Genomic DNA, 144,179 nt, shown 5'->3' with positions numbered 1-144,179 from the left:
GTGGGGGGTGGGCGTTGGAGATCCATTGAGATATTGGGGAACTGCCCCCCGTTGGTGGTTTAGTTTTGAGATTTCCTGTTGCTTGTCGATGAAAAAAATGAAAGAAAGAACTTGCATTTATATAGCGCCTTTCACAACCTCAGGAAGTCCCGAAGCTCTTTACAGCCAATGAAGTGTAGTCACTGTTGTAATGTAGGAAACGCAGCAGCCAATTTGCGAACAGCAAGATCCCACAAACAGCAATGAGATAAATGACCAGATAATCTGTTCTATGTGATGTTGGATCAGGGATGAATATTGGCCCAGGACCTCGGAGAGAAATCCCCTGCTCTTCTTCGAAGAGTGGCCATGGGATTTTTTGAAGTCCACCTGAACGGGTAGACGGAGCCTGGGTTTAGGGTTGCTTTCCGTGCGTTCTGTGTTGCCATGTGAACGGGTTGGAGTGACTGGCTGGGTCTGGTTACCAGATATGTTGACCGACAGCTAGGGGCTGGTGGTCATGGTGTTAAGTACAGAAGCAGCTCCTGCACGTATGGTCAGGGAGATAAAAAGCCGCAGCTGGCCAGCTCCCCTTGGGCTCTTGAGGCAGAACGCTGATTAAACAGGCAGCCTGAGACACCCCTCAACAGGAAGACGCTTTGCGTTCAAAATACAGAGTGACCGTTCCGAGTGTGATCGACTGGTCCAGGTTCGATTGGTGGGGTGTAGCCGTGACCTCAGATAGCACGCTGTGTAAACAGGACCCCCTCGCTTCCCAGCTGTGTCCAATTACACGGTCCCTTCTCCTCGCTCCCTGAAGGAAGCAGCAAACTCACGTCGAATCGTCTGGAGAGATGCCAGCTCGCAAAGCACAATGGCAACGCTAACACTGCACCCGTTCCAGCCTCCGCAGCCCTTCCTGTGAGGGTCAGAGGCCATGGCTGACAGTCAGACTAAGTTTAACCCTTTCCAGCACTGAGGGTTTTCAGATAACACAAAAGAGTTTCAAACTTACTTCTCAGCAACACCCCCAACAGCACCGAGTTGTAATTTGATTTGCTTGTGTTCACGTTTACCAATGAACCCGTGGAGAACTGAGTCTTATACAACCTGCATGAGCGTAATATTGAACCAATAGAAGATTGCAGTAATGAAAGAGGCCATTCGGCCCATTATATTCTGGCTGTACGGGGGATATAACAGGGGCTGTACCTGGGTATATAACAGGGGCTGTGTCAGGGTATATAACAGGGGCTGTACCCGGGTATATAACAGGGGCTGTGTCAGGGTATATAACAGGGGCTGTACCCGGGTATATAACAGGAGCTGTACCCGGGTATAAAACAGGGGCTGTACCCGGGTATATAACAGGGGCTGTACCCGGGTATATAACAGGGGGCTGTACCCGGGTATATAACAGGGGGCTGTACCCAGGTATATAACAGGGGGCTGTACCCGGGTATATAACAGGGGGCTGTACCCGGGTATATAACAGGGGCTGTACCCGGGTATATAACAGGGGGCTGTGTCAGGGTATATAACAGGGGCTGTACCCGGGTATATAACAGGGGCTGTATCAGGGTATATAACAGGGGCTGTACCCGGGTATATAACAGGAGCTGTACCCGGGTATAAAACAGGGGCTGTACCCGGGTATATAACAGGGGCTGTACCCGGGTATATAACAGGGGGCTGTACCCGGGTATATAACAGGGGGCTGTACCCAGGTATATAACAGGGGGCTGTACCCGGGTATATAACAGGGGGCTGTACCCGGGTATATAACAGGGGCTGTACCCGGGTATATAACAGGGGGCTGTGTCAGGGTATATAACAGGGGCTGTACCCGGGTATATAACAGGGGCTGTATCAGGGTATATAACAGGGGGCTGTGTCAGGGTATAAAACAGGGGCTGTATCAGGGTATATAACAGGGGGCTGTGTCAGGGTATATAACAGGGGCTGTATCAGGGTATATAACAGGGGGCTGTATCAGGGTGTATAACAGGGGCTGTACCCGGGTATATAACAGGGGCTGTACCCGGGTATATAACAGGGGCTGTATCAGGGTGTATAACAGGGGGCTGTATCAGGGTGTATAACAGGGGCTGTACCCGGGTATATAACAGGGGCTGTACCCGGGTATATAACAGGGGCTGTACCCGGGTATATAACAGGGGCTGTATCAGGGTGTATAACAGGGGCTGTACCCGGGTATATAACAGGGGGCTGTATCAGGGTGTATAACAGGGGGCTGTATCAGGGTGTATAACAGGGGCTGTGTCAGGGTATAAAACATGGGCTGTACCCGGGTATATAACAGGGGCTGTACCCGGGTATATAACAGGGGCTGTACCCGGGTATATAACAGGGGCTGTACCCGGGTATATAACAGGGGCTGTACCCGGGTATATCTGGGGCTGTACCCAGGTATATAACAGGGGCTGTACCCGGGTATATAACAGGGGCTGTACCCGGGTATATAACAGGGGCTGTACCCGGGTATAAAACAGGGGCTGTACCCGGGTATATAACAGGGGCTGTACCCAGGTATAAAACAGGGGCTGTAACTGGGTATATAACAGGGGCTGTACCCGGGTATAAAACAGGGGCTGTACCCGGGTATAAAACAGGGGCTGTACCCGGGTATATAACAGGGGCTGTACCCGGGTATAAAACAGGGGCTGTACCCGGGTATAAAACAGGGGGCTGTACCCGGGTATAAAACAGGGGCTGTACCTGGGTATATAACAGGGGCTGTACCCGGGTATATAACAGGGGCTGTACCCGGGTATATAACAGGGGCTGTACCCGGGTATATAACAGGGGCTGTACCCAGGTATATAACAGGGGCTGTACCCAGGTATATAACAGGGGCTGTACCCGGGTATATAACAGGGGCTGTACCCGGGTATATAACAGGGGCTGTACCCGGGTATATAACAGGGGCTGTACCCAGGTATATAACAGGGGCTGTACCCGGGTATATAACAGGGGCTGTACCCGGGTATATAACAGGGGCTGTACCCAGGTATATAACAGGGGCTGTACCCGGGTATATAACAGGGGCTGTACCCGGGTATATAACAGGGGCTGTTTCAGGGTATATAACAGGGGCTGTACCCGGGTATATAACAGGGGCTGTACCCGGGTATATAACAGGGGCTGTACCCAGGTATATAACAGGGGCTGTACCCAGGTATATAACAGGGGCTGTACCCGGGTATATAACAGGGGCTGTACCCGGGTATATAACAGGGGCTGTACCCGGGTATATAACAGGGGCTGTACCCGGGTATATAACAGGGGCTGTACCCGGGTATATAACAGGGGCTGTACCCGGGTATATAACAGGGGCTGTTTCAGGGTATATAACAGGGGCTGTACCCAGGTATATAACAGGGGCTGTACCCGGGTATATAACAGGGGCTGTACCCGGGTATATAACAGGGGCTGTTTCAGGGTATATAACAGGGGCTGTACCCAGGTATATAACAGGGGCTGTACCCGGGTATATAACAGGGGCTGTACCCGGGTATATAACAGGGGCTGTATCAGGGTGTATAACAGGGGCTGTTTCAGGGTATATAACAGGGGCTGTATCAGGGTATATAACAGGGGCTGTATCAGGGTATATAACAGGGGCTGTACCCGGGTATATAACAGGGGCTGTACCCGGGTATATAACAGGGGCTGTATCAGGGTGTATAACAGGGGCTGTTTCAGGGTATATAACAGGGGCTGTATCAGGGTGTATAACACGGAGTGCAGCATGGAAGGCAAATCTTTCACAGAATGTACGGCTCTGATCATGCCAGGGAGCATGAAGTCAGGAGGGATGATTGGGCTGCGATTTATTTCGAAGCTCGTGACATGTGGCATGCAGTAATGACAGAGGAGGTAACTCTGGTGACAGGGTCAGTGGATCTGGCACAATCACTGGCCGAATTCTAACACGCTGACTCTCAAATAACCTTGGAGCAAAAACCTTTCCTGCCTAGGAACAGACTCCGAGCTCTTAACTAACTGAAGACAGCCTATCAGATCAAGTAGATATTGTGAAACTGGTTTATAAATTGCAGGGGTAATTGCTCTGTTATCAGTCTGTATGTTTTTTCTGCTTTAAAAAAATGTTTCCTAATTGGAAGCTTCTGGAAAACATCGAGTTGGCTGAAATTGTTGTGTGTGACCTTGAGATATTATCCTGCAAGGTGGCCAGTCAGTTCTACATCTAGGCTGACCCTCCCAGTGTCAGTACTGAGGGAGTGCTGCACTGTCCGAGGAGCCGTCTTTCGGATGAGATGTTAAACCGAGGCCCCATCTGCCCTCTTAGGTGGACGTAAAAGTTCCCACAGCCACTATTTCAAAGAAGAACAGGGGAGTTCTCCCCAGTGTCCTGGGCCAATATTTATCCCTCAACCAATGTCACTTAATGTGGAGATGCCGGTGATGGACTGGGGTTGACAATTGTAAACAATTTTACAACACCAAGTTATAGTCCAGCAATTTTATTTTAAATTGTGAATTTAAAAAGCTTGTGAATTTAAAATAAAATTGCTGGACTATAACTTGGTGTTGTAAAATTGTTTACAAATGTCACTTAAAGCAGATGATCTGGTCATTATCACATTGCTGTTTGTGGGATCTTGCTGTGCGCAAATTGGCTGCCGAGTTTCCTACATTACGCAGCAAGTGGTTGTAATCTGGAACGCACTGCCAGAGGCAGATTCAATCGTGGCTTTCAAAAAGGAATTGAAAGGAAAGAATTTGCAGGGCTACGGGGAAGGGCGGGGGGAGTGGGACCAGCTGAATTACTCTTGCAGAGAGCCGACATGGGCTCGACGGGCTGAATGGCCTCCTTTTTTGCTGGAACCATCCTATGATTGTATGATTCTATGGTTACAACAGTGACTACACTTCAAGAGTACTTCACTGGCTGTAAAGCGCTTTGGGACATCCTGAGGCCGTGAATAGTTCTGTATAAATGCAAGTCTTTCTTTCTAACAAGTTGGAATTGGACAGATAATTCTGGGAAGCAGGGCCCGAGGCTTTGAGTGGGTGTTTCTCTTTTTTTCTTTCTCTCTTTCTTTCTCTCTTTTCTTTCCTTCCTTTTATCTTTTATCTGCACACACTCCAGCTGGTTGTAATAAACAGAAAGGCAGATTATTACCTGAATGGTGATAGATTGGGAAAAGGAGACGTGCAACAAGACCTGGGTGTCCTTGTACACCAGTCGCTGAAAGCGAGCATTCAGGTGCAGCAAGCAGTTAGGAAGGCGAATGGTATGTTGGCCTTCATTGCAAGAGGATTTGAGTACAGGAGCAGGGATGTCTTACTGCAGTTATACAGGGCCTTAGTGAGACCACATCTGGAGTATTGTGTGCAGTTTTGGTCTCCTTATCTGAGGAAGGATGTCCTTGCCATGGAGGGAGTGCAACGAAGGTTTACCAGACTGATTCCTGGGATGGCAGGACTGACGTATGAGGAGAGATTGGGTCGACTAGGCCTATATTCACTAGAGTTTAGAAGAATGAGAGGTGATCTCATCGAAACACGTAAAATTCTAACAGGACTATTCAGACTAGATGCAGGGAGGATGTTCCCGATGGCTGGAGAGTCCAGAACCAGGGGTCACAGTCTCAGGATACGGGGTATGTCATTTAGAACCGAGATGAGGAGAAATTTCTTCACTCAGAGGGTGGTGAACCTGTGGAATTCTCTACCACAGAAGGCAGTGGAGGCCAAGTCATTGGATGTATTCAAGAAGGAGATAGATACATTTCTTAATGCTAAAGGGATCAAGGGATATGGGGAAAAAGCGGGAACAGGGTACTGAGTTAGACGATCAGCCATGATAATTTTGGACGGCAGAGCAGGCCCGAAGGGCCGAATGGCCTACTCTTGCTCCTATTTTCTATGTTTCTATGTAATCACCCAGATCGCAGGGAGATAAAAGCTGTATACACCTCGCAATTACCTCCTGTCTCTTCCCCATCCAGCGGCTCCTGCTGGCTGTGTGTGCAGGTGCTGCAGGACGAGGGGGTGTGGGAGGTGGTGAAGTGGAGAGCTTTAAGCAAGTCCTTCAACGTGTTGTCTCCTCCCAGATCTGTGCCCATCCTTCTCACACCTCTCTCTTTCAACCTCTCCAATCAGGTTTCTGCCCCTGCCACAGCACTGAAGCAACCCTAATCAAAGTCACAAATAGCATCTGCCCTAGAACAACAACTTGCATTTATATAGCGCCTTTAACGTAGTAAAACGTCCCCAAGGCGCTTCACAGGAGCGATTCTCAAACAAAATTTGACACCGAGCCACACAAGGAGATATTAGGACAGGTGACCAAAAGCTCGATCAGAGGTAGATTTTAAGGATCGTCTTAAAGGAGGAGAGGGAGAGGCGGAGAGGTTTAGGGAGGGAATTCCAGAGCTAACATCTCCACCTAAACTTCTAAACTTCTCTACCTCTCTCTCCTCCTTTGAGACCCTCCTTAAATCCTGTGTGACACACATTCGGACACACACACACAGATAGACACGCACCCAGAGACAGACACGCACAGACATAACCACAAACGCAGTGGGAGAGGAGAAAGAGAGAAAGAGAAGGGGAGGAGAGAGAAAGAGGGGGAGGAGAAACGGTGAGAGACAGAGGAGGGAGGAGCGAGGGGAAAGAGAAAGAGAGAGAGAAAGTGAAGGGGAAGGAGAGACAGTGAGAGAGAAAGGAGAGAGGAGAGAGAGAAAGAGAGAGAGAGGGAAAGAGAGAGAGGGAGGAGAGACAGTGAGAGACAGAGGAGGGTGGAGAGTGGGGAAAGAGAGAGATAGAAAAAGAGAGAGAGGGGGAGGAGAGACAGTGAGAGACAGAGGAGAGAGGAGAGAGAGAAAGAGAGAGGGGGAGGAGAGACAGTGAGAGACAGAGGAGGGTGGAGAGTGGGGAAAGAGAGAGAGAGAAAAAGAGAGAGTGAGAGACAGAGGAGAGAGGAGAGAGAGAAAGAGAGAGAGAGAAAGGGAGAGGGGGAGGAGAGACAGTGAGAGACAGAGGAAGGTGGAGAGTGGGGAAAGAGAGAGATAGAAAAAGAGAGAGAGGGGGAGGAGAGACAATGAGAGACAAAGGAGAGAGAGAGACAGAGAGAGACAGAGAGAGAGAGAGCTATAAACCCCTGACTGGCCTCACTCGTGTGAGATCAATGCTAGAATTGATTACTTTAATCATGAGGTTGTTCAATGAATGTACAGGGAGGGAGGAGGGGAAGAGACAGAATATTTCAGGAGCGGTTCTTGCATCAACATCCCATAACTCAGAGGGTCCCGCGGGTGAAGGCTGACTTTGCCCCCAGGTTTGGTGGTTGTTGCTCCTCCCTCCCCCCTCTCATTGTAGGAAATGGTGGGGTGGGCGGGAGCTACAGTGCGCCCTGTGTAGGCGCTATATCAATGCAAGTTGCTGTTGTAACACTCAGACATGCCAGTTCCATTGGCGTGAGCGGTTCTCGCCCGGCCGTGTACCAGGACTGTGCCCTCCACCGATGACTGTAAATAAGGAGAAACTGTTCCCAATGGCAGAAGGGTCGGTAACCAGAGGACACGGATTTATGGTGATCGGCAAAAGAACCAGCGGAGACACGAGGAAACATTTTTTTATGTAGCGAGATGTTATTATCTGGAATGCGCTGCTTGAAAGGGCGGTGGACGCAGATTCAATAATAACTTTCAAAAGGGAATTGGATAAATACTTGAAGGGAAAAAAGTTGCAGGGCTCTGGGGAAAGAGCAGGGGGAATGGGATTAATTGGATAGCTCTTTCAAAGAGCCAGCACAGGCACAATGGGCCGAATAGCCTCCTCCTGTGCTATACCTACTATGGTACTATGAAGTGGACTCGGGCGCCATGGGGAAAGTGGGTCAGGCCCAGATGTAGCGGGATGTAGAAGATCGAATGGCCCTAACATCTGGCACTGCGAGGGAGGCTGACTGCAGAGAAACATTGGGAGCTTGGAACGAGTCAGCACGCTGGTTTGGAAAGCTTGGCTCTCGTGCAACTCATTACAACAAATACACAAAGTACAGGCTCTGCCAATGTGGTGAGGGTTAACTTTTATCTTCTCACCTTTGTATTGGTTAAATGCTGTGCTATTTTCATGGGGCAGTGTTTATTTTACACTAATCTGAAACCGCCTTGTGTCAGATAACTGCTGAACTGGAAACATTTGTGAAGCTGCCTTTGTGTGAGAGAAACACCAGACGTGAGGGTGTGTCGGCGTTATGGGCAGGGGAGCCAATAAGAATTTGTTTTGAAGCGTCCAATCAACAGTGTTATCACAGGGTCCCTGGGGGGATCCGGCCTGTATTTCTCACGTGGTAAAGAGCTTCTGAAAACTGAATGATTTTACTCAGATGACTGACTGCAGGCAATTTTTATCAATGTAACTGTTTGCTTTTTTTTATGATGTGGAGATGCCGGTGATGGACTGGGGTTGACAATTGTAAACAATTTTACAACACCAAGTTATAGTCCAACAAATTTATTTTAAATTCCACAAGCTTTCGGAGGCTTCCTCCTTCCTCAGATTTCCACACCGTTCACCTGAGGAAGGAGGAAGCCTCCGAAAGCTTGTGGAATTTAAAATAACTTTGTTGGACTATAACTTGGTGTTGTAAAATTGTTTACAATTGCTTTTTTTTAATCTGCTTTGTGTGTTTTACAGGATCAGTCACAAACCCTAATTCTGTCTTCTGTTCATTGCAAGTGAGTGTGATCGTAATATTGTGTATAATTTGGGGATGAGAAGGTCCAGTCCAGAGACTTGAGCACAACATCTAGGCTGGCCCTCCCAGCGCAGTACTGAGGGAGCGCTGCACTGTCAGAGGGTCAGTACTGAGGCAGCGCTGCACTGTCAGAGGGTCAGTACTGAGGGAGTGCTGCACTGTCAGAGGGTCAGTACTGAGGGAGCGCTGCACTGTCGGAGGGGCAGTACTGAGGGAGTGCTGCACTGTCGGAGGGGCAGTACTGAGGGAGCGCTGCACTGTCGGAGGGGCAGTACTGAGGGAGTGCTGCACTGTCGGAGGGGCAGTACTGAGGGAGCGCTGCACTGTCGGAGGGGCAGTACTGAGGGAGCGCTGCACTGTCGGAGGGTCAGTACTGAGGGAGCGCTGCACTGTCGGAGGGTCAGTACTGAGGGAGCGCTGCACTGTCAGAGGGTCAGTACTGAGGGAGCGCTGCACTGTCAGAGGGTCAGTACTGAGGGAGTGCTGCACTGTCTGAGGGGCAGTACTGAGGGAGTACGGCACTGTCTAAGGGGCAGTTCTGAGGGAGCGCTGCACTGTCTGAGGGGCAGTAGTGAGGGAGTGCTGCACTATCAGAGGTGCCATTTTTTGGATGAGATGTTAAAACCGAGGCACCTTCTGCCCTCTCAGGTGGATGTAAAAGATCCCCTCGAAGAAGAGCAGGGGAGTTGTCCCTGGTGTCCTGGCCAATTTTTATACTTCAGTCAACACCGCCAAAACAGAGTAAATGATCATATATCTCATTGCTGTCCTGGGGATCTTGCTGTGCACAAATTGGCTGCTGCGTTTGCCTGCAAAACAACTGTGACAGTGATTCATTGGCTGTGAAGCATTTTGGAGCGACCTGAGGACGTGAAAGGCGCTATATAAATGCAGGCCCTTTCTTGCTTGGCATGTGCCAGGAGCTTGTATTGTGAAATGGCATTGTGCTCTCAGTCAGCTTGTGATATCCGTCCTTAAACTTTAATGGGCGGAAAATTGCCGGCCGGGAGTGGGGCACTTTGCCAAAAGTGCTCCCAGTGGCGCTACCGAGTTTTGCCCCCCCCTCCCCTCCTCGGTTCGCCAGTAACCGTGAAGGCGGTGTTGCCGCGTTGCAAGGGTATCTTGCTGGTCTGGATTCCCATTGGTAGGCTCCCTGGGTACACAGGAACAGGAGGAGGCCATTCAGCCCCTCGAGCCCGTACCATCATTCAATGAGATCATGGCTGATCTGTATCTCAACTCCAGTTACCCGCCTCGGTAACCCTTAATACCCTTGCCTGACAAAAAAAAAAATCTACCGATCTCAGGGTAGCACCTGTCAATGAGACTGCTGACCGGCCTCTGTCTGGCAATTGGAAGTGATGTTACGTCATAAATCCAGTTATATAAAGTTATCGTTTCATGTGATGGCACTGTGCCAATCTGAGGCAATTTGAAACTTGCAATCAGCAGATGATGCATAACTGAATGTAAACTCTATTCATTCTGCATTAGCTGATCCTTTTTCAAAATTAATTCTTGAGGTGTGGGCGTCGCTGGCAAGGCTGGCATTTATTGTCCATCCCCACTCGCCCCTGGCTGGTATTTCCTTGAGTTTAGACGGTTGAGAGTTGATCTACTCGAAATGTTTAAAATGATTAAGGGATTCGATAGGGTGGATGCAGAGAATTTATTTCGTCTGGTGGGGGGAATCCAGAACAAGAAGGCAGGATCTCAAAATTAGAGCCAGGCCGTTCAGGAGTGAAATCAGGAAGCACTTTTTCACACAAAGGGTAGTGGAAATCTGGAATTCTCTCCCCCAAAAGGTTGTGGATACTGGGGGTCGATTGGAATTTTCGAAACTGAGATCGATGGATTTTTGTTGGGTAATAGCAGCTAAATAGAGTTGAGGTTCAGATCAGCCAAGATCTAATTGAATGGTGGAACAGGCTCGAGGGGCTGAATGGTCTCCTCCTGTTCCGATGTCCTGAGATGGTGGTGGTGCGCCTTCTTCTTCAACCGCTGCACTTGTTATTCTTTGCAGTGGTTTGATACAACGGAGAAACTGTCTGGGCCACTTCAGACAGCAGTTAAGAGTCAATCACATCAGTATGGGACTGGAGTCACATAGGGGGTTACATTGGATAAGCCCCGAAACCGGGCGCGGGGGTCGCGGTGCGCGATTAACCCACGCCCGGTGGTTGAGATGCAGGCAGCAGGTAACATTGGTGCTGCCTGGTGATTTCAGTGATTGCTGCGAGTAGCCAGTGGTACCTGCAGGGGGCCCAGATATCCCGAGTGGCTCGCACCGCTTAAAGGCAGCCTGCACCTCTTAAAGGGGAGGTGCATTGTGGCTGCAGGAAGTGATGGAAGTCAATGGTGAGGTTAACCTGTGGTGCGATATGGTGCAGCCTGGTGATGATGGGACCTCTGGAATTTTTAATGAGCAACAGCTGGGCTGCTCAATGTTTGCGGGACTCTGATATTTGCCAAAAATGAGATGCAGGTCTGCACTGAGTCTGAACAGAGATCGGGCATCGCACACGCAAAACACAGATGCAGGTCCCGTCCATATGTTTATAAACTGTTGAGTTATTTTAAAACATTGAATATTTGAATAAAATAAATCTGCCGATCTGAGTTTGTACCAGGCCTGTGAGAGTGCGTGAACCAAGACTCTCTGCTGATGCACTATAGGCCTTGGTGCAAGAAGTGGGCAGGAGGAGGGGCATCCTATATCCACGGGGGGAGGGGGGGGGGGGGGCTAGAGGCTCTCCAGACATATGCTCCCCGAAGCAGTGGGAGGCAGCGGGGGACGAGATCAATGCCAGGCACACAGCGCTACGAACATGGATGCAGTGCAGGAGGAGGTTCCAATCTTTGACATGAGTGGTCAAGGTGAGTGAGGTCAACTGTCAAGTGGCGTCTCCTACCAACTACATCACTAACCGCGTCCACTGCTCCACGCACTACACCCCCCATCACCCAGTACTCAACTCTTCCAATTAGATGCTTGCTCTCGCCCTCACACATTACCACTGTTGCAAGCCGCACACCCACAACGCACAGGTCACACACACTGGCAGCTATTCAACCACGACAGCTACATCACCCAAACATCTTGCAGGACACTCACCAACACACGTCCCGCTTTCTGGCAGGAGTAGGTGGCACATAGCGGGAAACAGCGAGTGTCAGCGGCTCCATGGATCCTGAACCTGCCGTCCTCTCTCAGGATATCAGCCTTCCTGTCCCACCCGTGTCACTCCGCCAGTGCCCCTGCTGTCGCCTGTCAGCTCGCCCACTCCCTGTAGAGTATTGAAACTTTATTATATGGACATAGGAACAGGAGGAGGCCATTTAGCCCCTCGAGCCATTCAATGAGATCATGGTTGATCTGTGACCTAACTCCATATATCCACCATAGCCCCATATCACTTAATACCCTTGGTTAACAAAAATCTATCAATCTCAGATTTAAAATTAATAATTGAGCGAGCATCAGCTGCCGTTTGCGGAGAGAGTTCCAAACTTCTACCTCCCTTTGTGTGTAGAAGTGTTTCCTAACTTCACTCCTGAAAGTCCTGGTTCTAATTTTAGACCATGTCCCCTAGTCCTAGTATTCAAGTACAGGAGACCTCCATAAACAGGTACAAATGCATCAGCAGCCAGAAGCAATAATCCAGCAACTAACCTGTAACTCCTGCATGATCCCTTTAAATAGCATTGGTTGGGGGGGGGGTCCTCCAGGCTGTTTAAGACCTGTTCAGCTGTGTGAGGTTAAGACAGTGAGTTGGCTGGAACGTCGAGTTCCAAAATCGCATCGGTCCCTTTAAATCAGTGTTGCACAAAGGCGCAAACGCCTTTACCAATATGGCGTCCGGCGCACGTCACGCCGGAAGTGTGTGCGCGCATTCCAGACGCCATTTTTGGAGTTTAGGAGTCTGTGTAGCACCTACACAATGAGTGCTACGCAGCCCAATCTAGCCCCCACTGAGTCCAGACCGGGTAAGGACGGCAGGTTTCCTTCCCTGCAGGATGTTAGCGAACCGTTTGGGTTTTTGTGATAATCTGACGCCTTCATGATCACTTTTACTGATACCAGCCTTTTTTTTGTTTTCAGATTTTAAAAATAAAAGCGGAATTGAAATGCTCAAACTTCCCTGGTCGGATTTGAACCCAAGTTCTCTCGATTACTCATTCAGTAACATGATCAGTACACTACTGTATCCTGCACTCAATGTGACCGGGGGGCGGGGGCAGGGGTACGGGGTATAAAATCGGTACTGATTCGCGCCAATAGTGTTAGTCCAATCTTGGACGTCTTTTGGTTTCCTGGTTGTGTAAACGCTGAGTGACAGATGCTGGAATTTCTGCCCCCCCCCCCATGATTACTATGGAAATGCCTGTGAGGGGAGGGGGAGGGGGAGGGTGTTGCTGTTTCACATCTTGTAGTGTAACAATGCATTGCACACAGAATGGAGCCAGCACGTCAGACACAGCACAAGGGCAGTCTATAACCTCAACACACAGAAAGGTTTGTAACTGGATCTCGCACTCAGATTTTTGCAAGGGATTTAAATTTTCTGAAATTCACTCTCTGTCTGTCACTGTGCATATTTTTTTTTCTCTCTCTCTCTCTCTAAACCTCTGTCTTTTCTTTCTGTCTCACTATCACTCCATTTTTTTTCTTTCTTTCTCTCTCTCTCTCTTTCTCTCTCCTTAGAGTTAGAAAAGTTTTCTTGTTGCTGCTGTTTGAGTTGATCACTAATGTGGAGCAGGTGGTGACTGAATCGTGCTTGTGATTGTGAAGTTTGGTCCGTGAGCTTTGTTTAAAAGTCGTGTTGAGTTGACAGTTCAGTATATCTTCTTCCTGTGGAGCTCTCGTGCTCTCTGAGGGGGGGAAGTCACTCCGTTGTGTCATCCGGAGTAAGTGGACTAAGTAAATCAAAAAAAAACCCTGTCTGGGCTGTGAAACAGCTGCCTGGAATCCTGCCTTCTTTGTTCTGACCGTGCCTCTCGTTCGTTAGGCTGGCATTTCAGCTCTTTTCAATCTGCTTTTTGAAGTATCACAGTTCCAGCTGCAGGCTTCCTGCTGTGAGACTCAGTGAGTGTTGGCAGCTTCATGTGGGCCACGTGGAGCTCAGAACTAGTGAGTTAGTACAGCCTGTGTTCAACAACGGTTCTGAGAGGATCTGGGGGGTGGTTAGTGTTGTGAGGGACTGGGGATAGTTGATGTGTTGGGGGACTGGGGCCAGGGGTCACAGCGAGGGTTAGGTCAGGGGTCACAGTGCGGACTAGTTCAGGGGTCACAGTGCGGACTAGTTCAGGGGTCACAGTGCGGACTAGTTCAGGGATCACAGCGTGCACTAGTTCAGGGATCACAGTGCAGACTAGTTCAGGGGTCACAGTGCGGACTAGTTCAGGGGTCACAGTGCGGACTAGTTCAGGGGTCACAGTGCGGACTAGTTCAGGGGTCACAGTGCGGACTAGTTCAGGGGTCACAGTGCGGACTAGTTCAGGGGTCACAGTGCAGACTAGTTCAGGGGTCTCAGTGCGGACTAGTTCAGGGGTCACAGTGCGGACTAGTTCAGGGGTCACAGTGCGGACTAGTTCAGGGGTCACAGTGCAAACTAGTTCAGGGGTCACAGTGCGGACTAGTTCAGGGGTCACAGTGCGGACTAGTTCAGGGGTCACAGTGCGGACTAGTTCAGGGGTCACAGTGCGGACTAGTTCAGGGGTCACAGTGCGGACTAGTTCAGGGGTCACAGTGCGGATTAGTTCAGGGGTTACGGTGCGGACTAGTTCAGGGGTCACAGTGCGGATTAGTTCAGGGGTTACGGTGCGGACTAGTTCAGGGGTCACAGTGCAAACTAGTTCAGGGGTCACAGTGCGGACTAGTTCAGGGGTCACAGTGCGGACTAGTTCAGGGTTCACAGTGCGGATTAGTTCAGGGGTTACGGTGCGGACTAGTTCAGGGGTCACAGTGCGGACTAGTTCAGGGGTCACAGTGCGGATTAGTTCAGGGGTTACGGTGCGGACTAGTTCAGGGGTCACAGTGCGGACCAGGCTTGGATTCACGTTGACATTTGTGACCCTGCATCTGTTGTTTGATGCTGATAAATGTTACAAACAAAACTCAACAACTCACAGCTCACGAGGCGCAGAGATCAAAGGAAAAATCAGACCGAGGGTAAATTTCCACTGTGCTCCCGATACAGTAGCTCCGCACCGGGAGCGCACAATTGGAAAATTTACCCTCTGCTTCCTGGTGTCTATTTTAGAAATCCCAGACGCTTCACTCAAAAATCTGAACATCCAGTTCTTAAACTGTACAGGGAGAAACCCCTTCATTAAGTAGATGTGTGTGCCCAGGATCCTGTTGGAATAATATTATTTTCTGACGTGTAACATGGATGGAGGCTTGTGAATGTCATAACCGTGTCCTCTGCTTCTACACTGACTTAGCTTTCCTCTCCAGATGAATATATTAGATTGGGTCTTACTGCACACTCCTGTACCTAACTAAACCTGTTTAATGTCTCGTGCCCTGTTGCTATAAAATGGAATCATTCCAGTGTTTTAATATATTAATGACTTAGATGAAGGGACCGAGTGTAATGTATCCAAGTTTGCTGACGATACAAAGCTAGGTGGGAAAGTAAGCTGTGAGGAGGACACAAAAAGTCTGCAAAGGGATATAGACAGGTTAAGTGAGTGGGCAAGAAGGTGGCAGATGGAGTATAATGTGGGGAAATGTGAGGTTATTCACTTTGGTAGGAAGAATAGAAAAACAGAATATTTTTTAAATGGTGAGAAACTATTAAATGTTGTTGTCCAGAGGTGTCCTCGTACAAAAAACACAAAAAGTTACTATGCGGGTGCAGCAAGCAATTAGGAAAGCAAATGGTATGTTGACCTTTATTGCAAGGGGGTTGGAGTACAAGAGTAAGGAAGTCTTACTACAATTGTACAGGGCTTTGGTGAGACCTCACCTTGAGTACTGTATATAGTTTTAGTCTCCTTATCTAAGGAAGGATATATTTACCTCAGAGGCGGTGCAACAAAGGTTCACTGGATTAATTCCTGGGATGAGAGGGTTATCCTATGAGGAGAGGTTGAGTAGAATGGGCTTATTCTCTTGAGTTTAGAAGAATGAGAGGTGATCTCATTGAAACATATAAGATTATTAGAGGGCTTTACAGGGTCGACACTGCGAGATTGTTTCCCCTGGTTAGAGAGTCTAGAACCAGGGGGCATAGTCGCAGGATAAGGGGTCGGCCATTCAAGACTGAGATGAGGAGAAATTTCTTCACGCAGAGGGCTGTGAATTTTTGGAATTCTCTACCCCAGAGGGTGTGGGTGCTGAGTCGTTGAGTATATTCGAGGCTGAGATGGATAGATTTTTGGACTCCAAGGGAATCAAGGGATATGGGGATCGGGCAGGAAAGTGAACTTGAGGTCGAAGATCAGCCATGATCTTATTGAATGGCGGAGCTGGCTCGAGGGGCCGTATGGCCTGCTCCTGCTCCTATTTCTTATGTTCTTATGTTAATGAAGCGTCATCAATTTAAAATTGGCACTGAGAGAGTTTAGGAGAAAGCTCTTTACCCAGAGGCTTGTCGGAGCGCAGAAACGCTTTACCACAGGGAATGTGTTGAGGCAGAGACTGTTGTATCTTTTAAGGGAAAATTACATAAATATTTGAAGCAGAGCAAGATACAGGGCTACGAGGGAGGGAGAGGGGCAGTGGGATTAGTTTTGAATTACTCTAGCAAAGAGCCAGCACAGACACAATGAGCCGAATGGCATCCTTCTGTGCTGGAAATCTCTTTGGTTGTAATAAACCGGGTAACACACTGCCCCTCGGGGTCTCCACACTCCTGCCATGAATACAGATACTGCCCAGGATGATTGTAGAGGCGAGGGATAAGGTTTACATCTCCTCCACCCCTCCATAACACACTCCCTCTCCCCACTACTGACTGAAGGGTGTAAAGGGGGATTCCACCACACTACCCCGGGAGAGATGGAGACAGAGGGAGAGGCAGAGGGCGAGACGGAGACAGAGGGAGAGACGGAGACAGAGGGAGAGGCAGAGGGAGAGACGGAGACAGAGGGAGAGGCAGAGGGAGAGACGGAGACAGAGGGAGAGGCAGAGGGCGAGACGGAGACAGAGGGAGAGACAGAGACAGAGGGAGAGGCAGAGGGAGAGACGGAGACAGAGGGAGAGGCAGAGGGCGAGACGGAGACAGAGGGCGAGACGGAGACAGAGGGAGAGACGGAGACAGAGGGAGAGGCAGAGGGAGAGACGGAGACAGAGGGAGAGGCAGAGGGAGAGACAGAGACAGAGGGAGAGACGGAGACAGAGGGAGAGGCAGAGGGAGAGACGGAGACAGAGGGAGAGGCAGAGGGAGAGACAGAGACAGAGGGAGAGACGGAGACAGAGGTAGAGATGGAGACAGAAGGGAGACAAAGACAGAGGTCGAGACAGCAGCAGATGGAGCTGGACTGAGCTGTCTCTCAAAGTGTTCGATAGTTCTGGACCTCCCAGAAACCTGGAGGCAGTGAAGGCACGACACTGACTTTGATCTGCCAACTGACTCGAAGTGAATTTGACACATTCCGCACGATTAACTCCTTTATCAAATGATTAACTTAGAATATTGACATTACTTCCTCCTTATTACTCAGTGCTTGGTATAACTCTCCCGAAACTGTAATTAGATTTTATAGTTTGCCAGCGGGAAATGTTCCAGGACAACAGCTCCTCGTCCAACAGCACGGGCAGGTCCCACTTGGCGGGCAGTGTGGGGGGTGTTCAGAAATGGCACAATTATTATGAATGCAAAGCAACCGCTGAAAGCATGTTCCTGTAGGAATGACCCTTGTCCACATACAACCTCCCCCCTCCACCCACCCTCGGTCATATCAAGTATTCCAGGCTTTAAATGCTCGCTCTTCCTTTCTCTATTTCTTGCTCTTTGTCTCTCTGTATCCCCCTCTCTGTTTCTGTGTCTCTCTTTGTCTATCTGCCTTTACAACTCATGTGGGCTCTCTTTCGCTGTCTCTCTGTATCTCTCCCTTTGTTTCTCTGTCTATTTGTCTGTGTTCTCTCATTGTCTCTGTCTCTTTGTCGGTCAGTCTCTGTCTATCTCTGTCTTTGCAACTCGTGTGAGCTCTTTTTCTCTGTCTCGCTTTGTGTCTCTTTGTTTCTCTGATTCTATTTGTCTGTTTCTTTTTCTATCTGTATTTTTAAGTCTTTGTATCTGCAATGTGTGTTCCCTCTGTCTCTCTCTGTATCTGCACCTCAATGTGTGTTCTCTCTGTATCTGCACCTCAATGTGTGTTCTCTCTGTATCCCTCTGTATCTGCACCTCAATGTGTGTTCTCTCTGTATCTGCACCTCAATGTGTGTTCTCTCTGTATCCCTCTGTATCTGCACCTCAATGTGTGTTCTCTCTGTATCCCTCTGTATCTGCACCTCAATGTGTGTTCTCTCTGTATCCCTCTGTATCTGCACCTCAATGTGTGTTCTCTCTGTATCCCTCTGTATCTGCACCTCAATGTGTGTTCTCTCTGTCTCTCTGTCTCCTGAGTTCAGCGCTGGTGCAATGCAAATTCTGCAACTCTGTGTCGATGATTCATTGGAATCAAGTTTTTATCTTGTTTGCACAATCATTGGTCAATTTGATTTTCTAAATCGTGCCCATCACACATTGCGTGTGTGAAGGGAGGGACTTAACTCGCTTACAAACTGGATACTTTGGGTGGGGATCTACGAGGATTGTAGATCTGGGTGGGCCGTGAGCTGGGAGTCGCCACTATGTTGGAGGTGAGTTTCCGACCAGCCACCTCCCTCCTGAACGGTCTAGACGAACTTTGTCTCACTTTTTCCGTTAAATTAACCTCATCCGAAAACTCTGCTGCCCATATCTAACTCGCACCAAGTCCCGTTCACCCATCACCCCCTGTGCTCGCTGACCTACATTGGCTCCCGGTCTGGCAACGCCTCGATTTTAAAATTCTCATCCTTATTTTCAAATCCCTCCATGGCCTCGCCCCTCCCTATCTCTGTAACCTCCTCCAGCCCTACAACCCTCCGAGATCTCTGCGCTCCTCCAATTCTGACCTCTTGCGCATCCCCGATTTTCTTCACTCCTCCATTGGCGGCCGTGCCTTCAGCTGCCTAGGCCCTAAGCTCTGGAATTTTTTTTTTTTTTTTATTCGTTCACGGGATGTGGGCATCGCTGGCAAGGCCGGCCTTTATTGCCCATCCCTAATTGCCCTCGAGAAGGTGGTGGTGAGCCGCCTTCTTGAACCGCTGCAGTCCGTGTGGTGACGATTCTCCCACAGTGCTGTTAGGAAGGGAGTTCCAGGATTTTGACCCAGCGACAATGAAGGAACGGCGATATATTTCCAAGTCGGGATGGTGTGTGACTTGGAGGGGAACGTGCAGGTGGTGTTGTTCCCATGCGCCTGCTGCCCTTGTCCTTCTAGGTGGTAGAGGTCGCGGGTTTGGGAGGTGCTGTCGAAGAAGCCTTGGCGAGTTGCTGCAGTGCATCCTGTGGATGGTACACACTGCAGCCACAGTGCGCCGGTGGTGAAGGGAGTGAATGTTTAGGGTGGTGGATGGGGTGCCAATCAAGCGGGCTGCTTTATCTTGGATGGTGTCGAGCTTCTTGAGTGTTGTTGGAGCTGCACTCATCCAGGCAAGTGGAGAGTATTCCATCACACTCCTGACTTGTGCCTTGTAGATGGTGGAAAGGCTTTGGGGAGTCAGGAGGTGAGTCACTCGCCGCAGAATACCCAGCCTCTGACCTGCTCTCGTAGCCACAGTATTTATATGGCTGGTCCAGTTAAGTTTCTGGTCAATGGTGACCCCCAGGATGTTGATGGTGGGGGATTCGGCGATGGTAATGCCGTTGAATGTCAAGGGGAGGTGGTTAGACTCTCTCTTGTTGGAGATGGTCATTGCCTGGCACTTATCTGGCGCGAATGTTACTTGCCACTTATGAGCCCAAGCCTGTTCCCAATTCCCTCCCTGAACCTCTCTGCCTCTCTCTCCTCCTTTAAGATGCTCCTTAAAACCTACCTCTTTGACCAAGCTTTTGGTCACCTGTCCTAATATCTCCTTATGTGGCTCGGTGTCAAATTTTGTTTGATAATCGCTCCTGTGGAAGCGCCTTGGGACGTTTTACTACGTTAAAGGCGCTATATAAATGCAAGTAGTTGTCGTCTCTGCCAGGTCTGACTGTCCTTATCCGTAAGTTGCAGCCAGTCCAAGTCCTCCGGGGACCCTCCGAATCATGGATCTCATCAGTTGGACCCTGTGATAAGAGACTCGTATATCTGACATGTGCCAGCGAAGGGGTTAAGTTTGGGGTCTGCTGAGCATGTTGTTATTTTGTTGGCAGCTATTTATGTAACGGGAGCGGGCAGTGTCTCTGAGTTCAGCGTGTCTCTGAGTTCAGCGTGTCTAACATTCAAAAGTGGGGGGGGGATAAATATTTGTAAAAGCTTGTACTTCAACTTTCTGGGAAACGAGTCAATATTTGAGTTTTGTAATAACTGGAACAGTGCGACAGAATGTTAATTCTGGGTACTGGTGGAGAGGAGCAAGTGAGTCACACGACCGTAGCAAGTCAGACAAGATTTAAATCTGAACTGATGCTGTTATTTGCCTGCGGAATGTGACTAAAACCAGCCTGAGTCTCCATGGGAGGCACGAAATTTCATCATAGTCTTCTTCCATAGCATCAGAGCTTTATTGATCAGGCAGGGCTGACGATAATCACAGCCATTCATATGGGACAGCATTTGATGGGACAGTGTAGAGGGAACTTTACTCCGTATCTAACCCGTGCTGTACCTGCCCTGGGAGTGTTTGATGGGACAGTGTAGAGGGAGCTTTACTCTGTATCTAACCCGTGCTGTACCTGCCCTGGGAGTGTTTGATGGGACAGTGTAGAGGGAGCTTTACTCTGTATCTAACCCGTGCTGTACCTGCCCTGGGAGTGTTTGATGGGACAGTGTAGAGGGAGCTTTACTCTGTCTCTAACCCATGCTGTACCTGCCCTGGGAGTGTTTGATGGGACAGTGTAGAGGGAGCTTCACTCTGTCTCTAACCCGTGCTGTACCTGCCCTGGGAGTGTTTGATGGGACAGTGTAGAGGGAGCTTCACTCTGTCTCTAACCCGTGCTGTACCTGCCCTGGGAGTGTTTGATGGGACAGTGTAGAGGGAGCTTCACTCTGTCTCTAACCCGTGCTGTACCTGCCCCTGGTGTATGAGATGGGATGTATTCCATTCCTCGTCACTCACATCCTTCACCTTGAGAAGTATGAAACTCTCCTGCGCCTGGAGTCTGATTCCCGTGCTGTTGTTGCCCACGGTAACACCTGCGTTTTCTCCTCTTCTTTCAGTAACTCGTGGCGTCCGCGATCACTGAGGTACGACGATGCCTCCAGCAGCCGGAGGGACGCAGGGAAATGCCCCCCCGGATGGGGGTTGGGGCTGGGCCGTGGTCCTGGCCTCCTTCATCTCCATCGGGTTCTCCTACGCCTTCCCAAAAGCCATCACCGTCTTCTTCAAGGAAATCAAGGAGGTCTTCAATTGCACAGACAGTCAGGTCTCCTGGATCTCTTCCATAATGCTGGCTGTGATGTACGCCGGAGGTGAGGGAGTTTGAAGGGGGAACAGGCCTCTGCTCGCAGTGGCAGGGGCACGACAAAAGAGGGGGAAAAAGAAAGAGTTTGCATTTATACAGCGCCTTTCACGACCTCACCAATGAAGTACATTTCATAGATAGAAAGGTTACAGCATGGAAGGAGGCCATTCGGCCCGTCAAGCCTGTGCCGGCTCTCTGCAAGAGCAACCCATTTAGTCCCACTCCCCCTCCCTATCTCGATATCCCTGCAAATTTTTTTCTTTCAAGCACTTATCCAATTCCCTTTTTGAAGGCCATGATTGAATCTGCCTCCACCGCCCCCTCGGGCAGTGCATTCCGGTTCAGAACCACTCGCTGTGTAAAAAAGTTTTTCCTCATGTCGCCTTTGGTTCATTTGCCAATCACCTTAAATCTGTGTCCTCTGGTTCTTGACCCTTCCGCCAATGGGAACAGTTTCTCTCTATCTACTCTGCCTAGACCCTTCATGATTTTGAGCACCTCTATCAAATCTCCTCTCAACCTTCTCTGCTCCGAGGAGAACAACCCCAGCTTCTCCAGTCTATCCACGTAACTGAAGTCCCTCATCCCTGGAATTTCTTGAAGTGTAGTCATTGTTGTAGTTTGGGGAAATGCAGCAGCCAATTTGCGCACAGCAAGATCCCACAAACAGCAATGTGATAATGACCAGATTATCTGTTTTTTTTTCCCAGCTCACCGGGGAGAATTCTCTGCTCTTCTTCAACATAGTGCCATGGGATCTTTTATGTCCTTCTGAGAGGGCATATGAGGCCATGGTTTAAAGTTTCATCCAAAAGACAGCACCTCCAACAGTGCAGCACTCCCTCAGTACTGCACTGGGAACACCAGCCTCAATTATGTGCTCTAGTCTCTAGAGTGGAACACAAATGCGCAACCTTCCGACTCAGAGCCAAGAGTGTTACCCACTGAGGCACTGCTGACACCTGTTGTAGGAGTATAGGATGGAGGAAGCTTTAGCAGAAGTGGTAAAACTGAACTGAAGTCCAGTTGTGTGTAAACCACAGACTTGCATGTTTCTGGAAGCTGAATTTAACTTCTGTTTTTTGCAGCAGTTAGAATCAGAGAATCAATCATACAGCACAGGAGGGGGCCATTCAACCTGTGCCAGCTCTATGAAAGAGTTATCCAATTAATCGCACTCTCCCTGCTCTTTCCCCATAGTCCTGCAAATTTTTCAATGTTAATCCAATTCCCTTTTTGAAAGTTATTATTGAATCTGCTTCCACCACCCTTTCAGGCAGCACATTCCAGATCACAACAACCCACTGCATAAATTTTTTTCCTCATGTCGCCTCTGGTTGTTTTGCCAATTATCTTAAATCTGTGTCCTCTGGTTCCCGACCCTCCTGCCACTGGAAACAGTTTCTCTTTATTTACTCTTTCAGAACCCTTCATAATTTTGAACGCCTCTATTAAATCTCCCCTTAACCTTCTTTGCTCTAAGGAGAACAATCCCAGCTGCTCCAGGCTCCCCAAAACCCCTCGTCGCTGGTATCATTCTAGTATTACATAGAATGACATAGAATTCACAGTACAGAAACAGGCCGTTCGGCCCAACTGGTCTATGCTGGTGCCCATGCTCCACTCAAGGCTCCTCCCACCCTATTTCATCTCACCCTATCAACATATAATAAATCTCCTCTGCACCCTTGCCAAGACCTTGACATCCTTGCTAAAGTGTGGTGCCCAGAATTAGATACAATACTCCAGCTGAGGCCTGACCTGTGAGTTACAAAGGTTTAACATAACATCATTGCTTTTGTACTCAAAAGGAACCCCAGTGCTCCTTTAGATTTAAACTGGAAAACTATCAGGCTTTAGAGGCCTTGTGACTTGGCTTCAAGAGAGTTCCATCAGAGAAACAAGAGGGAAACGGGGCAGGTTCTGGACCGGGGATACTGGGTGAAGGAAACTGCTCCTGAACCATGGGGGAGACCCAGAGAGTGACGGGATAGGAGACACTGTCCAAAATCTTCAACGACAAGGAAACAAAGTGAGAAAGCAAAGCCCCGGAACTGCTTAATCCGCTTCAGAATGATTTTAAGCTAATCCTGGATAATGCCAGTCCTGGACTGAATCCAGATTCCACTTGCTGACTTCTTAATAGTGTTGGAGCGAGGGAAGGGTTGCTAACAGGTTCAGCGTCACACTTGGGCTCCCAGATCATACACAGCCGACTGGCTGTGTCTTTGAAAACACTGTTCCGATTTTGTTTTTTAATCTTTAATTAGATTTGATGATGTTCCTCATTCCAATTTGCCAAGGAAATTGTGTTTTCAAGTGACCCGTAGGCTCGGGGCACAGTTGTGATTGGCATTTTGCCATTTTCTATGTTAAAGTGCCACAGTCCAATCTCATTAACACAGATCTTGGTGTTACACTCTGTACAACAACAGGACGAGGCTTCAATACGAGCACATGCATCTGTACAACCTCAGTGGGATGATCATTCAACTCATTTAAAATATAATGGCCGATTCCCCCATCACTGTGCGTGTATGTGCGGGTGTGTGCGTGTGCGTATGTGTGCGTGCGTGTGTGTATGTGTGCGTGTGTGTATGTGTGCGTGTGTGTATGTGTGCGTGTGTGTATGTGTGCGTGCGTGTGTGTATGTGTGCGTGTGTGTATGTGTGCGTGTGTGTATGTGTGCGTGTGTGTATGTGTGCGTGCGTGTGTGTATGTGTGCGTGCGTGTGTGTGCGTGTGTGTATGTGTGCGTGCGTGTGTGTATGTGTGCGTGCGTGTGTGTATGTGTGCGTGCGTGTGTGTATGTGTGTGCGTGTGTGTGTTTATGTGCATGTGCGCATATGTGTGCGCGTGTGTGTGTATGTGTGTGTATGCACGTGCATGTGTGCGTGTGTGTGCATGTGCGTGTGTGCGTGTATGTGCATGTGTGTGTACATGCGTGTGTATGCATGCATGTGCCTGTGCGTATGTGCCCGCAGTTATGATCTGGAATGCGCTGCCTGAAGGAACGGTGGAACAGCTTTAATCATAACTTTCAAAATGGTACTGGATAAATACTTGAAAAGGAAAAATTTGCAGGGCTATGGGGAAAGAGCAGGGGGGAGTGGGACTAATTGGATAGCTCTTTCAAAGAGCCGGCACAGGCACAATGGGCCGAATGGCCTCCTTCTGTGCTGTAAAATTCTATGATTCTATGATAATGCTTGGTTCTCATCATCCTCTTCACCATCACCATCATTTTCCTCCTCCTGTGCCCCCAGTTGCTGTGCTGGGTTGGGAGGTTAGGAGGGTAGAAACTAAAAAGGGGTGAGCCTCGCTCCCCTGGGATTGAGGAGACAGTGGAGAGGGTGGAAGGTTGTGATGTCAGGGCGTGACTGTAGGTGTTCAGTCAGTAACCTGCTGCTGCCCTCGCCCTCTCCCATGGCAAAAACTGGCCATGGGCTTCTCCTTGAAGGGGGTGAGGTACTTAAGATTGTGGGAGGCCCCTTCGGTGCCCTGCCTGTGGCGGGCATTGTGCGCCAATTTGTCCTGCAAGAAGATAAAGTGACTGATGGTAAGGCTGGCAGTTGAGGAGTTTGTGCCAAGTGGCATGGGAGAGGTGAAGTAAGAGATGTGGGGTTATGAGGCTTTTAAAGAAAGAAAGACTTCCATTTATATAGCATCTTTCATGACCTCAGGATTCCCAAAGCACTTTACAACCAATGAAGTACTTTTGAAGTGTGGTCACTGTTGTATTGTAGGAAACGCAGCAGCCAATTTGCGCACAGCAAGATCCCACGGACAGCAATGAGATAAATGACCAGATAATCTGTTTTAGTGATGTTGGTTGAGGGATAAATATTGGCCCAGGATACCAGGGAGAACTCCACTGGTCTTCTTCAAAATAGTGCCATGGGATCTTTCACATCCACCTGAGAGGGCAGACGGGGACTTGAACCACACAATCTGTCTGACTCAGAGGCGAGAGTGCTACCCACTGAGCCAAGGTGGAGGAAGGGGCTTTAGGGTTATGGATGTTAGCAATTGGTGTGAGGGGAGCTGGGTGGTCATAGTGTAAGACCCCAAGTTAGTGACCCCTTAACCAGAGGGCAGTGTGAAGGGTTAGTTGCGGAAATCTTGCTTTAAGAGGGTGAAGAGTGCGCTGGTGCCCAGAGTGAGCGAGGAAGATAAGGGAGAGGTGTGTTACTTTGCCTGTCCTGCTGAGGAGGTACAGTTTATTAGCCCTGGGGATGAGGGAGTTTGCAGTCAGTGCCAGTACAGGGGATGAGGGATTCTATCCCTCCTGCCCTCAGTCTCCTTCAGGTGGGTTTGTAGGTCTGAATGAGTGAAGTTGTGTGTTCTTCCTCTCTGACTTGGTGCCTTTGCCCTGCTGCCCTCTTGGTCCAGATGGTCCTTCAGTGTTTATAATTCTGTCCAAGTATAATAAAATTATTGATAGGATGCGCAGTGAAGTTATTATTTGAAGGGACAGCTGCAGCGTAACTCCTTTTGACGAAACTCCAGGCCGGTGTGCGTACATGAGGGAGGTGCTGTGGTTTATCAGAGGGTTTGTGTACAGTGGTGTTCCCCAGGGGTCGGTGCTGGGACCACTGCTTTTCTTGATATATATTAATGACTTGGACTTGGGTGTACAGGGCACAATTTCCAAATTTGCAGATGACACAAAACTTGTAAGGGTAGTAATCAGTGAGGAGGATAGTGATAGACTTCAAGAGGATGTAGACAGGCTGGTGGAATGGGCGGACACGTGGCAGATGAAATTTAACGCAGAAAAATGTGAAGTGATACATTTCGGCAGGAAGAACCAGGAGAGGCAATATAAACTGGAGGGCACAACTCTAAAAGGGGTACAGGAACAGAGGGATCTGGGGGTACATGTGCACAAATCGAGTTCTGGGCACCGCAGTTCAGGAAAGATGTGAAGGCCTTAGAGAGGGTGCAGAAAAGATTTACTAGAATGATTCCAGGGATGAGGGACTTTAGTTATGTGGATAGACTGGAGAAGCTGGGGTTGTTCTCCTTAGAGCAGAGAAGGTTAAGAGGAGATTTGATAGAAGTGTTCAAAATCATGAAGGGGTCTAGACAGAGTAGGTAGAGAGAAACTGTTCCCATTGGCAGAAGGGTCAAGGAACAGAGGACACAGATTTAAGGTGATTGGCAAAAGAACCAAAGGTGACATGAGGAACATAGAGACTTACACACACACAGACACACACATACACACACCCACACAGACACACACCCACACACATACACACACAGAGACATACACACACCCACACAGACACACACCCACACACAGACACACACATACACACACCCACAGACACACACCCACACAGACACACACCCACACACATATACACACAGAGACATACACACACAGACACACACCCACACACAGAGACATACACACACTCACACAGACACCCCCACACAGACACACACTCACACACCCACACAGAGGTGCACACATACCCAAACAGGCACATGTACATATACACATATACACACATAGATACACACACAGATGCTCACACATGTACATACACACACCCAACAGACACACACACATCCACTCCCCCACATACCCACCCCCTCACATATCCAGCCCCCCACACACGCATTGCTCCCACACACACACACATGAATGCACCCCCCCACACACAATTCCCACCCCTCACAGGCCCGTGTGTCCAGGCACACTATGTGGCAGGGACAGTAATTTCTCTGCTTTCTACACACTATAGAATCATAGAATGGTTACAGCACAGAAGGAGGCCATTCGGCCCATCGAGGCCATGCCAGCCCTTTGTAAAAGCAATCCAATTAGTCCCATTCCCCCTCTCTTTCCCCGTAGCCCTGCAAATTTTTTCCCTTCAAGTATTTATCCGATCCGTTTCTGTCCTGTCGAGTGCTCCTCCTTTAAACATTCCGTACTTTGTTTCAGTAACAACTAACCACAAGCCATAGTGCGTTGCTGCGTGACCTGCTCGCCTCATGATCCCATCACATGTCTGTATTGACTGGTGCAGCTGAGGCAGTTGTGGGGGGGGGCGCGGGTGAGGGACTATTGGAAAGCTCAGTGACATTTAACTTGATTGGGTTACTGCCAACCAGGACCTGAGATAAGGAAACAATTTTCCAAAAACAGATGGAGGTTATAAAAAGGGAAGGTCATGACAGACAGTGTTTCAACATTGCCCTGATTGTGGGGACTGGGCCACAGATTCAGTCTGGCAAGAACTGGATTTACTTGCTGAGATCAGGCCGTTAGACACGAGCTGGGTTAACTCCACACACAAACTCAATCAAATCCATCAAGACCATTTCACCTTCTGCTGCACTGAAGGGCTATAATTGGAGGGAGGGAGGGTTTGCTTTCCACATCTGGACTGATTGAGCTTTACAAAGGGTTCAGATGCTGAATTAAAGAAAGAACTTGCATTTATATAGCGCCTTTCACAACCTCAGGATGTCCCAAATGACAACCAATTAATTACCTTTTGAAGTGTAGTCACTGTTGTAATGTAGGAAACGTGGCAGCCAATTTGCGCACAGCAAGATCCCACAAACTCGATGATCAGATAATCTATTTTCTCGTGTTGTTGGAAGAGGGATAAATATTGGCCAGGACACTGGGGAGAACTCCACTGCTCTTTTTCAAAATAGTGGCCGTGGGATCTTTTACGTCCACCTGAGGGGGCAGACGGGGCCTCAGTTTAACGTCTCATCTGAAAGACGGCACCTCCGACAGTGCAGCACTCCCTCAGTGCTGTCACTGGGAACGTCAACCTGGATTATGTGCTCAGTGTCGCTGGAGTGGGACTTTGAACCCATGAATATCTGAGTCCGAGGTGAGAGTGATACTTATTGAGCCACAGCAGACACCCCTGGTTAACTCAGCACAGATTGCGAATCAAAGGTTGCTCTCTCTAACTGAGCCAAGCAGAGGCATGAGTCAACTGCTATACTGTAATATTCAGAAGGTTGGCACTGATATTTGCACCGAATGCCACTGTTTAAAGATTTTAGACCAGCCTTATTTCCACTTTTGTGCCAATATGAGGCTTTGGGAGCTGAGGCCCTGAGCAAATGTTCTGCTGGTCGATTACAGCTTTCATACTCCCGCAGCACAGTCAGAACAGAAAATAAGAGTGGGGAAAGTTTGCAGTGCTCTGGGGAAAGTGGATAGCTCTTTCAAAGAGCATGATGGGCCAACTGGCCTCCTTCTGTGCCATAAGATTCTGTGATTCTATGGAACACACAACAAAACTGTAGAGGGAGCATTACTCTGTTTCTAACCTATGCTGCACCTGTCCCGGGAGGATTTGATCCATCTGAGGGGGAATAGGCACCATTGGATTATTCACATCCACTCAAGAGAGCAGACAGGGCTTCAGGTTTAATGACTTACCTGAAAGGCAGTGACCTCTCACAATGCAGCACTCCCTTAGCACTGCACTGGGAGGATCATCCCAGATTTTATGCTCAAGTCTCTGGAGGGGGGTCTATAGAACCCACAAACTTCTCACTCAGAGGCAGGAGTGCTACCCACTGATCCACAGCTGACACCTACGGCAATAGCCCCTCAAGGTGCTGAGTGACTGTGCCCTGTACGAGGTGACTGTTTGACCGTACAGACGGTTACTGACGGCAGAAAAAAGATGCAGCCAAGGGCATTGGGATGAAGCAGATGCAGGCCTGTGTTTTGGGGATTGGAGTGTGAGCTGTGCTGTCACGGTGGTGCGATGAGAGACTGCTGGTACCTTGCCTCTCCCAGTCAGTTCTGAAACCAGATTCCCACGACAAACCATCCCTGCCCTCCGTTGCAAGGCCCTGCCTCTGCACCGCCCTGGTCACATCTCGTCGTGATGTATACTAATGACCTGGACTTGGGTATGGGGGCATAATTGCAAAGTTTGCAGATGACACAAGACTTGGAAATATAGTAAACAGCGAGGATAGTAACAGATTTTAGGAGGGCAGAGACAGACTGGTGAAATGGGCAGACACTTGGCAGATAAAATTTAACGCAGAGAAGTGTGAAGTGATGCATTTTGGTAGGAAGAATGAGGAGAGGCAATAGAAACTAAATGGTACAATTTTTAAAGGGGGTGCAGGAACAGAGAGACCTGGGGGTGTACGTTCACAAATCTTTCAAGGTGGCAAGACAAGTTGAGAAGGCTGTTAAAAAGATATATGGGATCCTTGGCATTATAGATAGATGAATAAAGCACAAAAGCAAGGAAGTTATACTAAACCTTTAGAAATTACTGGTTAGGCCCCAGGTGGATTATTGTGTCCAATTCTGGGCACCACACGTTAGGAAGGCTGTCAAGGCCTTAGAGAGGGTGCAGAGGGGATTTACTGGAATGGTATCAGGGATGAGGGACTTCAGTTACATGGAGTTGAGAAGCTGAGATTGTTCTCCTTCCAGTAGAGAAGGTTAAGGGGAGATTTGATAGATGTGTTCGAAATTAATGAAGGGTTTTGATAGAGTAAATAAGGAGAAACTGTTTCCAGTGGCAGGAGGGTCGGTAACCAGAGGACACAGATTTAAGGTAATCGGCAAAAAAATCAGTGGGGAGATGAGGAAAAATGTTTTTGCGCAGTGAGTTGTGATGATCCAGAATGCGCTGCCTGAAAGGGCAGTGGAAGCAGATTCAATAATAACTTTCAAAGGGGAATTGGATAAATACTTGAAGGGGGAATATTTGCAGGGCTATGGGGAAAGAGCAGAGGAATGGGACTATTTGAATTGCTCTTTCAAAGAGCCGGCACAGGCATGATGGGCCGAATGGCCTCTTTCCATGCCGTAGATTCTGTGATTCTGTGAAATGCACGTCAAATTAGTTTGAAGTACAGTCCTTGTTGTTATGCAGGCAAACATAGCAGCCATTTCCACACACAGCAAGATCCCACAAACAGCAATGAGAACAATGGCCCCGAAATTCCAACAGGAGATTGAAGGAAAACCACAGAGAAATGGCAAGAAAGAAAGAAAGACTTGCATTTCTATAGCACCTTTCACGATCTCAGGACGTCCCAAAGTGCTTTACAGCCAATGAAGTAATTTTTTGAAGTGTAGTCACTGTTGTAATGTAGGAAACGCGGCAGCCAATTTGTGCACAGCAAGATCCCACAAACAGCAAATGTGATAATGACCAGATAATCTGTTTTTAATTATGTTGGTTGAGGGATAAATATTGGCCCAGGACATAGGGGAGAACTCCCCTGCTCTTCTTCAGAATAGTACCACAGGATCTTTTATATCCACCTGAGGGGCCAGACAGGGCCTCAGTTTAACATCTCATCCAAAAGACAGCACCTCCAAGAGTGCAGCACTCCCTCAGTACTGCAAGCCTGGATTATGAGGCTCAAGTCTCTGGAGTGGGCCTTGAACCCACAACCTTTAAACTCAGAAATGAGAGGGCTGCCCATTGATCCACAGCTGGCACTTCATATTGACCCCCCAGCTGCCTGAGATGTGATTCCTGTCACTCTATTAAAGCCCAAATGAAGTGAGTGCGAGTTTGCAGAGGGGCTCAGAGTCAATGTGGGGGCCCCTTTTTATGAATCTTTTGCTAGCTCTTTTGCTGCTCTGTCTGGGAAGGCTGATTAACTGCTGGTTTCAGTAGAGGCTGCACACAACATCTGGCTCACAAAAAATGGGCACTGTGCCCTGGCACCCCTCAGCTGAAGAGATGCAGGAAGACCGCTGGCTCCAGGCAGTGGCTGTGCTCACAAGACTCCTTCTGTGCTTGTTTATAGCAGCATCATAGAATGATACTGTACAGAAGGAGACCATTCGGCCCATCATGCCTGTGCCGGCTGTTTGAAAGAGCTATCGAATTAGTCCCACTTTTCCTGCTCTTTCCCCGTAGCCCTGCTAATTTTTCCCTTCAAGTATTTATCCAATTTCCTCTTGAACGTTATTATTGAATCTGCTTCCACCGCCCTTTCAGGCAGCGCATTCCAGATCATCACAACTCGTTGTGTAAACATTTTTTTCCTCATTTCGCCTCTGGTTCTTTTGTCAATCACCATAAATCTGTGTCGTCTAGTAACCGACCCTTCTGCCACTGGAAACAGTTTCTCCTTATTTACTGCATCAAAACTCTTCATGATTTTGAACACCTCTATCAAATCTCCCCTTAACCTTCTCTGCTCTAAGGAGACCAACCCCAGCTTCTCCAGTCTCTGGTACCATTCTAGTAAATCACTTCCTAAAGTGTGGTCCCCAGAATTGAACACAATATTCCAGTACTTAGTGTCCTGATTGTTCAGGAGCTGGCATGGACTGGACTGGCCCAGGTGACTGGTGGACTAGGCAGGGGGTCTGGGCATGGTGGGGGAGCTGGCATGGGATAATCCTTTTTCTTTTTAGCAGGATCTGAAAGATGACTCAGTGGGTTGGCGCGGAGAGCATGCTGCCACAGTGAAAGTCTCTCGCCTGCTTGACTCTATTTTCGAAGCATAAGCTTCAGCAAATGGGCCTCGGAGTCAGCTGTGGCTCTGTGGTAGCGTTCTTGCCTCAGAGTCAGAAGGTTGTAGGATCAAACTCCACTCCAGAGATTTGACCCTATAATCCAGGCTGACACTCCCAGTGCAGTACCAAGGGAGTTTATTAAACAGATGGGACGTTAAACTGAGGCTCCATCTGCTCTCTCAGGTGGATGTTAAAGATCCCACAGCAGTATTCGAAGAAGAGCAGGGGTGTGTTCCCTGGTGTCTTGGCCAATATTTATCCCTCAACCAACACCTAAAACAGATTATCTGGTCATTTATCTCATTGCTGTTTGTGGGATCTTGCTGTGCGCAAATTGGCTGCTGTGTTGCCTACATTACAACAATGACTACACTTCAAAAAGTATTTCATTGGCTGTAAAGTGCTTTGGGACATGCCGGGGTCACGAAAGTATCTTTTGTTCGAATAGTGGCCGTGGGATCTTTTACATCCACCTGAGAGGGCAGACAGGCCCTTGGTTTAACATCTCATCTGAAAGACAGTACAGCGTTCCCTCAGTACTGAGAGTGTCAGCCTAGATTTTGTGCTCAAGTCTCTGAAGTGGGACTTGAACCCACAACCGTCTGACTTAAAGGATGGGATATAGGAACAGGGTGGTAAATGTGATTCGAGCTACTTGCTCGTGTGGAGGGTACATGCTGACACGGACTGGCCGAGCCGAATGGCCTGTTTCGGAGTTGCAATTTCTATGTATTTCTATGTATCGCTTTTTTCCCCAAAACTTCTACTTCCATGGTACAGATAATCAGTTAGCAACCGGTTACAGTTTCAGGGTTGGCCGGGGCATTGGACAACCCTCTCGCTCCCCATCTCCGGCTCCTGATTTGCTCATGACATGCAAGAAATTAGCTGCACTGCGAAATTCCATCCATGTCACCTACTGCTTACATCCTACATGGCTGGCAATTCCTCGGGCCTCCTGTTTCTGGTTCCCGACCTCTCCCCTTTGACATCTCAAATGGGGGAGGCCACATTTAAACCAATTCCCCAGAAGCAGGGACAGGACAGATCCAAATCGACTTACTCGGTTTGCTTTATGCTGTGATCGCGGAGGGAGCATTAAGTTAACTGGATAGGGGAGACTCTGAGCTTGTGATCAGATGATGTGGAGACGGTGGATAACTGGGTTACAAGGATGGGGCTGAAACTTAGAAGAGTACCTCTCACTATATCAACTTGATGTATCCATTTCCCAACCTCTCCATCTCCCTACAGCCTCTCTGAGTGAGAATGCCAACTGATGCTCAGAGAGGGAGAGATGGGAGACAGCTCAGAACCTCCCAAACTTCCAGTTGGCTTGAGGACCGAAAGAGAGACTTCCATCTCATCAGAGATTCAGGCATTGAGCGCAGACTCCCTGTATTCCTCAGTCCCCCATATTAACCAATCTTCTACTCTCCCTCAGGTCCCATCAGCAGTATCCTGGTGAACAGATATGGCAGTCGGCCAGTGGTGCTCATGGGCGGACTGCTCGCAAGCTCAGGAATGATCATCTCTTCCTTCTGCAGAAGTATCGTGGAGCTTTACTTCTGTATAGGAGTGATCGGGGGTAAGTGCCAAATCATTCCTCCAGTACTTGGATCTTGTGTCTTTAGTTCTTTAATTAATGTACTAAGTGTGTGAGTATTAATGTGATAACAGTGAGTATTAATGTATTAACGATGTGAGTATTAATGTACTAATAGTGTGTGAGTATTGATGTAATAACAATAAGTACTAATGTAATAACAGTGAGTATTAATGTATTAATTGTGTGAGTATTAATGTAATAACAATAAGTATTAATGTAATAACAGTGAGTATTAATGTACTAATTGTGTGAGTATTAATGTAATAACAATAAGTATTAATGTAATAACAGTGAGTATTAATGTACTAATTGTGTGAGTATTAATGTAATAGCAATGAGTATTAATGTACCAACAGTGCATGAGCACTAAGGTACTAATGGTGTGTGAGTATTAATGTACTAATAGTATGTGAGTATTAATGTGCTAATGATATGAGTATTAATGTAATAACAGTGAGTATTAATGTACTAATTGTGTGTGAGTATTAATTTAATAATTATATTAGCGGGTGACATGCCATGGCTTGTTACTGACAGTCTGCAGGAAGTATTGGAGCAATGCTTACCCATGAAATCCTCCAAGTACTGAGCATCCCTCCCAACTCAAACTTCCCTTCACCTCTACTATGTCTGGTGCTGTCACTGGGGGTCAGATCTCATGTGGAATGTTCCCTCACTACTGTAGCACCAGAAAAATCCCACAGAAACCGAGAGGTTACTGTCCTCAGAGACATCTTTAGGAATTGGCAGGACTTAGAAAATCGACCCAGATAGTGGGCCGGAAAAGAGGAGCATTTGGAGCGTCCAACTCACGATCTCACTCCGACGCACACACTCTGCCTGCATTCCACATCCATTTCACTCTCACCCCCTGCTCTCTCCTGCATGCTCTCTGCTCTCTCACTGTGTTCTGTATCACTCACTCCTTACTCCCTCTCCCTATTCTGTGTCACTCTCACTCTCTGCTTTCTCTCTCTCTCTCCCTAGTTTACATATTAGTCAAATGTGACGCTCCCTGACTTCCAACAGCAGCCGCTCCCACTGACAGTCTCCGGAGACTCGGGTCACCGTGACCTCAGGAAATGGACAGTGTCCAGATCTCACAATGAACAACTTTTTAACCAAAATCTTCATTAAACTCCGAGCAGCATTATTTTAAAATAAAACTCTTCATGAATTTCTTTCTAATCGCCCATTAAAGGATTGGCTTCATTTACAAATTCCATACCCAGTAACTTTTTTCCTGGAAATTTCTGCTGGGCTGTGACCGGTTTAATATCCAATGAATGTGACCTTCCCGTGCCTGAGTGTCAGAATGCATCACACGAACTCCAGCCACCCCTGGGGGAGCAGAACGCTCTTAAATAAATGCCAGGCCTTACTGAGCGCTGTGCACAGTTTCTCTGCGGTCTTCGAGCGCCGATAGCATTCTGCAACATCTTTATTAAGCTCTGGGTACAAAGCAGACGTCAAACCATCACACCTGACTATACAGGGAGCTGGAACCCGATACACATAGAATCATAGAAATTTATGGCACAGGAGGCCGCCGTTCGGCCCACCGTGTCCATGCCAGCCAAAAAAGAGCTTTCCAGCTTAATCCCACTTCCCAGCTCTTGGTCCGTAGCCCTGTAGGTCTCGGCACTTCAAGTACACATCCAGGTGCTTTTTAAATGAGTTGAGGGTTTCTGCCTCTATCACCCTTTGAGGCAGTGAGTTCCAGACCCCCACCACCCTCTGGGTGAAAACATTTCTCCTCAGCTCCCCTCTAATCCTTCTACCAATTACTTTAAATCTATGTCCCCTGGTCACTGACCCCTCTGCTAAGGGAAATAGGTCCTCCCGACCCACTCTATCTAGTCCCGTCATAATTTTATACACCTCAATTAAATCTCCCTTCAGCCTCCTTTGTTCCAAGGAAAACAACCCCAGCCTATCCAATCTTTTCTCATAACTAAAATTCTCCAGTCCTGGCAACAACCTCATAAATCTCCTCTGTACCCTCTCTAGTGCAATCACATCTTTCCTGTAATGTGGTGACCAGAACTGCACACAGTACTCAAGCTGTGGCCTAACCAATGTTTTATACAGTTCTAGCATAACCTTCCTGCTCTTATATTCTATGCCTCAGCTAATAAAGGAAAGTATCCCTAATGCCTTTTTAACTACCTTATCTACCTGTCCTGCTACCTTCAGGGATCTGTGGACATGCACTCCAAGGTCCCTTTGTTCCTCTACATCTCTCAGTATCCTCCCATTTATTGTGTATTCCCTTGCCTTGTTTGCCCTCCCCAAATGCATTACTTCACACTTCTCTGGATTGAATTCCATTTGCCACTTTTCTGCCCACCTGACCAGTCTACTGATATCTTCCTGCAGTCTACAGCTTTCCTCCTCACTATCAACCACACGGCCAATTTTTGTATCATCTGCAAACTTCTTGATCAAGCCCCCCACTTTCAAGTCCAAATTATTAATATATACCACAAAAAGCAAAGGACCTAGTACTGAGCCCTGCGGGACTCCACTGGAAACAGCCTTCCAGTTGCAAAAACACCCGTCGACCATTACCCTTTGCTTCCTGCCACTGAGCCAATTTTGGATCCAACTTGCCACTTTCCCTTGGATCCCATGGGCTTTTACTTTTTTGGTCAGTCTGCCATGTGTGCCCTTGTCAAAAATCTTGCTAAAATCCATGTAGACTACATCAAACTACATCGGTACAATGGAAGGAAAAGAGAGAAAGAACTTGCATTTAAATAGCACCTTTCATGACCTCAGGACGTCCCAAAGCGCTTTACAGCCAATGAAGTACTTTTGAAGTGTAGTCACTGTTGTAAGGTGCTTCGGGACGTCCTGAGGTCGTGAAAGGCGCTATATAAATGCAAGTTCTTTCTTTCTTTCTAACTCAACACAGATAATGGATGTAACCTGGATTCTCCCTGGGCTATCAGGCTCAGTAATAAATGGAGGGGAGTGGGTCATGAATTGATTGAGTCACTGAGCAGAAGTTTTAAACCAGAAAGCATGGTCACAAGTTAGTGGTGAGATACATCGGTAAAGGGGCAGGTTCCTCTCTCTTTATATCAGTACTGAGTAATTCAGCGGAACGCATGTCCCTTTAAGAGATCCATCACAACAACAGCAACCTGCACTAATATAGCGCCTTAAATATAAGATAATCACTAATAAATCCAATAAGGAATTTGGGAGAAACTTCTTTACCCAGAGAGTGCTGAGAATGTGGAACTCACTCCCACAAGTAGTTGAGATGAATAGTATCGATGCATCAAAGGGGAAGCTCGATAAACACATGAGGGAGAAAGGAATAGAAGGATATGCTGATAGGGTGAGATGAATTAGGGAGGGAGGAGGCTCGTATGGAGCATAAACACCAGCATAGACCAGTTGGGCCGAATGGCCTGTTTCTGTGCTGTAAACTCGATGTAAACATTTCTACACACAAAGGGTTGTAGAAGTTTGGAACTCTCTTCCGCAAACAGCAATTGATGCCAGCTCAATTGCTAAATTTAAATCTGAGATCGATAGCTTTTTGGCAACCAAAGGTATTAAGGGATATGGGCCAAAGGCAGGTATATGGAGCTAGATCACAGATCAGCCATGATCTTATCAAATGGCGGAGCAGGCACGAGGGGCTGAATGGCCTCCTCCTGTTCCTATGTTCCTATAACAACAACCCAATCATTTATACAGTGCCTTTGACGTCAGAAAACGTCCCAAGGCACTTCACAGGAGCAATTATCGGACAAAATTTGACACCAAGACACATAAAGAGATGTTAGGACAGGGAAGCTTGGTCAAAGAGCTAGGTGTTAAGGAGCGTCTTAAAGGAGGAGAGAGAGGTAGAGAGGTTTAGGGAGGGAATTCCAGAGCTTGGGACTTGGCGGCTGAGGGCACGGCCGCCAATGGTGGAGCGATGAAAATCGGGGATGTGCAAAAGGCCAGAATTGGAGGAGCGCAGAGATCTCGGAGGGTTGTCGGGGCTGGAGGAGGTTACAGAGATAGGGAGGGGGCGAGGCCATGGAGGGATTTGAAAATAAGGATGAGAATTGGGAATGTGCAATAGGCCAGAGTGGGAGTATCAGCATTATGTAATTCACACTTCCCTTTAAGAGATCCATCCCCTTGGTTTTAAAAGTTTGGTTATTTAGTGTGGATTTACGTGTTGCAATATTCAGCTGATTGGTTATATTTTTTAATTCCTATCCAGGGCTCGGACTCGCCTTCAACTTGCAGCCAGCGCTGACCATGATTGGCAAATATTTCTACAAGAGGCGCCCTTTGGCAAATGGGCTGGCCATGGCCGGAAGCCCGGTGGTCCTCAGCACACTGGCTCCCCTCAACCAATACCTTTGTGACAATTACGCATGGAGGGGGGGCTTCCTGATCCTGGGGGGCATCCTCCTCAACTGCTGCGTGGCCGGGTCCCTCATGCGTCCCATAGGCCCCCAGCCCAGCAGTCTGTCCAAGTCGCCGCAGGACGCCAAGCAGGAGGGCGGTGCGAACTCCGATCTTTTGACTGGGGAGCCGAAAGCAAAGATCAGCGTCTTCCAAACCATCAGCAAAAACCTGGACCTGTCGCTGTTCAGACACAGAGGCTTCCTGGTCTACCTGTCTGGGAACGTCATCATGTTCTTTGGCCTCTTCGCCCCTCTGGTTTTCTTGTCCTCCTACGCCAAGAATATGAATATCGATGAGTATAAGGCTGCCTTCCTCCTCTCCATCCTGGCCTTCGTCGACATGTTTGCGCGGCCGTCCATGGGTCTCCTGGCCAACACCAAGTGGGTGAGGCCCAAGATCCAGTACTTCTTCTCCTTCTCCGTCCTGTACAATGGCATCTGCCACATCATGATGCCCTTGGCGACGGACTACACTGGTCTGGTGTTGTACACCATCTTCTTCGGGTTTGCCTTTGGCATGCTGAGCTCCGTCCTCTTCGAGACCCTGATGGATATGGTGGGGGCACAGAGGTTCTCCAGCGCAGTGGGGCTGGTGACCATAGTTGAGTGTTGCCCTGTGTTACTGGGACCTCCGATGCTAGGTGAGATGGGTTGCGTGCGGTGTCCCAGGGAGGGCGGTGAGGGGGGGGGGCGCGGGGTGGCCTGGGGAGTAGGGAGATACAATCATAGAATCATACTACACAGAAGGAGGCCATTTGTGTTAAAATTGGATAGTCATGTGGTGAAGGATGGAATACTAGAGCCTGGTCTTCAGTTGCTTCCAAGCCTTTATTCAGAGATTCCCCTTACACACACACCACACCCTCGATAAGCTCTCCGATAAAAAGGATACAAGAGAGTCCCCAATTGATACCCACCACCTGAATACAATTAACACTCATTGATACAAATCATTCAATTAACAATTCGGCCCATCGTGCCTGTACTGGCTCTTTGAAAGAGCTGTCCAATTAGTCCCACCCCCCCCCCCCCCCGCACCCCCCTGCTCTTTCTCCGTAGCTTGTTTGCTTGTGGAGGGCGAAAGGAATTCTGTGGCATCTTCAGGGTCAGTGAGGAATCCCAGAATTTTACAGCACAGAAGGAGGCCATTCGGCCCATCTTGCCTGTGCTGGCTGTTTGAAAGAGCTATCCTATTAGTCCCACTCCCCCCTGCTCTTTCCCCACAGCCCTGCAATTTTTTCCTTTTCAAGTATTGATCCAATTCCCTTTTTGAAAGTTATTATTGAATCTGCTTCCACCGCCCTTTCAGGCAGCGCATTCCAGATCGTAACAGCTCGCTGCGTAAAAAATTGTTCCGTCATGTTGTCTCTGGTTCTTTTGTCAATCACCTTAAATCCGTGTCCTCTCGTTACTGACCCTCCTGCCACTGGAAACAGAGTAGATGGGGAGAAACTATCAAAACACCTCATAATTTTGAACACCTCTATCTCTGGTCTCTCCGTGTAACTGAAGACACTTTGGAAAATAACAAAAGGAAAGAATTCCCCAGCTCCCCAGTGGAGCCGGAGATCTGGGTCTTTCGGGTAATGAAATTAGAATTGGACCAAAATGTTTCGGGGTGGGGTGTTGAGAGGAGTGAAATATAATGGGTTTGGGGCAGTAGCTCTTAACACTGAGGTGGGGGGTTAGTGAGGGAGGACAACTCTACAGTGAGGGGGGAACTGGGGAGGGTGAGCGACTCCATAAAGTGGGGGGATTGGGGAGGGGGAGTGACTCTATACAGTGGGGGGATTGGGGACTGGGAGTGACTCTATACAGTAGGGGAATTGGGGAGGGGGAGTGACTCTATACAGTAGGGGAATTGGGGAGGGGGAGTGACTCTATACCGTGGGGGGATTGGGGAGGGGGAGTGACTCTATACAGTGGGGGAATTGGGGAGGGGGAGTGACTCTATACAGTAGGGGAATTGGGGAGGGGGAGTGACTCTACAGAGTGGGGGAATTGGGGAGGGGGAGTGACTCTATACAGTGGGGGCATTGGGGAGGGGGAGTGACTCTATACAGTGGGGGGATTGGGGAGTGGGAGTGACTCTATACAGTAGGGGAATTGGGGAGGGGGAGTGACTCTACAGAGTGGGGGAATTGGGGAGGAGGAGTGACTCTACAGAGTGGGGGAATTGGAGAGGGGGAGTGACTCTATACAGTGGGGGCATTGGGGAGGGGGAGTGACTCTATACAGTAGGGGAATTGGGGAGGGGGAGTGACTCTACAGAGTGGGGGAATTGGGGAGGGGGAGTGACTCTGTACAGTGGGGGGATTGGGGAGGGGGAGTGACTCTATACCGTGGGGGGATTGGGGAGGGGGAGTGACTCTATACAGTGGGGAGATTGGGGAGGAGGAGTGACTCTATACAGTGGGGGGATTGGGGAGGGGGAGTGACTCTAGACAGTGGGGGGATTGGGGAGGGGGAGTGACTCTATACAGTGGGGGGATTGGGGAGGGGGAGTGACTCTAGACAGTGGGGGGATTGGGGAGGGGGAGTGACTCTACAGAGTGGGGGGATTGAGGAGGGGGAGTGACTCTATACCGTGGGGGGATTGGGGAGGGGGAGTGACTCTATACAGTGGGGAGATTGGGGAGGAGGAGTGACTCTAGACAGTGGGGGGATTGGGGAGGGGGAGTGACTCTATACAGTGGGGAGATTGGGGAGGAGGAGTGACTCTATACAGTGGGGGGATTGGGGAGGGGGAGTGACTCTACAGAGTGGGGGGATTGAGGAGGGGGAGTGACTCTATACAGTGGGGGAATTGGGGAGAGGGAGTGACTCTAGACAGTGGGGGGATTGGGGAGGAGTAGTGACTCTACAGAGTGGGGGGATTGGGGAGGAGGAGTGACTCTATACAGTGGGGGGATTGGGGAGGGGGAGTGACTCTATACAGTGGGGGGATTGGGGAGGGGGAGTGACTCTATACAGTGGGGGAATTGGGGAGTGGGAGTGACCCCAAAAAAGTCTGACTGGTACTGATGTTGCGTTGACGTTGAGTCGCTGGTTGGACGTACGATAATCGCAGAACTGTCTTTGTGCTGCAGGTTTGCTGAAGGATGCGTTCGACGACTTCCGCTACGTGTATTTTGCCTGCGGAGTCGTTCTGATCTTCGCGAGTATCTACCTGTTCATCGGCAATGCGATAAACTACCGGCTCCTGGAGAAGGAGAGAAAAGAGGGAGAGTTGAAATTGAAGCAGGAAGCAGCGATTGACCTGAAGGAGACCAAACCAGACATTTCATCCACGGCCCAAAAATATCAAGATGGCGATGCAGAGCAGGACACGGATATATAAGGGTGGGAAGTGGCCGGGTCTGTTCATTTTATATATTTGATTTTGTTGGGATACTAGCCAGTCCTCAGCTTCACTCTTTCACATTCACATTTCTGGAGTTGTACAGGAAGAGAATGCTGGAGTGTCGGTGTTGGGGAATATTTATTGTGGGGGCCAATCACTGTAATCTCTGCCCCCCCCTCCTCCTCCCCTTCCCCTCTCATTAGTTGCCAACCCTCCAGGATTGTCCTGGAGTCTCCGGGAATTAAAGATTAATCTCCTGGACACTGCCGTGAGCAACACCCCGGGGAGAACAAAAAAAGCATCAAGGCATTGAAAAAATGGTGCATTTTTATCATTTTCTTTGCACGCTTTTGTTTATTAGTGATAGAAATATTGAAAATGGAAAAAAAAAGGCTATTTGACTGGGTGGGGCAGGAGGTCATGTGATGAAACCTCCAGGAATACATCCAATCAGAGTTGGCAACCCCTAATTCATCCTCTTTGAGGGTGGGGGTGGGGTGATACAGACACTCGTGAGATTTTAGGGTGTCCCTGTGGGTGAACTTTGAACCGTTCGTGGAGGGTTAGTTGCGTGACACCATTTGGCCAAACTGATGATTGTCACGACCTTACGAACAGTGACGGACAGGAGAAGACCCTTTGGTCCATCCAGCCTGTCCCACACAATTGTGATACCTCGTGTATCGCGATATACACACTCCCCACCCCACCCGAAACCGTGTGATCTCCTGGGAGAGGCGAAAAAACCCAAATAAAAACCCAAGCCAATTTGAGGGGGAGAAAATCTGGGGAAATTCCTCTCCGACCTCCCCCTCCCCATCCCCTTTAGCCGATCGAAACTAGTCCAGGAGGTCACTCCGGCCCTGACCTTTCTATGTATTACATCACCCACCTTTTGTAAGCGGTGATCTCCGCTCGAAGGAATTCAGCCAGTCGCGTCCATCCCACGAGCCGGCAGCCTGGCCCAGAGGTCCCCTGTTCTCTGGGGAAAAGAACCCACCGCCTGACATCTAAACCTCCATCTGGGCCATGTGCAACTTAGAAATGGTGACCCCTGGTCCTCTCCCACATTGGCAGTGCCTAGGCCGTCCACAGTCAGTTGTCTGCATCCGCTGGGTCAAAATAATGCCCGTCTGCCTCACAGGTCAAAAAAAAATGCCGCCACCTTAGCAGGGGGATTCCCCACATTAATCATCGCGTGTGCCTCTTGTCGAATGTATCTCATTCTCGGGTGTGTGGATCCTGCCAGCTCAGGCTGGTAGCCACAAGTACGCACGTTGCTCCACATCAAACCTGCAAGTGAATCAGAACCCACCCAGTCAGTGCATTGCTGTCGGGGGAATGGGAGGTGTGTGGGTGGTTGCACCGGTACAGAGGGAGGGAATCAATGATGCAACAAAAAAAAAATCTGATTAAGAAGTTAAAATTAAATGTAGCGTCAGAAATCCTTTCCAAACAGTCGGAGCACTGGGCTCTGTACAGGGAGGAAACAGTCGGAGCACTGGGCTCTGTACAGGGAGGAAACAGTCGGAGCACTGGGCTCTGTACAGGGAGGAAACAGTCGGAGCACTGGGCTCTGTACAGGGAGGAAACAGTCGGAGCACTGGGCTCTGTACAGGGAGGAAACAGTCGGAGCACTGGGCTCTGTACAGGGAGGAAACAGTCGGAGCACTGGGCTCTGTACAGGGAGGAAACAGTCGGAGCACTGGGCTCTGTACAGGGAGGAAACAGTCGGAGCACTGGGCTCTGTACAGGGAGGAAACAGTCGGAGCACTGGGCTCTGTACAGGGAGCAGACAGTCGGAGCACTGGGCTCTGTACAGGGAGGAAACAGTGGGAGCACTGTGCTCTGTACAGGGAGGAAACAGTCGGAGAACTGGGCTCTGTACAGGGAGCAGACAGTCGGAGCACTGGGCTCTGTACAGGGAGGAGACAGTCGGAGCACTGGGCTCTGTACAGGGAGGAAACAGTTGGAGCACTGGGCTCTGTACAGGGAGGAGACAGTCGGAGCACTGGGCTCTGTACAGGGAGGAAACAGTTGGAGCACTGGGCCCTGTACAGGGAGGAATCAGTCGGAGCACTGGGCTCTGTACAGGGAGGAAACAGTCGGAGCACTGGGCTCTGTACAGGGAGGAAACAGTCGGAGCACTGGGCTCTGTACAGGGAGCAAACAGTCGGAGCACTGGGCTCTGTACAGGGAGGAAACAGTCGGAGCACTGGGCTCTGTACAGGGAGGAAACAGTCGGAGCACTGGGCTCTGTACAGAGAGGAAACAGTCGGAGCACTGGGCTCTGTACAGGGAGGAAACAGTCGGAGTACTGGGCTCTGTACAGGGAGGAAACAGTTGGAGCACTGGGCTCCGTACAGGGCGGAGACAGTCGGAGCACTGGGCTCTGTACAGGGAGGAAACAGTTGGAGCACTGGGCTCCGTACAGGGAGGAGACAGTCGGAGCACTGGGCTCTGTACAGGGAGCAGACAGTCGGAGCACTGGGCTCTGTACAGGGAGGAAACAGTCGGAGCACTGGGCTCTGTACAGGGAGGAAACAGTCGGAGAACTGGGCTCTGTACAGGGAGGAAACAGTCGGAGCACTGGGCTCTGTACAGGGAGGAAACAGTCGGAGCACTGGGCTCTGTACAGGGAGGAGACAGTCGGAGCACTGGGCTCTGTACAGGGAGGAAACAGTCGGAGTACTGGGCTCTGTACAGGGAGCAGACAGTCGGAGCACTGGGCTCTGTACAGGGAGGAAACAGTCGGAGCACTGGGCTCTGTACAGGGAGGAAACAGTCGGAGCACTGGGCTCTGTACAGGGAGGAAACAGTCGGAGCACTGGGCTCTGTACAGGGAGGAAACAGTCGGAGCACTGGGCTCTGTACAGGGAGGAAACAGTCGGAGCACTGGGCTCTGTACAGGGAGGAAACAGTCGGAGCACTGGGCTCTGTACAGGGAGGAAACAGTCGGAGCACTGGGCTCTGTACAGGGAGGAAACAGTCGGAGCACTGGGCTCTGTACAGGGAGGAAACAGTCGGAGCACTGGGCTCTGTACAGGGAGGAAACAGTCGGAGCACTGGGCTCTGTACAGGGAGGAAACAGTCGGAGCACTGGGCTCTGTACAGGGAGCAGACAGTCGGAGCACTGGGCTCTGTACAGGGAGGAAACAGTGGGAGCACTGTGCTCTGTACAGGGAGGAAACAGTCGGAGAACTGGGCTCTGTACAGGGAGCAGACAGTCGGAGCACTGGGCTCTGTACAGGGAGGAGACAGTCGGAGCACTGGGCTCTGTACAGGGAGGAAACAGTTGGAGCACTGGGCTCTGTACAGGGAGGAGACAGTCGGAGCACTGGGCTCTGTACAGGGAGGAAACAGTTGGAGCACTGGGCCCTGTACAGGGAGGAATCAGTCGGAGCACTGGGCTCTGTACAGGGAGGAAACAGTCGGAGCACTGGGCTCTGTACAGGGAGGAAACAGTCGGAGCACTGGGCTCTGTACAGGGAGCAAACAGTCGGAGCACTGGGCTCTGTACAGGGAGGAAACAGTCGGAGCACTGGGCTCTGTACAGGGAGGAAACAGTCGGAGCACTGGGCTCTGTACAGAGAGGAAACAGTCGGAGCACTGGGCTCTGTACAGGGAGGAAACAGTCGGAGTACTGGGCTCTGTACAGGGAGGAAACAGTTGGAGCACTGGGCTCCGTACAGGGCGGAGACAGTCGGAGCACTGGGCTCTGTACAGGGAGGAAACAGTTGGAGCACTGGGCTCCGTACAGGGAGGAGACAGTCGGAGCACTGGGCTCTGTACAGGGAGCAGACAGTCGGAGCACTGGGCTCTGTACAGGGAGGAAACAGTCGGAGCACTGGGCTCTGTACAGGGAGGAAACAGTCGGAGAACTGGGCTCTGTACAGGGAGGAAACAGTCGGAGCACTGGGCTCTGTACAGGGAGGAAACAGTCGGAGCACTGGGCTCTGTACAGGGAGGAGACAGTCGGAGCACTGGGCTCTGTACAGGGAGGAAACAGTCGGAGTACTGGGCTCTGTACAGGGAGCAGACAGTCGGAGCACTGGGCTCTGTACAGGGAGGAAACAGTCGGAGCACTGGGCTCTGTACAGGGAGCAGACAGTCGGAGCACTGGGCTCTGTACAGGGAGCAGACAGTCGGAGCACTGGGCTCTATACAGGGAGGAAACAGTCGGAGCACTGGGCTCTGTACAGAGAGGAAACAGTCGGAGCACTGGGCTCTGTACAGGGAGGAAACAGTCGGAGCACTGGGCTCTGTACAGGGAGCAGACAGTCGGAGCACTGGGCTCTGTACAGGGAGGAAACAGTCGGAGCACTGGGCTCTGTACAGGGAGCAGACAGTCGGAGCACTGGGCTCTGTACAGGGAGGAAACAGTCGGAGCACTGGGCTCTGTACAGGGAGGAAACAGTTGGAGCACTGGGCTCTGTGCAGGGAGCAGACAGTCGGAGCACTGGGCTCTGTACAAGGTCCTGAGAATGAAAGTATAGTTTATGATCAGAACTCAGCATCATTCACTGAGGGAGGGCACGGTTGATCAATGCAATGGGTTATTTAGCCCGGGGATGGCTGTCGCTGGAGTTTATCTTCCGATACACTATCACATATCACATCACCTTCTGTTCTCTTGTTTTCCCTCAATGTCGCCGCCAGGGGATTAAAGCACTTTTCCCTCACCCAGTTCGTTGAATCCAAATAGGCACGAGGTTGCTGGAGATGGTGGAGATGGGTGTTTATATTATTCCTGAACCTCAGCTTTCATTTTCAGCAAAAACTAACTGATGGACAACCTGCCCAACAGATATGGAGACAATAAAAGCCCAAAGAGTGCCTGGGGTTCCCACTCCCGCAGACTGTCTGGGGGTCCACACTCCCGTAGACTGTCTGGTAGTCCACACTCCCGTAGACTGTCTGGGAGTCCACATTCCCGTAGACTGTCTGGGAGTTCTCATTCCCATAGACTGTCTGGGAGTCCACATTCCCGTAGACTGTCTGGGAGTCCTCACTCCCGTAGACTGTCTGGGAGTCCACATTCCCATATACTGTCTGGGAGACCGCACTCCGGTAGACTGTCTGGGAGTCCATATTCCCGTAGACTGTCTGGGAGTCCTCACTCCCGTAGACTGTCTGGGAGTCCACATTCCCATATACTGTCTGGGAGACCGCACTCCGGTAGACTGTCTGGAAGTCCACATTCCCGTAGACTGTCTGGGAGTCCATGCTCCCATAGACTGTCTGGGAGTCCATGCTCCCATAGACTGTCTGGGAGTCCATGCTCCCATAGATTTCTGGGAGTCCATGCTCCCATAGACTGTCTGGGAGTCCATGCTCCCATTGACTGTCTGGGAGTCCATGCTCCCATAGACTGTCTGGGAGTCCATGCTCCCATAGACTGTCGGGGAGTCCACATTCCCGTAGACTGTCTGGGAGTCCACATTCCCATATACTGTCTGGGAGACCGCACTCCGGTAGACTGTCTGGGAGTCCACATTCCCGTAGACTGTCTGGGAGTCCATGCTCCCATAGACTGTCTGGGAGTCCATGCTCCCATAGACTGTCTGGGAGTCCATGCTCCCATAGACTGTCTGGGAGTCCATGCTCCCATAGACTGTCTGGGAGTCCATGCTCCCATAGACTGTCTGGGAGTCCATGCTCCCATAGACTGTCTGGGAGTCCAGGCTCCCATAGACTGTCTGGGAGTCCATATTCCCGTAGACTGTCTGGGAGTCCAGGCTCCCATAGATTCCATTGATCGTGGGTCCGTGCTGTCGGAGACTTTATTCCGATTGGATGTTAAACTGAAGTCCCTTTTGCCTTGATGCTCACTAGAACAGTGAAGGTCTCGAGAATAATCGCAGTGTCTTGCGCAGTGTTCACCCTTCAGCCCCCAGTATTTACACCTCTCCCCCAGTGCCCCTCGTTATTTACCGCCCTTCCCCAGTGCCCATTGCAGTATTTGATCCGATGCTCTGATGGCCCAGTTCTCTGGTGGTCCAGTGCTGTGGTGGTCCTGTGCTATGGTGGCCCAGTTTTCTGGTGGCCCAGTTCTCTGGTGGTCCAGTGCTGTGGTGGCCCAGTTCTCTGGTGTTCTATTGCTCTGGTGGTGCAGTGCTGTGGTGGTCCATTGCTGTGGTGGTCCAGTGCTCTGGTGTCCAGTGCTGTGGTGGTCCAGTGCTGTGGTAGTCCATTGCTGTGGTGGTCCAGTTCTCTGGTGGTCCAGTGCTGTGGTGGTCCAGTGCTGTGGTGGTCCATTGCTGTGGTGGTCCAGTGCTCTGGTGTCCAGTTTTCTGGTGGTCCAGTGCTCTGGTGGTCCAGTGCTCTGGTGTCCAGTTTTCTGGTGGTCCAGTGCTCTGGTGGTCCAGTGCTCTGGCGTCCAGTTTTCTGGTGGTCCAGTGTTCTGGTGATCCAGTGATTTGGTGTCCAGTGTTTTGGTGAGGAATATACATTCTCTACCTCATTTTCTCAAAAGCAAAACCAGAATCCACTCAGTACCTCGGAAGATGCAGAATTGATGTTCAGCACAAGTTATTTTGACAAACCCAATGTACTATTTGTCCGAGATTTCAATCTGTGACATTAAAAATATAGATTTATTGTTATTCTCACCTCCATGTAGCAGAAATTGAATATAAAATTAAGAAAATAATGTTGAATTTGTGCAAGATATTGCTTTGGCCAAATGTGCAATTCCAGGCACTCGGTTATGGAAAGGATATTAGACCCATGGGAATGGGACAGTGAAGATCCATGGGAATGGTATTAGGAATGAGAGGTTATACTTATAAAGAAAGGCTCAAAAAATTAGAGCTATTTTCACAGGAATAGAGAGAGTGAAGTGGGTCTTAATAAAGCTTTTCAAAATTATGGAAGTTTTGAGAGGGTAAATAGTAACAGATTGTTTCCACTGGTGAATCGCTAACGAGGGGACACAGACTGACGACTTTTATTAGTAGAACATAGGAATGTACAATTCCGCTAGTCATGTCATCTGCTGGCTGGTCAGGAAGTGCCACTGCTGAGAATCGCGCTCTCTGATCAGAATCTCGCCACCTCCTTGAGAAGGAGGTTTCTACGTCTCCTCCGTTTCGTTCTCCTTCGCCTCCTCCTTACCCTCTTCTCCTCTTCCCCTGCCTGGCGTCACGTAGAGAGAACCCACTTCTCCCGCTGCTTTACATCCAGTCGGCCGCGCTCTGGGTCGTCTCCGTAACGAAGCCCCTTTTCACATGGGCAGGTCGTCACCCTGACTCACAACCACCCCGGGAGAAGCAGGCCAGAGGGAGGTGGGGTGGGGGAAGAGATGGTCACGCCCCTACCATCGGACACAAACGCCACCATTGGATGTCAAACCCAGTATCTCCACTGGCCGGGGTGAGACGGAGGTTACGTGCGGAAAACTGATGGTGGGGTAGTGGATAAAGTGTAAAAACACGTCTCGGGGTAAAGCACCCAATCCCAGTCAGAGCAGGTGTGCTGCACTATCACCACATCTCCCTCAGTGACTGCTGTATCTCCTGCGGCACATCCTTGCGCGGTCTACAAGCCGCACCCAAAATGTTGATGGCCTCGAAATTCGATGACACGTGCGGCTACTTCACAGGCTAAAACGGACGCTAAAGCCTCCAAGGTGGCGGGCAGCGTGAGCGCACACATTCTGAGCTGGAAGTGCAACGCCTGCCATATTGTATTGGCATCAAAAGAGGCGCCCAGCGCCCGCGCCTAGAACAGGTGTTAGAAACTCGGCATCCGGGTAAAAGGGGCCTCACGCCTGTTAGAGGCCCTCTTTAAATCGATCTGCCCTGAGGCAGCCGCTGCTGGGCCAGCTCCGTTCAGGAAAACAGGATCTATGTGCGGCCTAACCAGGGGTCCTTAAAGGGACCGCCACCAAAAAGGAAAGTGTTTATAAAGTAATTACCTGAACGTGGGGCCGGGAGGTGCAGGAGCGATGCTCCCGACCCCACATTCAAATCATTGGCCGCTGCTGGCTCCCGCTCGCCCCTCCCACTCCCCATCGCTGCCTCCCCCCCACCGGTGAATACTCCACCCCAATCAGTACATCAACCCCCCCCCCAATCAATACTCCACCCCGATTGGTACAACCCCCCCTCCATCAATACCTCGCCCCCCCCTCTCACCATCGATACCTCAACCCCCCCCCCCCCCCGATCGATATCTCGGCCCCCCCCCCGATCAATACCTCGGCTGCCCCCATCGATACCTCAAACCCCCCCCCCCCCCCCCCGATCGATATCTCGGCCCCCCCCCCGATCAATACCTCGGCTACCCCCATCGATACCTCGGCCTTCCAAACGATACCCCGACCCTCCCGATTAATACCTCATCCCCCCCAACCACTGCCTCGCCCCCCCCCGATCAAAACCTCACCCCTCCCACCTCCGGTCGATACCTCGCCCCCACCCCCGATTGATATCTCGAACCCCCGATCGATACCTCGACCCTCCTGATCAATACCCCGAACCCCCGATCGATAACTTGTCCTCCCCCGATCGATACCCTCACCCCCCTGATCAATACCGTGACCCCCCCCCGATCAATACCTTGACCCCTCCGATCAATACCTCGACCCTCCCGATTGATTCCTCATCCCCCGATTGATTCCTCGACACCCCCCTCCTGATCGATACCGCGCCCCCCACTCCCGATCGATACCCTGACCCCTATCCCAGTGTTTCCCCCCCCCCCCCCCCGCTCCCGGTCCCCCCCTTTTCCCCATTGCCCCCTTCCTCCTTCCCCCTCTCACCCTCCTCTCCCACGACCTCCCTGAGAGCAGTTGACGGTGACGCAGGGCCCGAGATTCTAATGGCCTTTGCTGGCGGGCTGCCTGGGAGGCCCAGCAGCGGCCTACAGCTCGCCGGCCTGATGTAAACGAGGCCCTTGGCCCAATATCGGGTGTACATTGGGCCCATCCGTCCCATCACAGGGATTGATCCCAGTCCTCAGCTCTCGCCAGCAGGCCAGTGTGAACCAATTTCTCGGCCGATGTTTTTCTGCACACATTGTACACGCAGTGAGCCTGGAAAATATTTCATCCATCTGTTACTATTTTAATGTCAAATCTTTATCACAAATACTTTAAATTCTGCTCTTGAAGTCCAGGCATGCTGTCTAAAATGACTTCATGAGAATTTGGAACCAAACGCAGAAGGCAGTAGACAGGCAGCCTGCAGCTCTACTCTCAGACAACGGACTGGCCTTGTGTTGAAACTCTTAATCCCCTAACTCTGAGTGAATTTCTCTGTTCTCTTTTTTAATGGGAGAAGGAATTGCATTTCTGTAGTGCTTTTCATGGCCTCAGGACATCCCAAAGCACTTTACAGCCAATGAAGTACTTTTTGAAGTGTACTCACTGTTGTAATGTGGGAAACACGGCAGCCAATTTGTGCACAGCAAGATCCCACAAACAACAATGTGATCATGACCAGATAATCTGTCCTTTAGTGATGTTGGTTGAGGGATAAATATTAAGGGGGTGGTCGTAGCAGGCATGACCAGCAGAACACACTTGACCCGGTGGCCTTGATGCTCTGTCTGAGAATGACCACTGCTCCAACTCTAGCCCTGTTGGTAGTGAGCGTCAGAGCGGGGCTGCAGGGAATGGGCAGCAGCGCAGGCGACAGCACCTCCGTTATCCCTTGGACATTGCAGGCTGTCAATGGGGAGAGCCAATTGGTGGAGAGACTGCTGGTAAGGGGGTCTGTTGGTTGGAGAGCCAGTTAATGGGGAGAGCCTGTTAATGGGGAGCACCTGTTAATGGGGAGAGCCTGTTAAAAGGGAGAGCCAGATAATGGGGAACACCTGTTAATGGGGAGAGGCTGTTAATGGGGAGAGGCTGTTAATGGGGAGAGCCAGATAATGGGGAGAGGCTGTTAATGGGGAGAGCCTGTTAATGGGGAGAGGCTGTTAATGGGGAGAGCCAGATAATGGGGAGAGGCTGTTAATGGGGAGAGGCTGTTAATGGGGAGAGCCAGATAATGGGGAGCACCTGTTAATGGGGAGAGGCTGTTAATGGGGAGAGCCAGATAATGGGGAGAGGCTGTTAATGGGGAGAGCCTGTTAATGGGGAGAACCAGATAATGGGGAGAACCTGCTAATGGGGAGAGCTAAATGATGGCATTGCCCTTTGGAATAATCCCTTGGCTCCAACTGGCAACTGCAATGAGAATGAATGTTTTCGATTAGTCATTTGCACAATGCACCACAACATGTCATTAAATAAAACGCAAATTACATTTTATAATTATACAACGCTGTTTTGTAACTTTTGTTTTTCTGGCTCGATTGGAAGCAGAGTGCAAAGTTCAAAATCCCTGTGCACCTGTTAAGAGCATTTATATAATCGACACATCAGCTATTTCTGGTGTTACATGAAGGGTTTAAAATGTGTTTTTGTTTTCCCTTGTATTTTTCACTTGATTACCACCAGAGTTTTCTAAGCATTCCTGTAAATTGTAAGTTCATGTCGGCCGTGTGCCGTGTCCAAGGAAAACCGAGGGACGCCGGATAATGTAAACTAACGGCTGGCACACTGCCCTCAGTCTGAGCTAGTGTGGAACAACAGATCACCGACCATGTGATGAGTCCTTTGACGGTACAAATATATAGGGCAGGTTGAAGAACCTAGCTCCCAGAATTACCAGGGATGAATAATTTAAATTACGTGGAGAGACTGGAGAAGCTGGGGTTGCTTTCCTTAGAACAGAGAAGGTTAAGAGGAGATTTAATCGAGGTGTTCAAAATCATGAAGGGTTTTGAAAGAATAAATAAGGAGAAACTGCTTCCAGTGGCAGGAGGGTCGGAAGCCAGAGGAGACATGAGGAAGTATTTTTTTTATGCAGCGAGTTGTTCTGATCTGGAATGCGCTGCCTGAAAGGGCGGTGGAAGCAGATTCAATAGTAACTTTCAAAAGGGAATTGGATAAATACCTGAAGGGAAAAGTTTTACAGGGCTATGGGGAAAGAGCAGGGGAGTGGGACTAATTGGATAGCTCTTTCAAAGAGCCGGCACAGGCACGGTGGGCCGAATGGCCTCCTCCTGTGCTGTATGATTCTATGAATCGATCCCCCCCACCCAACCCCTGGATATGAATACGTCTGTGAGACGGATACTCTGGGGTCGAGTTTCCCCTCGTTTTGTGCCCAGATTCCAGCGCAATCGGCCACAACCAGGGCAAAAGATCGGGGAATTGTAAACGTGAGTGTGTTATGCCCAAAACCACTTACTTTAGGGTTTTTGTCGATCTTTTCCGCTGGATTAAGATCCAATTCGTCTGGATCAGGCCCCGCCCACAAAACTGGCCGCTTTCCCAGGTCGACATTGCGAGTTTCCGCTGATTGGGCTGGTTTGGGAAAGGCTCTTCAAATTGTGTTCACTTTCTTAGGCACACATTTTAAAAGCTTTTACATATCAAAAAATATTTAGTTCACTAAGAAACTGAGTAGCCGACACCAATGGAACTAGTAAATAGTTCAGTATAGTTTTTTTAAGTCATTTTCAGTGATTTTAAATCCGGTTACTCACAGGCGGAAGACTGGACACCCTGACTAAAAATGCTTATTTTTGCTGATAAATCCATTTTCAGTTGTATTAACAGAGTTGCACCAGTTTATCACTCTTAAATACATCAAGGAATATTTTTTAATGCGAAGAAAATAAAAGAAATGATCACGATATATTACGCTGCCCAATTGCACTGGTTCATGGAAAGATTTTACGTTTTACGATTATGCAAATGCATTTTGGAGGAAACTTGAACTGTAACTGAACCAGCCCAATTTCGGGCACATTTTGGGTGCAATTTCTCGATTGCCCCCCAATCAGAAACTCTACCCCTCGCTGTCCCTTCTACCCCTCGCTGTCCCTTCTACCCCTCGCTGTCCCTTCTACCCCTCGCTGTCCTAAATCACTTACATTTCACCTTAAATCCATGTCCAAGTGAGAAATATCCTCCAGTGTAAAGCTCCCTGTCCAGTGCCCTATCCGGTGGTCCTGGGGGCTGACACTATAAGAACATGCTGAGATGTCCAGCTGTCAGTTACACTCTGGATCTCTGGAATTGCACTGATCTGGTATTGACCACGAGCAGAGGCAGTGAATTGCTCCATCCCATAATATGCTCCCGTTTCACTTGTTGACGTTCAATATTGGGGATTGATATGTCTCCAGGGGCTGATCTAACCATCCCGCAAATCAAGATCAGTACAAGAGTCAAGTTTCACTTGGATGAACTGCTTCTTTTGGATCAGACATTAAACCGAGGCCCCGTCTGCCCTCTCTGGTGGACGTAAAAGATCCCATGGCACTATTTCAAAGAACAGCAGGGGGGTTCTCCCCAGTGTCCTGGCCAATATTTATCCCTCAACCAACAACCCACAAAAAGGTTATCTGGTCATTATCATATTTCTGATGGTGGGATCTTGCTGTGCGCAAATTGGCTGCCGTGTTTCCTGCATTACAACCGTGACGACGCCTCAAAAGTACTTAATTGACTGCAAAGTGTTTTGGGACGTCCTGAGGTCGTGAAAGGTGTTATAAAGAGGAACTGTTCCCATTAGTGGAAGGATCGAGAACCAGAGGACACAGATTTAAGGTGATTGGCAAAAGAACCAAAGGCGACATGAGGAAAAGCTTTTTTAAGCAGCGAGTGGTTAGGATCTGGAATTCACTGCCTGAAAGGGCGGTGGAGGCAGATTCAATAATAACTTTCAAAAAGGAATTGAATAAATACTTGAAAAGGAAAAAAATTGCAGGGCTACGGGGAAAGAGCTGGGGAATGGGACTAAATGCTTTTCTTGATATATATTAATGACTTGGACTTGGGTGTACAGGACATAATTTCAAAATTTGCAGATGACACAAAACTTGGAAGTGTAGTGAACAGTGATGAGGATAGTGATAGACTTCAAGAGGACATAGACAGGTTGGTGGAATGGGCGGACACATGGCAAATGAAATTTAATGCAGAGAAGTGCGAAGTGATACATTTTGGTTGGAAGAATGAGGAGAGGCAATATAAACTAAAGGGTACAATTCTAAAGGTGGTGCAGGAACAGAGAGACCTGGGGGTATATGTACACAAATCGTTGAAGGCGGCAGGGCAGGTTGAGAAAGCGGCTAAAAAAGTGTACGGGATCCTGGGCTTTATAAATAGAGGCATAGAGTACAATTCTGGGCACCGCACTTTAGGAAGGATGTGAAGGCCTTAGAGAGGGTGCAGAAAAGATTTACTAGAATGATTCCAGGGATAAGGGACTTCAGTTATGTGCATAAGTTACTGGAGAAGCTGGGGTTGTTCTCCTTAGAGCAGAGAAGGCTGAGAGGAGATTTGATAGAAGTGTTCAAAATCATGAAGGGTCCAGACAGAGCAGATAAAGAGAAACTGTTCCCATTAGTGGAAGGGTCAAGAAACAGAGGACAGAGATTTAAGGTGATTGGCAAAAGAACCAAAGGTGACATGAGGAAAAACTTTTTTACACAGTGAGTGGTTAGGATCTGGAATGCACTGCCCGAGGGGGTGGTGGAGGCAGATTCAATCGTGGCTTTCCAAAGGGAACTGGATAAGTACTTGTAGGGAAAAAATCTGCAGGGCTACGGGGAAAGGGCGGGGGAGTGGGACTAGCTGGATTGCTCTTGCAGAGAGCCAGCATGGGCTCGACAGGCCGAATGGCCTCCTTCTTTGCTGTAACCTTTCTATGATTCTATATAAATACAAATTCTTCCATCCTTCCCTCCCTCCCTCCCTACCTTCCTTCCTTCTTTCCTTCCCTCCCTCTCTCCCTCCCTCTCTTTCTTCCTTCTTTCACTCCCTCCCTCCCTCTCTTTCTTCCTTCTTTCCCTTCCCTCCCTCTTCCTTTCCCTCTCTCCCTCCCTCCCTCCTTCCCTCCCTCTCTCCCTCCCTCTCTTTCTTCCTTCTTTCACTCCCTCCCTCCCTCTCTTTCTTCCTTCTTTCCCTTCCCTCCCTCTTCCTTTCCCTCCCTCTTCCTTTCCCTCTCTCCCTCCCTCCCTCCCTCCCTCTCTTTCTTCCTTCTTTCACTCCCTCCCTCCCTCCCTCTCTTTCTTCCTTCTCTCCCTTCCCTGCCTCTTTCCTTACCCTCCCTCCCTCCCTATGGAAGCTGACTTTTATAGAAGTCACGAACAAGAGAAGCAGTTTGAATTGTACGAGTTGAAGTGGGGATAACTATTGCCCCCAGATCCAGACAGGATGTTCTAATTTTAAAATGAAATTGCCAGAAGTAAACAACCATTAAAAAAAATGAGTAGCAGAGCTCAGGAGGATCTGGACTGTGACCTAGGGTCAGTTTGGCTGGCTGCCGATGAAAAGGATTAAGAGTGTGCATACAAATTAGAATCACATAGACTGGAGGCTGATAAGAAGCAGTGATAGCACGAGATGGAACGGGAATAGAACCATGCACGAGGATCATGAACAGAAGCAATAGTGTGAGCAGGAGTGAGAAAGGGAGCAGCGGAACGTCATAGCAGATTCGTGGCCGAAGCAAATCAGCGTCAGCACCAGACGTGAAGACACCGTGCAAAAAACAAGGTGAAAGACAAGGAGCAGCAGCATCCATGGTCCCATGCGCCTGCCACCCTTGTCCTTCTACATAGAATAACATAGAATGGACAGCACAGAGAGAGGCCGTTCGGCCCACCTGGTCTATGCCGGTGTTTAGACTCCACACTGGCCTCCTCCCACCCCTCTTCATCTAACCCCATCTATTCCTTTCTCCCTCGTGTGTTTATCCAGCTTCCCCTTAAATGTATCTACGCTATTCGTCTCAACTACTCCTTGTGGTAGCGAGTTCCACATTCTCACCACTCCCTGGGTAAAAACGTTTCTCCTGAATTCCCTATTGGATTTATTAGTGACTCTCTTATATTTATGGCCCCCTAGTTCTGGTCTCCCCCACAAGTGGAAACATCTTCTCTACGTCTACCCTATCAAACCCTTTCATAATCTGGAAGATCTCTATCAGGTCACCCCTCAGTCTTCTCTTTTCTAGAGAAAAGAGCCCCAGCCTGTTCAATCTTTCCTGATAGGTATAACCTCTCAGTTCTGGTATCATCTAGTAAATCTTTTTTTCACCTTCACCAGTGCCTCCATATCCATTTTATAATATGGAGACCAGAACTGTTCACAGTGCTCCAAGTGTCGTCTAACCAAGGTTCTATACAAGTATAACATAACTTCCCTGCTTTTCAATTCTATCCCTCTAGAAATGAACCCCAGTGCTTGGTTTGCTTTTTTTAATGGTCTTATTAACCTGCATCGCTACTTTTAGTGATTTGTGTATCTGGACCCCCAGACCCCTCTGCTACCCCATTTAGACTCTTATTATCCAAACAAAATGGGACCTCCTTATTCTTCCTCCCAAAATGTAATACCTCACCCTTATCCATATTGAAATTCATTTACCAATTACACGCCCATTCTGCGAGTTTATTAATGTCTTCTTGTATTTTGTCGCAGTCCTCCTCAGTATTAACTACACCACCAATTTGTTTTGTCTGCAAATTTTGAAATTGTACATGATGGAAGTTGCGGCTTTGGGAGATCTCGATAATAAGTTAAGGACACAGGGAGCGCTGTACTGTCGGAGATTTTTGGGTTGAGACGTTAAACTGAGGCCCCGTTTGCCCCCTCGGATGGATGAAAAAGACCCCATGCCACTATTCGAAGAGGAGCAGGGGAGTTCTCCCCGGTGTCCTGGCCAATATTTATCCCTCAAACAACACCACAAACAGATTATCTGGTCATTATCTCATCGCTGTTTGTTGGTTCTTGCTGTGAGCAGATTGGCTGCCACATTTCATACACTACAACAGTGACTACACTTCAAAAGTACTTCATTGGTTATAAAGCACCTTGGAATGTCCTGAAGTTATGAAAGGCGCCATAAAAATGCAAGTTCTTTCTTGCTCTGTCCCTATAATTTGAGATAGGGTCGATGACTCCCGATTTGGATGGACTTCTCTCCATTGCTCTTCCTCAGGTCGCAGAGACCCTGTCGGAATTTCGTCCCCTGCAGCTTTTGCTCTGTTGCAGAGATGAAATCAGTTCCCACCGACACTACAAATGCTTTTTGAAGGGAAGAAATTTACAGGGCTATGGGGAAGGAGCAGGGGAGTGGAACAAATTGGATAGTGCTTTCAAAGAGCTGGCACAGGCACGATGGGCCGAATGGCCTCCTTCTCTGCTGTAACATGCTAAGATACTATGACACTATGATATAGTCCTGGTGTAAGAGCAGCCTCAGATGCCCTGGCACCTTTTACAGCTTCTAAAATATTGCTGATAGTAGCAGCATTAACCGTTGTCAAGGAAATGGAAAGTGAATTACAACCTCCTTTTTGATTTTCAGATAAAACAGTGGCTGCACTGCAGGGTCTGTAGGGTCAGGCAGCTCTCAGACTCTCCCCGAATACTAATATACTCAGCGCAGATATGTGAAGGAATTTCAGCTGCGGAATTTACTACAAGCTCTCTGTCTCAACCTTAGCTCAATTGGTAGCACTCTCGCCTCTGAATCAAAAGGCTACAAGGTTCAAACCAGGCCATAAGCTCATCGTCTAGGCTGGGACTCCACTGTAGCGCTGAGGGAGCGCTGCACTGTCGGAGGGGCTGTTAATCCGAGACCCCAGGGTTCCGCAGCGGCTGAATTCTGAACTCCGGGTAGGGGGGTGAACTGACACCAAGTAGGGCCGTTGCAAAAATCTCCCAGTCCGATCTGTCCCGCAGCAGAGTGAAGGAAATTTGCCTGTCACTATGAAGATCTGTCCTGAACTAACAGAGGCTGGCTGGAGGCCGTGAACCCATGCCCTCGCCCGAGTCAGCATCTTCAGGAGACAATGGGAGGAAACAGCCCACAAGCAAAACATCGGGACAATACCATCGCACTCACCGATGAGGGATATTAAAGGGTACGGGGAGTGAGTTGGGGGAGAGTGGGGTTAGAGTGGGGGGATATTAAAGGGTATGGGGAGTGAGCAAGAGAGTGGGATTAGACTGGGTGGGATATTAAAGGGTATGGGGAGTGAGCGAGAGAGTGGGATTAGACTGGGTGGGATATTAAAGGGTATGGGGAGTGAGCGAGAGAGTGGGATTAGACTGGGTGGGATATTAAAGGGTATGGGGAGTGAGCAGGAGAGTGGGATTAGACTGGGTGGGATATTAAAGGGTACGGGGAGTGAGGAGGAGAGTGGGATTAGACTGGGTGGGATATTAAAGGGTATGGGGAGTGAGCGAGAGAGTGGGATTAGACTGGGTGGGATATTAAAGGGTATGGGGAGTGAGGGGGAGAGGGGATTAGACTGGGTGGGATATTAAAGGGTATGGGGAGTGAGCGAGAGAGTGGGATTAGACTGGGTGGGATATTAAAGGGTACGGGGAGTGAGGAGGAGAGTGGGATTAGACTGGGTGGGATATTAAAGGGTACGGGGAGTGAGGAGGAGAGTGGGATTAGACTGGGTGGGATATTAAAGGGTATGGGGAGTGAGCGAGAGAGTGGGATTAGACTGGGTGGGATATTAAAGGGTATGGGGAGTGAGCGAGAGAGTGGGATTAGACTGGGTGGGATATTAAAGGGTACGGGGAGTGAGGAGGAGAGTGGGATTAGACTGGGTGGGATATTAAAGGGTACGGGGAGTGAGGAGGAGAGTGGGATTAGACTGGGTGAGATATTAAAGGGTACGGGGAGTGAGGAGGAGAGTGGGATTAGACTGGGTGGGATATTAAAGGGTACGGGGAGTGAGGAGGAGAGTGGGATTAGACTGGGTGGGATATTAAAGGGTATGGGGAGTGAGCGAGAGAGTGGGATTAGACTGGGTGGGATATTAAAGGGTATGGGGAGTGAGCGAGAGAGTGGGATTAGACTGGGTGGGATATTAAAGGGTACGGGGAGTGAGGAGGAGAGTGGGATTAGACTGGGTGGGATATTAAAGGGTAAGGGGAGTGAGCGAGAGAGTGGAATTAGACTGGGTGGGATATTAAAGGGTATGGGGAGTGAGCGAGAGAGTGGGATTAGACTGGGTGGGATATTAAAGGGTACGGGGAGTGAGCAGGAGAGTGGGATTAGACTGGGTGGGATATTAAAGGGTACGGGGAGTGAGGAGGAGGAGAGTGGGGTTAGAGCGGGGGGGATATGGACAAAAACACTGACACAGATCTGATTGGCTGAATGGGCTCTTTCCGTGCCGGAATATTCCATGATATTTTGGGGGGTAATTCCTGACTTTATGCTCCAGGGTTTGCTCACTGGGAGCGTTTACTGGAAAATTGGGCTCTTGACAGATGACCTTCTGACCTTTTAAATTAGCGGTCGTAAAATCAGGCACAGCGCACACTCGGAACTCGGGTACGTGCTTCTGATGGGAGAAGCTGTCCACACAAATGAAAAGTTCCTAAATGATTCATTGAGTGCACCTCACATTCTACTGGGCAGTTTATTGTAAAAACAACTTTAGAAGGATATTATATTGATGGGTTACCATTGGTGGGTTATTGGTGGGTTACCATTGGTGGGGGTGGGGTGATCATCATGTAATTACAACATAGAATCACATAGAATGTACAGTACAGGAACAGGCCGCTCAGCCCAACATTTGCATGTCGGTGTTTATGCTCCACATGAGCCTCCTTCCTCCCTACTTCATCTAATGATATCAGCATATCCTTCTACTCCTTTCTCCCTCATGTGTTTATCCAGCTTCCCCTTAAATGTATCTACACTATTCACCTCAACCACTCCTTGTGGGAGCGAGTTCCACATTCTCACCACTCTCTGGGTAAAGAAGTTTCTCCTGAATTCCCTATTGAATTTATTAGTGACTCTCTTATATTTATGACCCCCTAGTTCTGGTCTCCTCCTATCAAACCCTTTCATAATCTTAAAGATCTGTATCAGGTCACCCCTCAGTCTTCTCTTTTCTAGAGAAAAGAGCCCCAGCCTGTTCAATCTTTCCTGATAGGTATAACCTCTCAGTTCTGGTATCATCCTAGTAAATCTTTTTTGCACCTTCTCCATTGCCTCTGTATCCTTTTTATAATATGGAGACCAGAACTGTTCACAGTACTCCAAGTGTGGACTAACCAAGTTTGCATACAAGTTTATCATAACTTCCCTGCTTTTCAATTCTATCCCTCTGGAAATGAACCCCAGTGCTTGGTTTGCCTTTTTTACGGCCTTATTAACCTGCGTCGCTACTTTCAGTGATTTGTGTATCTGAATCTCCAGATCCCTCTGCTCCTTTACCCCATTTGAACTCTTATTTTCCAAGGAGTATGTGGCCTTCTTATTATTCCTACCAAAATGTAATACCTCACGCTTATCTATATTGAAATTCATTTGCCAATTACACGCCCATACTGTGCAAAGTACACAAAGATAAACACGACCATCCCATCGATAATGGTTTAATTGACTGTCTTCATGTCTCCTCTTTCCTCAATAAAATCTTTATAGAGGATAAATTGTTTGGAAGTATTTTTATTGGTTGTACTATGAACAAATATAACCTTGCATATTACTTTGTTCCAACCACTATTACGTGCTTCTCCCCAGAAGGTAAATACACTCCATAACAACAATTTGCATTTATACAGTGTTTTTAACGTAGTAAAATGTCCCAAGGCGCCTCACAGGAGTGTTAATCAAACAAAATTTGACACCGAGCCACAAAAGTAGATATTAGAACAGGTGACCAAAAGCTTGGCCAAAGAGGTAGGTTTTAAGGAGTGTCTTAAAGGAGGAGAGAGAGGCGGAGAGGTTTAGGGAGGGAATTCCAGAGCTCAGGGCCCAGGCAGCTGAAGGCACGGCCGCCAATGGTGGAGCGATTAAAATCAGGGAAGTGCAAAAGGCCAGAATTGGAGGAACGCAGACGTCTCGGAGGGATGTAGGGCTGGTGGAGGTTACATGACGTGATGCTGGTTCGGGGTGTGAGTAGCATGCGTTATAAGCATGAATGATGGATAGCACTCGCCAGCCAGATCCATGATACCCTTCCCAATGACCCTCACCAATTGCCGCCACGCACTCCGGCCCCGCTGTTTCCTAAGTCTGGACATGCTTGTTGGCGATATCAGTGAACAGGTGTTCATGTGACTGTTATGTAGGGAAGGTGCTAACTCATTTAATGACTGTGTTAAAATGGCCGACACCATCATGTGAATATGCGAAGCATCTGCAGGTATTGCCTAAAGTCACTTAAAAGGTTCAGTGGATTTCAGTAAACTAAACAGTCTTGTGACCGTGCGCAACACCCATGAACCTACAATAAGTTGTAATCTAGTAAGCAATCAGTGTTATGAACCAGCTGACCTGGAACCTGTAAAATAAAACCCGAAATCAGATAGCGTAACCCATTTACTGCCACAGCTAACCTAATCCCTCTGGCTATTCCATCTGAAAAGGTTAAGGGGAGGTTTAATAGAGGTGTTCCAAAGCCTGAGGCGTAAATAAGGAGTAACTGTTTCCCGCGGCAGGAGGGTCGGTGACCAGAGGACCCAGATTTAAGGCGATTGGCAAAAGAACCAGGTAGGAGATGAAGAGAATTTTTTTTTTACGCAGCGAGTTGTTACGATCTGGAATGCGCTGCCTGAAAGGGCGGTGGAAGCAGATTCAATAATAACTTTCAAAAGGGAATTGAATAAATACTTGAAAGAGAAAAATTTGCAGGACTGTGGGGAAAGAGCAGGGGAGTGGGGCTGATTGGATAGCTCTTTCAAAGAGCCAGCACAGGCACGATTGGCCAAATGGCCTCCTTCTGCGCTGTATCATTTTATGATTTTATGATTCTATGATATGTTGATATAAAGTTTTCTGGAGTGTAGGTGGAGCACTGAATGTTGCAAATCAATGAGTGATTGAGACTCCAGCTCCCCATGGTCCTCTTTGATTTGATTCCCGATCAATGACACTTCCCTCTCTCTCGGGTATACCAGAACTGTCTTGAAGGCCAACAGGGATAAGAACAAGTTGCCAGTGGATAACTAGGGATTTGTAAAAATTGATGCTGACTGTCCATTGAAGGGCTGGAATAGATTGCACAAAGTTCAACTCAAAGTACACAGACCCAACAATACAAAAACAAGCAAAAGTTTAACTGTTCACCTCTCTGGCCTGGATCGGCAGAAGGCAATAGAGATAACAAGCCGTTAACATTGGCAATGGGAGAGCGGTGCTCCACAGGAGGCTCCCGGCCCCCTCACTGCCGGGCGTCGAGAGAGAGAGATCGCAGAGCAGCTGGGAGCTCAGAGAGAGGATCGGGAACAGATGGGGGGGGGGGGATGATGGGAAGTTGGGGAGTGGGGTAATGGGATGATGGGAAGTGGGGGGATGTGATGTTGGGGGGATGGGACGGTGTGATGTTGGGGGATGGGACGGTGTGATGTTGGGGGGATGGGACAGTGTGATGTTGGGGGGATGGGACGGTGTGATGTTGGGGGGATGGGACGATGTGATGTTGGGGGGATGGGACGGTGTGATGTTGGGGGATGGGACGATGTGATGTTGGGGGGATGGGACAGTGTGATGTTGGGGGGATGGGACGATGTGATGTTGGGGGGATGGGACAGTGTGATGTTGGGGGATGGGACGGTGTGATGTTGGGGGATGGGACGGTGTGATGTTGGGGGGATGGGACAGTGTGATGTTGGGGGGATGGGACGATGTGATGTTGGGGGGATGGGACAGTGTGATGTTGGGGGATGGGACGGTGTGATGTTGGGGGGATGGGACAGTGTGATGTTGGGGGGATGGGACGGTGTGATGTTGGGGGGATGGGACGATGTGATGTTGGGGGATGGGACGATGTGATGTTGGGGGGATGGGACGATGTGATGTTGGGGGGATGGGACGATGTGATGTTGGGGGGATGGGACGGTGTGATGTTGGGGGATGGGACGATGTGATGTTGGGGGATGGGACGATGTGATGTTGGGGGGATGGGACGGTGTGATGTTGGGGGATGGGACGATGTGATGTTGGGGGGATGGGACGGTGTGATGTTGGGGGGATGGGATGATGTGATGTTGGGGGGATGGGACAGTGTGATGTTGGGGGATGGGACGATGTGATGTTGGGGGGATGGGACGATGTGATGTTGGGGGATGGGACGATGTGATGTTGGGGGGATGGGACGATGTGATGTTGGGGGGATGGGACGGTGTGATGTTGGGGGGATGGGACGATGTGATGTTGGGGGATGGGACGATGTGATGTTGGGGGATGGGACGGTGTGATGTTGGGGGGATGGGACGATGTGATGTTGGGGGGATGGGACGATGTGATGTTGGGGGATGGGACGATGTGATGTTGGGGGGATGGGACGATGTGATGTTGGGGGGATGGGACAGTGTGATGTTGGGGGATGGGACGATGTGATGTTGGGGGGATGGGACGATGTGATGTTGGGGGGATGGGACGATGTGATGTTGGGGGGATGGGATGATGTGATGTTGGGGGGATGGGACGATGTGATGTTGGGGGGATGGGATGATGTGATGTTGGGGGGATGGGACGATGTGATGTTGGGGGATGGGACGATGTGATGTTGGGGGGATGGGACGATGTGATGTTGGGGGATGGGACGGTGTGATGTTGGGGGGATGGGACAGTGTGATGTTGGGGGGATGGGACGATGTGATGTTGGGGGGATGGGACGGTGTGATGTTGGGGGATGGGACGATGTGATGTTGGGGGGATGGGACAGTGTGATGTTGGGGGATGGGACGATGTGATGTTGGGGGGATGGGACAGTGTGATGTTGGGGGATGGGACGATGTGATGTTGGGGGGATGGGACGATGTGATGTTGGGGGGATGGGACAGTGTGATGTTGGGGGGATGGGACGATGTGATGTTGGGGGGATGGGACGGTGTGATGTTGGGGGGATGGGACGATGTGATGTTGGGGGGATGGGACGATGTGATGTTGGGGGGATGGGACGATGTGATGTTGGGGGGATGGGACGATGTGATGTTGGGGGATGGGACGGTGTGATGTTGGGGGGATGGGACGATGTGATGTTGGGGGATGGGACGGTGTGATGTTGGGGGGATGGGACGATGTGATGTTGGGGGGATGGGACGATGTGATGTTGGGGGATGGGACGGTGTGATGTTGGGGGGATGGGACGATGTGATGTTGGGGGATGGGACGGTGTGATGTTGGGGGGATGGGACGATGTGATGTTGGGGGGATGGGACGATGTGATGTTGGGGGGATGGGATGATGTGATGTTGGGGGGATGGGACGATGTGATGTTGGGGGGATGGGACGATGTGATGTTGGGGGATGGGACGATGTGATGTTGGGGGGATGGGACAGTGTGATGTTGGGGGGATGGGATGATGTGATGTTGGGGGGATGGGATGATGTGATGTTGGGGGGATGGGACGGTGTGATGTTGGGGGATGGGACGGTGTGATGTTGGGGGATGGGACGGTGTGATGTTGGGGGGATGGGACGATGTGATGTTGGGGGGATGGGATGATGTGATGTTGGGGGGATGGGACGGTGTGATGTTGGGGGATGGGACGGTGTGATGTTGGGGGGATGGGACAGTGTGATGTTGGGGGATGGGACGATGTGATGTTGGGGGGATGGGACGGTGTGATGTTGGGGGGATGGGACGATGTGATGTTGGGGGGATGGGACAGTGTGATGTTGGGGGATGGGACGATGTGATGTTGGGGGGATGGGACGGTGTGATGTTGGGGGGATGGGACGATGTGATGTTGGGGGGATGGGACGATGTGATGTTGGGGGGATGGGACGATGTGATGTTGGGGGGATGGGACGATGTGATGTTGGGGGGATGGGATGATGTGATGTTGGGGGGATGGGACGATATGATGTTGGGGGGATGGGACGATGTGATGTTGGGGGATGGGATGATGTGATGTTGGGGGGATGGGACGATGTGATGTTGGGGGGATGGGATGATGTGATGTTGGGGGGATGGGACGATGTGATGTTGGGGGGATGGGACGATGTGATGTTGGGGGGATGGGACGATGTGATGTTGGGGGATGGGACGGTGTGATGTTGGGGGATGGGACGGTGTGATGTTGGGGGATGGGACGGTGTGATGTTGGGGGGATGGGATGATGTGATGTTGGGGGGATGGGACGATGTGATGTTGGGGGATGGGACGGTGTGATGTTGGGGGGATGGGACGGTGTGATGTTGGGGGGATGGGACGATGTGATGTTGGGGGGATGGGATGATGTGATGTTGGGGGGATGGGACAGTGTGATGTTGGGGGATGGGACGATGTGATGTTGGGGGATGGGACGGTGTGATGTTGGGGGGATGGGACGATGTGATGTTGGGGGGATGGGACAGTGTGATGTTGGGGGATGGGACGATGTGATGTTGGGGGATGGGACGGTGTGATGTTGGGGGGATGGGATGATGTGATGTTGGGGGGATGGGACGGTGTGATGTTGGGGGGATGGGACGGTGTGATGTTGGGGGGATGGGACGGTGTGATGTTGGGGGGATGGGACGATGTGATGTTGGGGGGATGGGACGATGTGATGTTGGGGGATGGGACGATGTGATGTTGGGGGGATGGGACGATGTGATGTTGGGGGATGGGACGATGTGATGTTGGGGGGATGGGACGATGTGATGTTGGGGGGATGGGATGATGTGATGTTGGGGGGATGGGACGATGTGATGTTGGGGGATGGGACGATGTGATGTTGGGGGGATGGGACGATGTGATGTTGGGGGGATGGGATGATGTGATGTTGGGGGGATGGGACGATGTGATGTTGGGGGGATGGGACGATGTGATGTTGGGGGATGGGACGGTGTGATGTTGGGGGGATGGGACGATGTGATGTTGGGGGGATGGGACGATGTGATGTTGGGGGGATGGGATGATGTGATGTTGGGGGATGGGACGGTGTGATGTTGGGGGATGGGACGATGTGATGTTGGGGGATGGGATGATGTGATGTTGGGGGATGGGACGGTGTGATGTTGGGGGATGGGACGATGTGATGTTGGGGGATGGGACGATGTGATGTTGGGGGATGGGACGGTGTGATGTTGGGGGATGGGACGATGTGATGTTGGGGGATGGGACGGTGTGATGTTGGGGGATGGGACGGTGTGATGTTGGGGGGATGGGACGATGTGATGTTGGGGGGATGGGACGATGTGATGTTGGGGGGATGGGATGATGTGATGTTGGGGGATGGGACGGTGTGATGTTGGGGGATGGGACGATGTGATGTTGGGGGGATGGGATGATGTGATGTTGGGGGGATGGGATGATGTGATGTTGGGGGGATGGGACGATGTGATGTTGGAGGGATGGGACGGTGTGATGTTGGGGGGATGGGACGATGTGATGTTGGGGGATGGGACAGTGTGATGTTGGGGGGATGGGACGATGTGATGTTGGGGGATGGGACGATGTGATGTTGGGGGGATGGGACGATGTGATGTTGGGGGGATGGGACGATGTGATGTTGGGGGATGGGACGGTGTGATGTTGGGGGGATGGGGGGATGTGATGTTGGGGGGATGGGACGGTGTGATGTTGGGGGGATGGGACGGTGTGATGTTGGGGGGATGGGACGATGTGATGTTGGGGGGATGGGACGATGTGATGTTGGGGGGATGGGACGGTGTGATGTTGGGGGATGGGACGATGTGATGTTGGGGGATGGGACGATGTGATGTTGGGGGGATGGGACGATGTGATGTTGGGGGGATGGGACGGTGTGATGTTGGGGGGATGGGACAGTGTGATGTTGGGGGATGGGACGATGTGATGTTGGGGGATGGGACAGTGTGATGTTGGGGGGATGGGACGGTGTGATGTTGGGGGGATGGGACGGTGTGATGTTGGGGGGATGGGACGGTGTGATGTTGGGGGATGGGACGGTGTGATGTTGGGGGATGGGACGATGTGATGTTGGGGGGATGGGACGATGTGATGTTGGGGGGATGGGACGATGTGATGTTGGGGGATGGGACGATGTGATGTTGGGGGATGGGACGATGTGATGTTGGGGGGATGGGATGATGTGATGTTGGGGGGATGGGATGATGTGATGTTGGGGGATGGGACGATGTGATGTTGGGGGGATGGGACGATGTGATGTTGGGGGGATGGGACGATGTGATGTTGGGGGGATGGGACGATGTGATGTTGGGGGATGGGACGATGTGATGTTGGGGGGATGGGACGATGTGATGTTGGGGGGATGGGACGATGTGATGTTGGGGGGATGGGACGATGTGATGTTGGGGGATGGGACGATGTGATGTTGGGGGGATGGGACGATGTGATGTTGGGGGATGGGACGGTGTGATGTTGGGGGGATGGGACGGTGTGATGTTGGGGGGATGGGACGATGTGATGTTGGGGGGATGGGACAGTGTGATGTTGGGGGGATGGGACAGTGTGATGTTGGGGGGATGGGACAGTGTGATGTTGGGGGGATGGGACAGTGTGATGTTGGGGGGATGGGACGATGTGATGTTGGGGGATGGGACGATGTGATGTTGGGGGGATGGGACGATGTGATGTTGGGGGGATGGGACGATGTGATGTTGGGGGGATGGGACGATGTGATGTTGGGGGGATGGGACGATGTGATGTTGGGGGGATGGGACGATGTGATGTTGGGGGGATGGGACGATGTGATGTTGGGGGATGGGACGATGTGATGTTGGGGGGATGGGACGATGTGATGTTGGGGGATGGGACGATGTGATGTTGGGGGGATGGGACGATGTGATGTTGGGGGGATGGGACGATGTGATGTTGGGGGGATGGGACGATGTGATGTTGGGGGATGGGACGATGTGATGTTGGGGGGATGGGACGATGTGATGTTGGGGGATGGGATGATGTGATGTTGGGGGATGGGATGATGTGATGTTGGGGGATGGGACGATGTGATGTTGGGGGATGGGATGATGTGATGTTGGGGGATGGGATGATGTGATGTTGGGGGATGGGATGATGTGATGTTGGGGGATGGGACGATGTGATGTTGGGGGATGGGACGGTGTGATGTTGGGGGGATGGGACGATGTGATGTTGGGGGGATGGGACGATGTGATGTTGGGGGGATGGGATGATGTGATGTTGGGGGGATGGGACGATGTGATGTTGGGGGGATGGGACGATGTGATGTTGGGGGGATGGGACGATGTGATGTTGGGGGGATGGGACGATGTGATGTTGGGGGGATGGGACGATGTGATGTTGGGGGGATGGGACGATGTGATGTTGGGGGGATGGGACGGTGTGATGTTGGGGGATGGGACGGTGTGATGTTGGGGGGATGGGACGGTGTGATGTTGGGGGGATGGGACGATGTGATGTTGGGGGGATGGGATGATGTGATGTTGGGGGGATGGGACGATGTGATGTTGGGGGGATGGGACGATGTGATGTTGGGGGGATGGGACGATGTGATGTTGGGGGATGGGACGATGTGATGTTGGGGGGATGGGACGGTGTGATGTTGGGGGGATGGGATGATGTGATGTTGGGGGGATGGGACGATGTGATGTTGGGGGGATGGGATGATGTGATGTTGGGGGATGGGACGATGTGATGTTGGGGGGATGGGACGATGTGATGTTGGGGGATGGGACGGTGTGATGTTGGGGGGATGGGACGATGTGATGTTGGGGGGATGGGACGGTGTGATGTTGGGGGATGGGACGGTGTGATGTTGGGGGGATGGGACGATGTGATGTTGGGGGGATGGGACAGTGTGATGTTGGGGGATGGGACGATGTGATGTTGGGGGGATGGGACGATGTGATGTTGGGGGATGGGACGATGTGATGTTGGGGGGATGGGACGATGTGATGTTGGGGGGATGGGACGATGTGATGTTGGGGGGATGGGACGATGTGATGTTGGGGGGATGGGACAGTGTGATGTTGGGGGATGGGACGATGTGATGTTGGGGGGATGGGACGATGTGATGTTGGGGGGATGGGACGATGTGATGTTGGGGGGATGGGACGATGTGATGTTGGGGGATGGGACGATGTGATGTTGGGGGGATGGGACGGTGTGATGTTGGGGGGATGGGACGATGTGATGTTGGGGGGATGGGACGATGTGATGTTGGGGGGATGGGACGATGTGATGTTGGGGGATGGGACGATGTGATGTTGGGGGGATGGGACAGTGTGATGTTGGGGGGATGGGACGATGTGATGTTGGGGGGATGGGACAGTGTGATGTTGGGGGATGGGACGATGTGATGTTGGGGGGATGGGACGATGTGATGTTGGGGGGATGGGATGATGTGATGTTGGGGGGATGGGACGATGTGATGTTGGGGGGATGGGATGATGTGATGTTGGGGGGATGGGATGATGTGATGTTGGGGGGATGGGACGGTGTGATGTTGGGGGGATGGGACGATGTGATGTTGGGGGGATGGGATGATGTGATGTTGGGGGATGGGACGGTGTGATGTTGGGGGATGGGACGATGTGATGTTGGGGGGATGGGACGGTGTGATGTTGGGGGATGGGACAGTGTGATGTTGGGGGGATGGGACGATGTGATGTTGGGGGGATGGGACGATGTGATGTTGGGGGGATGGGACAGTGTGATGTTGGGGGGATGGGACAGTGTGATGTTGGGGGGATGGGACGATGTGATGTTGGGGGATGGGACGGTGTGATGTTGGGGGGATGGGACGATGTGATGTTGGGGGGATGGGACGATGTGATGTTGGGGGGATGGGACGGTGTGATGTTGGGGGGATGGGACAGTGTGATGTTGGGGGGATGGGACGGTGTGATGTTGGGGGATGGGACGATGTGATGTTGGGGGATGGGACGATGTGATGTTGGGGGGATGGGACGATGTGATGTTGGGGGATGGGACGATGTGATGTTGGGGGGATGGGACGATGTGATGTTGGGGGATGGGACGATGTGATGTTGGGGGATGGGACGATGTGATGTTGGGGGGATGGGACGATGTGATGTTGGGGGATGGGATGATGTGATGTTGGGGGGATGGGACGATGTGATGTTGGGGGGATGGGACGATGTGATGTTGGGGGATGGGACGATGTGATTTTGGGGGGATGGGACGATGTGATGTTGGGGGGATGGGACGGTGTGATGTTGGGGGGATGGGACGATGTGATGTTGGAGGATGGGACGATGTGATGTTGGGGGATGGGACGATGTGATGTTGGGGGGATGGGACGATGTGATGTTGGGGGATGGGACGATGTGATGTTGGGGGATGGGACGGTGTGATGTTGGGGGATGGGACGGTGTGATGTTGGGGGATGGGACGGTGTGATGTTGGGGGGATGGGACGATGTGATGTTGGGGGGATGGGACGATGTGATGTTGGGGGGATGGGACAGTGTGATGTTGGGGGGATGGGACGATGTGATGTTGGGGGGATGGGACGGTGTGATGTTGGGGGGATGGGACGGTGTGATGTTGGGGGATGGGACGATGTGATGTTGGGGGATGGGATGATGTGATGTTGGGGGGATGGGACGATGTGATGTTGGGGGGATGGGACGATGTGATGTTGGGGGGATGGGGGGATGTGATGTTGGGGGATGGGACGATGTGATGTTGGGGGGATGGGGGGATGTGATGTTGGGGGATGGGACGATGTGATGTTGGGGGGATGGGGGGATGTGATGTTGGGGGGATGGGACGGTGTGATGTTGGGGGGATGGGACGATGTGATGTTGGGGGGATGGGACGATGTGATGTTGGGGGGATGGGACGATGTGATGTTGGGGGGATGGGACGATGTGATGTTGGGGGGATGGGACGATGTGATGTTGGGGGGATGGGGGGATGTGATGTTGGGGGATGGGACGATGTGATGTTTGGAATCCCTACTCTGTGAATAGGAGGAGTTGCACAACACCAAGTTATAGTCCAACAGCTTTATTTGAAATCACAAGCTTTCGGACACCACACAACCCTGCCACGGTAACCTCTGCAAGACATGCCAGATCATCGACACAGATACCACCATCACACGAGAGGACACCACCCACCAGGTGCATGGTTCATACTCCTGTGACTCGGCCAACGTTGTCTACCTCATACGTTGCAGGAAAGGATGCCCCAGAGCATGGTACATTGGCGAGACCATGCAGACACTGCGACAACGGATGAACGGACACCGTGCAACAATCGCCAGACAGGAGGGTTCCCTCCCAGTCGGAGAATACTTCAGCAGTCAAGGACATTCAGCCTCCGATCTTCGGGTAAGCGTTCTCCAAGGCGGCCTTCGAGACACACGACAACGCAAAATGGTCGAGCAGAAATTGATAGCCAAGTTCCGCACCCATGAGGACGGCTTCAACCGGGATCTTGGGTTCATGTCACGCTACATGTAACCCCACCTGACGTAGAGTCATCCAGACTCAAGTCGTAGTTGGCTTGTTCTCCATACACAGATGCGGCCGGACCTGATGCGATTTCCAGCGATAAAAAAGTTATCTGTTTTTAATACAAACCCCAGCATCTGTTACATTTGACCCCTGGTGACCGCACCTCAGTATTCTTGGATGTAAGGTTTCCCTGACTAACCTGTTTGAACACCATTCACTCCTTTGATTGCTGTGATTATCTCTCTGCCAAGGTGTGATAAAGGGCAGTTGGAAAGATTATCTGTAATCACCAGGCATTGTTCTCTGACTATATATGCTGTGCCTTTGTGCAACTCCTCCTCACTCACCTGACGAAGGAGCAAAGCTCCGAAAGCTTGTGATTTCAAATAAAGCTGTTGGACTATAACCTGGTGTTGTGTGACTCCTTACATTTGTCCACCCCAGTCCATCACCGGCATCTCCACATCACTGTGAATAGGAAACATAGAAGATGCCAAAATCCTTTGTGACCTTTCAGGCTTGGTTCTGAATTGAGATGTTTTGACTTTTCCTTTGAAAAGGTTTTCATTGAACGGTTTATTCAGTGATTAGTTCCAATATCGATTTGTAGGTCTGACAGTCACCTAATGGAGTGTGTGTGTGCTATTTACGTGTCATCTTGACTCAGTGAATCAGAGTTTCGTGTGTTTAAACCCCACTATAAAACTTGAGCACATAATCCAGGCTAACATTCCAGTACAGTACTGAGGGAGTGCTGCACTGTCGGAGGTGCCGTCTTTCGGGGGGAGACGTTAAACCGAGACCCCCCCCCTGCCCTCTCAGGTGGACGTAAAGACCCAGGTACAGGTATCAGAGGGCATGTGGTGCTTTTAGTATTGGACCCAGAGCCAAAGTCAGTGCCTTCAAGTCTGGCGGAGGAGAGAAAGAAAGTGTGGGGGAAAGAATTGCAGATAAATCTCTATTCTACAGGGTAAGGAAAGAAAAGAACTTGCATTTATATAGCGCCTTTCACGACCTTTCATGACAAGGTGTTTTACAGCCAATGAAGTACTTTTGAAATGTAGTCACTGTTGTAATGTAGAAAACACAGGCAGCCAATTTGCGCACAGCAAGATCCCACAAACAGCAATGTGATAATGACCAGGTAATCTATTTTAGTGATGTTGATTGAGGGATAAATATTGGCCCAGGACACCAGGGAGAACTCCTTTGCTCGTCTTCAAAATTGTGCTGTGGGATCATTTACATCCACCTGAGAGGGCAGCTCGGGCCTCGGTTTAACGTCTTATCCAAAAGACGGCACCTCCGACAATGCAGCACTCCCTCAGTACCGCACTGGGAGCGTCAACCTGGATTATGTGCTCAAGCCTCTGGAGTGGGAGTTGAACCCACGACCTTCTGACTCAGAGGTGAGAGTGCTGCCCACTGGGGGGGGGGGTGTTCAGGTGGTGAACATAAAGTGCTGGAGTTTTACTCGGGGTTTTACACAGAGCTCGCAACGTGATCTGAAGCCTCGATTAGACTGATGTTCAGTATCTCACAGATCTGGCTCTCAGGCTGGGAGAGAAACTGCTCCGAGGCTGACACCTGCTGGTGGGACACACTTACAGCAGTCCCGTTACTCACCGTGGAGAGTGTACGGATAAAGGAAATGCAGAGACCTTGGTCTGCATGGATTGTCAGAAGGTGACTGATAAGGTGTCACATTAGAGATTTGTTCGGAAAATTAAGGCACGTGACTTTAGAGTGGATGTAGCCGCTCGGATAGAGGCTAGAATAGGGGAGAGACAGCGACGAGAGGGGTAAATGGAGATTAATCCGATGGGAGAGGAGTGGGTAGTGTTGATTCTCAGGGATCTGTGCTGGGAACTCTTTTGTTTTCCACTTATACAAATGATTTGGACGTGGGCAATATTATTGGATTACAGTAATTGGGTATTACAGTGGTAAAGTATTAATGTAATAGAGAATTGGGTGTTAAGAGATTAGAGTATTCGAAGTATTAAGCAATTAGGGAATTAAGGAATTAAGGAAAAAAAGTATTAGCGTGTTAAAGTTTTAGGGCTTTAAGGTAATATGGTAATAGGGTATTAGAGTATTAGGGTTTTAAGGTAATAAGACATTAAGATATATGGGTATTAGGGTACTTGCTAGGGTATTAGGGAATTAAGGTATTCGATTATTTATTAGGGTATTTGGGTATTTGTGTATTAAGGCATTAGGGTAGTGGGGTAACATCCCATTTATTAGGGCATTATGGATATTAAAGAATTAAGGTATTAAATTATTAGGGTATTGGGGTATTTAGTAGGGTATTAAGGTATTGGGGTCCTTATTAGGGTATTAAGGTTCCATGGGCACTGGTCACATTCTCCCAGTGTGAGCCTAGTGTCTGTGGGGCTCAGTCACACACGACCTTTACCAACTGAGCCAGCGGGAGAGCTGAAATTGAGTCAGGGATTGACAAGGATTGAGTGTGGTCCCTTAATATACTGAACGTTGGCTGATCTTTAAAACTACACACTGATACCAGCGGAAGTGGAGCAGAAATGAAAGGATAAAGGCGAATCATTTGCAATAAACACCAGTAAATCCAGACGAATGAGTGATTTGATGTTATTTTTACAACTAATATTCTGTGTTTTGGGGCAAAAAAAATTGGAAGTGAAACAATTGTCGCAATTAATTAAATGTATTTACTGCACTATTAAGGCAGAGTTGCAGATGACTGGCTGTGATTTTGTACAAAACACACAATTAATTACTAAATTACTGCTATATTAGATTAAACCTCAGATCCTGTGGGAATACAGTATTTTCATTGAATTTCATCACCGGTAAGAGCAGAGTTTGCTCGATCGACACTCAGAGTAACAGTTTCCTTTATCGGCTGTGGATCTTGACTAGACTCCTTGGAATACATTTCTTCCCACAAATATTTATTGAAAATGGGAAGGCTGGTGGGTGAAATAGGAATTGCTGGACGAGAAGAGACCGAGGTCCATCTAGTTCACCGTCCACCATCCTGGTGGTCGCATCACACAAAGACGATGGAGTTGTTGTCTGATCTTATTAATCGATCTCTATCGATTAGTCTCCAACAGACCCAGACACGAGGCGAGGAAAACCCCCAGTGGTGGAGAGCTTTGTGTATTTGTCGGGCACCGTGATTGGATGGGTGTGTCGGGCACTGTGATTGGGTGCGTGTGTGTTGGGCACTGTGATTGGGTGGGTGTGTCGGGCACTGTGATTGGGTGGTGATGTTGGATGCAGTGATTGGACGAGTGTGTTATTGGGTGCTGGGGCAGATGCGTGCGCGGGCGCTGTGATTGGGCGAGCGGGTCAGATGTCTAATTAGGCATTTGTGTGGGACGCTGTGATTGACCAGGTGTGCGGTCGGTGTGTGTGGGGCACTGTGATTGGCTGGATGTGTTATTGGGCGCTCTGACTGGTCGGGTGTGTGCAGGCTCTGTGATTGGTTGGGTATGATTGGCCGGGTGTGTGCGGGCTCTGTGATTGGCCGGGTGTGTGTGGGCTCTGTGACTGGTCGGGTGTGTGCGGGCTCTGTGATTGGCTGGGTATTTGCAGGTGCTGTGATTGGACGGATGTATCATTGGACGTTGCGATTGGCCAGATATATTATTGGGCACTGTGACTGGCCGGGCGTGTGCAGGCTCTGTGATTGGCTGGGTATGATTGGCCGGGTGTGTGCGGGCTCTGTGATTGGCTGGGTGTGTGTGGGCTCTGTGATTGGCTGGGTATGATTGGCCGGGTGTGTGCGGGCTCTGTGATTGGCTGGGTGTGTGTGGGCTCTGTGATTGGCTGGGTATGATTGGCCGGGTGTGTGCGGGCTCTGTGACTGGCCGGGTGTGTGTGGGCTCTGTGATTGGCTGGGTATGATTGGCCGGGTGTGTGCGGGCTCTGTGACTGGCCGGGTGTGTGTGGGCTCTGTGATTGGCTGGGTATGATTGGCCGGGTGTGTGCGGGCTCTGTGATTGGCTGGGTGTGTGTGGGCTCTGTGATTGGCTGGGTATGATTGGCCGGGTGTGTGCGGGCTCTGTGATTGGCCGGGTGTGTGTGGACTCTGTGATTGGCCGGGTGCGTGCGGGCTCTGTGATTGGCCGGGTGTGTGCGGGCTCTGTGATTGGCCGGGTGTGTGCGGACTCTGTGATTGGCCGGGTGTGTGCGGGCTCTGTGATTGGCCGGGTGTGTGCGGGCTCTGTGATTGGCCGGGTGTGTGCGGGCTCTGTGATTGGCCGGGTGTGTGCGGGCTCTGTGATTGGCCGGGTGTGTGCGGGCTCTGTGATTGGCCGGGTGTGTGCGGGCTCTGTGATTTTGATTGAGGGGGCCATTTGGGTGATTGTCTCTTTATAATTTTGCATTTTAATTCTCATTTCTTTCATCCACCTGATCAGAAAAAAAAGAAAAGTTGCCAATTCAGGTGGCCAATTACTTTGAGGATGCAGCTGATTAGAATTCCTAAATTAATTTGCTTTGAATGTGCTTGAGATGGTCAGAGCAGGAGAGAGATTTGCTGACTGCAGTCATTTCAGACTGGTTCTGTATCTGGGCGCAAGTGAGGATTGGATCTGTCTCCTTCTGCTCTCCCCATGCCCGTCAGCAACAGATTTAATAAAATCCCAAAGAATCATCTTTCCTACTTATTGTAGATGGTCCCTCTTGCGATGGGTACTGTCGCTATTAAGATAGAATTATAGAATCATAGTATCATACAGCATTGTAGGAGGCCATTCGGCCCATTGTGCCTGTGCTGTCTCTTTGAAAGAGCCACCCGATTAGCCCCACTCCTCCCTGCTCTTTCCCCATAGCCCTGCAAATTTTTCCTTTTCAAGCATTTATCTGCCGACACTCCTTCCCATCACCTCAGATTTCCACCCCCTATCCTGCCCAAAGCTCCTTCTCACCTGCTGCCTGTGTTCGAATGTTGCTTCCCTTGCGATACACCAGTGAGGAGACGACTCAGGAGTGGAGTGTCTGCGACCAGGGCGTCTGTGATTCCTTCTGTCTTAAAGACTTCAATCAGCTCTCAGTGACGATTCATTACCTGAGTGCAGAGTGGATTAAACAAGTCAGTTTTCATCAGTCCAAAGACCAACCGGTTAATGCAGGTTTTAATTTAAGGGCTGCGAGAGGCTAAGGTCAGTTTTAATTCCCAGAGCAAAATCAATACAGCTCTGACTAAGAAGAAAAGAAGAGGCCGTGTCAATTGTGAGCTGGATTCAGGGAGCGTGCAAGTCAGGAAGGTGCGTGACCTGGAGGTGATGGCGTTCCCACGACTTTGCTGCCCTTGTCCTTCTCAGTGGTGGAGGTGGTGGGTTTGGGAGGTGCTGTCGAAGAAGCCTTGGCGAGTTGCTGTAGTCGGTAAACGCTGCAGCCTGCAGAGGGAGGGAGTGGATATTGAGTCCCGTGGTGGGGGCGCCAATCGAGTCGACTGCTGTGTCCTGGATGGTGTTGACGGAAATCATGACCCCCCCCACTGACGACCCCCACAATCTCCTAACAGGAGAGGCTGCTGGTGAGGCCTCCCTGACAGTCTTGTGTTTATTTAAGATTCATTATTCTGGAACCTTTGATCATTTCGCATCGAACTGATGAGTCAGAGAATGCAGCAAGATGCGGAACAGGCTCGAGGGACTGAATGGCCTTCTCCTGTTCCCTACATTCCGATGATGCTTGCATTGAACTCCTTTTTCTTTTTTAAGGGTATAATTCCATGATTCTGACACTGCCCTGCAGCAACTCAACGATACTGATCACAGAATCACTCACAGGTGTCCTATCCCTGTCCCTTGGAGTCCATGAGCTTTGAAGTAATTGTGTTAGTTTGAATCATTCCGTGCTGTGTGATGGCTGATGATAGTTCATCAGGCAATAACACGGTCAGGTAACCCTGGATCTGGTGTGTTGATATTTATGTGTTCATTAAATTGGGAGTCCAGCAAATTGATCTTTTCCAAACACAGTCAGAGCTCCGAGAAGACCCAGACCTGGTATAGTCCAACCGTAGGAACAGGAGAAGGCCATTCAGCCCCTCGAGCCCGTACTGCAATTCAATTAGATCATGGCTGGTCTGTATCGTAACTCCATCGACCTGCCTCAGTTCTGTCACAGTAAATAGACATGATGTGGAGATGCCGGTGATGGACTGGGGTTGACAATTGTAAACAATTTTACAACACCAAGTTATAGTCCAGCAATTTTATTTTAAATTCACAAGCTTTCGGAGGCTTCCCCCTTCCTCAGGTGAACGATGTGAAAATGCTTTTCACATCGTTCACCTGAGGAAGGGGGAAGCCTCCGAAAGCTTGTGAATTTAAAATAAAATTGCTGGACTATAACTTGGTGTTGTAAAATTGTTTACAACAGTAAATAGAGACACTGGGGATTATTTTAACCTAACTGGATTTACACCCCACCCACTCCATTCACCATTTACATTGATCACAGCATCATAGTAGGTACAACTATCCGATTACTCCCACTCCCCCGCTCTTTCCCCATTGCCCTGTCATTTTTTCCCCTTCAAGTATTTATCCAATTTCCTTTTGAAAGTTATTATTGAATCTGCTTCCACCGCCCTTTCAGGCAGCGCATTCCAGATCATCACAACTCGCTGCGTTAAAAAAAAGTTTCCTCATCTCCCCTCTGGCTCTTTTGTCGATCACCTTAAATCTGTGTCCTCTGGTTACCGACCCTTCTGCCACTGGAAACAGTTTCTCCTTATTTACTCTATCAAAACCCTTCATGATTTTGAACACCTCTATCAAATCTCCTCTTAACCTTCTCTGTTTTAAGGAGAACAACCCCAGATTCTCCAGTCTCTCCACATAACTGAAGTCCCTCACCCCTGGTACCATTCTAGTAAATCTCCTCTGCACCCTCTCCAAGGCCTTGACATCTTTCCTAAAGTGTGGTGCCCAGAATTGGACACAACACTCCGGCTGAGGCCTGACCTTGATAATCTCCTTATGTTTTGTACGGACCAACACGATCACTGCGTTCTATCCCTGGTCGGTGTCTGAGTGAGCTGACCTCAGTCCGTGAAGCAGTAGAGGGGCTAAAATTAGACTCAGTGCCCCCAGCGCCCGAAAGGGCGGTAGAAGCAGATTCAATAAAAACTTTCAAAAGGGAGTTGACAAAATACTGGAAGGGGAAAAAAATTGCAGGGCTACGGGGAAAGAGCAGGGGAGTGGGACTAATTGGATAGCTCTTTCAAAGGCACAATGGGCCGAATAGCCTTCTCCTGGTGCTGTACCTACTGTGATACTATCGTGCCTGTAACGGCTCTCTGAAGGAGCTTTCCATTTAGATCCCTCTCCATCTATTAATATCAACATACATATTATTAAATTGGTCTGGTCCTGTCATTTTTCCATTTAAAAGTCCTTTATCAACTCTGCTTGCGTATCTTTTGAGCCCATCCATAACAGGACATATACAACCTGTTAAATTCTAAATCGCATTTTCCCATTGACGTGACCTTGCAGTTCCACCCTCGGCCCACAGGGTGCCACTGTGAAGCTGATTTTTCAGAATATTTTTTCTCATTAACTGAAATTTCCAATTTTTCCAAATTACCGGTTAAATAAAATCAAAATATTATATATTTCTCAACAACGAATCTTTTATGGGGGTGAGGGGGTAGATTATCAACCTGCCTGATGGGTGTGGAATCAGTGGAAATTGAAACCAGGCAGGTTTTCCTGCTAAATCACTGGTTGGGCCCCGGCTGGAGCATTGTGTCCAATTCTGGGCACCGCACTTTAGGAAGGATGTCAAGGCCTTGGAGAGGGCGCTTGGGGGGATTTGCCCTCATGGTACCAGGGTTGTCAGCCGTGATTCAGTGGTAGCTCCTCCCATCTCTGAATCTGAAGGCCGTGGGTTCATAATCCCTGCTCCAGAGACTTCAGCACATAATCCGGTCTGACACTTCCCGGTGCAGTACTGAGGGAGTGCCGCACTGTCGGAGGTGCCGTCTTTCGGATGAGAAATTAAACCGAGGCCCCGTCTGCCCTCTCAGGTGGACGTAAATGATCCCAGGGCCACTATTTCGAAGAGGAGCAGGGGGAGTTCTCCCCGGTGTCCTGGGGTCAATATTTATCCCTCAACCAACATCACTAAAACATACAGATTATCTGGTCATTATCACATTGCTGTTTGTGGGATCTTGCTGTGCGCAAATTGGCTGCAGCATTTCCTACATTACGACCTAATTGGCTGAAAAGCACTTTGGGACGTCCTGAGGTCGTGAAGCTTGCCAAATAAATGCAAGCTCTTTCTTTTTTTTCTATTCTGCTCTACGCCTTCCCCTTTAATCTTAATGCAGAATTTAAAGGGGCGTGCAGTGCTTTGTTTGGCCAACTCTCAAGAGCTGCTGCTGCTCTTGTGACCTCTCTTAATGCCTTTCTCTGTTTGATGCCTGATGGAGCGCACAGGAGACTGAAGCAGAAGAGCTGCTCTCTGAACGTTCTCTCTGTCTGAACGTTCTCTCTCTCTCTCTCTCTCTCTGTGCTGCACGAAACTGGATCAGGATCTGCCGCCTGACAGCTCGGCATCGAGAGGTCGAAGGGTTCGGAGGGGCGTGTCAGCTGGCTGATGTCTCCCTTCACTTGTTCTGTGCGCTGCAAAGAGAATTCCCCTTCCAGGGTCAGGGACTGTGGTTATCGTCCTTCTCTTTACAGGCCCTCCCTGCTCGACACTGCAATCCGCGTATAAACCGATTGCTTTTATTGTCTGCGCTGCGTCCGCTGTTAGATTACTCTGCAGACGAGAGGATATTGCAGGATTACCACTCCCCCCAGAGCTGACGATATGATACTGTGGCATGTCATATGAACATACGAACATATAAGAACATACGGACATTTATGAACATGAATTAACAAACATATACAAATATACATACATATATGAACATATGAACTTACAAACACATACAGACATATATGAACACAAACTGATAGGAACATATATGAACATATACAAACATATGAACAGATTAATTTACGAATGTTTACAAACATACAAAAATGACAGGCAGGAAAAGACCATCTGGTCCATCAAGCCTGCCCCACACTCAAGCCGGCTGGAGCAATGCGACTAAACACATCCTGCGCCACCCTCCTCCCGACCACCCCCCACCCCCACCCCACCCCCCCTCCCCCCCCCCCGACCACGCCCCCGACCACCCCCCCATCCCCCGACCACCCCCCACCCCCCACCCCCCCACCCCCCCCCGACCACTCCCCCCACCACCCCCCCGACCCCACCCCCCATCCCCCTCACCCCCCGACCACGCCCCCGACCACCCCCCCATCCCCCGACCACCCCCCACCCCCCCACACCCCCCACCCCCCACACCCCCCCGACCACTCCCCCCACCACCCCCCCGACCTCCCCCCGACCACACCCCCGACCCCACCCCCCATCCCCCTCACCCCCCGACCATCCCCCCACCCCCCAACCACCCCCTCCCCCACCCCCCTTACCACCCCTCCCCACTCCCACCACCCCCCACCACTCCCCCTCACCCCCCAACCACCCCCCACCACTCCCCCCCAACCACCCCCTCCCCCACCCCCCTTACCACCCCTCCCCACTCCCACCCCCCCCCACCACTCCCCCACCACCCATCCCCCCTCACCCCCCCAACCACCCCCTCCCCCACCCCCCGACCACTCCCACCATCCCCTGACCACCCCAACCACCCCTACCCCCCACCCCCCCACCCCCCATCTCCCCCACCCCCTGACCACCTCCCCCACCATCCCCCCACCCCCACCACTCCCCCGACCACCCCCCTGACCGCCCCCCCAACCACTTTCCCCACCCCCACCACTCTCCCCCACCCTCCCACCAGTCTATCCATGTAACTGAAGTCCCCCATCCCTGGAATCATTCCAGTAAACCTCTTCTGCCCCCTCTCTAAGGGCGCTATATAAATGCAAGTCCTTTCTTTCTTTTCCTTTTCCAGAGCTGTGAGGTTTGTTTGGCCTGAGGTGGAGACCCAGACACCTGAGAATGGGAAAGAAGATGAATTAAACAGTTTGCAGGTGTGCGGCATTGGACCGTAGGATGTGTGACAAGTACTATAATTGTTCGTGATCTCACTTGCCGCAGGCTTTGTCTGCACGTCATTATCCATTAAAATATTCAGCATCACTCAGGTTTTTTGAATGTTTATACCTTAAATTTTCTGGTCTGGAAAATTATAACAATTGCTTGATTTTCATTTTGACACGAATAATAACAGTTAAGAAGAAAGAACTTACATTTATAAAGTGCCTTTCAGGATGTCCCAAAGCTGCTCATGGCCAATGAAGGACTTTTTTTTGAAGTGTAGTCACTGCTGTAAATGTGGGAAACGCGGCAGCCAATTTGCGCACAGCAAGATCCCACAAACAGCAATATGATAAATGACCAGATAATCAGGTTTTCTTTAGTGATGTTGGTTGAAGGATAAAGGTCGGGGGTCTCGCAGTTAGACTGGGTCTTGCTTGAGGGTTGCCAACCCTCCAGGATTGTCCTGGAGTCTCCAGGAATTAAAGATTAATCTCCAGGACACTGCTGCCTACAACCCAGGGCGAAAAATCATAGCGGCATAAGAAAAAATTGTGTGTTTTATGATTTTCTTTGAACACTTCTGTGCATTAGCTGGAGACGGGAGGGTAAAGGCTGTTTGACCGGTCGGGGTGTTTACAGGCGTGGTCTCTCGTGATGAAATCTCCAGGAATACGTCCAACCAGAGTTGGCAACCCCACATTCTTGCGGTTTGAGTTAGTGGCCAGTTGAGACCCTCGCAGCTCACGCTGCTGATAGTTGTGGGCCTCCTCGCTCGAGCCACGACTAACCCAGGGATTCGTGACCCAACCTGCAGTTTATGGGGTCTCGTTGCTCCAGGTGTTAACGGGCTGTCCCCTTGAATTGCAGTTCCTTTTAGAATTTCAATCTTGGGATGTGGGCGTCGCTGGTAAGGCTGGCATTTATTGCCCATCCCTGGTAGCCCCGAGAAGGTGGGATGGGGTACAACTGAGTAGCTTGCTCGACCACTTAACAGTCAACCCCGATGTTGTGGGACTGGAGTCACATATAGGCCCAGACTTGGTAAGGACATAAGAACATAAGAAATAGGAGCAGGAGTAGGCCAATCGGCCCCTCGAGCCTGCTCCGCCATTCAATAAGATCATGGCTGATCTGATCCTAACCTCAAATCTAAATTCATGTCCAATTTCCTGCCCGCTCCCCGTAACCCCTAATTCCCTTTACTTCTAGGAAACTATCGATTTCTGTTTTAAATTTATTTAATGATGTAGCTTCCACAGCTTCCTGGGGCAGCAAATTCCACAGACCAACTACCCTCTGAGTGAAGAAGTTTCTCCTCATCTCAGTTTTGAAAGAGCAGCCCCTTATTCTAAGATTATGCCCCCTAGTTCTAGTTTCACCCATCCTTGGGAACATCCTTACCGCATCCACCCGATCAAGCCCCTTCACAATCTTATATGTTTCAATAAGGACAGTAGGTTTCCTTCCCTAAAGGACATTAGTGAAACCGGTTGGGTATTTCGCGTCTCGGTTTGTGGGGTCTCGCCTCTTACGGTTGGCCAGAGTTCAACTTTTCCCACCGCTCAGCTCCTCTCCGACAGTTCCTCGTTTTAGTGAATGAGTTGCATTTGCCAAGAAGCGAGATTTTCAGTAATTGCTCCATGAAGATCTGTTCAGAGCCAAAAAAAATCTGTATTACTTTCCTGCCACTTCTTTGAATGATGCTGGGATATTAAATTCAAACAGGACATTGAGCTGCATTCCTCGCAGCGACTGAGTGGCGATCCGAGAAACAGCGAAACAAAACGTGGAAGCAAATAATGTTGAAAATGTGTAGCTCCTGCTGGGACTGTTCCACAGCACAGACTCTAATTCAACACTGAGCTAAGAGTGTTTGACGGGACAGTGTAGAGGGAGCTTTACTCTGTATCTAACCCGTGCTGTACCTGCCCTGGGAGTGTTTGATGGGACAGTGTAGAGGGAGCTTTACTCTGTATCTAACCCATGCTGTACCTGCCCTGGGAGTGTTTGGTGGGACAGTGTAGAGGGAGCTTTACTCTGTATCTAACCCGTGCTGTACCTGCCCTGGGAGTGTTTGATGGGACAGTGTAGAGGGAGCTTTACTCTGTATCTAACCCGTGCTGTACCTGCCCTGGGAGTGTTTGGTGGGACAGTGTAGAGGGAGCTTTACTCTGTATCTAACCCGTGCTGTACCTGCCCTGGGAGTGTTTGATGGGACAGTGTAGAGGGAGCTTTACTCTGTATCTAACCCGTGCTGTACCTGCCCTGGGAGTGTTTGATGGGACAGTGTAGAGGGAGCTTTACTTTGCATTGTCAGAGATACCATCCTTCAGATGAGATGCTAAACTGAGTTTTAGGAGGATGCTAAAGAATCTCATTATAATATTCAAAGAGAAGGAGGAAATTCTACCGGTATCCTGGGCTAACAATCCTTCCTCAACCAACATCATCAAAACCAGATTAACTTGTCATTTGTCAAATTGTGGCCTGTGGGATCTTGCTCTGTGCAAAATGATTGATGTGCTTGCCTACATAACAACAGCAACTGCACATCAAATAATTCATTTGTATGTGAAGCACGTGATGGTGCTTCCGATCGATCAGATCAGGCGCTGTGTAAGTGCCCACTCCACCTATCTTCCTTTCTCTTTCCTTCTCTCAGTATCAGCCGTGGCTCAGTGGGAGCCCTCTCGCCTCTAAATCAGCAGGTTGTGGTGTTCGAGTCCCACTCCATCGGGACTTGAACACAAAATCCACGCTGACACTCCCAATGCAGGACTGAGGGAGTGCTGCACTGTTGGTGGTGTCGTCATTCAGATAAAATGTTAAACTAAGGCCCCATCTGCCCTCTCAGGTGGATGTAAAAGATCCCACGGACACTATCTCGCAGGGGAGTTCTCCCCGGTGTCCTGGGCCAATACTTATCCCTCAACCGATGTCACTAAAACACATTATCTGGTCATCATCACATTGCTGTTTGTGGGATCTTGCTGTGCGCAAATTGGCTGCCGCGTTTCCTACATTACAACAGTGACTACACTTCAAAAGTATTTCATTGGCTGTAAAGTGCTTTGGGACATCCTGAGGTTGTGAAAGGTGCTATATAAATGCAAGTTCTTTCTTTCAGCCATGATCTTATTGAATGGCGGAGCAGACTCGAGCAGCCGTATAGCCTACTGCAGCTCTTATTTCTTTCTTTCATGCTTCCTTGCTTTCTTTGTATCTTTCTTTCTCTCCTGTTCTCCTCTTGCCGTAGCTCGAAGAGGGACGACCAGGCCTTTTGATATTCCAACGGGTGCAGCTGACATTCCCTGTTCAGTGTGAGAGAGGCTGTGTCAGCTTAACCTGCCTCAATTACCAACAATCTCCAGCCCTGCTGAGCTACCCACAGGAATCTATTGAGAGGCTATTGACATAGACGTCAGCGTTGCCTTCGGAGACGGATGAGATTTCTCGAGGTCAGCGAATCTGCCCCCTGGGGTGGGTGAGGGGGAGGGAATGGGGATGTCACACTGTCAATCCGACTGACAAAACAGACAATGGGATTGTCAGCAGCGAAGGAACGCGGGCCCTGCAGGAGCAGCACGACGTCTTACCTGATAAACAAAACGATTTTCAGTCCCGGGGATGTGGCTTAAGATTCTGGTGTTTGTTTCGAGCGTGTATTGTGTAATTTACTTAGTCATATAACAGATTAGCGCAGTAAACATTCTAAAGTCACTCCATACAGGATCTGCTTTGGATATTGACAGATACTTTGGTAAGTGTAGGTAGCAAAGTCCAGTGGGATTGTTGCTGGGAATCTCATTTCCCTAGTTCGGTTTTCCCAGGAGTTGTAGTTTCTGATTAAAAACAACTTTGCAGCATCCACTTTACTTTATTTCTTCCTGAAATCACTTTTCATCAAGTGCTAAACTTCATTCGCACAGACTTGAGTAAATTTGTTCCCAACTTCTCCAAACACACTATATATTTCATTAACAATTCCTTGGTTATAACCAAAAAAAAAGGAGTCTGTAATACCAACGCCGTAGCCCTATCCCGTCTGCCTGTGGGCTCACAGCGCTGTTCATGCATACTGTGTTGGGCAGGCCTTTGCCCACAATATTCCCATGTGGTGCCGTCAATGGGCGGGGTCTCTTCTGAGGCCTGTGAGGTGCGAAGCAGACTCAAGTAGAGATGGTGAAGCTTCCAATAATCCAGCAAGGATAACCCTGAGTATTTGGCGGAAGAGACATCGCAGGACAGGACGGGCTGATTGGGACTGACTGAGAGAGTGAGGGGTCGTAACTCTCAGTCACCAAATGATACAAATGTAAGGAATCTTACAACACCCGGTTATAGTCCAACAGTTTTATTACCTGGTGTTGTAAGACTATAAGCTGGTGTTGTAAGATTCCTTACATTTGTCCACCCCAGTCCATCACCGGCATCTCCACATCATGACCAATTGATACAGTCAGGGGCCCCCACTCTCAGTCACTCTCTGATACAGTGACAATCATAGAATCATGGAAATTTATGGCACAGCAGGAGGCCATTCGGCCATCGTGTCTGTACTGGCCGAAAAAGAGCCACCCAGCCTAATTCCACTTTCCAGCACTTGGTCCGTAGCCCTGTAGGTTACGGCACTTCAAGTGCACATCCAGGTACTTTTACAATGAGTTGAGGGTTTCTGCCTCTACCACCCTCTCAGGCAGTGAGTTCCAGACCCCCACCTCTGGGTGAAAAAAATTCTCCTCAGCTCCCCTCTAATCCTTCTACCAATCACTTTAAATCTATGCACCCTGGTTATTGACCTCTCTGCTAAGGGAAATAGGTCCTTCCTGTCCACTCTATCTAGGCCCCTCATAATTTTATATACCTCAATTAAATCTCCCCTCAGTCTCCTCTGCTCTAAAGTAAACAACCCCAGTCTATCCAACCTTTTCTCATAGCTAAAATTCTCCAGTCCTGGCAACATCTTTGTAAATCTCCTCTGTACCCTCTCTAGTGCAATCACATCTTTCCTGTAATGTGGTGACCAGAACTGTACGCAGTACTCAAGCTGTGGCCTAACTAGTGTTTTATACAGTTCTAGCATAACCTCCCTGCTCTTACATTCTATACCTTGGCTAATAAAGGAAAGTATCCTGTATGCCTTCTTAACCATCTTATCTACCTGTCCTGCTACCTTCAGGGATATGTGGACATGAACTCTGTTCCTCTACACTTCTCAGTAACCTCCCATTTATTGTGTATTCCTTTGCCTTGTTTGCTCTCCCCAAATGCATTACCTCACACTTCTCCGGATTGAATTCCATTTGCCACTTTTCTGCCCACCTGACCAGCCCATTGATATCTTCCTGCAGTCTACAGCTTTCCTCCTCACTATCAACCACATGGTCAACTTTTGTAGCATCCGCAAACTTCTTGATCAAGCCTCCTACATTTAGGTTCAAATCATCAATATATATCGCAAAAAGCAATGGACCTAATACTGAGCCCTGCGGAGCCCCACTGGAAGCAGCCTTCCAGTCACAGAAACACCCGTCGACCATTACCCTTTGCTTCCTGCCACTGAGCCAATTCCGGATCCAGCTTGCCACTTGCCCTTGGATCCCATCGGGTTTTACTTTTCTGACCAGTCTGCCATGTGGGACCTTGTCAAAAGTCTTGCTAAAATCCATGTAGACTACATCAAACGCATTAGCCTGATCGCCCGTCTCCGCTCCTGCCTCAGCTCATCTGCTGCTGGTGGTCTTGGTGATGGCGTAAACCACATACAAAAGGGGTCTGTGTAGGTCGTGATGGTAAGTTAAGAACATAAGAACATAAGAAATAGGAGCAGGAGTAGGCCAATCGGCCCCTCGAGCCTGCTCCGCCATTCAATAAGATCATGGCTGATCTGATCCTAACCTCAAATCTAAATTCATGTCCAATTTCCTGCCCGCTCCCCGTAACCCCTAATTCCCTTTACTTCTAGGAAACTGTCGATTTCTGTTTTAAATTTATTTAATGATGTAGCTTCCACAGCTTCCTGGGGCAGCAAATTCCACAGACCTACTACCCTCTGAGTGAAGAAGTTTCTCCTCATCTCAGTTTTGAAAGAGCAGCCCCTTATTCTAAGATTATGCCCCCTAGTTCAAGTTTCACCCATCCTTGGGAACATCCTTACCGCATCCACCCGATCAAGCCCCTTCACAATCTTATATGTTTCAATAAGATCGCCTCTCATTCTTCTGAACTCCAATGAGTAGAGTCCCAATCTTCTCAACCTCTCCTCATATGTCCGCCCCCTCATCCCCGGGATTAACCGAGTGAACCTTCTTTGTACTGCCTCGAGAGCAAGTATGTCTTTTCTTAAGTATGGAGACCAAAACTGTATGCGGTATTCCAGGTGCGGTCTCACCAATACCTTATATAACTGCAGCAATACCTCCCTGTTTTTATATTCTATCCCCCTAGCAATAAAAGCCAACATTCCGTTGGCCTTCTTGATCACCTGCTGCACCTGCATACTAACTTTTTGATTTTCTTGCACTAGGACCCCCAGATCCCTTTGTACTGCAGTACTTTCCAGTTTCACGCCATTAAGATAATAACTTGCTCTCTGATGACTTGAGGCTATCCGATACAACACAAGATGGGGAGGCAGGGGCTGCTTCCCCCGCACACGCCTTGGGCTTAAATTGCACTCGGGCCCCCAATGACATCAGCGGAGCTCGATCTGCACGTTTATAGAAGGACCCTCGGATTAAAATGACAACCCTTGGGACGGCAGTGGGATGGGAGGAGGTGAGTCGTGGCAGCCATTTTAACTGCGCACCTCCCCCACCCACCTTCGGGTGGGAAGGGTTAAAATTGACCCTTCAGGAGAATGGGGGAGAGAATGAGGTGCGGGGAGGTGGGCTGTAATTCACTATGAATAATATTTAACATGGTGGGGGTGTTCACACATTCAGTGCGAGTCTCATTTTAGGGGGAACGTGTAAGGGCATTAAGCCTTTGCCCGCCTCCAGCTTTTAATCCATCTGTTTGTGAAGCAGATGAAACATGACAATGGGCTTTTATTTTCTAATGAAGGAAACCGGCTCAGACATCTTGAAGACAGACTCGAAGGCAAATCCAACGAAATACTCTGCCAGCGTCTCAGAGTAAGCCCACTGACGGTGAGCATTGCAGTCACACGTTTCCCCACGCTGGGAAAAACAGGCAAAAGCATCCCATTTCTGGGCAGGGAGCTGACCGGGACATCTACACGTTCCCAGAAAACCTCTTTCTTTCAAGCGATCGATAAACTGCCTCTCCGTGGAAAGTCAGTCAAAGTCATCATCACTGTCAGACTGAAGGAAACTCCCAACTGATGAGCCACAGAAACCGCGAGGGGATTTCACAAAGCTTCTTCATGCTTAAATTAAATGCAGTGCAAATTAATTTCCTCTTTCTAATTATGCAAAGCAGGTGGATTTATAAATAGGCTAGTGTCTTATGAATGCAGTTACCGTCTAGTTATTAGGGACAGGATGCAGAGTTGGAGTGAATGTGTTTGTGTGCAGGCGTGCGAATGTGTATTTGAATGGTGTGAGAGCTCCGGGTGTGAGAACTCCTGGTGTGAGAACTCCTGGTGTAAGGGAAAGGGGATTTGATCCAGGCCGAAGACAATAAAGGCTAGCTCAAGGTACGTGAGGCAAACGTGACTCAAATAAAAAGCTCACCCAGCACCAAAAGAAAGATAAAACGCAATTTAAAAACTCACATTACAGGGAGACAGATTGGAGAAAGAGTGATTACAGATAGACGGATTGGAGAGAGAGAGTCATTACAGACTGGGGAGAGTGATTACAAGTAGACAGATTGGGGAGAGTGAGTCATTACAGACTGGGGAGAGTGATTACAGGTAGACAGATTGGGGAGAGTGATTACAGGTAGACAGATTGGGGAGAGAGAGATTACAGGTAGACAGATTGGGGAGAGTGAGTCATTACAGACTGGGGAGAGTGATTACAGGTAGACAGATTGGGGAGAGTGATTACAGGTAGACAGATTGGGGAGAGAGAGATTACAGGTAGACAGATTGGGGAGAGTGATTACAGGTAGACAGATTGGGGAGAGAGAGATTACAGGTAGACAGATTGGGGAGAGTGAGTCATTACAGACTGGGGAGAGTGATTACAGGTAGACAGATTGGGGAGAGTGATTACAGGTAGACAGATTGGGGAGAGAGAGATTACAGGTAGACAGATTGGGGAGAGTGATTACAGGTAGACAGATTGGGGAGAGTGATTACAGGTAGACAGATTGGGGAGAATGATTACAGGTAGACAGATTGGGGAGAGAGAGATTACAGGTACACAGATTGGGGAGAGTGATTACAGGTAGACAGATTGGGGAGAGTGATTACAGGTAGACAGATTGGGGAGAGAGATTACAGGTAGACAGATTGGGGAGAGAGAGATTACAGGTAGACAGATTGGAGAGAGAGATTACAGGTAGACAGGCTGAGGAGAGAGAAAGATTACAGGTAGACAGATTGGGGAGAGAGAGATTACAGGTAGACAGATTGGAGAGAGAGATTACAGGTAGACAGGCTGAGGAGAGAGAAAGATTACAGGTAGACAGATTGGAGGGAGAGAGAGATTATAGGTGGACAGATTGGAGGAAGAGAGATTACAGTTAGACAGATTAGGGAGAGAGAGTGTGTGAGCGATGGTAGCACATATCAGAGAGTTGGGCCTAGTGATTGGTGTACCTGATTTGTGGTGCCACTGTTTGTTTTTGTGATGAATTTTAATGACCAGAAAAGGAGGACCACCCAGACAGGTCACACTGACCTTCACACCAGAACCTCCGATCTGTACCCCCTGGGAGTCAGCTTTGCATCTCCACCCTTGCAAAACCTGCCCTCTGATGCCTAGAGGTTAGAGCTTGAAGCCGACAAGTATTTCATCACAAAAAAAAACTGTACTCAGAGGTTTAAAATTCAGGCAGGGCTGTGCTGGGCTACAGAGTATCCTGGGTTAAGCTTTTAAATACCAGGCTCCTTGAATTAACTGCGAAAATGATCGATGGCTGAAGGAATGAAACCTGAGAATAATCATCCTGACACATTGTCAAAGTCCTCTTCTGTCCAAACCATTCTGTGCAGTCTCCAGTTACACAGCTAGTGCAGAGCAACTAACACATGGGAACTTGACCTCAACCTAGTGACTAGAGAGCATTGCAGTGTTGTCATCCTGAGAATTTAACTGGGCCAGAAAGTTCACAGATGACTACATCAAGCTGGTTTGTTTATTCAAATTGCATAATGGATTAGGCGTCAGCCATGGGTCAGTGGGCAGCACTCTCGCCTCTGAGTCAGAAGGTTGTGGGTTCAACTCCAGAGACAAAATCTAGGCTGACACTCCCAGTGCAGTACTGAGGGAGTGCTGCACTGTCGGAGGTGCCGTCTTTCAGATGAATGTCTAAACTGAGGCCTCAAGTGGATGTAAGAGATCCCATTCGAAGAAGAGCAGGGGAGTTCTCCTTGCTGTTCTGGCCAACATTTATCCTTCAACCAAGATCACTAAAACAGAGATTAGCTGCTCATTAATCTCATTGCTGTTTGTGGGAGCTTGCTATGCGCAAATTGGCGGCTGCTTTTCCCTGCATTACAACAATGACTGTACTTCATTGGCTGTAAAGCGCTTTGGGACATCCTGAGGTCATGAAAGGCGCTATATAAATGCAAGTCTTTCCTTACATTAAGGCAATGCGTAGATACTGATTGCCTTGTGGATATCAGGAGGATGTTCTTTCCTTGCTGCACACTGCTTAATACTTTCATGTCAAATAAATATGTTTAAAGGAACTTCATACAGGGGCATGTGTCAAAGGTCAGATAGGATAGTGCGGTGGTTATGATACTGGATTACCAGCCTGAAGGTCAGAAGTTCAAATCCCACTATGGCATGTTGTGAAATTTAATTAAATAACTTTGTGGCTGGTACATGGCTATCCATGAAAGGGCTGGTGTAACAAACCCAACCCATTCATTAATGTTCTTCAGGGAATGAAACCAACTGGTCTGAGCCTACATATGATTCCAGTCCCACACCATGTGCTTGACTCTTAATGGCCTAGCAAAGCCATTCAGTCGCAGAAAACATTCACTCCGTGCGGCTGTTCAAGATAAAGGCCAGCTACTACTTTCCAAAATCGCCCACATCCTGAGAACAAACTAAACCTTAAAAATGGGGGAGAGGGTAAAATTGTGACAGTGGAGGTCCAAAGAGACTCGGGGTCCATGTACAAAGATCATTAAAATGTCAAAAATAATCAAAAAGGCGAATCGAATGCTGGCCTTTATATCTAGAGGTCTCGAATACAAGGGATAGAAGTTATGCTACAGCTATACAAAGCCCTGGTTAGACCACACTTGGAGTACTGTGTTCAGTTCTGGGCACCGCACCTTAGGAAGGACATATTGGCCTTGGAGGGAGTACAATTTAGATATACTAGACTGATACCTGGACTCCAAGGGTTAAATTACGAGGAGAGATTACACAAACTAAGGTTGTAATCCCTGGAATTTAGAAGATTAAGGGGTGATTTGGTCAAAGTTTTCGAGATATTAAGGGGAACTGATAGGGTAGATAAAGAGAAACTATTTCCGCTGGTTGGGGAGTCTAGGACTAGGGGATATAGCTTAAAAATTAGAGCCAGGACTTTCAGGAGTGAAGTTAGGAAACACTTCCACACGCAAAGGGTGGTAGAAGTTTGGAACTCTCTTCCGCAAACGGCAGCTGATGCTAGCTCAATTATTCATTTTAAATCTGAGATTGATAGATTTTTGTTAACCAAAGGTATTAAGGGATATGGGGCTAAGGTGGGTATATGGAGTTAGGTCACAGATCAACCATGATCTCACTGAATAGCTCGAGGGGCTGAATGGCCTCCTCCTGTTCCTAAGTTCCTATGTTAGGGTTAGGCATCTAGCGACATCATCCGTGTTTTGCTCCAAATCCGCAGCTGTAACTCCCTAAGCTGAGTGCTTCATGTCACGGCCTGAGTATTAGGTGGGACGCTTTACAAAAGCTGCTGTTATACTGCAGCCGCCCTCTGCCCTCTCTAAATGAGATTGCCAATTCCTGCCAAATTGGGGGCAATTTTGTGTTGTGGTTCCATTCCCACCAGGAACTGGGCTGAGACTGGCCGAGCTCATTTAACGTTGGACTCTTGCAGCCATCAGACAGAAGATACTTTCATCCCTTCAGTCTGGGCTGGGTTTGAACTCCAGGTGTGAGAGGTGAAAGGCCAGTGCCTGACATTGGCTCCCGGTATGACAACGCCTCGATTTAAAAATTCCCATCCTTGTTTTCAAATCCCTCCATGGCCCTCGCCCCTCCCTATCTTCGTAACCTCCTCCAGCTCAATAACACTCCAAGATCCCTGCGCTCCTCCAATTCTGGCCTCTTGCACATCCCCGATTTTAATCGCTCCACCATTGGCGGCCGTGCCTTCATCTGCCTGGGCCCTGAGCTCAGGAATTCCCTCTCTAAACCTCTCCGCCTCTCTCTCCTCCTTTAAGACGCTCCTTAAAACCCACCTCTTTGACCAAGCTTTTGGTCACCTGCCCTAATATCTCCTTATGTGGCTCGGTGTCAAATTTTGTTTGATAATCGCTCCTGTGAGGCGCCTTTGGGATGTTTTACTACGTTAAAGGTGCTATATAAATGCAAGTTGTTGTTTAACTGTCCTACTTTCGATATTGAATATGAGTAGCACATGGACTTCTTCACCATCAAAGTTGACTTTGCCTTCTCCTCCATCCCCTCTTCTTGCTGCTCCACACTCTTCCCAACTCAGCCTCATCCCCGACATTCTGAAGCTTCTCCCCCCATCTTCCCCCAGTCCTCACCTCACTCATTTCCACCACAGGTCCCACCACCTGAGCCCTCAACCTTCTGACCCAGGTACTGACCACCCAAGTTCCCCTCACATGGTTATCAACTTGGTCAACCTCTCTCTGACCTCAGACATTGTTTTCATCCCTTTCAAGACCCTCTCCTATCCCCCATCCATCTCCAATTTACCCTTTCTCTCCAACTCTTTGAATGCGTCGCTGCCCCCAAACTATGTGCTCACCTGTCCCCTACTCCCTGTTCAAGTCCATCAGGAAAAGATACGGGGAAAGGGAAAGGTTCAGTGATTAGGGTAAATAACTCTGGCTGAAGTGCTAGCACCGCACAGATTCAATGGGCCGAATGTGGCTTCCATTGGTACAGTAATTTCTACGGTTCTAAGTTGCTATTGTTGCTGATAATCAGCTGTTCATTATCATCGTATAAACTTACAAAGGTGAACCAATCATTGGTCCTTCAGTGTAGACATCACCCACCCAGCCTGTCTGACCATCAGTGTCTGTTACAGGACCTGCCCGGGGTGGAGGGAGCTTTACTCTGCATTTAGTTGCCTGCCCGTTCAGGGAGTGTTTGATGTGGTAGCGCAGAGGGAGCTTTATTACTCTGTGCTATTACTGAATTGGGAGTGTTTGACGGACAGTGTGGGGGCAGCTTTAATCTGCATCTAAATCGTGCTGATCCGTGACCGTGGAATGCTGACACTGGATGGGACAAGTGAATAAAGGTTCCATTCCCGGCACTGATACCATCACCGTGATGACCACTTATACACCTTTCAAAAGAGACTGAGGCTCATTTATCAGCTCTGGGTCGGAGAGTAGCAGAAAGGAATGAACAAGAATCAAAAGTGAATATTATATTGGTCTAAATGAAACACTAGTTTTTAAATGAATGAAATTAACAGAATGAGAATGGAAATGGCACAGAAATGACATTATCTCCTTCACAATGAGTGATGACAGAACGAACAGGATTGTAATAACTGATCCATGGATTGAACACAGAGAGGAGGCGAACAATACAGGGAGGAGAGAGAAAATGTGCAGATTTAATCAACCTGCCAAAATAAAAGTGGGCGGGAGTGATGAGGAACTGGAGAGCGGAACAAAATTCCCAGAGAGCGCTGAGACAGAAGAGGCGTCAGGTGATAGATGGGATTTCGAACCGTGTAAGAATATTATGCAACAGCTGACAGATCGGATGAGTGAGGAAGGCGATAAAACAAGGAGACAGGACTACCCACGGCCCCTTGGCAGAGGCAGCTGATGAGACTGGGGATGGTTTTCTCAGGCTACCTTCTGCTCATCCTTCCATAGAAACCTACAGTCCTCCCCTCTCAATGTCTAACTGCCTCTCGAATAACCTAAGCTTTTGCCATCAGTCTCCTACCCAGAGCCCAGTCTAGGCATTAATTACTCCTTGGTTGCATTTACACACTGGGGTGCTTTTTACACAGGGCAATAATTTCCAGACGGGCAGGTATTTCCAGACAGATGGATATTTGCAGACCTGATGCCAGTAACTGCGTCTCACGTCAATATTTCCTTCTATTTCCTTAGGGTGTAACCCTGAGTGATCCATGAAGATCGAACTTGGAAGGACATTGACCCTTTCTCTGATAGACAAAACCCTGTGGGCGTGAGTGGTGACATCTTGAAACGAGTCCATTGCCCTTTCCTCATCGCTACTCCCAGCGTAACTCAAACAGAGAGCATGCTTACGACACCGCTGGAAGTTCTCACCAGAGGAAAGTTCACACAGTCGCTGCGTGCCACAACCCTCCCCTGTGGCGGAAAAGGCCCTCTACAGACATGGCACAGAAGCTCAATCATGGGGCTGCCGTTCCTTTAAGATGCCGTGGGTTACGCAGCCTTGAGTTGTCTCCATGGCTCTCCATTATACTCAAATGCTATTGTTTTGCTTCTTGGATATTCAGTCAATAACTTATTAATGGGTTCTTGCAGGCAAGCGATGCTTTCTCAGTGGAGTTTTTGTACTGCCAGACAGGCAGTGATATCTGTGACAGTAAAGCTTTGGTGGTTTGTGCAATTATGATCACTCCCCTTTCAGAGTGTAGGCTCTGGAAAAATGGATTGACATCAGACTAGCGTTACGAATTTATGCAAGGACCGAAAACTTTATTGAGACGCTCAGCTGGTTGTTGCTGTTTGGTGTAAATTGAATACCTCTAAATAAAACCTCCACCTGATACTAATTATTTATTTTATTTCCCTGGCCTGTGATTTTTCTTCTCTTTCTTTCTGTCTCTCTCTCACACTCAGTCCATTTCCCCGTGTCTTTCTCCTCCTTGCTCTGCAGCAGTCCCGAAGGCCATTGCCGGCTTCCACTCCCTACCCCCCCACTCCCCCCCATTGCCCCCTCCCTCCCTTCCAATCACCCCCCCACGATTGCCCCCTCCCTCCCTTCCAATCACCCCGTCCCGATCGCCCCCTCTCTCCCTTCCAATCACCCCGTCCCGATCGCCCCCTCTCTCCCTTCCAATCACCCCGTCCCGATCGCCCCCTCTCTCCCTTCCAATCACCCCGTCCCGATCGCCCCCTCCCTCCCTTCCAATCACCCCATCCCGATCGCCCCCTCCCTCCCTTCCAATCACCCCGTCCCGATCGCCCCCTCTCTCCCTTCCAATCAACCCCCCACCCGATCATCCTCCTCCCAATCACTCCCTTCCCTTCCAATCAACCCTCCTCATTCCTCTTCCGATTGCCCCTCACTTCCTACCAATCTCCTCCCCTCCTTCCCAATCATTCCACTCCCGATCGCCACCTCCCTCCCTTCCAATCACCCCTCCCTCCCTCCCTCACCTCCGATCGCCCCCTCCCTTCCTTCCAACCTCCCCCCCTCCCTCCTGATTGCCCTCCTCCCTCCCAGGACCTACCTAAGGGCCGCTGCCGGGGAGGCCTAACTCTGCCCTCATGAATCCAGCGAGCCTCAGGCTCCGATCCGGCCTCCAGAGGCAGCTCGCCGGCAATATGCTAATGAGGAACGAGGCCCAATTTCGGGTGTGCCTCGGGCCTCCGTCTCAAGGCCTATATCAGGCCTGCAAACAGGCCAAAACGAATTTCCTCCCCACAATCTTCGATCAACGCCCTTCAATGATGACGCAAGACGTTGAGTTAAAACAATACAGTTTATAAATCAGTAAAGAGGAACTATAATTAAACCTTAAAAGTGCCATTTTCTTTTATTTCACGATTCAGTTAATACTTTAGAGCTCTTATTATTGTGAGTGACACTTGAGCAGTGAGCAAGGCCTTTCCAATCTCTCATGTTGACTCTGTTGGGAATACTGAACATGGTACATTACAAGACTAATTGGAAAATTCACGTTTGAAATTAATTTTTTTTCAGATTAATTAAATCCTGCGTTGCTCCCCTTCTGGTTACAAAACATGAACATTCCATTCCCAGTGCCTCGGGAACGTCTCACATCTGTTTACAAGCCTTCACCGATTCCTCCTTTCTCTCTTCCACTTCTCCCAACTCTGGCCTGCAGGCGATACTGATGGGAATACTGATGACTTGGGAATACTGATGCGTCACAGGGAATTCTGTCTGTACCGATTTTAAAATTCTCATCCTTGTTTTCAAATCCCTCCATGGCCTCGCCTCTATCTCTGTAACCTCCTCTAGTCCTACAACCCTCCAAGATCTCTGCGTTCCTCCAATTCTTATCTCTTGTACATCCCTGATTTTAATCGCTCCACCATTGGCGGCCATGCCTTCAGCTGCTTGGGCCCTATGCTCTGGAATTCCCTCCATAACCTCTCCGCCTCTCTCTCCTCCTTTAAGAAGCTCCTTAAAGCCTACCTCTTTGACCAAGCTTTTGGTCACCTGATCCAATATCTCCTTATGTGGCTCGGTGTCAAATTTTGTTTGATAATCGCTCCTGTGAAGCGCTGTGGGATGTTTTACTGGGATGTTAAAGGTGCTATATAAATGCAGGTTGTTGTTGTTGCATTAGTGCAGCTTACCCAAAGTTTCCAGGTCGTGTTCTTCCTGAGGCTCAGGTAACTCAGGTAACAGGCAACTCAGGTAACTCAGGTAACAGGTAACTCAGGTAACTCAGGTAAGAGGTAGCTCAGGTAACTCAGGTACCTCAAGTAAGAGGTAACTCAGCTACCTCAGGTAATTAGGCACACAGTCTGCACACAAAATCACCTTTACACTCATTGTATTCCATAGTTAATTTCTTGTTCTGAATTGTGAATTCCACTCTGTTATAGGAAAGAAAGAAAGGCTTGCATTTATATAGCGCCTTCCACAACCTCAGGATGTCCCAAAGTGCTTTACAATCAATGAAATACTTTTTGAAGTGTAGTCACTGTTGTAATGTAGGAAACGTGGCAGCCAATTTATGCACAGCAAGATCCCACAAACAGCAATGAAATAGGTATTCACTAGTCACAAGATAGTCACTAATAAATCCAATAAGGAATTCAGGAGAAACTTCTTTACCAAGAGAGTGGTTAGAATGTGGAACTCGCTACCACAAGGAGTGGTTGAGGTGAACAGCATAGATACATTTAAGGGGAAGCTCGATAAACACAAGGGAGAAAGGATTAGAAGGATAAGCTGAGAGGATTAGATGAAGTAGGGAGGGAGGAGGCTCGTGTGGAACATAAACACCGGCATAGACCAGTTGGGCCGAATGGCCTGTTTCTGTGCTGTAAATTCTATATAATTCTATGTATTGGTTGAGGGATAAATATTGGCCCAGGACACCGGGGAGAACGCCCCTGCTCTACTTCAGAGGCCGTGGGATCTTTTACATCCACCTGAGAGGGCAGACGGGGCTTCGGTTCAACATCTCATCAGAAAGACGGCACCTCCGACAGTGCGACACTCAAAGGGGTCTCTCCAGCCGCCCGGGGGAAGGTTCCAGCGGTGGGGACGGGGTGGGAAATTGTTCCCCAATGTTTTCATGGTGCTAAAGTCCCGTTTCCGTCAGCTGGGAGGCCTCAGGAACCCACGGCACTTGCCCGATTGAGACACTCCGCCTCCACAGCACTGTAGAAGAGTGGGGGAGGGTATTGATGAAAAGAGTTGACTAACTGACTGACCCTGCCTTCCATTCTGTGCTTCAGATCAAGCGGATGAATGGTCATCTACTGATGAATGGTTAGCCTTGGCTCAGTAGTAGCACATTCATCTCCGAGTCAGCAGGCCAAGGGTTCGAGACCCATGCCACAGACTTCGGCACATAATCAGGCCGTTGCTCCGAGTGCAGTACTGAGGGAGTGCTGCACTGTCGGAGGTGCCGTTTTTCGGAAGAGACGTTAAACCGAGGCCCCGTCTGCCCTCTCAGGTGGATGTAAAAGACCCCATGGCACTATTTCGAAGAAGAGCAGTGGAGTTCTCCCCGTTGTCCTGGCCAATATTTATCCCTCGCTCAGCACCAGTAAAACAGATTATCTGGTCATTAACACATTGCTGTTTGTGGGATCTTGCTGTGCGCAAATTGGCTGCCGTCTTTCCTACCTTACAACAGTGACGACACTTCAAAAGGACTTCATTGGCTTTGGGACGTCCTGAGGTTGTGGAAGGCGCTATATAAATGCAAGTTCTTTCTTTATTGCTGGTCATGTCTACTACTGGACTAGTAATGCAGAAAACGAGAGTTCAAATCCCACCCCGGCAGTTTGAGAATTTGAATTCAGTTTAAAAATGTGGAAATAAAAAGCTGATGTCAGTAAAAGTGAATATTAAGCTGTCAGATTGTCGGAAAAACCCAAATGGGTCACTAATGTCCTTCGGGAAAGGAAATCTGCCGTCCTTACCAGGTCTGGGCCTAATCGTGACGCCAACCCACACACCAATGTGGTTGACTCTTAACTGCTCTCTGAAGTGGCCTAGCGAGGCACTCAGTTATATCAAAGCCTCAAACAGTTCAAGAAGAAGGCCCACCGCCACCTTCCCGAGGGCAACTAGGGATGGGCAATAAATGCCAGCCCACATCCCAAGAATGAATATTAGAACAAAGCACTCTCAAAATCTATTGGACTGTTTGTGTGTCCTCCTGTCATTGTAAGAACAATCAAGATGACATCAATTCAGGCCATTTGTTTACTGTTATTCATCCTGACCTGCAGATTTGAAAATGACCCTGTCTGAGGTACGCTGCAAGATGTAGGATTAAAATGGTATGTAGGTGGTAGCAGGAGGGGTGGGTGGGTGGGTCATGCATGTAGCACAATAACAAAACCTCAAGGAGAATCCACAAACGGGGGAGCTAAGTGTCTAATAGCAGGTGACTGATGCCTCTGGCAGGAGATGTGATGACAGGGTTTGGAGTGATCTGTAGTAAATGTTTGTGATAGAGTTCAGTTTCCTGCCATCGCTTGACATGTATTTAATTTTACAGACCCAGGAGATAGCACTGCTCTGCTACAGCTTTGAGCTTCCTCTCTGCGTGAGCTGTTTTCTAATTTCAGAATCAGCCGTGAGATTTCACCAAAGTTTGTATTGACGTAAACTTGAGCGAGCAGGAACGAAGGCGGCAAGAAAGGTGTGAGGCCCCCTTCAAGCCCCACCCCCCCCCCCCCAAGTTCCCGTTGGCACCCTCCCTGCCACTCCCACCCCCCCCCCCCCCCCCGTTCCTGCTGACACCCCTGTCACTGAAGGTGGAGTGCAGTTTTGATCTCCTGAAGCAGCAACTTCAGGTAGGGATAATGATTGTAGGTGGAAGTGATGCTGATTCTCAGGCCTGGGTAAACTGAGTGTAAGATGACGATTGACTGCGAAAAACGCAGAGGTTGGCATCTACGTCGGGCACGGAACCTGAGATTGCGGCAAATTTGGAAGGTGGACAGAAGCGATCGTCAGTGCTCAGAATCTCCACGAGTCAGAGTGAGGGAATAACGGGGCAAGATTCAGAAAAAAGAGGAAGATAGGCCCAGGATAGAAGCTAGAGCACAAGTAGAATCCTTGTCAGGAGGTCCCAGAGAGGCAGGAATCAGATTCGCACCACAGGGTGGCAGGGGATTGAGACACACTTTATAGGAGAGCAGGGGAATGAATGAGACTTCTTTTCAAGTATTTATCCAATTCCCTTTTGAAAGTTATTATTGAATCTGCTTCCACCGCCCTTTCAGGCAGCGCATTCCAGATCAGAACAACTCGCTGCCTAAAAAAATGCACCTCATCTCGCCTCTGGTTCTTTTGCCAATTATCTTAAATCTGTGTCCTCTGGTTACCGACCCTCCTGCCAGTGGAAACAGTTTCTCCTTATTTACTCTATCAAAAGCCCTCATTATTTTGAACACCTCTATTAAATCTCCCCTAAAACTTCTCTGCTCTAAGGAGAATGATCTTGGATTCTCCAGTCTCTTCACATAGTTGAAGTCCCTCATCCATGGTACCATTTCTGGTAAATCTCCTCTGCACCCTCTCTAAGGCCTTAACATCCTTCCTAAAGTGTGGTGTCCAGAATTGGACGCATCAGAACATAAGAAATAGGAGCAGGAGTAGACCATTCGGCCCCTCGATCCTGCTCCGCCATTCAATCAGATCATGGCTGATCTTTGATTCCCCAAGAGCCCAAAAATCTATCCATTTCAGTCTTGAATATATTCAAAGGCTCAGCATCCACAGCCCTCTGGGGTAGAGAATTCCAAAGGTTCACAACCCTCTGAGTGAAGAAATTCCTCCTCATCTCAGTCCTAAATGGCCAACTCCTTACCCTGAGACTATGCCCCCTAGTTCTATACTCCCCAGCGGAGCCCTAACCAGTGATTTATAAAGGTTTAGCATAACTTCCTTGCTTTTGTACTCTGTGCCTCTATTTATGAGGCTCATGATCCCGTATGCTTTTTTAACGACCTTCTCAACTTGTCCTGCCACCTTCAAAGATTTGTGTATTTAAATAAAGCCTAGGCCAGCGATTACGTTGTGCCCAGAGAGTGGTGAGAATGTGGAACTCGCGATCACAAGGAGTAGTTGAGGTGAATAGCATAGGTGCATTCAAGGGGAAGCTGGATAAACACATGAGGGAGAAAGGAATAGAAGGATATGTCGATGGGGTTAGATGAAGTAGGGAGGGAGGAGGCTCGTGTGGAGCATAAACACCGGCATAGACCTGTTGGGCCGAATGGCCTGATTCTTTGCTGTAAAGTCTATGTAATTCTATGTAAAAGATTTCCTTTGATTGTTTAGGATTTCTAGGACATGTTTATAAGTTGACCACACATTGGGGGCAATTTTCACTTCTATCACCAGGGCTTGACCGGGGGTGGGGGAGTAACGGCCTCAAAATGGGGGTCGGGAGCCTCAGCACCCCGTTAATCCCAGCAACGTGGTCGCCGCCATTTTGAAAGGGCACCCAAAGCGCCTGCCTGTCTCAGGCGATAGGCCCCATTAAATATGCAAATTAGGATCGTAGGAGCCGGTTGCCATTTTAGATCTGAGCCTGTGCACGCTCTCTCCGGTCAGCTCCGCGGGCGATGGCGCCAAGGAGTAGACCATGCTGCTACAAAAATAATGCGGGTCACTGCTGTCCCCTAACCTTCCCAACCCTTCCACCGAAGAGCCAAGAACTTTGCCCCAAATACAATTAATCCTTGCCCTTAGTGCAGTGGAATGAAGGTTGGTGCATTGGTCCCTGGAGCAGGTTCCCCCTCCAGTTGTCTCCACTCAGTTGTGATTAGGTTTGAGGTCAGGGGTTGCCGGAGAAGCAATTTTCATCTGTGGTTGAGATTTAATTCTGGCTTCCCAGAGCCTTAGCACTTAATCTTTGGAAGCCCAAAGATCCCTCAGAATATGTAACAGGCGAAACCAGGCCGTGCAATATTAGTTGAGTTCAAATCCCAACCCCCGTGGCTGTTTAAAAATTTGAATTCTGTTTAAATAAAATCTGGAAGTAAAAAGCTGGTATCGGCAAAAGTGACTGTGAAGCTGTCGGATTGTCGTAAAAACCCGACTGGTTCACTGCTGTCACTCCTGTCCCACAGGGTTGGAAACCTGTCGTCCTTACCCAGTCCGCGCCCATACGTGACTCCAGTCCCACACCAATGTGGTTGACTTTAACCGCCCTCTGAAGTGGCCTCCAAAGCCCCTCAGTTAACTTCTCAGGGCAGATGAGCAATAAATGAACTTGTTCACTAAGGTCCTTGCAAGGCAAACTCCACCACAGCTGTCAGTCCAGGGATAGTAGTTTTATAGTATAATACAGCACAGGAAGAGGCCATTCAGCCCCTCATGTTTGTGCTGGCTCTTTGAAAGAGCTATCCAATTAGCCCACTCCCCTGCTCTTTTCCCATAGCCCTGCAAACTTTTTCCCCGTCAGGTGTTTATCCAGTTCCCTTTTTGAAAGTTATTAGTTAATCTGCTTCGACTTTCCTGATCCAAGGCGATATGAGGAAACATTTTTTTACGCAGCGCATTCCAGATCATTACAACTCGCTGCGTAAAAAAACGTTTCCTCATATGGCCTTGGGTCAGCCTAAATTCCAACCTTCCGACACATCGCAGGGCAAGAGTTTCATTCAGTACCGATCTCCACCATCTCTTCTGGGTGAAGAGAACCGAGACTTGAATCAATCGAAAACAAGTCAAGTTTGGGAAAATGTGAAAAACTGATTTAGCATTTTGACCATAATTACTGAAGGGTGAAACCACATGCTAATCACATGTAACCCGACACAGCAGTGACTGCCATTAAAATCTAATTATGATCACTTTTGCTTCGATTTTGCAAGAGCTAATTAGCCTTTACTGTAAAATAATTAAATATAAACTTGATTATTTGTTAACAAAACCACATTAAGTAATCGAAGCACTTTTTCATATCATGCTAAAAGGATAGATCATTACACGTAGACTGTAAATTACAGACATGGATTTGAGAAATCTGAATTTTAATCCCAATGAAAACATTCCTGTTCCTGGAATCACAATTTACAAGAAATTACATTTAAGAATGTAAACCACAACCCCATTAAATTACCAACCACGAGTTGGACATTCCTGTCCCCAACAGTTTTCACCCTCCTCTCCTGAAGGCACTGATTATAGCAGCACAGGAATAGGAGAAGGCCATTCAGCCCCTCAAGCCTGCTCCGCCATTCAATTAGATCATGGCTGTTCGGTACCTCAGCCCCATTTACCTGCATTTGACCCATATCTCTTGGTAGCCTTACCTAACAAAAATCTATCGCTCTCAGTCTTGAAAGCTTCAACTGACCCCCAGCATCCACAGCCTTTTGGGGGAGAGAGTCTTAGATTTCCACTGCTCTTTGAGTGAAAAAGTGCTTTCTGATTTCACTCCTGAACGGCCTGGCTCTGATTTTAAGATTGTACCCTCTTGTTCTTGATTTCCTTCACCAGAGGAAATTGTTTCTCTCTCTCTACCCTTTCGAATCCTTCTATCATTTTAAACACCTCAATCAGATCACCCCTCAATCTTCTAAACTCAAGGAAATACAAAGCCTGGTTTATGCAACCTATCTTCATAATTCTGGTGAATCTGTGCTGCACCCCCTCCAAGGCCAATATATCCTTCCTGAAATGGGTGCCCAGAACTGAACGCAGTATCTCCGGATGGGGTCTGACCAAGGCTCTGTACAACTGAAGTGTCACTTCCTCCCCTTTCTATTCCAGCCCCCTTGAGATAAAAGCCAACATTCCATTAGCCTTTTTGATTCTTTGAATCCTTCAGTTCCACGGGGACTGACCGCCCTCTGATACCTGGGCACAGTGGCCTGTCTGCATGTTGGAACTTGTCTTTAATCACCAGCAATAGCTTCATTATGAATTGAGGCCTTTTTCTGAATAAGCATAGGAAAATAGAAAGCTAATTATGACAGGCACTGCCTGAATATTTTATCATTGCCTTTTATATCTTTATATTTCAATACTTTAAAATTCTCATTCTTGTTTTCAAATCCCTCCATGGCCTCGCCCCTCCCTATCTCTGTAACCTCTTCCAGCCCTACAACCCTCCGAGATCTCTGCGCTCCTCCAATTCTGACCTCTTGCGCATCTCCGATTTTCATCGCTCCACCATTGGCGGCCGTGCCTTCAGCCGTCTCGGCCCTAATCTCTGGAATTCCCTCCCTGAACCTCTCCACCTCTCTCTTCACATTTAAGACTCTCCTTAAAACCTACCTCTTTGACCAAGCTTTTGGTCACCTGTCTTATTATCTCCATTTGCGGCTCAGTGTCAAATTTTTGTTTGATAAATCGCTCCTGGGACATCATGCTATGTTAAAGGTGCTATATAAATGCAAGTTATTGTTTATAAGTGTGTCAGTGCTACATTCCCTAAACTCACTGAATGAGAGGAACACCTGTAGTCTGCAATCTCTCATTCTGGCCTCGAAATTACGCTGTGTGCTGGTATCATTCGAATGCTCAATATCATTGTATCCGATTCCTCTGTGGTATTTTAAGGGGAGAGTTAACACATTGAATTGTTTCATGTCTCCAATAACCGCAGGACTAAGGAATTGATTACGAGTGTGTTAAGCATTCATATAATAACAGGCAGAATAATGTCTCGGCTTCTGTAATTAAATATTCGAACCCCGGCTTTCTGAACCTGGCGTAACAGTTAATTAATTCAGTATCGGCGTTTTATTTCAGAGAGGGAGCCTGGGTGCAGCAGGGGCAATGACAGAGAGAGGTGTAATCTTTCGCCTCTAGATTGGGTAATGAAAAAGAGGGCAAAGGTCAAGGGAGAGGTAGGTTCCCAGCTCGCAGAAGGAGCGTTTAGAACATAAGAAGTAGGAGCAGGAGTAGGGCATATGGCCCCTCGAGCCTGCTCCGCCATTCAATAAGATCATGGCTGATCTTCGACCTCAACTCCACTTTCCCGCCTGATCCTCATATCCTACGGTTCCCTTAGAGTCCAAAAATCTATTGATCTCAGCCTTGAATATATTCAATGACTGAGCATCCACAGCCCTCTGGGGTAGAGAATTCCAAAAATTCACAACCCTCTGAGTGAAGAAATTCCTCCTCATCTAGTCTTAAATGGCTGATCCCTTATCCTGCGACTATACCCCCTAGTTCTAGACTCTCCAGCCAGTGGAAACAACCTCTCAGCATCTACCCTGTCAAGCCCTCTCAGAATCTTACATGTTTCAATGAGATGACCTCTCATTCTTCTAAACTCCAGAGAGTATAGGCCCATTCTACTCAATCTCTCCTCATAGGACAACCCTCTCATCCCAGGAATCAATCAAGTGAACCTTCGTTGCACTGCCTCTAAGTTTATCCTTCATTAGATAAGGAGATTAAAACTGTACACAGTACTCCAGGTGAGGTCTCACCAAAGCCCTGCACAATTGCAGCAAGACTTCCTTCTCTTGTATACCAACCTCCTTGAAATAAAGGCCAACATACCATTTGCTTTCCTAATTGCTTGCTGTACCTGCATGCTAACTTTCTGTGTTTTTTGTACAAGGACACCCAAATCTCTCCGAACACCAACATTTAATAGTTTCTCACCCTTTAAAAAATATTCTGTTTTTTTTACTCTTCCTACCAAAGTGAATAACCTCACATTTCCCCACATTATACTCCATCTGCCACCTTCTTGCCCACTCATTTAACCTGTCTATATCCCTTTGCAGACTCTTTGTGTCCTCCTCACAGCTTACTTTCCCACCTAGTTTTGTATCGTCAGCAAACTTGGATACATTACACTCGGTCCCTTCATCCAAGTCATTAATATAGATTGTAAATAGCTGAGGCCCAAGCACTGATCCTTGCGGCACCCCACTAGTTACAGCCTGACAACCTGAAAATGACCCGTTTATCCCTACTCTCTTTAGTTGATGTTAATTGCCTCGAATCATCAGCAACTTGGCAGCAGATTGTGAGAAGTGAGAGCTGGAGAGGAGCATATGGTTTAGCAGCTGTTGGACAACTAGCAGGGACTGGTGAATGGACAGAGCCACAGAGTCAGAGCATTGAACTGCATGTGGAAAAGCTGCTTTTTAACAACGTAGATTTGAAATAGCAGATGTGGGAGGTACAAATCCTGGTTTGGACAGGCAGCAGGCACTGATTGGGAACACACCAACTGCAAACAAGACAATTGACGTCCCTTTAACAAATATTTAAAAATTACTTTCGCTTTCCTTGTCAGTTTTGCGCTCACTAAGGTGAAGGGTGTTACTGCTCCACAATGGAACACTTTCCACTAAAGGCACACAGTTTCAACATCAAACACTCCCAGGGCAGGTACAGCACGGGTTAGAGACAGAGTAAAGCTCCCTCTACACTGTCCTGTCAAACACTCCCAGGGCAGGTACAGCACGGGTTAGAGACAGAGTAAAGCTCCCTCTACACTGTCCCATCAAACACTCCCAGGGCAGGTACAGCACGGGTTAGAGACAGAGTAAAGCTCCCTCTACACTGTCCCATCAAACACTCCCAGGGCAGGTACAGCACGGGTTAGATACAGAGTAAAGCTCCCTCTACACTGTCCCGTCAAACACTCCCAGGGCAGATACAGCACGGGTTAGACACAGAGTAAAGCTCCCTCTACACTGTCCCGTCAAACACTCCCAGGGCAGATACAGCACGGGTTAGATACAGAGTAAATCACCCTCTACACTATCCCATCAAACAAAAATTACATGTTTGCTTTTTCAGTGCCAGTCAGGAGCAAGCGCATTCTGAATTACACAGGTCGAGGGGGGGGATATAGGTGAAGATTTTGATTCAGGATTTCCAAGATGATAGTAACACTATTCTATTTGTCCCACCCTGTCCCAGCCTTCCTCCAGCCTTGCCCTGTGTTGCCCTTTGCCCTGCCGCTATTAATCATTGTTGCCCTGGGTCTACTTCCCTGCCTTCCCTGCCCCCATCATGCTGTCTGTCCTGTGCTCTCCTACTCCCTGGTCTCACCCCTATCCGGCCCCTTTGCCCTTTAGTGTCATGCCAAGGCTCCCATGTATCCAATCTTTCTGCCGAGCTCCTACCTCACCCGCCGCCCTCCCCTATCGTGTACACTGCTGAGTTCCTATCCTGCTCCTTGCCCTGCCATTATCTCGCCCTTTGTTCTCCTCCTATTCCACCCCTGTCCTCCTGACGCTTTCCCCCCTCGCTCCCTCTACCCCGTCCCTATCCCACCCCACCCCCTGTCTGACCCCCTACCCTACACCCGCCCTGCTCCCTGTCCTATTTTGGGTCTGATTATAGCGCCAACCCCACCCCCCCCGCTCGGTCCCTAAATTGTCCAATTGACCTGTCGCTGATCCTGCCCGATTCTAGTGGATGTTCAGTTACTCCGCTGCTGAAATAAAATATCTGTCCTCCACGGGAGACCTCTGCACAAAATTAATTTGTTTACCCCCTCCACCGCCGTAACTTTTTGCAGGGAATGAGTTAATTCCTCTGCAACTTTAATCTGAATAAAAGAAATTATTGACCTGGTAAACTAGAGCTGTACAAAATGAGCTCTCAAAATATTCACAGCAAACTCTCTTGTTTGAAATCCAAGCTGGGTCCCATTAGCCATATTAATGTCTTGTCCTGTACAAGCCAAACATTGACCTGTATCTGCCCATTTCATTTTTTATTAACATAACAATATTGTTGAAACACACCTTTTCATATCGAGTAGCAACTCACTAACCTCCCCAGTGATCTGTCAGATTCAGTTACAGTCCATTTCCTTCTAATGTGACAGTAAAGTGCAGCTGTTAGTACATTAATGGTCCCAATTCAAGTGAAGGGAAGCAGGTTTTGAGTTCCCCCCGGGAGGGACCAACAGTCCATCATTGCATGCCCGCTAATGGGTTCCTACACGCCACCCGGCGTCCGCCATTTCACGCGGGCACTGGACGCCTGTCCGTCAGCCCTGTAACAACACCCGACAGTGAGAAATGACACTTCACCCAGAAAACGGAGACAGCAATTTCACTGTGGAAATAGAACATCTTGGAGGCCCTGTTTCACCCGGGCAACTAACTAAATCCGCGTGATACGTGCCCAAAACATCTGGGCCGTCTCCGATAAAAACACGGAGCAATCGGCTTTTATGTAGAATTACGTAGAATTCACAGCTCACAAACAGGCCATTCGGTCCAACTGGTCTGTGCTGGCGTTTATGCTCCATACGAGCCTCCTCCAACCCCACTTCATTTAACCCTATCTGCATATCCTTCTAATCCTTTCTCCCTCATGTGTTTATCCAGCTTCCCCTTAAATGCATCTACACTATTCGCCTCAGCTACTCCTTGTGGGAGCGAGTGCCACATTCTCACCACTCTCTGGGTAAAGAAGTTTCTCCTGAATTCCCTATTGGATTTATTAGTGACTATCTTATATTTATGACCCCCAAGTGGAAACATCTGCTCTATGTCTACCCTATCAAACAACAACAACAACTTGCATTTATATAGCGCCTTTAATGTAGTAAAACGTCCCAAGGCGCTTCACAGGAGTGATTATCAAACAAAATTTGACATTGACTCACGTGACGAGATATTAGGACAGATGACCAAAAGCTTTTAAGAAGTGTCTTAAAGGAGGAGAGAGAGGTGGAGAGGCAGAGAGGTTTAGGGAGGGAATTCCAGAACCCTGTCATAATTTTAAAGACCCCTATCAGGTCATCCCTCGGCCTTCTAGAGAAAAGAGTCCAGTTTGTTCAGTCTTTCCTGATAGATGTACCCTTCCAGTTCTGATATTATCCTTGTAAATCTTTTTTGCACCTTCTTCAGTGCCTCTATATCCTTTTTGCAATATCGGGGCCCCTATTTTAATTTGTGAAATTCTTTTTGGTGTGACACTGGCGAGGCTGCATTTACTGCCCATCCCTAGTTGCCCTAAGAAGTTGTTGGTGGGCCATCTTGCACCATTAGTAATTGTATTTACAACTGACTGGTTGGTAAGTCATGTCAAAGGACATTATGGGGGCATCAACAAACATCACATGGGACTAGAGTCACCTATAAGCACGGACTGGTAACCCTTCCCTGAAGGATATTAGTGAACCAGTTGGGTTTTCACAACAATCTGACATTTTTTCCAGGGTCATTTTGTTCTGTTGCCAGCCCACAAATCTATTGAACTCAATTCAACCTTTGGGTTGCTCGTCCAGTCCCACAACCACTGCACTGCCACATCCCATTTGACCAAAGACAATCACAGTCACAGACAGCCTCAAAGTGTCCCCTGTCAAGAGAAACAAATATAAGTGCGGTAAATAGAATCTGTTTAAAAAAAGATGGATTTTATTAATCATTTCAACCCGTCGATGGACCTTGCATTCATGAAATTCAAGAACAACCCACTCACATGTCTGCTCGAACCTGAGTCACTTTGTTTCTTTAATTTCAGAACTTCAGTGTTGCAATGTTTCCCAAACGGCCGGGGGGGAAGACAAAGGGAACAGTCTGTGTTTTTCAATGCAAGGAACACAATAAAAGTTACAAGACTGCCTACTTCCACCTCCGTAACATCGCCCGTCTCCGCTCCTGCCTCAGCTCATCTGCTGCTGGAACCCTCATCCATGCCTTTGTTACCTCTAAACTTGACTATTCCAATGCTCTCCTGGCCGGCCTCCCATCTTCCACCCTCCTTAAACTTGAGGTCATCCAAAACTCTGCTGCCCGTATCCTAACTTGCATCAAGTCCTGTTCACCCATCACCCCTGTGCTCGCTGACCTACATTGGCTCCCGATCTAGGAACGCCTCGATTTTAAAATTCTCATCCTTGTGTTCAAATCCCTCCATGGCCTCGCCCCTCTGTAACCTCCTCCAGCCCTACAACCCCCCGAGATCTCTGCGCTCCTCCAATTCTGGCCTCTTGCGCATTCCCGGTTTTAATCGCTCCACTATTGGCGGCCGTGCCTTCAGCTGCCTGGGCCCGTAGCTCTGGAATTCACTCCCTAAACCTCTCCGCCTCTCTACCTCTCTCTCCTCCTTTATGACGCCCCTTAAAACCTACCAAGCGTTTAGTCGCCTGTTCTAATATCTCGTTATGTGGCTCGGTGTCAAACTTTTTCTGATAATCGCTCCTGTGAAGAGCCTTGGGACTATGTTAAAGGCACTATATAAATGCAAGTTTTTGTTGCTTTAGGCTAGCAACTTTGGAGAGAGGGCGTGAGATTGGATGAAATGAAACCTGATTTAGGAAGTCAGAAATCACTAACACAAGTCGCGAAACATGAAAATTGCAGCCTGACATGAAATTGTCTTGTCAGAAAGGGTCTACACCCTTGCAAAAATAGGCCAGCTGGACTGTGAGCATAAAAACATTGATCATCTCCAACGCATAACTAAGCGTGACATGAAACGGAGATGTCCCAGAACCTGCCACTTCCATTAAGAAAGCTGTTGGTTTCTGTTCGACAAATTGTCTTGTGTAAACTGAGATTGAAAAGGAGGCAACTCTGCCTCGGAGCTTGTGATGTGAGGTCCGTGAAATGGAACCCTCTCGTCACTGTGGGCAGTGACAGCTGCTGCCCTCTGATTAACACTTCGGTCTCTCTTATGAGCACGTGTAGCGTGAAAATCTCCACATCATCCTGATATTCCAATTTGCAGCTTTGATTAAGAAGCTTTTTGCTATCCCCATGCCCAGTGCCGGATCTGACAGGTTTCTCCCTTCAATTTCTCTCCTGAAGGAGCTGAGTCTTGCTGAGGTACAATTCCCATGGGAGCCAGCCAGCCTCATTTGCAGGGTTGTGGGGAAAGAGCAGGGGGCAGTGGGGCTAATTGGCACAGGCACAATGGGCTTAATGGCCTCTTTCTGTGCTCTATGTTTCTCACAAACATCTCAAAGCACTGAATTACTTTGAAGTGCAGTGACTATTGTTAATGTAGGAGAACGTGACAATCAGCAAGATCCCACAATCAGTAATGAGATGGATGACCATTAATTTGATATTTTGGTGGGGTTGGTTGATGGATGAACATTGGCCAGGACACTAGGAGAACTCCCCTGTCTTTAATATCCACCAGAACAGGCAGACGGGACCTCAACTTAACGTCTCATTAATGAAGCATCCCCACAAAATATCTGATGGTACATTTCTTTCCATTTTATTTACCACTGTCCGTGTGCTCTCCATCTGCCTTCAGACTGGAGGGAGTAACGATTCATACTTCACTGAACCATTGTTCGTTATAACCGTCACCGTGTATCATCAGGGAGGGAGTGATTCACACAGAGGTGCCTTAGTCACAGTGTCTAACCTTAGTTCAGTTGTACAGAGCCTTGGTCAGACCCTATCTGGAGTAGAGTGTCCAGCTTTAGGCTCCGCACCTCAGGAAGGGTATACTGGCCTTGGAGGGGGTGCAGCGCAGATTCACCAGAAAGGGTTAAATTGTGAGGACAGGTTTTGTGCAAAATTTCACGGGTGTCACCCGCCCGTGTCATCATTCTTCGTCTTTGAATCTGGACAGTATCGGCAGGGTATTCAACCATGGGGGCATCACTGGCAAACCCTATCCTGTCCACATACACATGTGCACACTCACACACACACACACTCACATACTCACACACATGCACACTCACATACTCACACACATGCACACTCACACACGCACACACACACACTTGTGCATACACACTCACAAGCACAGGCACACGCGCACATACGCGACACACATGCGCACACACACACGTGCGCACACACACACGTGCACACGCACACAGAATGAAGGCTGCGCAGAATGAAAATAAATAAGTAAACGGGAACTTTATTAAAGGAATGATTAAAATCTGCAGAATGTCTGGAGAGAATAAACCGAAGGTTTCAGAAGGGAAGGATCCAATTTCACCTGAGTGAGACTGTCCAGTGTTAAACTGGATCCCAAAGGAGTGAAACTCACAACAGGAAATAATGAGTTCAATGCCAAGATGAAGTTACATCTACATCAATAAACCAACTAATTTATACAAGAAAAAAGGTTTTAAGCTGAGTCGGAATCAATACCGAATCATTTGAGAGGCCAAGTGCAGCCAGTGACATCGGTACAGAGTGTGCTCCAGGAGACAGATACTACTCAAGGTCTTCTGGGGTTTTTTCATAATTCAAACTATAATATAATAATTTTCTCCAGCTGATTTGGAAACTGCTGAGCAGCTGATGATTGAGCCCAGGCATAAAGAATTCGTTCATCACCACTAAATTGCGTTTTATCATTTAATTAATTATGAACTTTATAGGACAATTCTCACGAGAGACCTTCAGTATTTTTTTTGTGAGATGCAGAAGGAAATTGGAACCCAAAGATATATTAAAACTGGGTAAAAACGGACTTAAACGTTAGAATGGTACGAGGGGAGAGGGGTTTCAGTTATCTGGAGAGATTAGAGAAGCTGGGATTGTTCTCTGAGGGTTAAGGGGAGATTTGATAGAGGTGTTCAAAAATCATGAAGGGTTTTAATAGAGTAAATAGGGAGAAACTGTTTTCCAGTGGCAGGAGGGTCAGTAACCAGAGGACACAGATTTGAGATAATTGGCAAAAGAACCAAAGAAGGGAGATGAGGAGACATTCTTTTATGCAGCTAGTTGTGATGATCTGGAATGCACTGCCTGAAAGGGCGGTGGAAGCAGATTTAATAGTAACTTTCATTAAGGAATTGGATAAATACTTAAAAAGGAAAAATTTGCAGGGCTACGGGGAAAGAGCAGGGGAGTGGAAGTAATTGGATAGCTCTTTCAAAGAGCCAGCAGAGGAATGATGGGCCGAATGGCCTCCTTCTGTGCTGTACTATTCTCCAGGAATTAAAGGTTAATCTCCAGGACACTGCCGCGAGCAAAAACACCTGGGGGGGGGGGGAGAAAATTCACAGGGGCATTAAAAAAAAACTCTGCGTTTTTTCCCATTTTCTCTGAACACTTACGTTTATTCGTTATAAAAAATATCGGAGAGGGGAGGTCATGCGATGGAACCTCCAGGAATACGTCCAACCAGAGTTGGCAACCCCTGTGTGGAGCCGGGGAGAGAACTCCTGCCGCTCCTGACGCCACATCGAAGTCAAAAGAAAGAACGAACTTACCTTTCTGATGGCGGTCACTCACTGGGCACTGGGGTCCCCACTCAGAGGGAAGTCCTCAAAACTGGCCTCAGGCCCTTCATTAGCAGACGGAAGGGGCCTAATGCCTGTTGTAGGCGGCTGTCCCGGACGCCTGAAAACCGTCCGAGGTCAATATGGCGTAGGGCGTTTTTCAGGTATCCTTGGAGAAATGCCCTGCGAAGTTGATCATTTTTTTCAGCTGTTTTCTGTCTGGAAAACGGGCACAATAAGGGCCAATTTCGCTCAGTCGTTGAGTATATTCTAGGCTGAGATCGATAGATTTTTGGACTCTAATGGAATCAAGGGATATGGGGATCGGGCGAGAAGGTGGAGTTGAGGTCAAAGATCAGCCATGATCTTATTGAATGGCTCCTATTTCTTACGTTCTTATTTCTGCCCTGCTGTACCAGAAACACCATTTTTCGAAAGAAAGACGTATTTACACAACACCTCATCATATCTCTCCCAGACGTTCCATGTACTTCACACACTTTGGAGTGCACTGACTGTCGCTATGCAAGCAAACATGGCAGCCATTTTTCACACAGCAAGATCCCACGAGCAGCGAAGGAGTTGAATGACCAGCTAATCTGTTTTGCTGGTGCTGTTTTGAGGGATAAATGTCCAGTGCACTGGAGAACTACCCTGCTCTTCAAATAGCGTCATGGGATCTTTTAACATCCACCTGAGCAGACAGACAAGACCTTGGTTTAACACTGCTTCCAAACAACAGGAGCTTTTACAACACTGAACTCCCTCGTACACTGGAGTGTGAGCCCACATAACGTGTCCAAGTCGGGATGTAGATTGAAACCCACCACCTACTGACCCTTAGGCGAGAGTGCTACCAACTGAACCAAGCTAATGTCCACAACGCACACCGTGGATTTGGTGGCACTGGCTTATGCCACTAAGAAATGGGGAATTGCCGATTAATCCACTAAGTCCGTGCCTTCCATACACCACAGACTCCTTCTCAGACACCTAGCTGCAATCTCGCTGTGATTCCTCCATTGACTCTCCCACTGTAATCCATAGTTAGGAACATTGGAATTGCTGGATGACAAAAGACCAGGGTCCATGTAGTTCGCCTGCTATCATCCTGGTAGTCCCACGATATAACGATAATGGAGTTGTTGACTAATCGTAGTAATCAATCTCTATCAATGAGTCTCCAACAAACCCAGACATGAGGTGAGGAAAACCCCCAGTGGGGGAGAGCTTTGGGAACCAGAGGTCCAAAGTCACCTGTTCCTCCCGAGCCTGTTACACTCATCACACCTCATGTCTCAAATTACTCGTACACTGTATCCCATAATGTTATTTTCTGAAAGAAATGAATCTAATTTACATTTGAATGAATCAACACTTCCTGCTTCCATCGTCTCCCCAGGGAGCCTGTTCCATAGTTGACCACTCGCTCCCTGAAATATTGTTTCCGTAATTTACCCCCCTTCAAGCGCAGGCTCGGACAAGGTGAAACAAACTGTGCTCCTTGGACCCTAATGGTCTATGCAGTTATCTGATTTCTGTTTTATTGATTCATTGATACGCGATTTCTGGTGCTTTTATACTAATAAAAAATGTTTTCCGCATCTGAGAATTTCCAGTCCAGGCGGCCCCAATACAATGAGGACCTGCGAATCTCCAGGTCGAGTTGGGAGCTGGAGGACAGCTCACCCCGGTTGTCCATGGGAGATGTATATCCATCTCCAGCCAAGGCTCCATCACGCAGGGAATCCCTGATGGGATCCTTCATAACAAGACAAGTTGACAGATATTGAAAGAGAATGATTGAGTACGTTATTTTCTTGACAGGATGTACTTGACTCCAGTTATCTGCGACCTGATTGTCAGTAACAGTAATGTTGCTTTGTCTGCGATAAGAACCTTACTCAGAGACAGATCAAGAAAATTCCTGTTTCTCAGCATGACTCTGGTTGCTGCCTGTGCCTGGGGTTTATTATCCTTGAGGTGGGGAAACCTTCTGTTCCAACGTTCCACAGATTTGGCCAATCTTTCAAATACCAGGCACGTTACTTTATAGAAAAAATCCTAAGGACTGTTTGGGGAAATTTGACGTTACTTCAGTGGTTTAATTAACAACATACGTCATCCTGCTTCCGGAGCAGGTGAAAAGGGGTTACCCACGGCAACCTGTCAAAATTTTTAAAGTGTGTCACTTTCACGGTCAATTACGTGAAAGCTCATTGGTTAGATTCAGACCAAAGCACTGTGACTGTAAACTGCTAAACTGCAGCCAGTCCAAATACACGCCCTCACCTCACATGCGTGTGCACACGCATGCAGACGCGCACATGCAGACTCGCATACAACCACCTGTACACGCACACACACCACACACAACCACCTACACACACATGCACACAACAACTACCTGCTCACACACACACGCACACAACCACCTGCACACACGCACACAACCACCTGCACACACACACATGTACACAATCACCTGCACACACGCACACAACCACATGCACACACACACATGTACACAATGACCTACACACACCACACACAACCACCTGCACACACACACACACACACACACACAATGTTTATTAGTTATTTGTCCTTCCCTTATGACCCTCAATCCAACCCACCAGTTCTATCCCTAACCCAGAGCTACTGATCTCTGACTTCTCCAATCTGTGATTGGCCAGCAGAGTGTGAAAGACGAGGCAAAGTCAACCCCTCTCCCCAAGGTCCCAAACCCGTCACATGGGTGAGGATCAGGTATCGCTGCACGACCCACAATCCAGCCCATCAATGCACCTTCGCTCTGCCTGCAAACGTCACTCTGAGCTTCCGGTCACTTGCCACTTTAATTCCCTGTCCCACTCCCACTCTGACCTCTCTGTCCTCGGCCTCTTACACTGTTCCAATGAAGCTCAACAGAAGTTCGAGGAGCAGCACCTCATCTTTCGATTAAGCACTTTACAACCTTCCGTGCTCATCATTGATTTCAATAACTTCAGACCATAACCACTGCTCCCATTTTCTCCGACAGCAGGTTCTCCTGTTGTTATTCACACCTCCCCTGGACCCACCTTTTGTTTCTTTACTTGTCCCATTATCACCCTCCTTTTGCCTTGCACCATCATCCCTTTTGTCATTTAATCACTCCTGCCCTCCACCCTACCACAGACCTTCGCCTTTTCCCCCCTCTCCTTTCCCTGGCTCTGTATTTACTTAAAAACTGTTAAACCTCTAACTTCTTTCAGTTCTGATGAAAGGTCATCGACCTGAAACTTTAACTCTGTTTCTCTCTCTCCTCAGATGCTGCCCGACCCGCTGAGTGTTTGCCAGCATTTCCTGTTTTTATTTCATTAATGCACCATTGGGTTGTACCATTGGCTACAAGGCCCGATCATCTTCAAGTACAAGCCAGCCGCGATTGGATTGTCCCAAGTTGTAGTCTGATTCTCACTGGGCAATTGGCACCAACGCCATATTGATCCTTGGATACCAAAACTGAGGCTTTCCTGCGAGGGCTTTTGGTCACTGAAATTACCGCTGAACATGGCGTAGAGAATACTGGGTCCTGGGAATGACTCTACAGCAGCGTAGTGATTGAAGATTCACATAGTGTTGCAAACCTTGACATCAAATGTTGAGTGGTTTTTAGTCTCTTGTGAGCAGTAAGTGAGAATACAGGCTCAAAATGATCACCCACGTCTCTGGTATTTCATGTGATGTGCAGTTAGAGGCTGTTTTATTCTACATTGGGTCCGTTTGTTTTTGCAGCTGGTCAGGTGTCATGTTCATAGAATCATAGAATGATACAGCATTGAAGGAGGCCATTTGGCCCATCGTAATGTTGTGACCAATGGCTGGAGCTGCTCTGTTTGCTGGTGTCCACTGAACAATTAATGATTCATTTAAGGCAGGAAGGTTTATTGGTTGATAACCCACGATCGATTGACGTCAAAATGGACCACCGCAAAGAACCCTCACCTACAATAACACTTCCCTTTACTGGGGCCCAGCTGACTGAAGGAAACTGCCTTCCTGTTAGAATTCAGGAAAAACTTCTTCACCCAGAGAATGTGGAACTCACTCCCACATGGAGCAGTTGAGGTGAATAACATAAACACATTTAAGGCAAAGCTAGATAAGTACATGAGAGAGAAAGGAATAGAACGATAAGCTGATAGGGTGAGATGAATTTGGGTGGGAGGAGGCTCATGTGGAGCATAAACACCAGCACAGATCAGTTGGGCCGAATGGCCTGTTTCTGTGTTGTGAATTCTATGTAATTCCACAAATGCAGCCTGTAATTACAGAGCAGAGGTTCTGTGGAAATAATCTGTTGGCCTTTGACGGCCATCGCTCGCTCGATGCTGGCTGTTTGATTGTTCTAGACCTGTTCTCTTTCAGCCTGCAGGACGCCTCTCCTGAGCAGTCCCAGTCAATGATGTTTTGCTTAGGTTAGCAGCTTGGCCTCTAGATCGACATTGATGAATTAATTAATTGAAGTGTTTACATACGGATCTGGGGGATTTCTGGGGCAGTTTTCTGGCACCAAGGACTCGATGTGCAGATTCTAAATAGTCTCGAAGATATCCCTAATGTCCCTACAGTGAGAGGACTTAATTGACGGGAGAGTACACTGGGGAGTTATTCTCCAAGGGCTGGGACTCCTGTGCAGCCAGTAGTGGGTTTTGGAAGCTTTGAGGTTTGCCTTCAGTTGATTGTGAACAAGGGGATCAGACACTAGCAGTCCGCTGTCTTCACACTGTGCGATCGTAACTCATCGGAGGAGCATCACTTATGCCTGTCTTTGTCTGGCAAAATCTGAATCCCATTTATTGGCACAGAACTTTGGGAATATTTGAAATGGCCTGACAGAACACACTTACAATCCCAGCGAGCCACTCAGAACTGGAACACTTCCTTCAAACTCTACTTTTACGTCAGTGCTTCTACACTCACAAAAAGAATAACAGGCCGCACCATTGGAATTGTACTCCCAATCCACTCTGTCGTTCGTACGATCCGTCCCTGTCTTACTCTTGCTGCCACTTCTGCAGCTGCTTGTTGCTTGCGCCTGGCTCCTCAGCGTGAACAGTGTCGCCCGTCTTTTGGATGAGGCTTTAAACCGAGGTCCCGTCTGTTCTCTCAGGTGGATGTAAAAGATCCCACGGCCACTATTTCGAAGGAGAGCAAGTGGGCCGCACAAGAGGCCAGAGTTGGAGGAGCGCAGAGATCGTAAAGAGTTGTAGGGCTGGAGGAGGTTACATAGATAGGGAAGGGGCGAGGCCATGGAGGGATCTGAACATAAGGATGAGGAACGATGAGTCAACTGGCCGCCTCCTGTGCTGTAAGATTCTATGAGTGCATCAAAAGCTGTGATTCCATGGAACAATAGAGAGATCAGGTTGCATTTGAAACTATATATTAAACAGCCCTCAACTGAATTTTAAAATATATTTGTTCTCAGGATGTGAGTGACGCTGGAAGGATGATTTTTTTTTGTTGCCCATCCCTTGTTGCCCTGAGAAGATGTTGCGTCTTCTCCTTGAACCACTGCAGTCCGTGTGTTAATGGAGGTCCCACGATGGTATTAGGTAGGGAATTCCAGGATGTTGACCCAGTGATAATAAAGGAACGTGATGTTACATAGGAACATAGGAACAGGAGTAGGCCATTCAGCCCCTCGTGCCTGCTCCGCCATTTGATAAGCTCATGGCTGATCTGTGATCTCGCTCCATATACCTGCCTTTGGCCCATATCCCTTAATACCTTTGGTTGCCAAAAAGCTATCTATCTCAGATATAAATTTAGCAATTGAGCTAGTATCAATTGCCGTTTGCGGAAGAGAGTTCCAAACTTCTACAACCCTTTGTATGTAGAAATGTTTTCTAATCTCACTCCTGAAAGGTCTGGCTCTAATTTTTAGACTGTGCCCCCTACTCCTAAAATCCCCAACCAGCGGAAATAGTTTCTCTCCATCCACCCTATCCGATCCCCTTAATATCTTATAAACTTCAATCAGATCACCCCTTAACCTTCGAAATGTTCCCTCGCTGTAATGAACATTCTATGCTTCTGGTTCATTAATAATACAAGAATCTGACCATCAGGTGGTCATTCTGTTGCTGAACAGAATCCCTCTGCTGGCTGGTCTGTAACAGTAACGGTGACGATATCTCCCCCGAGTTACAGCAGAATCACATTGTTAAAGACTCACTGGGAGGCCAGTTGGAGACACCATTGAGCAAACTGTCTCACTCCACCCTGTGAACCAACGGCCTCCAACTGGAGCACAGGAACAGGAGGAGGTCATTCAGCCTCTCAAGCCTGTTCTGCCATTCTGTTAGATCATGGCTGATCTGTACCTGAACTCCATCTACTTGCCTTTGACCCGTATCCCTCAATACCCTTGCTCAACAAAAATCTATAGATCTCGGTCTTGAAAATTTTAATTGACTTTTGGGGGAGAGAGTTCCAGATTTCCACTACCCTTTGTGTGAAAAAGTGCTTCCTGATTTCACTCCTGAATGCCCTGGCTCTAATTTTAATATTATGCCCCCTTCTTCTGGATTCCCCCACTGGACAAAATAATTGCCCTGTATCTACCCTATCGAATCCCTTAATCATTTTAAATACCCCTCAACCTTCTAAACTCAAGGGAATGCAAAAGAAGTCTATGAAACCTGTCATCATAATTTAACCGTTTAAGCCCTGGTGTCATTCAGGTGAATCTGCACTGTACCCCCTCCAAAGCCAAAATATCTTTCTTGAGGCGCGGTGCCCAAAACGGAATGTAGTTTTCCAGATGGGGTCTGACCAATGCTAATAGTTCATGAAGCAGTAAACAGCTCCCATGCCGACCAAATGCTAACGCCTTTCATTCCAAATATAAAACATATTGTTATATTAATAAAGAGATCTAGCCTTGATATGTAGATTGATTCTCCCACAAAAAGCTAATTGAATGGTGGTAAAGGGATAGAGAGGAGGGCACTGCATTTTTAAAGCATAGGCGAAGGAAAGCAAGAGAGAGAAGTGGAGAGAGAGAGAGACAGCAAGAGATCCTGAGACATGCATCACTATGGTTTGACTCTGGAACAGGAGACAAGGATGTACAGACATACGTTGCATGCACTGACTGATGAGACAGAAAGAAGAGAGTGACAGAGGGCGCCAGAGAGACAGGCAAGAATGAGAGAGAGAGAGGGCGAGACATTGAGAGAGAGATTGAGAGAGAGAGAGAAATTGAGAGAGAGAGAAATTGAGAGAGATTGAGAGTGACATTGAGAGAGAGATTGAGAGAGAGAAAGATTGAGAGAGACATTGAGAGAGAGATTGAGAGAGAGAGAAATTGAGAGAGATTGAGAGTGACATTGAGAGAGAGATTGAGAGAGAGAAAGATTGAGAGAGACACTGAGAGAGAGATTGAGAGAGAGAGAAATTGAGAGAGAATGACAAAAAAGAGACATTGAGAGAGCGATTGAGAGAGACATTGAGAGATTGAGAGAGACAGAGACTGAGAGAGACATTGAGAGAGAGATTGCAGGCGAGAGAAATTGAGAGAGATTGAGAAAGAGAGACATTGAAAGATTGAGAGATATTAAGAGAGAGATTGAGAGAGATAGAGGGAGAGACATTGAGAGAGAGGGAGAGATTGAGAGAGATATTGAGAGAAAGAATGAGAGAGAAATTGAGAAAGAGACACACACACACAAAAGAAGAGTGAGAGAGAGACCCAAAGACCCACCTCACGTAGAGAGAAATACTTCTTTGTGGACTGATGTAAGAGTGAGATGCACACGGAGAAAACTATAATGTCAGGTGTTTTTTGAATATTTGATGATCAGTTTCTTGCTATATTGAAATAAAACTCAATTCTTTGTGTGGATTTACAATTTTGTTACACAGACTTTCCCCTGATGACCTTGGTTGTGTAGTTAGAGGCATAGAATGCAAAGTCATGTAGGTCATCCTGAACCAGACCATCAGCCACAGTTTGCGGGCAGTTCTGGGCACCCCATCATAGGAAGGCTATAAACGCAATGGGAAAGGTTCAGTGCAGATTGACCCATGGCTGAGACACAGGACTACTGGAATGTCTCTTCAAATTTAGGGAGCTGTTAATAGAAGGCTATTAATTTTGGGCAGTATTAATTATTGGGGGGGAGGAGGAGTTATTAATTTCAAGCTTTAATAATTTAGGGCCTATTCATTCTAAGGATTAAATAATTCTGTGGGTATTAATTTCAGTGGCTATTAATTTTGAGGACTATTACTTTTGTGGCTAGTAATTTCAGGGGATATTAATTTTGGGGGCATCAATTGTAAGGGCTAATAATTTTGACGGCTATTAATTTTGAGGTTAATTAACTTTGAGGGTATTAATTTAAAGGGCAATTATTAATTTTGGGGGCTATTAATTTCTGAGCTATTGGGGTAGAAACTGGTATGTGTTGCACCCGTTTTCCGGGCCTAAATCAGGTGCAGAGCAGACCAATCTGCGTTGGTCCCACTGCTAAATTTGTGAGCCCCATTTTTTAGGCGTCACCAGGCAGACATCTAAATCAGGCGTGAGGCCCTTTAAATATGTAGAAATTAGTCAGCGATGAGCGGGGCAGGTCTCCAAAAGTAGGTAGTGAAATCTTTTCTTTTGTCAAAACGTTGCTGAGGAGCCAGAGTGCTCCCTGACTGCAGAGGAGTCACGACGAGATATGTCCAGCTCCAGGACGGTTAGTGACTTGGAGGAGAACTTGGAGGTGAAGGTGTTCCGATGACATTGCTGCTCTTGTCCTTCTTGGTGGTAGAGGTCGGAGGGGAGGGAGCAACCTTGGTGAATTGGAGCAGTGCACCCTATACAGCCATGGTGTGCTGGAGTCTGGGGGTAGTCCATAAATCAAGGGAACTGTTTTTTCCTGGAGGGTGCCGAGCTTCTTAATGTCGTTGTGGCTGCTTCTTAATCTCCAGCTGAGTGGTGAGTATTCCATCACAATCCTGACTTGAGCCTTGCAGATGGTGGAGAGGCTTTGAGGGGGTCAGGAGGTGAGTCACTCGTTGCAGAGTACCCAGCCTCTGCCCTGCTGTAGTAGCCATGGTTTCGAGATAAGGAAAGATTTGCATTTATATAGTGACCTCAGGACATCCCAAAGTGCTTTACAGCCAATTAAATACTTATTGAAGTGTAGGAAACGCAGCAGCCAATTTGCGCACAGCAAGGTCCCACAAACAGCAATGTGATAATGACCAGATCATCTGTTTTTAGGTGTTGGTTGAGGGATAAATATTGGCCAGAACACCGGGGAGAACTTCCCTGCTCTTCTTTGAATAGTGGGCTGTGGGATCATTTACATCCAAGTGAGAGGGCAGACGGGGCCTCGGATTAACGTCTCATCTGAAAGACGGCACCTCCGACAGTGCAGCACTCCCTCGGCAACTACACTGGGAGCGTCAGCCTGGGTCTTGTGCTCAAGTCTCTGGAGTGGGACTTGAACCCATGACCTTCGGACTCATGCGAGAGTGCTGCCAACTGAACCGATGCCGACTATTAACATTCAAAGGAGGTTAATCCTGTAAAATCTGCAGTATCATCACTGAAAGACTTTGTTCTGTTTGAAACCGTTGTCAGTGTGGGGTCAAGGCTGAGCACGGAGACTGAGCTGGAACAGGAAAAACAGCTGTAGGAGCTACTGATGTGGGCGGTGAAAGTTCCATTAATTAAAATCTATCTATTCATCGCTGGTTATTATTCACATTACAGATAACAACTCGGAGTTTTACTGCTAGATGCGGCTCGCTCTAATTAGATCTGTTTAATGTAGCGAGCAGTTTTGATGAAGGGTGCCTTTCGTAGACAGCCTTCCAGTTCCTAATAAGCATTTTATTAAAGCACACAAGAAGCGCTCAGACTAATCAGCCAGATTGAAATGTCGTGATGATCAACTGGCCGAAGCTTGCAATGAGGATTTGATGGGAGTCTGAGAGATTTTTGTAACTAAACTTGCCGTTCCTGTCTTAGACAATTGAAGATGCTCCCCTTTGTCCAACGAAATGAAATATAATTCCTTTCCCATTGAATGCTCCTGTTGTGGATGAACAAAGGAAAGAAGGTAGAGGTAGAGAAGATATTTCCACTTGTGGGGGAGTCAAAACTCGGGGGCCATAAATATAAGATAGTCACTAATAAATCCAATAGGGAATTCAGGAGAAACTTCTTTACCCAGAGAGTGGTTAGAATGTGGAATTTGCTACCACAAGGAGTAGTTGAGGCAAATAGCATAGACACATTTAAAGGGATGATAGATAAGTACATGAGAGAGAAAGGATATGCTGATAGGGTGAAATGAAGTAGGGAGGGAGGAGGCTCACATGGAACATTAACAACGGCATGGACCATTTGGGCCGAGTGGCCTGTTTGCTGTAAAATTCTAAGTAATTATATGTACGATGGGCCAAATGGCCTGTTTCTATGCTGTAAAGTGCTTTGTAATTCTATGTAATTCCAGGAAGGAAAGACGCTTTGTGTACAAGGTGAAAAATCTCCCATTGTTTCATCATCACGGATCAGGCGAGGTGATTGACCTGTTACATGACTTAAAGGGAACAGGAAACGTTGGAGAGGCAAGTTTTTATATTTTGGGTGTTTACCCTGAACTGAGGAACAAAAAGGTAAGCAGGCAATTTAGTAAAGGTAGGGAGACAAAATAGAGAAAGAAAGAGGGAGAGAGGGGAGAAACAACTTGTGGCAGCGGGCAGGATCGGAGAGTGAAGAGAGAGGGTGGGGTCAGAGAGTGAAGAGAGAGGGCGGGGTCGGAGAGTGAAGAGAGAGGGCGGGGTCGGAGAGTGAAGAGAGAGGGTGGGGTCAGAGAGTGAAGAGAGAGGGTGGGGTCAGAGAGTGAAGAGAGAGGGCGGGGTCGGAGAGTGAAGAGAGAGGGTGGGGTCGGAGAGTGAAGAGAGAGGGTGGGGTCAGAGAGTGAAGAGAGAGGGCGGGGTCGGAGAGTGAAGAGAGAGGGCGGGGTCGGAGAGTGAAGAGAGAGGGTGGGGTCAGAGAGTGAAGAGAGAGGGCGGGGTCGGAGAGGGAAGAGAGAGGGTGGGGTCGGAGAGTGAAGAGAGAGGGCGGGGTCGGAGAGGGAAGAGAGAGGGTGGGGTCGGAGAGTGAAGAGAGAGGGTGGGGTCGGAGAGTGAAGAGAGAGGGTGGGGTCGGAGAGTGAAGAGAGAGGGTGGGGTCAGAGAGTGAAGAGAGAGGGCGGGGTCGGAGAGGGAAGAGAGAGGGTGGGGTCGGAGAGTGAAGAGAGAGGGAGGGGTCGGAGAGTGAAGAGAGAGGGTGGGGTCGGAGAGTGAAGAGAGAGGGTGGGGTCAGAGAGTGAAGAGAGAGGGTGGGGTCAGAGAGTGAAGAGAGAGGGTGGGGTCGGAGAGTGAAGAGAGAGGGTGGGATTGGAGAGTGAAGAGAGAGGGTGGGGTTGGAGAGTGAAGAGAGAGGGTGGGGTCGGAGAGTGAAGAGAGAGGGCGGGGTCGGAGAGTGAAGAGAGAGGGTGGGGTCGGAGAGTGAAGAGAGAGGGCGGGGTCGGAGAGTGAAGAGAGAGGGCGGGGTCGGAGAGGGAAGAGAGAGGGTGGGGTCGGAGAGTGAAGAGAGAGGGTGGGGTCAGAGAGTGAAGAGAGAGGGTGGGGTCGGAGAGTGAAGAGAGAGGGCGGGGTCGGAGAGGGAAGAGAGAGGGTGGGGTCGGAGAGTGAAGAGAGAGGGTGGGGTCAGAGAGTGAAGAGAGAGGGTGGGGTCAGAGAGTGAAGAGAGAGGGTGGGGTCGGAGAGTGAAGAGAGAGGGTGGGATTGGAGAGTGAAGAGAGAGGGTGGGGTCGGAGAGTGAAGAGAGAGGGTGGGGTCGGAGAGTGAAGAGAGAGGGCGGGGTCGGAGAGTGAAGAGAGAGGGTGGGGTCAGAGAGTGAAGAGAGAGGGTGGGGTCGGAGAGTGAAGAGAGAGGGTGGGATTGGAGAGTGAAGAGAGAGGGTGGGGTTGGAGAGTGAAAAGAGAGGGCGGGGTCGGAGAGTGAAGAGAGAGGGTGGGGTCGGAGAGTGAAGAGAGAGGGCGGGGTCGGAGAGGGAAGAGAGAGGGTGGGGTCAGAGAGTGAAGAGAGAGGGTGGGGTCGGAGAGTGAAGAGAGAGGGCGGGATTGGAGAGTGAAGAGAGAGGGAGGAAGAGAGAGGCCGGGACTGGAGCAGGAAGAGGGAGGATGGGGTTGGAGGGGGAAGAGGGAGGTGGGATCGGAGAGTGAAGAGAGAGGGCGGGATTGGAGAGTGAAGAGAGAGGGCGGGGTCGGAGAGGGAAGAGAGAGGGTGGGGTCGGAGAGTGAAGAGAGAGGGCGGGATTGGAGAGTGAAGAGAGAGGGCGGGGTCGGAGAGTGAAGACAGAGGGTGGGGTCGGAGAGTGAAGAGAGAGGGCGGGATCGGAGAGTGAAGAGAGAGGGTGGGGTCAGAGAGTGAAGAGAGAGGGCGGGGTCGGAGAGTGAAGAGAGAGGGCGGGGTCGGAGAGGGAAGAGAGAGGGTGGGGTCGGAGAGTGAAGAGAGAGGGCGGGGTCGGAGAGGGAAGAGAGAGGGTGGGGTCGGAGAGTGAAGAGAGAGGGTGGGGTCGGAGAGTGAAGAGAGAGGGCGGGGTCGGAGAGTGAAGAGAGAGGGCGGGGTCGGAGAGGGAAGAGAGAGGGTGGGGTCGGAGAGTGAAGAGAGAGGGCGGGGTCGGAGAGGGAAGAGAGAGGGTGGGGTCGGAGAGTGAAGAGAGAGGGTGGGGTCGGAGAGGGAAGAGAGAGGGTGGGGTCGGAGAGTGAAGAGAGAGGGTGGGGTCAGAGAGTGAAGAGAGAGGGTGGGGTCAGAGAGTGAAGAGAGAGGGTGGGGTCGGAGAGTGAAGAGAGAGGGTGGGGTCAGAGAGTGAAGAGAGAGGGTGGGATTGGAGAGTGAAGAGAGAGGGTGGGGTTGGAGAGTGAAGAGAGAGGGTGGGGTCGGAGAGTGAAGAGAGAGGGTGGGGTCGGAGAGTGAAGAGAGAGGGTGGGGTCGGAGAGTGAAGAGAGAGGGTGGGGTCGGAGAGTGAAGAGAGAGGGCGGGATTGGAGAGTGAAGAGAGAGGGTGGGGTCGGAGAGTGAAGAGAGAGGGTGGGGTCGGAGAGTGAAGAGAGAGGGTGGGGTCGGAGAGTGAAGAGAGAGGGTGGGGTTGGAGAGTGAAAAGAGAGGGCGGGGTCGGAGAGTGAAGAGAGAGGGTGGGGTCGGAGAGTGAAGAGAGAGGGTGGGGTCGGAGAGTGAAGAGAGAGGGCGGGATCGGAGAGTGAAGAGAGAGGGCGGGGTCGGAGAGTGAAGAGAGAGGGTGGGGTCGGAGAGTGAAGAGAGAGGGAGGGGTCGGAGAGTGAAGAGAGAGGGCGGGATTGCAGAGTGAAGAGAGAGGGTGGGGTCAGAGAGTGAAGAGAGAGGGTGGGGTCAGAGAGTGAAGAGAGAGGGTGGGGTCGGAGAGTGAAGAGAGAGGGTGGGATTGGAGAGTGAAGAGAGAGGGTGGGGTCGGAGAGTGAAGAGAGAGGGCGGGGTCGGAGAGGGAAGAGAGAGGGTGGGGTCAGAGAGTGAAGAGAGAGGGTGGGGTCGGAGAGTGAAGAGAGAGGGCGGGATTGGAGAGTGAAGAGAGAGGGTGGGGTCGGAGAGTGAAGAGAGAGGGTGGGGTCGGAGAGTGAAGAGAGAGGGCGGGATCGGAGAGTGAAGAGAGAGGGTGGGGTCAGAGAGTGAAGAGAGAGGGCGGGGTCGGAGAGTGAAGAGAGAGGGCGGGATTGGAGAGTGAAGAGAGAGGGCGGGGTCGGAGAGTGAAGACAGAGGGCGGGGTCGGAGAGTGAAGAGAGAGGGCGGGGTCGGAGAGTGACGAGAGAGGGCGGGGTCGGAGAGTGAAGAGAGAGGGCGGGGTCGTAGAGTGAAGAGAGAGGGCGGGGACGGAGAGTGAAGAGAGAGGGCAGGGTCGGAGGGTGAAGAGAGAGGGTGGGGTCGGAGAGTGAAGAGAGAGGGTGGGATTGGAGAGTGAAGAGAGAGGGTGGGATTGGAGAGTGAAAAGAGAGGGCGGGGTCGGAGAGTGAAGAGAGAGGGTGGGGTCGGAGAGTGAAGAGAGAGGGCGGGGTCGGAGAGGGAAGAGAGAGGGTGGGGTCGGAGAGTGAAGAGAGAGGGCGGGATTGGAGAGTGAAGAGAGAGGGCGGGGTCGGAGAGTGAAGAGAGAGGGTGGGGTCGGAGAGTGAAGAGAGAGGGTGGGGTCAGAGAGTGAAGAGAGAGGGCGGGGTCGGAGAGTGAAGAGAGAGGGCGGGATTGGAGAGTGAAGAGAGAGGGCGGGGTCGGAGAGTGAAGACAGAGGGCGGGGTCGGAGAGTGAAGAGAGAGGGCGGGGTCGGAGAGTGACGAGAGAGGGCGGGGTCGGAGAGTGAAGAGAGAGGGCGGGGTCGTAGAGTGAAGAGAGAGGGCGGGGACGGAGAGTGAAGAGAGAGGGCAGGGTCGGAGAGTGAAGAGAGAGGGTGGGGTCGGAGAGTGAAGAGAGAGGGTGGGGTCGGAGAGTGAAGAGAGAGGGCGGGATTGGAGAGTGAAGAGAGAGGGTGGGGTCCGAGAGTGAAGAGAGAGGGTGGGGTCAGAGAGTGAAGAGAGAGGGTGGGGTCGGAGAGTGAAGAGAGAGGGTGGGATTGGAGAGTGAAGAGAGAGGGTGGGATTGGAGAGTGAAAAGAGAGGGCGGGGTCGGAGAGTGAAGAGAGAGGGTGGGGTCGGAGAGTGAAGAGAGAGGGCGGGGTCGGAGAGGGAAGAGAGAGGGTGGGGTCGGAGAGTGAAGAGAGAGGGCGGGATTGGAGAGTGAAGAGAGAGGGCGGGGTCGGAGAGTGAAGAGAGAGGGTGGGGTCGGAGAGTGAAGAGAGAGGGCGGGGTCGGAGAGTGAAGAGAGAGGGTGGGGTCAGAGAGTGAAGAGAGAGGGTGGGGTCGGAGAGTGAAGAGAGAGGGCGGGGTCGGAGAGGGAAGAGAGAGGGTGGGGTCGGAGAGTGAAGAGAGAGGGCGGGGTCGGAGAGGGAAGAGAGAGGGTGGGGTCGGAGAGTGAAGAGAGAGGGTGGGGTCGGAGAGTGAAGAGAGAGGGCGGGGTCGGAGAGGGAAGAGAGAGGGTGGGGTCGGAGAGTGAAGAGAGAGGGCGGGGTCGGAGAGGGAAGAGAGAGGGTGGGGTCGGAGAGTGAAGAGAGAGGGTGGGGTCGGAGAGGGAAGAGAGAGGGTGGGGTCGGAGAGTGAAGAGAGAGGGTGGGGTCAGAGAGTGAAGAGAGAGGGTGGGGTCAGAGAGTGAAGAGAGAGGGCGGGGTCGGAGAGTGAAGAGAGAGGGTGGGGTCGGAGAGTGAAGAGAGAGGGTGGGGTCGGAGAGTGAAGAGAGAGGGTGGGGTCGGAGAGTGAAGAGAGAGGGTGGGATTGGAGAGTGAAGAGAGAGGGTGGGGTTGGAGAGTGAAGAGAGAGGGTGGGGTCGGAGAGTGAAGAGAGAGGGTGGGGTCGGAGAGTGAAGAGAGAGGGCGGGGTCGGAGAGTGAAGAGAGAGGGTGGGGTCAGAGAGTGAAGAGAGAGGGTGGGGTCGGAGAGTGAAGAGAGAGGGCGGGGTCGGAGAGGGAAGAGAGAGGGTGGGGTCGGAGAGTGAAGAGAGAGGGCGGGGTCGGAGAGGGAAGAGAGAGGGTGGGGTCGGAGAGTGAAGAGAGAGGGTGGGGTCAGAGAGTGAAGAGAGAGGGTGGGGTCAGAGAGTGAAGAGAGAGGGTGGGGTCGGAGAGTGAAGAGAGAGGGTGGGATTGGAGAGTGAAGAGAGAGGGTGGGGTTGGAGAGTGAAGAGAGAGGGTGGGATTGGAGAGTGAAGAGAGAGGGTGGGGTCAGAGAGTGAAGAGAGAGGGTGGGGTCGGAGAGTGAAGAGAGAGGGCGGGATTGGAGAGTGAAGAGAGAGGGTGGGGTCGGAGAGTGAAGAGAGAGGGTGGGGTCGGAGAGTGAAGAGAGAGGGTGGGGTCGGAGAGTGAAGAGAGAGGGTGGGGTCGGAGAGTGAAGAGAGAGGGTGGGGTCGGAGAGTGAAGAGAGAGGGTGGGGTCGGAGAGTGAAGAGAGAGGGCGGGATCGGAGAGTGAAGAGAGAGGGCGGGGTCGGAGAGTGAAGAGAGAGGGTGGGGTCGGAGAGTGAAGAGAGAGGGCGGGGTCGGAGAGTGAAGAGAGAGGGTGGGGTCAGAGAGTGAAGAGAGAGGGCGGGGTCAGAGAGGGAAGAGAGAGGGTGGGGTCGGAGAGTGAAGAGAGAGGGCGGGGTCGGAGAGGGAAGAGAGAGGGTGGGGTCAGAGAGTGAAGAGAGAGGGTGGGGTCGGAGAGTGAAGAGAGAGGGCGGGATTGGAGAGTGAGGAGAGAGGGTGGGGTCGGAGAGTGAAGAGAGAGGGTGGGGTCGGAGAGTGAAGAGAGAGGGCGGGATCGGAGAGTGAAGAGAGAGGGTGGGGTCAGAGAGTGAAGAGAGAGGGCGGGGTCGGAGAGTGAAGAGAGAGGGCGGGATTGCAGAGTGAAGAGAGAGGGTGGGGTCAGAGAGTGAAGAGAGAGGGTGGGGTCAGAGAGTGAAGAGAGAGGGCGGGGTCGGAGAGGGAAGAGAGAGGGTGGGGTCAGAGAGTGAAGAGAGAGGGTGGGGTCGGAGAGTGAAGAGAGAGGGCGGGATTGGAGAGTGAAGAGAGAGGGTGGGGTTGGAGAGTGAAAAGAGAGGGCGGGGTCGGAGAGTGAAGAGAGAGGGTGGGGTCGGAGAGTGAAGAGAGAGGGCGGGGTCGGAGAGGGAAGAGAGAGGGTGGGGTCAGAGAGTGAAGAGAGAGGGTGGGGTCGGAGAGTGAAGAGAGAGGGCGGGATTGGAGAGTGAGGAGAGAGGGTGGGGTCGGAGAGTGAAGAGAGAGGGTGGGGTCGGAGAGTGAAGAGAGAGGGCGGGATCGGAGAGTGAAGAGAGAGGGTGGGGTCAGAGAGTGAAGAGAGAGGGCGGGGTCGGAGAGTGAAGAGAGAGGGCGGGATTGGAGAGTGAAGAGAGAGGGCGGGGTCGGAGAGTGAAGACAGAGGGCGGGGTCGGAGAGTGAAGAGAGAGGGCGGGGTCGGAGAGTGACGAGAGAGGGCGGGGTCGGAGAGTGAAGAGAGAGGGCGGGATTGGAGAGTGAAGAGAGAGGGTGGGGTCAGAGAGTGAAGAGAGAGGGCGGGGTCGGAGAGTGAAGAGAGAGGGCGGGGTCGGAGAGTGAAGAGAGAGGGCAGGGTCGGAGAGTGAAGAGAGAGGGTGGGGTCGGAGAGTGAAGAGAGAGGGTGGGGTCGGAGAGTGAAGAGAGAGGGCGGGGTCGGAGAGTGAAGAGAGAGGGCGGGGTCGTAGAGTGAAGAGAGAGGGCGGGGACGGAGAGTGAAGAGAGAGGGCAGGGTCGGAGAGTGAAGAGAGAGGGTGGGGTCGGAGAGTGAAGAGAGAGGGTGGGGTCGGAGAGTGAAGAGAGAGGGCGGGATTGGAGAGTGAAGAGAGAGGGTGGGGTCCGAGAGTGAAGAGAGAGGGTGGGGTCAGATAGTGAAGAGAGAGGGTGGGGTCGGAGAGTGAAGAGAGAGGGTGGGATTGGAGAGTGAAGAGAGAGGGTGGGGTTGGAGAGTGAAAAGAGAGGGCGGGGTCGGAGAGTGAAGAGAGAGGGTGGGGTCGGAGAGTGAAGAGAGAGGGCGGGGTCGGAGAGGGAAGAGAGAGGGTGGGGTCAGAGAGTGAAGAGAGAGGGTGGGGTCGGAGAGTGAAGAGAGAGGGCGGGATTGGAGAGTGAAGAGAGAGGGAGGAAGAGAGAGGCCGGGACTGGAGCAGGAAGAGGGAGGATGGGGTTGGAGGGGGAAGAGGGAGGTGGGATCGGAGAGTGAAGAAGGAGGGCGGGATCAGAGGGGGAAGAGGGAGGGCGGGATTGGAGAGTGAAGAGAGAGGGTGCGATTTGAGAGTGAAGAGAGAGGGCGGAGTCAGAGAGTGAAGAGAGAGGGTGGGGTCGGAGAGTGAAGAGAGAGGGTGGGGTTGGAGAGTGAAAAGAGAGGGCGGGGTCGGAGAGTGAAGAGAGAGGGTGGGGTCGGAGAGTGAAGAGAGAGGGCGGGGTCGGAGAGTGAAGAGAGAGGGCGGGGTCAGAGAGGGAAGAGAGAGGGTGGGGTCGGAGAGTGAAGAGAGAGGGCGGGGTCGGAGAGGGAAGAGAGAGGGTGGGGTCAGAGAGTGAAGAGAGAGGGCGGGGTCAGAGAGGGAAGAGAGAGGGTGGGGTCGGAGAGTGAAGAGAGAGGGCGGGGTCGGAGAGGGAAGAGAGAGGGTGGGGTCGGAGAGTGAAGAGAGAGGGCGGGATTGCAGAGTGAAGAGAGAGGGTGGGGTCAGAGAGTGAAGAGAGAGGGTGGGGTCAGAGAGTGAAGAGAGAGGGTGGGGTCGGAGAGTGAAGAGAGAGGGTGGGATTGGAGAGTGAAGAGAGAGGGTGGGGTTGGAGAGTGAAAAGAGAGGGCGGGGTCGGAGAGTGAAGAGAGAGGGTGGGGTCGGAGAGTGAAGAGAGAGGGTGGGGTCGGAGAGTGAAGAGAGAGGGCGGGGTCGGAGAGGGAAGAGAGAGGGTGGGGTCAGAGAGTGAAGAGAGAGGGTGGGGTCAGAGAGTGAAGAGAGAGGGTGGGGTCGGAGAGTGAAGAGAGAGGGCGGGATTGGAGAGTGAAGAGAGAGGGTGGGGTCGGAGAGTGAAGAGAGAGGGTGGGGTCGGAGAGTGAAGAGAGAGGGTGGGGTCGGAGAGTGAAGAGAGAGGGCGGGATCGGAGAGTGAAGAGAGAGGGTGGGGTCAGAGAGTGAAGAGAGAGGGCGGGGTCGGAGAGTGAAGAGAGAGGGTGGGGTCAGAGAGTGAAGAGAGAGGGCGGGGTCGGAGAGTGAAGAGAGAGGGCGGGATTGGAGAGTGAAGAGAGAGGGTGGGGTCGGAGAGTGAAGAGAGAGGGCGGGGTCGTAGAGTGAAGAGAGAGGGCGGGGTCGGAGAGGGAAGAGAGAGGGTGGGGTCAGAGAGTGAAGAGAGAGGGTGGGGTCGGAGAGTGAAGAGAGAGGGTGGGGTTGGAGAGTGAAGAGAGAGGGCGGGGTCGGAGAGGGAAGAGAGAGGGTGGGGTCAGAGAGTGAAGAGAGAGGGTGGGGTCGGAGAGTGAAGAGAGAGGGCGGGATTGGAGAGTGAAGAGAGAGGGAGGAAGAGAGAGGCCGGGACTGGAGCAGGAAGAGGGAGGATGGGGTTGGAGGGGGAAGAGGGAGGTGGGATCGGAGAGTGAAGAAGGAGGGCGGGATCAGAGGGGGAAGAGGGAGGGCGGGATTGGAGAGTGAAGAGAGAGGGTGCGATTTGAGAGTGAAGAGAGAGAGCGGAGTCAGAGAGTGAAGAGAGAGGGTAGGATTGGAGAGTGAAGAGACAAAGATCATTACATCTATTAAGGGCCAGTGGGATTAGTTTACAGCCATTCAGCCCATTGTATTTGTGCCAGCTCTTTGCTGGAGCAAATCAAAACTAATCTCACTGCCCCTTAATAGATGAAATGATCTTTGCCTCAACTATTCCCTGTGGCAAAGCATTCCATGTTCCAAAAACCCTCTGTGTAAAGATATTTTTCCTATCCTCTCTCCGCACTCTCTTACTGGCAATTTTAAATTGAGGACCTCTCGTCATTGACTCCCTAACCACAGGAAGATAGTCCTTCCCTGTTAAATCTATCAGAACCCTTCAGCCTCTGTTAAATGTCCTCTTAGTCCCCTCTGCTCCAATGGAAACAGTCCCAGTGTCTCAAGTCTCTCCTAATAACTATAGTTTCCCAAACCAGGCGTCATCCCAGTGAATCTACGCTATTATAGGCTTTAACGTGCTTTCTGTAATTGAGGCGCCCAAAACTCTACTCTAGCTGCAACCTAAATATTGTGCACAAATTTATCATTGCTCTTGTACTCTTGCACTATTTGTAAAACCTAAAACGCTGTTGGTCTTTTTTTTTAATGATTTCTTCTGCCTGCACTCGCACTTTGTGGAATTCCTGAGTTGGGAGAGGGTGTAAGTCATATTTAGGTCCAGTGAGACCGGAATGCAGGCTGGACTCTCCATTCCCTTTATCCATCCAGTCATATCTTCGAGAAACAACATTCAGCTTGTCACCCATTTCCTTGGAGCTGGGAGGAGTACTCCTGCCCCTCCTGGCACCTGGATATGTTTGAAAAAGCCTTGCACCCGTTTGTTCAATGGCCTCCAGCGGTCCCTTTAAGACTTGGTTATGACTGGGCGGAGCTTGCCCAACAAAAGCCCCGCCCATCTGTACCCGAATCTTTGCATCGGGGTCCTACAACTGACATTAGGACCCCGATTTGTAAAGTGAAGGCTGAGGTGTGACCTGATAGAGGCCTTAAAGATTATGAAAGACTTTGATAGGGTAGACGTAGAGAAGATGTTTCCACTTGTGGGGGGAGACCAGAACTAGGGGCCATAAGCATAAGATAGTCACTAATAAATCCAATAGGGAATTCAGGAGAAACTTCTTTACCTAAAGATTGGTAAGAATGTGGAACTTGCTACCACAGGGAGTGGTTGAGGCGAATAGTACAGATGCATTTAAGAATATAAGAACATAAGAACATAAGAAATAGGAGCAGGAGTAGGCCAATCGGCCCCTCGAGCCTGCTTCGCCATTCAATAAGATCATGGTTGATCTGGTCCTAACCTCAAATCTAAAGAACACAAGAAGTAGGAGCAGGACCCGGCCACTCAGCCCCTGGGCCCGCTCCGCCACCCACAGGGCCTTGACCGATCCGAACTCAGCTTCATGTCCAATTTCCTGCCCGCTCCCCGTAACCCCTAATTCCCTAAGGGAGAAAGGGATAGAAGACAATGTTGATAGGGTGAGAAGAAGAGGGGTGGGAGGACGTGCGTATGGAGCATAAACACCAGCATAGGCCCATTGGGCCAAATGGCCTGTTTCTGTGCTGTAAACTCCTTGTAACTCTATGTAACACCTGTTTCAGGTGGACCTGTACACCTAAAATGCTCTTGCTTCCAATATGGCGACCGGCTGCCTTGCAGGGCAGATCAGGCGTGGAAGGTCACAACCCAAAATTTGCGGGCCCGCCGAACCTCGATAAATAGGTGAAGGTAAATTGAATTGCTCCTCCTATATTTCCTGTTCATCAGCCAACTTTCTATCCATACTGCTATATTTCCTCTTATACGACATTCCCAAATTTTACAACAAGCCTTTTACGAGGCATCTTATCGAACGTCTTCTGAAAATCCATACACACTACATCTACTGCATTCCCTTTATCCAATCACAGAATCTAGGCTGACGATCCAGCGCGGTACTGAGGGAGTGCTGCACTGTCGGAGGTACTGTCTTTCGGATGAGACTTTAAACCGAGGCCCCATCTGCCCTCTCAGATCGAAGTAAAAGATCTCCCCCGGTGTCCTGGCCAATATTTATTCCCCCAACCAACATCACTATCAACAGGTTATCTGGTCATCGTCACATTGCTGTTTGTGGGATCTTGCTGTGCGCAAATTGGCCGCCGCATTTCCTACTTTACAACAGTGACAACGCTTCAAAAAGTACTTCATTGGGTGTAAAGCGCTTTGGGACAACCTGAGGTCATGAAAGGTGCTGTAGAAATGCAAGTTCTTTCTTTCTTTCTGTCAGTTCAGAAAACAGTATTCAGCTTGTTACCCATTTAATCTCCTGCCACAGACCATGTACACTCTACCCTACCCACCCACTTATTCTCCCGAGGGAATGTTTTGGATAAATACTCTCTGAAGTCCAAAGTTAATAAAGCAAAACTCCAAAACATTGATCTACCCTCACACCTCCAGTATTCAACTCTGACCATCCGTCCTCCATAGGGAACCCCCTCCCTCACCTCAGCCCTGCAGCACGGAAATATTTGATGGGCCAGTGCCACATCCCTTTAACCCCATTTACACGGGGCAGTCTGCACTTCCGTTGGATCTTAAAGGGGACTGGTGGGTTTTTTTTGGGGTGAGGGGGGCGAGAAAGCTGGTGCAGTTTTTTGGGGGGCAGGTTTGAGGCCATATCCTTTAAGAACCAATTCTACCCCAAATCTGCCCCAAAATGGCTGGTAATTCAGAGGAGAACTCCCCCCTGGCGAGTCTTAAATAAAAAATGTTCCATTCCACAGGTTGAACATCCCTCAACTTGATGGACAGAAGGAAAAAAAAAAACACTTAAAAGGACTTTAAATAAAATGACTATTCGTATGGTTTGGATCCAAGCCAGACGTTCTGGGGTTATGACCCACACTCGTCTGCCATCCTTTCCCCGTTCGCCTCAGAGCCCCACAGGAACGACACTTCCATCGGCTGAACTTTCCAGAGAAACGTTTAGCCCGTTGATCCCACTGGCTGGATATTACAGCAATAAATTCCATCTCTGCCGACAGGCCCTGCAAGAGCTGAGACGACTGATCATTATTCAGAAGAAGAGCTGGTGCAGAAATCAGCAAGTGGGACTGTAATAATCCCTTCACCAGCCTGCCTTTACACTAATACGCAGTGATTAATGGAGGCATCCAGCCATCGACTTGTGAACGAGGAGTAACGCAACTTGTCCACTTCACTGAATATTCATCACAGTGAGAGCAGGAGGCTAGTCCTCCACCCAATTACAGGACCAGTTCTCAACTGCTTTATGTTTTATTCTTTCTCCCCCTCCACCGGAGATGACAAATGGTCAGTTCCTGAATCCCACTGTCGAAGCTTTAATAAACCCATTGGAAATAAATAGCGTTTGGATTAATCCTCCATCTGATGAAAGCACTTCAGCTGAGTTTGACCTTTCAGGAATTTGGGGCTGGGAATCCGCTGATGAAACGTACGAACATTTCACTGATTGCTTTCTGACCCCAGCCCATTTTCAGAACTGCAGAATAGCCTCCGCTCATTCATGGATTTATCCAAAAGGCTTTTTGCATTTCGGAAACGATTGGTATTATTGGCACTTTCAACTTCCCAACGTCTAGCCTTTGGCCCTCCATTCATCACGACATTTCTGCAGCTACCGATCTGTTCAATCACACCCTCACCTCCACCTTTGATGCCCTTGTCCCCATTAAAACCATTACTCTCTCTGACCCTGGTCGTTCTCCCTGGTATGGTCCTCATCTCCGCTCCCTTAAGTCCAAGGGACGCAGACTTGAACATTTATGGTAGACAACTGGTTTAGCCATTCAGCGCCAGATCTAGCTGGACCACATCAAGCACTATCGGCTCCTGCTCTCCTCTGCCAAAACTGCTCACTATTCCAGGATCATCCTGATATGCAAAAATAACCTCCGGCTTCTCTTCTCCAATACAAACTTTCTTCTTAAACCCCCCTCCCCTGCCCCCTCCACCCTCACCTCCAACGAAAAGTGCGAGGAGCTCATGGACTTCTTTCTCACTAAGTTTGAGACCATCCGTTCAGCTACCTCTGTCGCTTCCCTCACTTCCCTTCCCCTAGCCCACCGAGGCAAACTTCCCCTACGGTTCCCCCTGGCCTAGCCCTCAACTCGCATCTTTCTCTAGTTTCTCTCCTATTTCCCCTCATGCCCTCTCTGAGTTCATCTTGACCATGAGACCCACCTCCTGCTCCCTCGACCTTATTCCCACCAAACTGCTGACCACCCAACTTCCCTTCCTGGCCCCCATGTTAGCTGATATTGTTAACGGTTCCCTCTCCTTGGTAACTGTCCAGTCCCCTTCAAATCTGCCGTCATCACACCCCTCCTCAAAAAACCCACCCTTGATCCATCTGTCCTGGCAAACTATCGCCCCATCTCCAAACTCCCTTTCCTCTCCAAATTCCTCGAACGTGCCCATATCCGTGCCCATCTTTCCGCAGCTCCATGTTTGAATCCCTCATCGGGTTTCCGCCCTGCCACAGTACTGAAACAGCCCTTATCAAAGTCACAAATGGAATCCCATGTGACTGAGAGTGGTAAACTATCCCTCCTCATCCTTCTCCACCATCCTCCTCCAGTGCCTCTCCTCCATCGTCCAGCTGGGTGAGACTGCGCTCACCTGGTTCCATTCTTATCTATCCAGTCGTAGCCGGAGAATCACCTGCAATGGCTTCTCTTCCCGCTCCTGCACCGTTACCTCTGGAGCCCTCCAAGGATCTATCCTTGGACCCCCTCCTATTTCTCATTTACATGCTGCCCCTCGGCGACATCATTCGAAAACACAACGTCAGATTGCACGTGTACCCTGACGACACCGAACTCTACCTCACAACCGCCTCCCTCCCCGTCTCTCATTTGTCACACTGCTTATGCAACAGGATGAGCAAAAATTTCCTCCAACAAAATATCGGGAAGACTGAAGCCATTCTCTTTGGTCCCTGCCGCAAACTCCATTCCCTAGTCCCCAATTTCATCCCTCTCCCTGGCCACTGTCTGAGGCTGAACCAGACCAGTCGCAACCTTGGCGTCCTATTTGACCCTGAGATGAGCTTCTGGCCACATATCCACTCCATCACTAAGACCGCCTACTTCCACATCTGTAACATCGGCCGTCTCTGCCCCTGCCTCAGCTCATCTGCTGCTGAAACCCTCATCCGTGCCTTTGTTACCTCTGGACTGGACTATTCCAATGCTCTCGTGGCCAGCCCCCCATCTTCCACTCTCCATAAACTTGAGGTCATCCAAAACTCTGCTGCCCGTATCCTAACTCGCATCAATTCCCGTTCTCCCATCACCCCTGTGCTCGCTGACCTACGTTGGCTCCCGGTCCGGTTTTAAAATTCTTGTTTTCAAATCCCTCCATGGCCTCGCCCCTATAATGTATTGGCAATAACAAGAACATGGGCAGGAATGGGAAGTTAACATTCCTGGCTACAACGTATTCAGGAGGGATAGGGAAGAAAAGAAAACCAGGGGGAGGGGGGAGGCAGTATTGATGAAAGATACTGTTACAGCCCTTGAAAAGGTTGATGTGCTTGAAGAGTCAAAGACAATCTATTTGGTTGGGGTTAAGGAGCAGAAGATGAGATCTTACGCTACTGGGTGTATATTATAGGCCACCAAATAGTGGGAAGGAGATGGATGAGCAAATCTGCAGGCAAATTTCAGAAAGATGTAAAAACAATAGAGTGGTTATAATGAGGGACTTCAATTATCCTAATATAGACTGGAAAAATAAAATGTAAAGAGCAGGGAAGGGAAGAAGTTCCTGAAATGTGTACAGGACAACTTTATTGATCAGTGTGTTTCCAGCCCAATGAGGAACGAAGCAGTGCTGGATCTAATTCTGGGGAATGAGGTGGGGCAAGTGGGAGAGCATCTGGGAAACAGTGATCACAATATCATTAGGTCTAGAGTAGTTATGGAAAGGGAGAAGAAGTAATCAAAGGTTGAGATACTCAACTGGAGGAGGGCCAAGAGACAGAAAGCAAAGTGTAGTGGTGAATGGTTATTTCTTAGACTGGAGGGCAGTATACAGTGGTGACCCCCAGGGGTCAGTATTAGGACCACTGCTCTTTTTGATATATATCAATGACCTGGACTTGGGTATACAGGGCATAATTTCAAACTTTGCAGATGACACAAAACTTGAAAATGTAGCTAATAGTGAGGAGGATAATAACAGACTTCAGGAGGGCATAGACAGACTGGTGAAATGGGCAGACACATGGCAGATAAAATTTAACGCAGGGAAGTGTGAAGTGATACATTTTTGGGGAAAGAATGAGGAGAGGAAATATAAACTAAATGGCACAATTTTAAAAGGGATGCAGGAACAGAGAGACCTGGGGGTTCACATACACAAATCTTTGAATCATAGACTCATAGAAAGTTACGGCAGAGAAGGAGGCCATTCAGCCCATCGTGTCCTTGCCGGCCGAAAAAGAGCTATCCAGCTTAATCCGACTTTCCAGCACTTGGTCCGTAGCCCTGTAGGTTACGGCACGTCAGGTGCACATCCAAGTACTTTTGAAATGCGGAGAGGGTTTCTGCCTCTACCACCCTTTCAGTGAGTTCCAGACCCCCACCACCCTCTGGGTGAAAACATTTCTCCTCAGCTCCCCTCTAATCCTTTTACCAATTAATTTAAATCTATGCCCCCTGGTCACTGACCCCTCTGCTAAGGGAAATAGGTCCTCCCTATCCACTCTATCTAGTCCTGTCATAATCTAATACACCTCAATTAAATCTCCCCTCAGCCTGCTTTGTTCCAAAGAAAACAACCCCAGCCCAACCAATCTTTTCTCATAGTTAAAATTCTCCAACCCTGGCAACATCCTCGTAAATCTCCTCTGTACCCTCTCTAGTGCAATCACATCTTTCCTGTAATGTGGTGACCAGAACTGTACACAGTACTCAAGCTGTGGCCTAACCAGTGTTTTATTCAGTTCTAGCATAACCTCCCTGCTCTTATATTCTGTGCCTCAGCTAATAAAGGAAAGTATCTCGTATGCTTTTTTAACCAACTTATCTACCTGTTCTGCTACCTTCAGGGATCTGTGGACATGCACTCCAAGGTCCCTCACTTCCTCTACACCTCTCTGTATCCTCCCATTTATTGTGTACTCCTTTGCATTGTTTGCTCTCCCTAAATGCATTACCTCACACTTCTCCAGATTGAATTCCATTTGCCATTTTTCTGCCCACCTGACCAGTCCATTGATATCTTCCTGCAGTCTACAGCTTTCCTCCTCACTATCAACCACACGGCCAATTTTTGTATCATCTGCAAACTTCTTGATCAAGTCCCCCATATTCAAGTCCAAATCATTAATATATTCCACAAAAAGCAAGGGACCTAGTACTGAGCCTTGCAGAACCCCACTGGAAACAGCCTTCCAGTTGCAAAAACACCCGTCGACCATTACTCTTTGCTTCCAGCCACTGAGCCAATTTTGGATCCAACTTGCCACTTTCCCTTGGATCCCATGGGCTTTTATTTTTTTGACCAATCTGCCATGTGCGTCCTTGTCAAAAGCCTTGCTAAAATCCATGTAGACTACATCAAACGTGCTAACCTCATCAACACTCCTTGCTACCTCCTCAAAAAATTCAACCAAGTTAGTCCGACACGACCTTCCCTTAACAAATCCATGCTCACTGTCCTTGATTAAACCGTGCCTTTCTAATGATGATTTATGCTGTCCCTCAGAATTGATTCCAATAATTTGCCCACCACTGAGGTTAGAGTCATTGGCCCATAACTACTCGGTCTATCTTTTTCTCCCTTTTTAAACAATGATACAACGTTAGCAGTCCTCCAATCCTCCGGCACCACGCCTGTATCCAGTGAGGATCGGAAAATGATGGTCAGAGCCTTCGCTATTTCCTCCCTTGCTTCTCTTAACAGCCTGGGATACATTTCATCCGGGCCTGGTGATTTATCTACTTTCAAAGATGCTAAATCCTTTAATACTCCCTCTCTCACTATGTTTATCCCGTCCAATATTTCACATTCCTCTTCCTTAAGTACAATCTCTGCATCGTCCCTCTCTTTTGTGAAGACAGACACAAAGTATTCATTAAGAACCGTACCCACATCTTCCACCTCCACACACAGGTTACATTTTTGGTCTCTATTAGGCCCTACTCTTTCCTTAGTTATCCTCTTGCTCTTTATGTATTTATAAAATATTTTTGGGTTTTCCTTAATTTTACTTGCCAATATGTTTTCATGCCCTCTCGTTGTTTTCCTAATTTCCTTTTAATTTTGCCCCTGCACTTTCTACTCGCCTCTCGGCTTTCTTTAGTATTGAGCTCTCAGTGTTTGACATAAGTTTCCCTTTATTGCCTTATCTCACCCTGTATGCACCTTGCCTAGATTTGGCAGTCCCATTCTTTTTCTTTGTGGGAACATGTTTACTCTGAACCCCTTGAATCTCCCCCTTGAATGCCTCCCACTGCTCTGACACTGATTTACCTTCAAGTAGCTGTTTCCAGTCCACTTTTGCTAAATCACCTCTCAGCTTAGTAAAATTAGCCTTTCCCCAATTTAGGACTTTTATTCTTTGTCCTTTTCTGTAACTATGCTAATCATAGAAACATAGAAACATAGAAAATAGGAGCAAGAGTAGGCCATTCAGCCCATCGGGCCTGCTCTGTCATTCAAAATGATCATAGCTGATCGTCTAACTCAGTACCCTGTTCCCGCTTTTTCCCCATATCCCTTGATCCCTTTAGCATTAAGAAATATATCTATCTCCTTCTTGAATACATCCAATGACTTGGCCTCCACTGCCTTCTATGGTAGAGAATTCCACAGGTTCACCACCCTCTGAGTGAAGAAATTTCTCCTCATCTCGGTTCTAAATGGCATACCCCGTATCCTGAGACTGTGACCCCTGGTTCTGGACTCCCCAGCCATCGGGAACATCCTCGCTGCATCTAGTCTGTCTAGTTCTGTTAGAATTTTATATGTTTTGATGAGATCACCTCTCATTCTTCTAAACTCTAGTGAATATAGGCCTAGTCGACCCAATCTCTCCTCATACGTTAGTCCTGCCATCCCAGGAATCAGTCTGGTAAACCTTCGTTGCACTCCCTCCATGGCAAGGACATCCTTCCTCAGATAAGGAGACCAAATCTGTACACAATACTCCAGATGTGGTCTCACCAAGGCCCTGTATAACTGCAGTAAGACATCCCTGCTCCTGTACTCAAATCCTCTTGCAATGAAGGCCAACATACCATTTGCCTTCCTAACTGCTTGCTGCACCTGAATGCTCGCTTTCAGCAACTGGTGTACAAGGACAACCAGGTCTCGTTGCACATCCCCTTTTCCCAATCTATCATCATTCAGATAATCTGCTCTTCTGTTTTTACAACCAAAGTGGATAACCTCACATTTATCCACGTTATACTGCATCTGCCATGTTCTTGCCCACTCACCCAACTTGTCTAAATCACATTGGAGCCTCTTTGCATCCTCCTCACAGCTCACATTCCACCCCAGCTTTGTGTCGTCTGCAAACATGGAAATGTTACATTCAGTTCCCTCATCCAAATCATTGATATATATTGTGAATAGCTGGGGCCCAAGCACTGATCCCTGCGGTACCCCACTAGTCACTGCCTGCCACCCGGAAAAAGACCTGTTTATTCCTACTCTCTGTTTCCTGTCTGTCAACCAATTCTCAATCCATGCCAGTATATTCCCCCCCAATTCCATGTGCTTTAATTTTGCACACTAACCTCTTGTGTGGGACCTTATCAAAAGCCTTCTGAAAATCCAAGTACACCACATCCACTGGTTCTCCCCTATCTATTCTACTAGTTACATGCTAAAAAAAACTCCAGTAGATTTGTTAAGCATGATTTCCCTTTCATAAACCCATGCTGACTTTGTCTAACTGAATCTAACTGAATTATGATCACTACCACCAAAATGCTCTCCCACTCCCAATGAAGGTGGCAAGACAAGTTGTTAAACGGTTAAAAAAGCTTATGGGATCCTTAATAGAGGCAAAGAGTACAAAAGTAAGGAAGTTATGCTAAAGCTTTATAAATCACTAGTTAGGCCTCAGCTGGAGTATTGTGTCCAATTCTGGGCACCACACTTTAGGAAGGATGTCAAGGCCTTAGAGAGGGTGCAAAGGAGATTTACTAGAATGATACCAGGGATGAGGGACTCAGTTATGTGGAGAGACTGGAGAAGCTGGGATTGTTCTCCTTAAAGCAGAGAAGGTTAAGGGGAGATTTAATAGAGGTGTTCAAAATTATGAATGGTTTTGATAGAGTAAATAAGGAGAAACTGTTTCCAGTGGCAGAAGGGTCGGTAACCAGAGGACACAGATTTAAGATAATTGGCAAAAGAACCAGAGGGGAGATGAGGAGAAATCTTTTTACGAAGCAAGTTGTTATGATCTGGAATGCGCTGCCTGAAAGGGCGGTGGAAGCAGATTCAATAATAACTTTCAAAAGGGGAATTGGATAAATACTTGTAAAGGAAAAATTTGTAGGGCTATGGGGAAAGAGCAGGACTAATTGGGTAGCTCTTTCAAAGAGGCAGCACAGGCACGATGGGCCAAATGGCCTCCTTCTGTGCTATTATTCTAATTGGCTTGAGTATTGTCACGGTTGTGATTAAAGAGGAGGTTGGGACACGTTTTCTGACTGTTCATGTATATGTTTAACTGGAGATCTTAATAAATATTTTTATCCATTAAAATGTATTAGTTTCTTGTGAACATGTGGCTCCGAAGTCTCAATCTTTCTATTACATGGCAAGCAATTTGCACACAGCAAGATCTTAAAACAGCAGTGAGATAAATGAGCAGTTCACTGTTTTTTTTAGTGATGTTGGTTGAGGGATAAATATTGGCCAGGACACCGGGGAGAACTCCCCTGGCCTCCTTCGAAATAGTGCCATGGGATCTTTTACATCCACCTGAGGGGGCAGACGGGGCCTCGGTTTAACGTCTCATCTGAAAGACGGCACCTCCGACAGTGCAGCACTCCCTCAGCACTGGCACTGGAGCGTCAGCCTGGATTTTGTGCTCGAGTCTCTGGAGTGGGGTCAGAGCTCATGACCTTCTGACTCAGAGGTGAGAGAGCTGCCCACAGAGCTCCGGGTGACTCCGAGATACTGCTTCTAA

The 144,179-nt window shown here is 49.3% G+C and overlaps 1 protein-coding gene and 1 long non-coding RNA gene across 11 annotated transcripts in view; both read left to right on the top strand.

Moving 5' to 3' along the window:
• The window catches only part of LOC137344613 (monocarboxylate transporter 1-like), a 45,575-nt gene extending 2,746 nt beyond the window's left edge, over positions 1-42,829 (top strand). The window contains exons 1-5 of one of the 4 annotated variants that reach the window (XM_068007715.1): positions 8,696-8,717; positions 21,140-21,391; positions 33,326-33,469; positions 37,722-38,552; positions 41,001-42,829. In XM_068007715.1, coding sequence (XP_067863816.1) covers positions 21,175-21,391; positions 33,326-33,469; positions 37,722-38,552; positions 41,001-41,251 — 1,443 coding nt within the window. In that variant the 5' untranslated portion in view covers positions 8,696-8,717; positions 21,140-21,174 and the 3' untranslated portion in view covers positions 41,252-42,829. Of the gene's footprint in view, positions 1-8,695; positions 8,718-13,143; positions 13,254-13,621; positions 13,646-21,139; positions 21,392-33,325; positions 33,470-37,721; positions 38,553-41,000 lie in introns of those variants that run through there. The other 3 variants (XM_068007712.1, XM_068007714.1, XM_068007713.1) reach the window with 3 other exon arrangements.
• An 18,782-nt stretch (positions 42,830-61,611) lies between these two features.
• LOC137344612 (uncharacterized) lies at positions 61,612-143,752 on the top strand. 7 transcript variants are annotated; one of them, XR_010968410.1, is made up of 8 exons: positions 61,612-61,806; positions 81,649-81,727; positions 88,264-88,514; positions 88,803-88,888; positions 116,925-117,286; positions 124,121-124,235; positions 134,599-134,725; positions 135,766-143,752. It is a non-coding gene; the product is annotated as an uncharacterized lncRNA (long non-coding RNA). The 7 variants fall into 7 exon arrangements; XR_010968415.1 differs by lacking the exon at positions 81,649-81,727; XR_010968411.1 differs by lacking the exon at positions 88,264-88,514.
• Positions 143,753-144,179: the final 427 nt, after the last annotated feature.

This window comes from Heptranchias perlo, chromosome 27, assembly GCF_035084215.1.
Source record: "Heptranchias perlo isolate sHepPer1 chromosome 27, sHepPer1.hap1, whole genome shotgun sequence".
NCBI classification, from domain to species: Eukaryota; Metazoa; Chordata; class Chondrichthyes; order Hexanchiformes; family Hexanchidae; genus Heptranchias; species Heptranchias perlo.
This window is presented reverse-complemented; position numbering and strand designations above follow the sequence as displayed.